Genomic DNA, 143405 nt, shown 5'->3' on the forward strand with positions numbered 1-143405 from the left:
GCTCCGTCCGTTGCTGCTGTTAGAAAGGCGTGCCCTGCGCCTCTGCCTCGGCCTCCCTCAGTCAGTTTCCACCGCAGTTCTGTACCTGGAGGCTCGTATTCCCGACCTTAACTCTCGTTTTCAGCTATTAACTGTCAGGACTTTCTTACGGGCATTTGAGTCTGCTTCTGGTGTGGCTACACCTATTTTTGTTTCCCACCCGGCTCTCTTTTTTAGTCATCATTGGCCAAGGTTTCGCCTCCCTCAGGTCGTTTTTACTCAAAACCTTTTATCGGTCATTGGTGTAGACCTCAGTTCTGTGTGTAGAGTAGGTTCTGCAACATCCCCTGTGGATATTGCTTTTGATTATATTTTCCCACCTAATTCAAAGCATCTGCCGTCCAGGACCCTACTTAGTCTCCTCTCAGAACACCTTGACTCTTTCCCCCACCACAGCGTGATTGCTACAGATGCGTCCGGGGCTGGCCAGAACGCAGCCGTTGGCATTTTTTCTGAGGATCTCTCTTGGAGTTATTCACTTCGAGTCCCGGATTACACTCCCATATTTCTAGCGGAGTTTATGGCTCTTGGGCTGGCTGCTTTAAAGATTCCCCCCAGTGTCTCCCAGGTGATATTCCTGTCAGATTGCCTCTCTGTGTTGTTGGCGCTGGATTCTAAACGGGACGATCTATTGAGCCGCTCATTGAAGTATTTCATTCCTGGATGGGTGAAAGAGGTGCGCTTCGTTTGGATCCCAGGTCACTGCGGTATTTCTCAAAACGATGCAGCAGACTTTTTAGCAAAATCTGCTCTCAATGCACCGGTCGCCTGTAGCGTCCCTAATCTGATCCTTTTCGGAATGTCTCGCTTTCAGCGCTTTCAGCATATTACCACTATGTGCAACGATCCCTTGCTGTCTACTATTGACTACCACCATCTCATGTACCCATGGAAGGTTCGTGCTTGTAAATCCCGGCAGTGTGAGGTTGCAATGACACTCCTGCGGTGCAGAATTCCCAGCTTAAATCTTTATTTATGCAGATGCGGGTTCAGTCCCTCCAACCTTTGTGCGACTTGCGGAGAGGTGGAAACACTGGAGCATTTCCTACTCTATTGCCGGAGGTTTGCACTTCAGAGAAGGACGTATCTCGAAATTCCAATTTCTCGAATGGGACTCACTTTGTCGGTTCCGCTTCTCCTGTCCTTCGGTGCTAGCGCCAGAGGTTTTGCATTGCATCAAGTTTGCGATTTCCTCCACAATTACATAATTGCTACCGGCAGGTTCCCTTGCTAATGGTACCCAAAATGTCCGCATTGCAAAATCCTTCAGAATTTTTCTAGTATTCAGTTCTCTAATCTTTATGCCGGTTTTTTTTTTTCATTCATTTCTTCCCGTAATTTCTTTTTATCCATAATTCCATCTTTAATTCTTCGCAATACGTACCCAAAGTTAATCATTAGCTTGGCCCCAAAAGGTTATCCATTAGCTTGGTACCAATTTGCCTTCTTTGGGCTCTCCTCACTGAACCCTGGCCAATCCCCCGTCGTGGGTATGTGCCATGCCACCAAGGCAACAACAACAACAACAACAACAATCTGCCGGAGAGCCTTCTCTTGGAGGTGTTCGGGCACCTGACGTCGTTCGACGATGTATGCGCCTGCCCGAGGTAAGTCGGCCGTCACTGCTACGCAGTGCCTCACCTTCCAGTCGATGCTGCGGAGCTTGGACGAAGCATGTTAGCCTAAGGATGCCGGCGCGAGACTACATCGCTGAGCACGAATTTCGCTCTCCACTTTATTAAATGTGCCATCAAGCGCTATTCAACGCTTCTTTCTAGTTTATAACGATAGTGTACTTAGTGAGAGCTATTAACAGCCAGGAGACTGCTTGATCTTGGATTCCCCATTACGCTTCAACACAAAATAAACCAACGCCCATCGTAGATGTGATGCGTCCCACCGCCTTTGCAGCATGTCAATGCTTGAGCACTGAGGAAAGTGCAAAATTTTTTAACAAATGAGATCACGTAAATGTTAAAGATGCTCCTGCAGGACCAGTTGTCGCCTTATCGTCTCCTCGCTGTTATTGGCCAGGAGCAGACGCGTGTTCGGAAACTCCACGTGGACCAAATAGTGGCAGATAAACGCTGCGTCAGATTTTAAAACAAAGGTGCGGCACAGCAGCTCACGGCCAAATTACCATCGGCATAAAATACCACATTTTTGAGTCTCGTACTCTTTTGAAGCTTGGGTGCGCGTTGCGTTGCCTTCCTCTGCACCTCAGTGGTATATACACGCCAGGGTTGCCTTGCAGTGGCGAGGAAGCTGGTCTTCCTGAGGGGACTGGCATGCACCAAACTCATCTTCTAAAAGGTGCATAAGGCGGGCAACTACCGATCAGTAAGGACTTTCTAACATGCTGATCTGCTAAAGGTGCAGAAGACAAGTGACTAGCGATCAGTCAGGATTTTCAGTTTGGACGGACACAGCCGCTAGCCGGTTACGAGTCGCGTCCGGGATCTCAGTGGAGGATATGAAATTGATGAGCAAGATGTCATTTTCGGATTGGTGCCAGTCAAGGGCTTCTTATCCGCACGTAGTGTGTATTCCCCTGTAGAGTGGCAGCAATCCGAATAATCACCATAGCGAAGACCATGGCGTGGTAATAGGGACGAATGCTCTCTCCATATGACGACGGAGGTGCAAGGTTGGTGTAGCAGGAATCATACTCACTCAATGTATTCCGCAAACGTTCAGAACGTGGGAAATTCCGCTAACAACGATGCCATCAGTAAGCGGAGAGAGAACATTACGCCTCAATTCCCACGTCTTTATTTCTACCCTCAAGTTCAGAGCGGGGAGGAAAATCACCGCGCCGGAATCCTTCATGTACACCTTGTCTGAATGCTATAAAGGTCACATCACTCTTAGCTTCAATAGATTCTGGCTTACGACGGTGAATTAACGGCTCATGAACATCGGAATTAATGAGCTTTGCCTCTGCTAGAGCTCACGTATACGTTACCGCTGATATATGTGTCAAATAAAACAATGCGACAACACTAGCACACACCTCTTCATTCCAGGGTATGTCGCCGATGGTGGCGTGTGGCACGCGACTTCTCGCTGCGGCGTGTGCTACGCGTGACGTCGTTTCCGCTCAAGGCTCGACAGGTGCATAGCCTTCTCGAGGCCCACGTCGACGCCAACATCGTGGAACTGCGCATAACCCGTTCCATGGACACATCGACCGCCGAGGAGGAGGAGAGAGACTTTCCGCGAGCGTTCTTCGCCTACCTGGCCGAGCACTGCCCCTCACTCAGGGTGAGCGTTTCATGATGGCAGCGCTTAACAAAGGGTTCCCTTGTTCAGACCCGAGCCCAAAATCATACGAGCGCTATGGGACTGGAGTAGTCGATGTGGAAGAAAACGTACATTCTGTAATAAAAATATCGCTTCTTTAACGCCAGCAATGGTTGTGATCTTCAGTTAACAGGACGTCGAAGTTTTAAATGAAGAAAAACGAATGCTCAGTCATTTTTATCAAGTTGCCTTCGCTCATCGATAACGCCAAATTAAAAAACCATGATGAGCTGGTCTAGGATCTGGGCGCACTCTGGACGATGAAGTAGATGAAGTTCCGGACACCAAGTATGAAAGCGGCAGTTAGCCGTGGGATCCGAAACTCCGTTTAAATTCGATTTCAGCTATTTAAGCGCACTTGGTGACGGAACGGGATTTGATGTTTAGAAAATTAAATTCTGCACGTAAACGCAGCGGGAAAGGCTGCGCGGTAGCCGAATCGTTTTAGGCATAGAAAAACGATGCTGCTTTGTTACCGCTGTTAGTGGTTTAACACCTGCCCGGTGACGAAGTTTTCTCATGCTGGAGACCGTTGGCATAGCAACAATATGACGCTCCAGTTGGCTTCCTGCCAGCCAATATGGGAGGAATTGGCGCTGACGTCTGGATGGAATGGATAATGCGATATATGAAAGTTTCCCATCTCTAGCCATCCCATACAGCGCTGTTGTTGTTCCCCAAAACACTGAAACGCCAACTTCTTGATGAACACGCAGCGGATAAATACGGGGAATTCCCACTACAAGTGCTAGCGTACTAAAATGATCTACAAGTGTCCCCACTTATTGCAGGTCTTGCACATCACTCGCGGCTTCCTCTTCGATCACCTTCGAGAGAACAAGGTCACAGTGTGCGACCTGCCACCGACGCTCACTCATCTCTCACTGCGCGAGTCGTGGTTCAGTGCGGAGAAGTTCTTCACCGCCGAAGCGGGCCGTCCATACCCACGTGATCTCCGGCTGCTGGACCTCGCCGACTGCGTATTCGCGCCTGCCATCGGGCTAGCCAAGCTGGAGCAATTCTCGTCGCTTCGTGCCCTTTGCTTCGAAGGCTGCTACCTATTCAACGACCGACGCCTGACCGACTTACTGCCCGTGATCGCCAACCTCGTTGTTCTGGATATTGAGCGCACGGACGTGAGGGACACGGGTGCCGAGATGGTGCTCTTGCACAGTCAGAGCCTGCATGTTTTGTTGTTGGGACACACGGCATTCACCGGCAAAGCATTCAAATCAATCTACATGGGAACAAATGGAAGTCTAAGGCTGGGTCTAACACATCTGTGCCTGAGGGACACGTATCTGGGCAAGAAGCGCCTTTACAAACTTATAAGCATGGCTCCCCGGTTGCAGTGGCTCGCTGTGAGCAGCCCACACATGACGGAGCGCGTCGCGGTGCGCGTGCGTAATGCCTTGCCCAGTTCTTGCCGCTACTTGGAGGTCTTACCAAGCTCCGAGCAAACAAGTCGCCTCTGCCATCACTTCACCTGTGACTTCATTCAGAACTTGAAGCTAGGTGCCCCGCCAGGTGAAAACTGCTGAAGCGTCCTTTTTTCTTCTGTGGTTTATATGACCTGATTTTTCACCTTCAAGGGAACTCCGTGTGTGGACTCTTTGCTCACGTCCTTCTGCTATTCGCCAGTTAACATAATTTGCGATACTCATGAAGGTTTAAGAAAACATTTGCGTTTTACAATTCTTGGGGTAACGATGGGTCAACAGAGAATACCTCTCCGGGTCAAAATATCGCTTAAATGATCAGAAAAAAACGGGATTTATATAATTTCCGACAATTAGACTTCTTATATATGAGCTGGCAGACACCAGAAATGCTGTGTTCGATATGTGGCCTTCGTTTTGAAGGCAAACCGAAATAAATGGTTTACGCGACAGCATTGTTTCATGTCATTGAGCTTGGCACTGCGCCTCCTTGTATTCATGAACGCGTCCTCCGGACCAACCTCTTGTCGCTACGTTGGTTAAGCTCCCTGAGGCTAATATTCTCTTGTTCACTTTTATGACGAAAGACAGTCAATGAAGATATGCATCGCCGTTTTTCTCCCCTGCGTGCACCAAGGGGAAATATTTGATCTATCAGCAATATTGGACATAGCAGTTTGTCTCCAAGATTCCACTGAAGCCTTGTTATTTATAGATTCTAATCAGGGCTTAAGTTGTTGATCAGCGACAGTTGATGGCTGATTGGGCCTTCTCCTTCCCTGGTAGCCACACGCCGGGTTGTTCCCGTGTTCGCCGTGCTCACGCGGCGCATTGGTCCTACCGCGTCATAACACTTCCCTCCACGGCACCCACCCTCTGAATCCTTCCCGTGGTAGCCACCTTCGGGCCTCCCTCTCCTTTCCCCTAAAAGTGGAGAAGGTGATGTACTTCTTCACTTTGGCACCTGCCAAGCATGCCAGGTTGCCAGTCATTTTTGCTTCATTTTGTTTTGCGTTTCTTCTTTTGGCAGCCGCCTGCCGGCCTTTCCCTCCTGTGCCCGACAGAAGAGCGGCATTTACCTCTTCCCGCTTTGCCAAGTGCGGCAGGCATTGCACACAAGACTACAATAGTTTGGTTGATATGGTATAACGTCCGAAAGGGACTCACTGTATAAAGATCTCCGCAGTGGAGAGCTGCGGGTAATTTCGACCACATAGGGTTCTAACGGGCACTGACATCACACAGTACACGGGTTTGCCGCCGCGGTGGCTCAGCGGTTATGGTGCTCGGCTGCTGACCCGATAGACGCGGTTTCGATCCCGGCCGCGGCGGCTGGAATTTCTTTGGAGGAGAAATTCTAGAGGCCCGTGTGCTGTGCGATGTCAATGCACGTTAAAAAACTCCAGGTGGTGGAAATTTCCGGAGCCCTTCATTACGGCGTCTCTCATAGCCTCAGTCGCTTTGGGACGTTAAACCCCGTAAACCAAACCAAACCATACACGGGTTTCCAGTATTTCGCCTGCATCGCCACTGAGAGGCAAAAGAAGATAAGTAAAATACTTGCCTATCTTCTTTTGCCTCTCAGTGGCGATTAAAACGCGTCGCATTTGTGTTTGTCACCTCTGGCCATGTTATAGCTCACAATACCCGGCGCGTTCGCTGCAACGTCCACCGTCACGCTTGCAGACTGGCTCGCGCGGGCGCCGCAACCACCGTTGACATATCGGCCTGCCGGCGCAATGAGATCGCCGCGCCTTACCAGCAGCTGATTTCGTTCACTCAAGCCACGGTTGAGAGCAGCACAATCGTGGCTCGCGAATGCTCTAGTCACGTGATTGTTTTTGCATTTCGCGGGCTTTCTTTGGAGCTCGGAAAAAAGATACACGTGAGGTTTATTTTACCGCAAATGAATGGAATGGGGGTTTCTGAAGGTGCTCTCCAACTCTGCTATTCACACTTGCTGTCTGAAGTCAATATTTACGGATTTAGAAAAATTATCCTAATTGCTAATTAATTGCAAAACAAAAAATTGCCTATGATGAGCAAGCCGGCTGGTAGATGTATGTAAGTGGTTTCGCTGGCCTACCTTAAATATTTATTTTTTAACCCTTGGCTAAAGTTAGCGTGGACACCCTGTATAAGGGGCTGGTTACATATGATGGGTGAGATCACAGTTTTTGCGCGTGAGAAGGAACATTCGTCGCTAACGTCGATGGGCAGGAGGTGGCAGCAGTGACTGTCCTCCACAGGTTGTCAGATTGTAGCGCTCGATGGCTTGCGTCGTCTCTACCGTAAATGCTGTTCCGCTTCTCGCAATTAGTGCTTCACGAGGAGAGAGGTTATGTCGCGGCGGGTTGCGTTTGAGGAAGAGTTTGGACATTTCTTCTGCTGCGCAGTTGCGTTCGCGCTTTGGTTTGGCGCCCTAGGTGAGGGACAGAGAGAGAAAAACTTTTTTCCCAGGCCCATGGTTCTCCGCATGGCCCCACCCCACTTAGCTCCCTGTGCTTAAAATGTCCATGACGCTGTCAGCGCAGGGGGCTACGATCTTTTGTCTTGCTGAGTCCATGGAGCGTAGCGATGTCTCCCAGTCCTCCCGTGTTGGGAGTGACACCGGACCGCTGGGTGGAGGTGAAGCCGGACAGGCAACGAGGAATGGGTCAGGTTTTGCTTCTGTGCATTGTACAGAGGGTAGGAGGGTGGTATGGTTCGGTAGTGGGAGAGCAGAGAGGGATAGGTATGGCTCGCTTTTGGTGACGGCGCCTTAGGTGTTGCTCCCTGGTAGTGAGGGAGGACTCGGGGGGTGGGTATAATTGCCTTTCGGCATGAGCATTCGCAATGAGTTCAGCGAAGGTGCACGCGCGCTCCTTTGAGAAAGCCCCCATGAGGTGATCCTGTGCCCGGTTTCTAGACCCTCGGGCTAAAGAATCGGCGGCCTCAATGCCTGGGTTTCCAGAGTGCACAGGCACCCAGACGAGCTCAGTGCTGCAGTAGGAGGGGGGGTTGTGGGTCAGCAATTGGTAGGTGGCAGGGTAGACCCTGCCCCTAGACTAATTTAGCATTGCAGTTTTTGAATCACTGAGTATATAGGTAGCACTGGAGCTGCCGAGCGCAAACGCTATAGCTATTTCTTCTGCTTCCTCTGGGTTAGTTCCCTGGGGTAATTCTTTTATAATCGGAGGGGTACGCGGAGTTTACGCAGCCGCTGTGGCTCGGTGGTGGTCGCATGCAGCATCTACCCATACGGTGTTCTGTTCATCGCCGTATCGTTCATGAAGGGCCGCTTTCCTGGCTTCCCGTCCCTCGCGGTTTCGGTCGGGGTGTATGTTACGAGGGAGTGGCCGAATGCGTTGCCTTTGGCGAATTACTTTCTCCTAACGGCAGGAATACTCTATAAAGTCCAAATTCGCATCCCCGGTAATCATAACTCACTAGGTAAGTCAGCCGCCGCATATATACTTGTGTTTTCGAAGGACGACTTCGTAAAAAGGCCCAGGAGCTGTATGTCGATCTGCTGGAATTGCCTTGTTGGTTATGGGAGTAATATCAAGTCTCCAGCTGGCTTTGTAGATGGTATCCTTCGTCTCTCAAAAACTTCAACAGGCATTTTACGTAACGTGCGGTATCGGTGTATAGCGGTGTCAAGCCGTGTTTGAGTTGGAAGCACTACTCGCAGATAAACAAGAGTTGCCTAGCGGTCGGGTCGTCATTGCAAGCGTGCGCATTTTCTCTGCAAAGACAGTTGGGAACGACGAGAGCATACGTGGTGTTTGCGGGGCAAAAGTTCTTAACGAGAATCCTGTTTCTCTTTTTCCTCTTTTAAGCCACCTTACAGCGCGGTTCAAGTGTTCACCCGAGGTGTGAGACAGATACTGCGCTATCTTCCTTTCCTCAATAACCAATTATTATTATTGTTCTTAACGAGAACGTACGAACTATAAAAATTGGCGCGTGCACACATCGGGCAGTGAGCCTGTTTTCCCTTACTTATAGTGGACAATATTCAGCTGAAGGTCATAACGCTGCTATGGTGCGTAATCGCTTGCGCTTAATGGTCCGAGTGACTACGGTGGCGTCGAACTTTCGGAGACGAGTCTCTTCCTCTAATGCCAAACTCAAGGCATTGGGGGTGCTAAACTCCTACCAGGAGCTGCGGGAGGCCCACCTCATGAACCAATACACACGGCTCATGCAGACGGCCCCTGGGCGCCGCCTGCTAAACCGCTTACACATCCAACACGACTGCACTCCAGAGGAGGCGGAGCGTATCCCAGTACTGTGGCGCCATATGCTCTGGGTCTCCCCGCTCCCCCGTAACATGGACACCGACATGCAGGCAAACAGACGACAAGCGCGGGCTCTGGCTCTTGGGAGACAACACGGCTCCCGACCCGGTGTATATTATGTAGACGTAGCAGGGCCATTGCCCACGGGATTTTACACGGCCGGTGTCGTTCACCAGGAAATGCAAGTTGATGGACTCTCTTTTCGAGCCCCGAATTCAATGCAAGCCGAGGAAGTAGCGATAGCGCTTGCTGCCGCCCACGCCAATTCGAGAATAATCATTACGGACTCCCGAAAAGCATGTGATCATTACTTGACAGGGGAGATCTCCCCCTTAGCTGCTTTCATTCTAAGACGGACTGCCACTGATCCAACACCGAAAAGAATCATTTGGGCTGCTGGCCATCAGGGCTTACGAGGTAATGAGGCCGCTGACGCGGCTGCCCGAGCGTTTATTCACCGGGCTCCTCATCCCAGCTCTTCTGGCTCGGAGACTAACCAGCCGCTGCTGCGATTCAAGGAAATAATAACGCATTATACCGACAACCGCCGCCTTTTCCCGGCCCCTGCAAAGGGGCTGAGTAAGACGGAGGAGCGAACTTTAAGGCGTCTGCAGACAGGTACTCTACTCTGTCCTGCAATCTTAAAGCATTACGATCCTAACACGGATGTGCGATGGCCACACTGTGGGGACCCTGTGATATCTTCCACATGGTGTGGGCATGTACTCAAAATCCCCACCTCCCCCCTTCCCCTACCCCTTCCGGAGAGGCATGGGAGACTGCCCTCCTCAACTGCTCCTCGCTCGAGTCCCAAAGGGCTCTGGTGAAACGGCCGAGAGACGGGGCATTGTCATGCGGTGTCCCGGACTAGGGACGCCGACCATGCAGTGGGGCCACTCTGTGGCTCCCAAACTCTATTTCAGAAATTAAAAGTTTTCACCACCACCACCTATCGAATAAGATGGAAAGATGAATCCTTCAAATTGGCAAATTGTTTTTTTTTTTGAGGAAAGGAAATAGAACAGTATCTCTCACATATCTCGTGGACTCCTGAACCACGCCGTAAGTTAAGAGAGGAAGTGAAAGAAGAAAGAGAGAAAGAGGTGTCGTAGTGGAGGTCACCGGAATAATTTCGACCACCTGGGGATCTTTAACGTGCAATGACATCGCACAGTACCAGAGAGCATTTTGCTTTCGGTCTCCATCGAAGCGCGACCGCCGCGGTCGTGTTCGAACCCGACTACTCCGGCTCGGTAGACGAGCGCGTTAACCACTGAGGCACTGCGGCGGGTATCGCACAATGCGTAGCCTTAATTTCGCGCCCTCGTCACTCGCGCAATGTCGTAGCCAAAAATTACAGGGGTTCTGAGGAAGTTAAAGGCGCGGTAACTGTTATTTCTCGGTGGGCACTTCAACTTTACCAAGAGCTTGTCAGGATCGGTCCCTTACGGGCTGACCCAAACATATATTCTGTCGCTTCCTAATAAAAATTCAGGGTGGTGGTGGTGGTGAAAACTTTTAATTGCTGAAATAGAGTTTGGGAGCGACAGAGTGACCCCGCTACATGGTCGGCGTCGTTAGTCCGGGACACCGCAAGACCTCCAATTCTTAGCTGCCGTTTGCGACGTTTTTTTTCTTTAGGGGCATCTACGTCAATTTATGTGGCTTTTAGAGGGGAATATGTAAGGCGAACACGAGCTAGGCTGGAACGATTAAGCATTGTGTGGACAGCGGAGTGCCATAATTGCGCACACCAAGAATGCAATAGTCACATTGCACAACAATATGCAGTTGTTCGTTTTTTTTTAAAGGGTGATTTATTTCCCTTTCTGGAGTCTGGTTGTAAATCGATTTCTGGCAAGCGGTACGTGCCCTCGTGGTCTCGTTTCACGATTGGTGATCGTGGCTGGCGCTTTTCCGCTATGACATAATCGGCTTGTGTTTGCCGCCTCAAGTCGGAGCAGACATGTGAGTTTCCCTCTTGGTGATGGCAAAACTTTATTCCGAACACGACAAGGACGGTGAGGGGTTGGAGGCCGTCTTGAAATAAAATGCGTGGCCTCTGACGACGGCGTCAGGTGGCGACAAGTCCCCAGGCCCGTGATGCACTGACGTTAGACCTCAATGGGGCCTTCGACAACGTTTCGCATGATGCGATCTTGGCGGGCCTAGCGAGGTCGCACTGGGGTCAGCGCACTTACGACTACGTGAGGGCATTCTTAGATCAAACCGCTACACTTGGCATAGGGAACGTGCGCTTCGAAACAATCCGCCTCACAGGATGTTGCACCCCACAACACTCGGTGCTGCCGCCCATGTTGTTCAACGTTACGTGTGCTGGCCTTTCCTCGCTGCTCCCTAGAATTCCCGATGTGCACCATGCTATTTGTGCCGATGACATCACGATATAGATGATGACAGGCTCGGACGGCCACATCGAAGATAACTTTCAATCAAAAATTCATAGAGGCGGCTCAACACTACACGACTGATATTGGGCTTACGTGTGCACCTGAAAAGTGGGAACTGCTCGTTATCTGCGCGCCTTAGAGGACACAAGCAGTCGACCTCGATATGGAGCTCCGCCTCGAAGGCACTCGCATCCCTGGAGTAGAGCGATTCCAGGAGCTGGCCCTGTACCTACAACCTGACGGCCGAGCAAGCTACACTGTACAGTTGCTCCAGAAGCAATTTGCGCAGGTGGCAACCTTGATGCGCCGCATCTGGAACAGACGCGGGGGCTCAACCAAACTGACCCATGCGAATCGTACAGGCGTTGCTAATCAGCCGTGCTACGTTCCACGCATCTTGTCAAAGACTGAGTTGAAGCGAGTTTAATCGGCTGAATGTCCTCCTGTGATCGGCGGTGAAGACAGCCCTCAGAGTGCCCTCGTGCACCTGGACACACGACAGAAGAGCTGGCGGCTCTTCGACACTCGAGAATAGGCCGAACCGTTCTGCGCCCACAAGGGTAGCCGGTCCCCACCACTCCATTGCAGCAGAAGTACCACGCCGTACCGCCCAAACTCGCACCTAAGATCGAAGTCGCGCCGGTCCCGAAAAACGTGCTCCCCGAGCTCCACGCCGACCGCAGAACTGGCAGAGTCAAGGCATTCATGCGTCAATACGGCTCTGACCTATTATACTATGTTGCTACACTTATTTGAGACACTCTACGAGCGCCCCCGTGCGGTCTGTCTTCGTGCTTTGTCGCGCGTCGCACTACGCCGTCTTCTGCTCGGCTCTAGGGTCGGTCGGATGTACTCTGCCCAGTGTTCTTGCCAAGTACTGTTCGGCCAGTGAGAACACCCTACTGGCGTCCGGTGACAATATGTCTAAGCGGCGATATACACATTCGGCACTGACGCTATGGGACTGGCGGTTACAGATGCTACTGGCTCAATTCTGATTACGGACTCCGTTCGGCGGATGAGCTCGAGTACGACGGCTGAGGAGACCACCACCGGCTTTCATACACCACATAGCCACATATGACGAGCGTCACGCCAGTCCGACATGCACAATAATTACACACCCGGAGTCTGCGTGCCACGCCTGCGCTAAGAGTTCTTTATCTTTTGAGGCTGGTGGTGATGGCATAAACTTTATTGGCCATGACAAATTACAGGTGCCTCATGGCCTGCCGGAGGGGCCCAAACGGCGGGCTCCTCCCTTACAAATGGTGTGCCAGTCCCTGGAGGGCCAGCCTGTTAGAGGCACTGGTGATGGCGAGTCGTTTGTCTTGGAGTGCCTAACTTGACATCAGCTGTTCCCTGTAAGTGAGTGCCACATCTAGGGGGGGGGGGGAGTGGAACCTGTGAGCAGTACATGCAGAAAGTCGCCTGGTTTGCCGCATAGTCGACAGGAGGAGGAAAATAGGTCAGGGAAACGTCCGTGCATGAATATCGGGTATGGCAGTTTGCGAGTTTGAAGCCTGCGCCAGAAAGTTGATTGCATGGTTGTTATTTTCTCATGTCACTCTTCTCACAGGCATCGTTCATTGTTACAGATACAGGCAGCAACTTGCCTGTTCACTGTAAAAAATGCTCTTGCGTGCCAGCCCTCGACAAGACAAAGATTTTGAAAACATATTACGGAAAGCACAAACGTGAGATACATGAAGCTTACCTAACTCAAAACCGTGGCGATACGTGTGTCAGCCGTCCCTCATCCTATTATCAAAAGAGACTGCCTATCTGAAAAAGAGATCATACCTCTCTTAGAACACTATTTAGATTTTTAACCTTTTTGCGTAAAGTGCTAGCCATGTTCCTTTTCCCCCCAATCACATGCCCTGTATCCAACCTTCACCTGCATCTTATTGTTTTGCCTTGGATCCCTAGATGCAGCACTAACAGGGGACAAGCCTCTAAGCTCTTACGTCAATACAAGGACTGTTGACATACGTTTCCAAGAAATGGCTGATCATATAATGTAAGCAAGGTTTTATTGTGTTAGTGCATACATCTGCAGTTTTTTGCTGCTTATTCAATAGTTCTCTTTTCTGAGTGGGGAAAGCTCAGTTAACTCTGGGTGCTAATTCCTCCAAGATTTACTCCTGAATATTGGTGCTTGTTTGTGCCTTTGGTGAGTTACTAAGATGGTTGCTGTGCAGGTGACATGACGCTTTCTTCAATTTTTTGATGCTGTGCATTGTACTGCAGCCAGGTGAGCTAACGCTATTGTAATGCTTTTAGGAACAAAAGTATTGCCTCTACGAGATATCTGATCTAGCTTGCTGTTATTTTCAGTATTCTGTGTCCATGTGGGGTATGAAGAAAACTGATATCATTGCTGCTTATGCACTCGCGGTGATTCCGGCTTTTGAGGAAAGGCTGGCTTTAGCGTTGTAGTACTTTAAAAGGTTGAAGCAATCTTGGTTTATTTCATGTCTCACTTCACTATATCGACCATTCACATTGTACCCATTGCTCGGCTGTTGACAGCAAAACAGATCAGAGGAGAAATTCAGTCAAATTATTCAACAGTCTTATCCGAATTCGACATGGTGATCTATATATTACTATGTCTTGTACACCATTACGAAGAAGGAAACGTGCAATTCAAGTTTAATGTCTATAGACTTTTAATGCTGTGGCCAGACTGGCTGACATACTGTATTTACTCATGGAATTTCTGCACCCCTAATAATTACCGGATTTAGAACAAAAACTCGCATATTTTGCACTTCCTGCTGTGCAAGCACACCAGCATGCTTGCGGGTGCACGCAGGGCAGGCTTCGAAAGATTAGCGCAGCCAGGTTGCCGTGCACAGCTGTGAAAGGTGAGTGAGTGGTGCAAAGAGTCAGTAATTCATTTGTACAGTGGTTCCAGTAAGGAAGAGTCACTTGCGTACCATTTATCCGGCGGGCTCGCACCTGTGGTCATTTTTCCTTTCTAGTGGCTGCAATACTTGCAAACTTCTAGTAACCTCTGGAGCATGCATCGCGACAGAATGCGAAACTTCCGAACTGTTAGCTGTTCTGTTTGTCGCAACTCCGCCAGGCCGCTAGCGAGGGCATTGTTTAATCGCCTTGTATTTCTGTTTGCCTCTTATTGATGGCTTTGTGACTGTATCATTGCATGTTTATTGCTTCGAGCTGTGCACGTGCTGTCATGCCATCTCGTGGGGAAGTAGACGTAACTCGTGTTTGGGACAGGCGCAGGAGGTTGGGGGGTGAGGTATGTGTTGACATATATTTGGAGTCGAAGCTTTCTTTTGGCTAACGTGATTTGTATGGTTGACTTATATGCGGCAAAATGTCGTATACATTGTGCGTTAAGACCTTTCCAGAGTTTCTTTGGCATGTTCGGAAAATCTCCTTGTAATTTGCACACCCCTTTTTGAAGCCTTAATTTTAGGAAAAAAAACCCGCAGATGTTACGCTAGTAAATATCCTCAATTTTCCTGCATAAAAGAACCTTGTGGACGTTGTGGACCACACACGTGCTGTTTGAGCATGTAGCTTTTTGTGTTTTTTGCGGCAGCCAGCAGAAGCTAATGTGCGCCAGATCAGTACCCATAGCTGTGCTTTATGTGACCCTGCTTTTCTGCCTTAAAACATATGTCAGCCAGACTGGCCATTGCATTCATGGCCACTCAGGGGGACATGAAATATGGTTGGAAAGCAAAACAAACTTGAATTTTCTCACCCACTGCCGCTCTTGTGAGAATTGACTTGAGGATATCAAAATATTATCCAGGAGCAAAGATAGACTAGGGCGTGAACTGTCCTCATTAAGATGCATGCATGAAAGAAGACATTGCAAGCAACAGGATCATGGTAGAATGTTTTTTTTTCATACGGTGATATTGATCGATGTAGGAAAATATAGTGTAATCATTTGACAGTAATTATACAAAACAGTAGAATGAAATGCTTTTGGTGCAGCATGAACTCATGATCTCCATAGCATTCGCAGCGTTGCATGCATACAAACTGAGCAACAAAGGCATTCCCCCTTTTCTTTTTTCTGCCGCCGCGGTGGCTCAGCGGTTATGGTGCTCGGCTGCTGACCCAAAAGACGCGGGTTCGATCCCGGCCGCGTCGGCTAGAATTTCTTTGGAGGAGAAATTCTAGAGGCCCGTGTACTGTGCGATGTCAGTGCACGTTAAAGAACCCCAGGTGGTCGAAATTTCCGGAGCCCTCCACTACGGCGTCTCTCATAGCCTTAGTCGCTTTGGGACACTAAACCCCATAAACCAAAATCAAGCCTTTTCTTTTTTCTAAAGCATTCACATGGTTTGGAATGAATTTGTGGCATTTGCTTGTCTGCCCTTGACGAAATGGTTATGCAAGTGATTGTTTACTGTAATCACGGTCGCCACAGAAGGGCGTTCGTCTATGCTTTCCTTGGTTTCAGTGACTGTTTGTGCATGTCATGTTGTGTGAACAGGTCCAAAACGCTATAATGCCAACCTCACACAGCATCTATTGAAGTGAGGACTTGATGCTGTCTTGTTCCTTTGGACCTTTTGGTGTTTAAACAATACATATTCTGTGAGAGGATGAAAACTTACGCAGGATTTTTCATTTTTGTTGCGGATATCCGTGCAGTACGAATCTAAAAGCTTTTGGCTAAAATAAGTTGCCAGCCAAAGGCAACGGAGACAATGTTTGTGCCCGCGGTAAGCTCATCTTCTATAAGGCTGCTAAAAAGTTTGAAATGAAGTTGCAAGTACAGGAAGCCTGTCATAATGCTGTGCAACATTAGCCTAAACTACAGCATGCTTATGTTGTAGAAAGGATTCATCTCGCAGTCATGCTCAGACGTCTGTGCTTGTAGTTACTAAGTCTAGCAGCACTATGCATATATTACGGTTCGTGGCTCTGCATGGCTCATCAGGGCAAGTATATTGCAAAATTTGAACTTAGGCGCTGTTCTTGGCTTAAATTTGCCGGTACAAAAATAAGCAGCTGTATTAATCCATCAGGTACTGATGGAGGATCACTATTCGTATACTTTCTTCACTAGCCTCAGAATTCCTTATTTAGAGTACAAGCACAATAAATCTGCATACACATAGCTTCATTCATTCTCGCTTTGGTACAACTTGATAACATTGCGTATTAATACATTAGCACCTTTCTTAGAACGCAGCTGTTTCCTTATTGGTTACAGATGTGCACGACTTGTAGAAAACATATTACCAAACCACTCATTTAAACTGTAGTGATGTAGAAAATTCATGAACAAATTGTGTATGGATGCAACTGTGGCATTGCATTACTCATGAAGCCTCACCACGTGGTACTTTATTCAGTACTCCTTGGTCGTAGAACAGTGAACATTCACTTTCGAAGCTTGTTTTTTCGTTCACAGAAAAGATTGAAGAATTGCCTTTTTATTAATCCAGTATACATATAGACCATGTACAAAGGCAGTCTTAATTCTTTATTCCCTCGAAATATAGTCCTTGCATTTTGAATGAGGCGAATTCAGTTAAATGTATGCGGTTGGGGAATGACAACAAGGCACATGAAGGAGCATTTCACTGACATTGTTAAAAGCACATAGAAAAATAATATAGCACCGAGATGCACATAAATTGTCCACTAGAGCCATGACTCAAGAATTTGCAGCCCATGTACTAAAAAGTACTTTTTTTTCTGTTTGGAATTGTGGCCATTTCTCATGCTGTCTTGAATAGGTGTGGCATAAATCGTACCTGATGCTGTTTTGTGATATTATTGTGCTAAGTTTACTTGTTTCTTTTTAACGGATGATGCTGTTAGAACAACTTGGAAATGATCATTTAATCTGCATATATTAGGTCATACATTCTGTATCTGTCACTGCGATCCGCCACTAGTAAGCTCACTGCCTCTCATGTGCATCTATTCTTTGTGATGTCAGCGCATGTTAAAGGCCCTCAGGTCGTCTGCATTAATCCGGAGTTGTCATTGCGACATCTCTTATAGCCTATGTGTCACATCAGGGGAAGCGACTTAAAACATGCAGTGGGAAAGTGAGCTTCACTCCAGAAGCACCAGCCACCTCCTCACCAATCTAGCTTCAGGGCTGCCAACCAACCCACTGTTAAACTCTACTCACCTCTGCCCACATTCACCTTTCACAAAAATTACGTTCAGTGTGTGAAGTTTCGGCTTAAAATAAAAGCATAAAAGTAATCGTGGAGAGTAAATCCAGCTGCTTTCGGAGAATTATACATCAGTTGTCTGTCCCCCAATTTTTTCTTTTAGCGTTTCATTTTTGTGTGCTGTTGTTACTGGGAATGTAAATCAGCTTGCCCATCCATCCGTTTTATCAGTGGTGTAAGTGATCATGTGCAACCAGGCACATGGCGAGACCATAATTGCTCTACCACAGTGAAGTCAGATTGTTTATGTGGTGTTGTCTGAGAGAGCAAAAAATGCATGCAGGTCATAGAGAGGAAAAACTGAGACAATACTATGCATTCTAAAGGGATGTTATGTCCCGTTCATTTCACCCTTATATATGTGCACTGGCATGGTTTCTTGCCCTGACAGGGTGCCTATAATATATTCTGAACATTACTGTTTTACACTGTCTTGTTTATGCAGGATGGAGAGAAGCCATCGACACCGTGCATTGTGTACAGCAACGTAGATATCGAGCAGGCCGATGATTATTTTCTGTATGTGGAGAAGCAACGGCTTTTTCGTGTATTTGATGCAACTCAGGGACTTGCCGGCCTGATGGCCGCATACTGGCTATTTAACATCAGCTACCCAAAGGCAGCGTACAGCTTGTGCTGCGTAGTAGAACACCTATTTTTGAATGTGAATATTTCAAAGTCAAGGGCAGCCGCCCAGAGGTTCATTTCAAGCTTCGAGCCTGACTTCATGTTTTAGGAATCTACAACAAATGTATATAAAGAAAGCCAACAGTCACTGAGGCTAAGAAAAGCATAAGGGATTTTTTTTTATTTCTGGTGTTGATCAGTACGAAATTATCAGTGTTCATTTAATGCATAAAACATGATTAAAATCAGAATTTCTTATCATATTTTTAGGCAAAAAATGATTGCGCTATTATTTTTTCACTGATCAGCACGACAAATAAAACAATTGTCTTGTGCTTTCCCTGGTTCGGTGTCTGTTGGCCTCCTTCATCTTCATGTCATAACGAGCCCCTCATTTCTCAACCGTTAACTGTTCAATAAATGAGTTCACTGAGTACACTGTATTGTATGCATCACTGCATGCGTGCTTGCACTTGCATGCATTTAAAGACAAGGCTTTAACAACACAGAGCGTGTACATTTATTGCTGCAGTAGCGAGCAGAAGGGCACCACGCAAGTCAGCTGATGGCGGTTTGCATGATAAAAGTGCAATAACTTGCACCAGTCCATTATAGCTAAGCGCGCGTGTAAAGCATCGCAAAATGTGCACCTTTATAACAGCCTTTTATTGAAGGAGACACCCTTTTATCAAAGGGTGCATATGCGCTTGCAGCACCCTTCCTAACACCCTTTTTTAAAAAGGTGCAGGTGTGCTTGCAGCACCCTTTCAAGCGAAGGGTGCAGGGTTGCTTGCTGCACCCATTAAAAGTGTGCTTGAGTACCTATACGCACCCTTTCTGGAGGGTGTAAGGGGGTGAGTTATCGACACGGCAATGCACCTTTAAGGGTGCGATTTTTTTTACAGTGTACGTACGTTTCACTCGTGCCGAAAGCGAACGGCTAGAGGCGTCACTCAGAAAAGCGTACAAGACGGCCCTGGGTCTTCCCATGTCCACAGCTACTCATAAGCTCATGGCTCTCGGAATCTTCAATACCGTGAGCGAACTTATCGAAGCAATCCTCACTGCCCAATACGACTGGCTCTCACTCACACACGCTGGCCGAGCGGTACTGCAGCGAGATGGGATCTCACCGCCGAGAGCGGCCCCAAGTTATGCTGAACTTACCCCGGAATATCGCCAAAACCTCCGCATCCCTCCCATTCCCAAACGGATGCACCCGGGACACCATGCTGAGAGTCGGGCCGACCGCGCACGTCAATTCGAGAAACGCTTCAGCGGACGTCCGGACGTCGCGCATACGGACGGCTCTTACCATCCCTCTAAACCAGTGACGGTGGCGGGAGCTCCCGCTCCTCACCGCAGCTCGTACACAGCCTGCAGCATTCGCAATGCAGAAACAGTCACCGCAGCAGAGGTGGTTGCCATTGCGCTAGCGCTGGCCAAACCACCAAAATCGTCATCAGTGATTCTCAACAGGCTATCCACAACTACGATGCTGGCCTTATCTCTTGCCAGGCGTTACACATTCTACTTTCTACTGCACCCTCTTCCACCTCTCGCTTACTTCTTTGGGCTCCAGCCCACGAGTAGCACAGCGGAAACGCCCAGGTGCACACTCTCGCCCGAGATCTCAGCTGCCGAGCCGAGTGTATTATCAGCCTCCCTGCTTCCTTCGATGCTAATATCTCACGCGCTTCTCTACTCAATACATACACGGACATACGCCAGCACCAACGGCTCGAAAGCTGTTTATATCCTTCCGCACACCGTGATCTAACAAGGCGCGAGGCCGTCCAATTAATGGCGCAAACTACAAACTGGCAGTTTTCTAAACCCCCTTTTCATAAAGCAGAATCTTTCCGCAACATAGACACCATGTGCAGACACTGCTCAACTCCGGCCACTATCATACACATGGCGTGGAGTTATACACACTACAACACAAACAACTCAAACACCCCAGAGACGTGGGAGTCTCCCCTGCGTACTTCCGAGCCAGCAGACCAACGCCGGCATATCCAGGTCGCGGTGGAGGCGGCGACATCCCAAGGGATCCCCGCCGACCTCCTCTGAGACAGCGCAACCGGTCCTTGGACTGATCCCCTGTTTTGGGTCGTAATAAATGAGTTCAGCACCACCGAATTCAACGAGAAGTCTGCCGAAGGGGCGGCGGTGCTGCTGCCACCACCAACGCGCGCGCGCACGTTCCACCGCTACGTTCCACCGCTAGGTTGCGCCGCTGTGCGGAGCAGAGGAGGCAGTTGGCATGATTCCAGCGCACGGACGGACACCGCGACCATGGACGGACACCGCGAGCATGAGCCATTAAAGGCTTTGGCATTAAAACGACTAGACGTAACCAGGGTATACCGTACCTCTCGCTACGTATATCCTGGCACAGCTGAGCTATGCCACATCCACTTTTTTCACTCTGTCCTCCCACATCTTTCTACTCTCCTGAATCTGCACGCAGCAGTGGTTGTGGCTTAGCTAGAGCCAGTAGGCAGGTCCATGCAATTTCCTTTTCATCCTTCTTTCAGTAGCAACAACCTCTGCTTTCAAACGGTATCGCAGCTTAAAGCGCGACTGAGGTGTCCACTGTTCCAGGGGGCTAGTTATGCACCTTTGATTTCGAAGCGAGGCAGTTGTTCGCTGCACATCTTGTACTCCATGCTGGTAAGGCAAATAAGCTTAATAGCACGGGGTCATCATTTACTGTTATTCTATGTACAATGTCAGCAACACTTAATACGTGAACAGAGTCCAGCGGAAAATCACAAATCAGGTGGAACAGTGGTTTGCAGTATCCAGTCTGTGTGAAGAGATAATGATTCGAATTGTCCTCTTCTGGAAGCGGCTAATATATTATAATTATGTTTTATACGTATAGCCTCAAGGTACTATGCAGTAGCTTAGATAACTATGCATAAATAAGAAATAGAAAATATGCAGAACCGTTACGTCAGAACATTCACGGGCTTTTATTAACATGTGGCAACTGTAAGCGAGTTTCGAACATGTCTTACTAATATGTGACTGCCAGTTCATATCAGAATCAAACAAGACTACTAAGTATTTAACGAGGCTACTCGCTGTGAATGCGCAGTCTTGTGAGGCTACTCGCTGTAAAAGTACAGACGGTTGTATGGTCGTGTAACACACTTGGTTTCGTCTGGCGAATGGACAAGACAAGTAATGACATTCAGAAAACAAAAACCATGGCCCTAGCTGACTTCAACAAGAATATACATGCAGGAACTTGAAGGTTTTGGTAACCTTGGCAGAAAGAAAGCTGTGATGCAAGGCTAAAATACTTTCAATAGTACAAATGTAGTGAAGAAATCTACAGTGCTTGCCCTTACTGATGGTGATTATAGTTCGTGACGAAAGAACGCGCTCAGCGATTTTGTACAGTGTATCGGAAAATATTCTAAATCGAAAATAGGTAAAGTGCGCGCAAAATTCAGCGCATCGGTCACTCTACGTTCGGAAGCTACATAAACCATGCGAAGGATGCCCTTCTATGCATCGTTTCGCGTCATGATGCTGCACTTGACAGATGGGTTCATTGGGCTGCCGGGCGCGCAGCCGAAGGCGGCAGAGAACTCTTCCACGTGTCGGAAGGTGACGTCGCACTCGTCGTCGTCGGCCGCAGGGAACACGCTCTCGCTGCCCAGGCAAGTCGAGTAGCACGCCGCGATGAAGAACAGTGCGGCGCTGCCGTAGCCCTCGAACCCTCCGAGAAGTTCGTCGTAGCCCTCCGAGGCGGCGCTGCGTTGTCTGTACGCTTGCAGCGACACCTCGAGGGCGAGCGTGTGCTCAAGCTGACGGAGAATGTCGAAGAAACTGCCGTATCCACTGCTCCCGTTCAATGCGCACGCCAGCGCCGTCCCGAAGGCGCCCACGGCTTCCGAAGAGATGATGTAGCTGCGATTTAAGCGTAGTATGCTATAAGACAGCCTTTTAAGGCCAAAGCCTTTAATGGCTCATACTGGCGTCCGTTAGCAGAGAGTGTTACACCTTTGGCAGCGTGTTAACTCGGGAACTAAAAAAAGATAGGAGAAAACGAATGGTTGCTCCGGATAGAGGAGGGAAAAATGAACCTAGAAGCTACGTTTGATGACCGTACAGTAATTGGTTAATTATAGTAAAAAATGTTGAATTTGCGTCGAAATAGCGCGGATGTCGATATAGCCACGGGAACGGTGTGACGTCACTTCCACCAGAAGTCCTCTCGGCATAGTGAAAATTGTCACAGAACGGTCGGGAAAACACCGGGTTTGTGTCAAATTAGACGGAGAAACGTGTAATTAAGCGTAATTAGCAGTTAAGATCCCCGAAAGATATATAATTTGGGTACTGATAGAGCCAAGGAAACGGTGAGACGTTACATCTACCGGAAGTCGTCACGGCATAGTGTCCTCGCCTTTCGCCTCTCAACACTTTAGTTGCCAAATTGCCATCGCAATTTTTTTTGCTTATGTGCGAGCGCATTACACACGTTTGCACACTTTTGCGAGGCACCGAGCTCTCCGGAATCGGAAACCAACGCGTCCGCGGCTGGGTGGTACGCCCTCGTACCGAGAGGGAACCGTGTGACTCGATTTTTTGCGAATTTGGAACGACCGCGGCTACTCGGGCGATCTCGTCGCTCGGCAAAACGACTAAGTCAGAACCGCCTCTACCGAGGCGCGAACACCAACGGCAGAACGACTAAGTCTCGACCGCGTCTACTGGGGCGACCACGCCAAAAACAAACAAGTCGTTCTGGTCACCAGTTCTGCTTTTGAGACGGATTCCACGTGCCCAGTCCGTCTCCCTTCTCGGACCTGCCCTCCCACTTGAGGCAAGGGGCATCGTGGGCGCGACACGCTCACAATGTCGCGGAAAGTCTGCTGAACCTTTCCTGGGGATTCGCAACCCCAAGAGTGGGTTCCGGCGGCTCCACTCACCGCTCTGCGTTGCACCAAAGCAAAACCTAGCAGCCGAAACCGCACGCACCGGTCCGTATTTGGTGGCGGGGGGGGGGGAGCACGGGCAGGCCGCACAGTCGGATTCAGGAACAGGAAGAAACAAGCCACCAAGAACAATTTCCTGTAGAAACGATACAAGTGACAGAGCAAGCGAGGATAGGCTTTCCCGCAATGCAGCTCCGTGATCAGCTGATACCGCAGTCGCACAGCCGAACGCTTCACAAACCAAGTCTTAACCAAGGGTTAGAACTTCATCTTATTCATTCTTGCGTTCAATCATCACCAAGCAATGGCCAAGTCTCGGAACATGAAAAAACAGCGTCCATGTCTAACGGACTTGAGGTCACAGAAACACAGAGCGAACATTATGCAGAAGAATCCTTGGCCAGCAATGTTTACGTTATTGATAAGGATCGGAGGTCTGGCATTCATATCCAGTTGCAAGTGGCAGAGGTCACTTTGTCTTTCCTAGTTGATTCTGGGTCTGCTGTTTTCATTATTGATAACAGTACTTTTTCAAGGTATTTTTCAACCACTCAACTACTTGAAGCACCTCGTGTAACACTTGTGGATTATTCCAAGCGTTCTATTAATGTGCTAGGATGTTTCACTGCACCAGTGAAGTATCATGACAAAACTGTTGCTATTCTCTTCTATGTTGTCTCTGAGGGTACTGGACTTATTGGCTTAGATGCCATTCGTGCTCTGAATTTATTTATTGTGGGAGCAACTGTGCAGTGTTCTTACGGTGGCGAATCCAGTTGAGAAAATTCCTTCCGCATTAGCGACTGAGTTTCCGAAACTCTTTTCAGACGGAGTGGGACTGGTTAAAGGGTTCCAGCATGAAGTGAAAGTGCGTCCGAATGTGCAACCTGTAGTTGCCAAACTACGACGGTTACCACTTGCTATCCGTTCCAAAGTCTCTGAAGAACTCGAATGGTTAAAGAAGCAAGATATTATTGAAAGAGTAAACGCTTCAGAATGGATTTCACCAATCGTGGTTATCCAGAAACCCAATGGAAAAATCCGCTTGTGTATTGACTTGCGTGAAGTCAATAAGGCCGTGGTACCTGATGTGTTCCCACTGCCACCTACAGAGGAATTTCTCCATGCACTGATGTTTGATCCCTATTTGCCCACTGTTGTAACTACCGATGCTTCGGATGTAGGACTGGGAGCAGTCCTCCAGCAATTGGGCCCACATGGACTCGGAACGGTAGCTTTCGCGTCTCGGACCTTGTCTCCTACAGAGCGAAAGCATTCAGTGCCTCCACTGGCTCCATGCTGCATTTTGTGTGGCCTGCAGCGGTCCCACAACATTGTGCCGCATCCTTTACCCGAGCGTGTGCCCAATCACCACGAGTAGATTGACTTTGTGCAACAGTGTCTGGGCCGCGATGACTTACTTCACTGGATGCAGCCAGAGCAGGAAGGGAGCTTCGTGTGCTGGCTGCTTTTTGTATCGGGTTCTCTCACACGCCTTTTTCCGGAGAAGTGCCTCACGCCCGACGCTGCTCCTACCTTGTACCCAAAGAGGTGACATCCTAGGAGGGCTGTGCAGTTACGACTTTTGTGATATGCGTATGATGTGATGTGTCTTCAGTGTGTGATGTGTCTTCAGTGTGTGATGATCCTTCAGTGTGTGGTGATGCTTCATTGTGTGGTGATATTGAATCCAGGGATTCTTCAGACCTGCGGTCTGAAGGTCCTCTTCCGGAGCGCGCCCAGCGGCCAAAGAGGACTATTCGAAAGCCTTTGTGGCTCGAGAACTTTGTAACAAAGTGACCTGTTTTTTTTGTTTGTATGTACATTTCTTGTGTGTATAGATAGAGTGTGTTCTCTTGTTTTTGCCATTTTTTAATATAGCTGTAAATCTTTTTCCCCGGGGAATAAGTAAAATAAGCGGAATAAGAGAATAAGATAATAAGGAATAAAAGAATAAATAGAACAAGTGGAATAAGTGGAATAAGTGAAATAAGTGTGCTTTCTTGCGTGCTAATTTTCAATGTATTTGTGAATTTTTTTCGAAGGAAGAGAGAGAGTGTGTTTTCTTGTTTGTGTGTTAATTTTTATATGTATCTCTGAATCCTTTTCCCCCAAGAAAGGGAGTATGTTGTATTGTGGTTCATGTGTTTTCTGTATTTGTTTCAGTTCTTGTTTCGATTTTGTGGATTGTCTTGGATTCTGTCTTGTGACGTCATTTCATGTATATATAGGCTGTCTGCGTCCAATAAAGCGTCTTGGTCTTTCTTGGTCATGGGTAGGGCGCGGAAATTTAAGCACTAAAGAACCCCGAAATAGGAAGGCATCTAGGCTCTAAAAAATATTGGAATAGGCGCTGTAAAGCTAAAATAGGCGCTTTTAATAATACTCTTTATTATTCAATACAATACATATGTACAAGATTTGTAAGTCAAGCACGGAGCGTACGCAGTCCTCAACTGAAGCAATAAAGCGCATTCTCAGGTTTTCGAACTTTAAGCTCCTTCGGTTTTCGCTAAGCGTAGCTTTGTACTTTAAAAGGCTCCTTTCGACATCACATGAAGTTAGTGGCGCGAACCTAAAACATGAGAGTTGATAGTTGATCAGAGTTGAGAGTTGAGTTGAGAGTTGATGAGGTGATGCGGCCTATCGTCTCCGCGTAGAAAGTCTCTGACTTGGGAAATTGTTTCTAGGCATCTATTTTTTTTCTACCAATTGTTGCATCTTCGCAGAAGCAGTAGCACTCTTTCCTTCCAGTCCCCGAAGTGCTGCTGGTACTTCTGCCTCTACCTTTAAAGATTCATCTATTGAGAGTCCAGCCTTTTCCAACTTTGTCATCCTTTCCGCTAATTTTGAGAAGTTTGCACTAATGTATGTCAGGTCTCTTTCCAAGCTCGCCTCTTGCTACACTTCGAGATAAACATACGTTCAAGTTACAATTCGAGAAAAACGTTCGGCGAGACCCGCGCCTTTTGTGCGTGCATCGGCGCGCGCCTTTCACCGCACTTCGACAGATGTCTCAAAATTGAAAAACGGCATCGAAGACCAAAGTGCCGGATTTAGGCATTTATAGGCAAAAAATGCGGTTAAATAAGTAGTATTTACTAAAAAATGACAAAAAGGCACACAAGTGCAAAAATCCCCCGTTTAGGCATTTATAGGCATGTTTAGGCAAATGCCTAAATTTCCGGGCCCTAGTCATGGGACAGCAGCACGGACTCGGCTCTCGTTACTAAGACGGCCAACACCACAAATGGATTCCATCAGGTCTTCTGGGAAGCCGGCCTCCTCAATGTTAAGGAGAGGTCTGGGTACACCACTGCCTTGTATCGACATCTTGTTGGCCTCGCGGTAGGCGTCAACTTCAGCGAGCGACCGCTGGGTCGTGGACGAATGCTCCACATTCTTTTCGAAGGGCGCAAGCTGCAAACGGTTCCAGTTCGGTGGGCGTAGGTTTCGGTCAACGAGACTGTGGCGGGCACCCTTTGGAGCGCAACTCCTCTCAAACAACCTCCGGCTGGAGTAAGCGGTGTCTCCGAGGAGCTGCGGATGTTTTCTTGCGACCCTCCGAGGAGCGCTCTGCTCTTGTAACAATTGGTTCAAGATTGGCCAGGGGTTCATCACGGCGTCCATACCGGCCATTGGGGGGAAACTTGGGACCGATTAACTATCTTTCTCGGGTGGATGGAGTTAGTCGCGCTGGAATCCGTTCGCCGGTTGTTGTTGCTCGTCTGATAAATGCATTGGGCATGCAGGATACAAAGTGGCTTCTTACCCTGGGAAAGTCAAAATAGTAGCCTGAAAAACTGCAACAAATTCATGGAGAGAGGGAAGCCTATAGATCGATATTGCATTGAGAAGCGCAGGGCTGGTAGGGGGGCGGTGGTGTAGTGTAATATAATTTGCTATTTTAAACTATATTTATACACTAATCTGCAACTTGTCAGTCAGATGGACAAAGAAGGCTCCATTAAAGAAACTATAAGTATTTGCAAACATTTATTGAAAGATATGCACATTTCAGCGGTTTTAGCGCATTAAAGTAATTGATGGATGATGATATTGTCACGTTGTAGTGACGGCAGTCCATCGGTCAGGAAGACAGCAACAAGACTGGAAGTGTCTCCTGCGACCCGGTCGCCCAACAAGACTTGCAAACGAAGCTCTTTATTTGGACTGACTTGCGCCCGCAAAAGAACTGAATCACTCGGCGGCGGCGTGGAAAGAGAAGTTTATTTCTTTCGATGTGAACAAAAATACAAGAAATCTCCTGAATTCAATGCTCTAAACATTCAAACACATGCGCAGTGACGCAGAACTGAGCACGTCAGTAGGGCAGTAATGAGGCCGACACTCGACCGCCGCGCGGGACGATGAAGTATGTCGACCATTTGCGCAAAAACTCAGCCTCGCTCATTGACAGTGCGTCCACGCATGCTTGCTCAAAGAGGCGCGTGCGGAGGCGCTGCAACATTGGAAACATGGTTCTTTGTGGACGGCCATTTAAGCAAGGCACTGCACGCTGCCGCCACAAAACGAACATGCCGTCACAAAAGAGCATATTTGCAAACACTTAGCGTGAACTAGTGCGCGCTTCCAGGCGGGTTACAATCATGCGTGACACTAGTACCCAAAAGGTGCGCGCCACTACACAGTCGAACATTGCGTGCTGCAACGTTTCTAAGAGACTGCATTGCGGGCATCGGGCGGAGGGCGCCACGCCCCATGCTGCAAGGCGATCTCTTGTGGGCAGGACCCGCCAACCTCGCAACCAGCCGAAGTCCCTGATATCTGCAGGAAGCGCATATGAGGTCAGTTGGCGCCAGCGCGCCCGTCTCGTTTTCTGGAGTTGTTCGCGGGTCAGCTGAGCGACCGTTAGTGCTTCACATATCCTGGAGGGCGGGGTTTCATCAACATCCAGATCGGGCACGCTGGCAGTCAACGACGCCAGTGTGCGACGCACGTTAACGAAAAACACCGGTAGCTGCTCGGACCAACCACGTGTTGCGAGAAAAACACGTTACGCGCGGTACCCAGGAAGTATGTGAGGAGGGTTCTCCCGGGATAGTCTGGGTTGCGCACAAGATCGCGTACTCCTCGCAAAGCGAGCACATTACACATGGTGCGGATGCAGGGTATACTGAACCAGCGCCTCCTCTATTTTTACAATGCCAGCCGCATCGCTCGCTTCGCAATGGGAGCCGTCGGTACACCTCATTTCAGTTAGTTGCCGCGCTGCGGCGCTAGCCAGATGGTAGCACTGCTGGCGTCATGCTTGCGTATCGGCGCGCGGTGGTGATAGCGCTGTCCTACTCCTACTCCTGGCATCTGTCAGGTTGTTGCTGTCTACCCCTTCTTGTGTGGCTCTCGCTTCATCCGCGGCGCGGCGCTTTTTCCAACGGCAATCGGCTGGAGCGGCAGCTGCTCGCCGTTTGCAGAGGTGGCCTGTGGCGATCGGAGCGCTCCGCCTATCCCTTGAGGATGGCGGCTGGCATACTTGATGCGCTGTTTGAGGTACTTGCGCTATTTATTGCTCTTCCTTGCCAGACGAGTAAAATGTTAATGGCGGCTGGCATACTTGATGCGCTGTTTGAGGTACTTGCGCTACTTATTGCTCTTCCTTGCCAGACGAGTAAAATGTTAAAAGTTTTAAGGCTCGTTCGTTTCGTGGCACCATTGTTAACGGAAATTGTATTGTGCGGGTAAATGTGGTCCGCGAAGCTGACGAGGTGTCCTCGCAGAAGCAGCAAAATGGCACCGGATAATTATCTGCAGCAGGGCTGCTGCTTTCAGTTTTGTGTGAAGAGTGGGCAATTTTAAGCTCGTTTGTGTGGAGCGGGGGAACTTCGCTGCATAGACAGTACAAAAGAAGTTGACGTTTACGTGCATTTATTCACATATATTTACAACAATTTACAGTAATATTATATACAACTCTTTGTATTTATAACCATTTACATTTTTAGAATTGGTGCTGGTATTAGCAGGTATTTACAGCCTTAAGAAGTTTGCATTGTAGCGCAACCACTTTTGTACGCACGAGGAGGACAAAGCATCTCGTGCGCGAGCGGAGTTCAACAACAATCAAAACACACTTAACGCCCGGGTGGAGACTCCAGTTCGTGCGCCCTCATGTGTTTGGTCGCCCTCTCTTGCGGCGCCGAACGACAACGCCGGTAGAAGAGACGCTGACGCGGCGCCGAAGAAACGCTGCCTTGCGGTTCGGCCTTTACGGTGACTGCCCCTGAAAACGCGCTGAAGAGGTTTTGATTTCCGCTTTATCTGCCTCTTTATATTCAGGCGCTTTTCTTTGTTTTGCACCGTTTTATTAGCGCCTGGTTGCAGTTAGGACCAGGCAGAACTTCCGATATGCGTTGGCAACAGCTGCTGCGCCATATATTTGCGAATGCAGTTCATTTTTCGCTTCTCAAAACAATCGTAGCTGCAGGCTGCCAATGACAGAGAATAATGTTTATCTAGTCGTCGTAACAATGACAGCTTATCTTGACAAAAGTACAGCTACGACTTGAAAGCTATTCTTGTCGGGTAGTCCTGAAAAATACCTTGTCGTGAAGATTTGCCATGCCTTCTTCATTTCATTCTCCAATTTTACTTACTGAACATGATAGAATCCAAAGCCAAAATAGCATAACTTATTACTAAATACGTTTACCATCTGATTTCATATTTTCTCCAAGCAGTTTAAGTTCCTCTCCCGGAATGTTTCAGCGTTGTAGCTTAGCTAAAAGACCGACATGATTCGGCAAAGCCGCCACAGCCTTCCGTTGCAAGGCCAACGCCGTTGCGCCGCACTGTCTGACTCCTTTTAAAACCAGCGCCTGAAGCGGCTTTGCGATGACCAGTGCTTCACGGTGAGCAGCGCCACGAACAGCGCGCTCAATGACGCGTCCATACCTGACAGGCAGCCTGATGGTCATGAAGGATGCAGAGCGCCGCCTCACGAAGAAAGATAGAAATGATAACAAAGTGGCCTCGTCCGCTTTCCGTTGTCTGGCGCCACCCAGATGGTCCTCTCCCCCACAGATGCACAGCAGGCGCGAAAGCTAGCCGACGGGGGAGAGTAGGAAAGGAGGACAGGAGAGGGTTTTCGACGGTCGGATCGGCCCTACTCGGCAGGCATTGTAAAAATAGAGGAGGCGCTGACTGAACCCACCCATGTACGACGGAAGGCGAATGAACAACCGTTACACAAGCTCGGTGACACAAGCTCGGCGTAAGCAACAAACATGCTCGTCAGTCGTCGAACTACGAATGCCGGCCGCTCGCGGCATCGCTCAATTTAAAGCCGGCAAGGAAACTTCGAGATAACAGGTCAAGATCATCTACTGTAATCTGGAAAAACGTAGGTGCAGCTCTTCATGGTGGTGATCAATCGAGATTAGTCCGGTCGCTTCTCGCGTCACGAACAAAAATGATAACACCCCTTTCCTGCGGCCTTGAGCGCGAGCGAACGGATACTACAATGATACGTGGCAATACGCGCGGAAAAATAGGTTTTGCCTTCTATATTTAGCGTTCGCATTGAAGCGTGGCGGAGAAGAAATAGAAATTGGCCTTTATTCATTGATTACCGCTTCCTAACAACAAAAAGACCAATTTAATTTTTTAAAAATCACCTGGTAATCAGGAAAGAGTACCCAACTGAAGACAGGTGTCACCGCTTAGAGAATTCAGGGCAGTGCGATAACATCAACTACACATTTCTCCACTTGATTTGGAGGCATTGAGCTACGAAAATTCGGAGGTTGGGTACCACCGTATGCATGTGTGCTTTCATCACTTTCTTCCTGAGGACAGCGTGAGGCATGAATCATCGAGATAGTGAAATGGGGTTCTCTGGAAAGTTAGCAAACTGCCCTTCAGTGCGGTCACATTCATACTTCCTGTATGAGAAGCGGGCAGTGGAGAGCGAGCGATAACTGTTGTATCTTGCCACATCCCGGAACGCAGTAATGTAGTGCTGTAAAATAACGGACTCCCAGGCCGCCTGTCACTCTTACACTATACGGGCCGTATCCCGAACCTCGCTTTGCGCCTCCTTTTTATCAACTTCACTAAGTTGTTTATTGCTGGCTTTAGATAAAAGATTGTGCGCTGCTCGTGCGGATCGCATACGTAGCAACGCTTAATCTGTTTTGGCGATTCACGACCAGCAATGTTTCTCCTTCAAGCTTTTCTCCAAACTCGGGATGGTGCACAACTCTTCCCTCCAAACACCAAATGCACCAACCAGCAGTGTCGTAGAGGCTTGTGCACAAAATAGAAATACTTTACCACAAGGATATACCCCAAATCTCAACGACGGTAATCACCTGCCTACACTCTAAACAGAAAGGAGTAAAAAGGGTGTAAATTTGTCCTCTAGCGCACACCCCTTAAAAAAGGGAGTGCACTGGAGGACAGTTTACTCCCTCTTACACCCATATAGGTTTATTCATGTTTAGAGTGTACGTACGCAAGATGCCTAGGGCGATTACTGCGACGCACTTAAGCTTCGCGCTTTGGGCTTTTTGGCTGAGGGAACAAGGCTTCCGTACAAAAGCCGATATGTCAGATTACATCTTTTAACAAGTGCCTTTTGGCCGGCGTTATTCCTTTTCACATAAGAATCTACCACCCGACCAGACGAGATTTCGTCAAACCTTAAATTTCATGAGATTAAGAAGTTGAACGCTACAATAATTAATGGAGAACACAGATTAATCACCGCGGCGTCGATTATGACAAGAATGACCGAAGCAGGTTGCGATACCGCTGGCCATCGCGCACACTAAAGCAGATTACATAGTCAGCGATTGTAAAGAGGCAATCCGCGGATACACCGCTGAGGTGATACCAACAGCGGCGCCTATAGAATCAAACGAAAGTCACAATAATTGGGACATTTGCTCACGCCGGTCTAGCCGGGAACGAGGCGGTCAACAAGCTAGCCCGAATTATAAGCCGGTCGGGGGAAGCACCACTGGAAGACAAAACAGAGGAAACACTGGCTAATTACAGCGAAATACCACAGCGCTTTGTACCATTCTGACCAACTGCTTCTATTTGTGAATATATTTTCCTTTCACGCCATATAGAGGTTACATATGAAACACTACAATGTTAACCACTCATTTTGTGTTTCCATTGAGTGTTTTCTGTACTGAGTGTCTTGCGCACCTGAATGGGACCAAGAATGGGGCACTCTTCTTCAGGCATTCATCTGCGTTTTGGTCTCCCCCTAGGCAACTGGTTCATTGGTTTATTGGGGTTTAACGACCCAAGCAACTCAAGCTATGAACATAGTCTAAGAGCACTTGCTTCTCGGCTAGTTGGTTTTGGTTCATGTTTGAATAGGTTCTAGGCGCAAAAAACAGACGAGACGCATAGGAAGGTAACAGGACGAAGCGCCAACTTCCAACTGCTCCTGCGCCTAAAACCTATTCAAGCTGTGAAGGACGCCGTAGTGAAGGGCTCTGGAAATTTCGACCACCTGGGTTCTTTAAATGGCACAGTACACGGGCCTCTAGAATATCGCCTCCCTCGAAATTCGACCGCCGCGGCCGGGATCGAACCCGCGTCTGTAACTCCATTGTCTAAATAAAAAACTGAATTTGACTTCGAATGCCAACCCGATATCATAAGACAAGCACGCCGTGTACCATGCACACTGAAGGCGCGCAAAATTAAAATTATTTAAGCATAAATACGGGCCAACTACGATCACATCCTGTGGGATTGTAAAATAGAGCCACTTCCGGGGGATCTAGTTACCGCTCCTTCTCTCGAGCGGTGGGAGACCGTCGTTGAGTCGTTGAGGGCTGTGTGCTCTCGACCACTTAACGCGACCACTTACCAAGCTCTTTCCGGCGAATAAAATGCTTTGCAATCAATTCCTTGTGGATGTGATCCAACAGGCCTATGGAGATAAGGTCCGGAAACCTATCTGCTTGCAGGTGTGTTTTGCCGTTGAGAGGTTCGGCGTAAACAAAACGAAAACATATCATCCACAATTTAATGATGTGTACGTATGCTGAACAGGCTTCTCTTCTAAACTATCATCAAATGTTCATTGCATAACGTCTCGGCAAATATATTAAAAGGCTGTCGCAAATTATAGAAATGTCGCTGACGTGCATAATTAGTAATTCCTTACACAAATAAGCCTCGACATTCGGTCAATTGTTGCGCAAAGGATTAAAACAGCTCCGCAGTATGGATATTCAAAAGCAAAAGGACAGACATCTCTCGTGGCTAATAAGGGATGAAGAGAGGGAAAAGGACATATCACCACATCAGCATTAGGAAGAGAAAAAGAAAAAAAAATGAACGCATCCGCTAATTCAGTCTCTGTCGCGCTGAAGTCAGCGTCAGAAGAAGTCAGCGTCAGAAGAAGTCAGAGACGCCGCACGTGTCTTGGGGAACCATGGGCGATCCGGGCTCGCAGTTGAACGTGCGGCCATAGTCCCGAATGCTCCGCACCGCTGCGTTGCAGTTTCGGCTGCGCTGACTGCCGATATGCCCGATTTCTGCACACCTGAGAGCCGTAGAGACATCCCTAATTAAGATCCCTAATTAACAACAACATTCCTAATTAGGGTCCCTACTCTACAGGATTGCGGCGAGTATAAGCTTGCACATTCTTGTCAGAAGGTGTCGAAAGGTGCTTAAATTGCAGAATGGCTTTTTTGCGTTTTGCCTGTTAGCTGAATCACAATCCAACTGCACAGCAAAAGTATGAGCGAAATTTGTTTCGTTTTAACAAGATTACCAAGGAGGACAACGTTCAAAGCTATCGATGAAAAAGCCTGGAGGCAGCCATCGTTCTTAGATCGTAAACGCGTTGCTCATATGCGAATTACATTTCGATTTGCGTCTAACGCGAAAAGAGATTACGCGCCTACCATTCAGTCCGCGGCAGCGGGGGCTCGTTCCCCTGCTGGTTCTCAACATTTAATTCGATACTGTGATGCTACTAAGAGTTATATTTTGTGCGAGCAACCTGGAAAAGGTGCAACCGCGGAGCTACTATGCTCGGGACCTATCACCACGTGATGATCTAGCAAAGATTTCCACTGACATCAGAATGATGGTAATCGCACCTGCTCCTACAGTAGGTCAGGAAGAACAGCTGGTCTTCGTTGAAGAGATGTTCCACACGGTGGTCGTCTTTGATGGCCACACTGGAGCCCGATTCAGGGTTGCTGTCGTCTCCTCTGGAAGCGTTGGCTTTGCTCTTCATGCCGTGCCAGGCCAGGCCCAAGGCGATGATGTCCCGAATATTTGGGAGAAACTCGGCGCTGCAGTTGATCTTGTCTGCAGCCTCTACAATGCCGCCAATATCGGGCCAGCTGCCCAAGACAACGTCGATATCGCTGTCCTCAGCCTGCAGTCGTGTTCAATCATGAAACTAAGTGCTTACATCAGAAGAGTGGCGGATTTGGCTAGTTGGTGCATGTTTGACATTTTTCTAAAGCGCTAAAACAACACGGACAACGAAAGAACAGACAGGGACGAGCACTCGTCCCTGTCTGTTTCTTCGTTGTCCGTGTTGTTTTAGCGATTACGAAAAATGTCAGAAGGCTTGCATCAGATTCCTTTAATCCATCTGCGCCATCTTTGTTTATTTCAGAGAATCTCTGCAATGGCTCATACGCACCAAGTGAGGTTCAATGGTACTTTGAATTTCGTGTGATAAGCCGTGCTATGACAGCCAAAGGATATAGTCAATCGCAGTGGTATCGACAAAAACCTCTCCTGCAATTGTACCCATAACGCTACAACGCACGATTAGTCCATTTTTTTGGCTTAAGATACTTGCGTTTTGTATAAAACCTCTTCCTATCCTAATCTAACCAGGAACTGCCGATAAAGAAGGGCAGCCTGTTTACCACATAAGCTGACCATTTTTTGTAGCTGCTTCTCGGTTGTGGCCAGTCTGATCAAAGCGCAGCCGGAAAGTTGTTAGTACAATCGTCTGAAGGCAATCCAGCAGAAGCAGGGGGTATTAGGATTTACGAGGTTTAAGGCGCCAAGAAGATTTAGGCTATGAGAGGCACCGTAGTGAAGTTCTCCGGATAATTTCGACCTCCTGGGGTTCGTTAAGTGCACTGTCATTGCACAGTACAATGACCACTGACGTCCACCCAAATGAGAGGACCGGACATAGGATCGAATACGCGTTTCTGGGGGCAGCTGCCGAGCAACGTAACCACTATGCCACGCTGTGGCCGGCAGGGGGAGTTAGGGGAATAATTTTAAACCGAGTCTTACGCGCGCTGCTTCCTCAACATGCTCTGGCACCAACTGCCTCAAATCTGAGCGTTCATTTTCGAGCGATTGCGATCAGCAAGCGCGCTAGTGTAGCCATATGGCTACAAAGGAATGCTGTGAAAATTTCTCGAAATGGTTACAGTGGAAGAAAACGGAAGTGCATATCCTGGTGCTAGTACTTCTTTGGAGAGTGACCAATGGAGTGGCTCAAAACTTTCAAAAACAAAGGGCCGAATATACTTTGTATGCTATGCGTGAACTTTGAGGATTCCGCTACATCAACCACGTCTGAATTCAGAAGCTCCTTGCAATAAAAAAACTCGTAAGAAACTTTAGTGGAACGTTAAAGAAAGCAATTTTTGCATTAATGCAGGAAACATGCCAGATGCCAGCCCCTGGCTGACATACAGGCCAAAACGTTTTCAAGGACCGTGAACGTCCTCGACCTTCATCATCATCATCGTCATCAGTCTGACTACTCCCACTGCAGGGAAAAGGCCTCTCCCATGTCTCTCGAAATAACTCTGTCCTTTGCCACCTGCGGCCACCACGTCCCCGCAAACTTCTTGATCTCATCCGCACACCTAACTTTCTGCCGCCCCCTGCTACGCCTGCCTTCTCTTGGAATCCACTCCGTTACCCCCTTAGGGACCAGCGCTTATCCTGCCTTCGCATTACATGCCCTGCCCAAGCCCTTTGTTCCTCTTCATTTCGACTAGGATGTCATTAACACGCGTTTATCCCCTCACCCGCCCTCCCCTCTTCCTGTTCCTCAACCTTACCCCTGTCATTTTTCTCTCCATAGCTCGCTGCGTTGTCCTTAACTTAAGCTTAAGCCTTTTCGTTATCCTCCACGTTTCTGCCCCGTAGGTGAAAACCGCTAAGGTACAAGTGTTGTGAGTGCCTCGACCGTCGAATCACTCACGATTCCAAGTACACTCACCGGCCGCACAAACATCTGCAGAGCGTCGAGCAGGAAGGCGGCGCCGAGTCCTCCGAAATTCGCCGCGCTCAGCTCCGCACTGTCCGAATGGTAGAACGGAGAGCGCAGAGCGGCGTGGGAGATCCGCAGCTGGTTTTTGAGGGGCTCGTAGAGAAAAGCTTCGAGCGAGTCTCCCTGCCACTGCAGCTGCATCACCTCCCGCTGCACGGAGGTCAGGTTCCAAAACCTGGCGTGGGCGTCCCACCAGTAGTCTGTCAGCGTCAGTCGGCCTGTGCTGCCCGCGGTCCCGTTCCTCGATGGTCGGACTCTCACGCTGCTGCTGCGATTCTGGCACGAGACGCAGAAGTCGCCGTAGAGCTGCCATAGGGTCTCGTTGGAGTCATCCACCTCCAACGGCCAGAGGGCGACCTTGAGAACGTAGGATGGTTTGGTTTTGGTTTATGAAGCAGTAATTAGTTTAAACTTGCTCTGATGGTAAAAAAAGTATGAGCGGGCAAGAAAGTACTGTTCTAGCAGTTTGAAAGAAATTGTTTGATTGGCAACTTGCTTCATGACATGCTGCACGTTCAAAAACCGACAACGGATTGGCGAGAAAATCCTGTGTTTTTAAGAAAGGTGACATAAATCTAGGAAGAATGCATTGGTTCAAAAATTTATTACTTCAAGAGTGAGGATGCTGTGCTAGGAAATGGGGTTCTCTGCTTAAGCAATGCTAACTGACCTGAAGGACTGCGATGCGAGATTTGCACTTGTTTGCGTGAGGATCGTTCACTTAAAGGTGCTCAAAAACTCAGTTTTATAAAGTCTTGCATCTGTAGTACAGAAAACAGCAGTGCAGGCTCAAAAGAAATAGGCGCATACGGCGTTTCAATTAGCCGGTAGAAGATGTTTGTTTCTGAAGTTGCTCGTCAATAGTACATATATGTATGAGACTGATTAAAGAGAAACTTACACACCTAGCTGGCTTTCGATCACGGTTCATTGAGCTGTGGAACAGCTTAGACGTTGAAACAGGCATGTCAAAATACGACTTAAAGTACAGGTTACTTTCCTTAGAGAACAAAGAGAGAACATCCTCATATAGTGAACATAGAGAAGGATGATTGCGATTTAATGACGTAGACGCAGTTTAGGCGGAAATCCGCACTCACTCTTTATGAAATGGGGGAGAAATGCCTTTTTTTTGTAATTTCTCCCTAAATAAGTTCAAGATCAGGTGAGCGGAAAGCTAGTGCGCGTGTGAAAACCGTTGATTACCTGTGGACATCGAAAACATCACCCTCAGCATACCATGGGTATGCTCATAAGGGCACGCTATCGCTCCGGTACTCATAAGACAGGTAAGATATAAGGAAATGGTTTAAGGAAAGAAGGAGGGATCGCTCCCTTGTTATCCATCTTTTGTCTGCTAGAACAGGTGAAAGTGCAAGGGGGGAAAGTTGAATCTGGATGCCTCAGTTACTTGTCTAATGTGAATGACAAAACCGCACACATAACGAGCGTATGCTTGAAGGTGGAAAAAAATCGGTGTAAAATGAAGCAGATCGAGGGCTACTATCCGCGCACTTCTGTAGGAGCAGGGTCCGAACTGTGTAGCTGCCGAGAATCCATCAGTCTTCTATTTTGTACCAATTTTCTCATCGCTCTGGGATTAAATGCGTGGACAGCAAATCCTTGAGCCCGCCTCGAGAAGACCGCAAACCTTGTCCCTGGTGCTCTTTAGCCAAGCTGCCCTTTACACTTCAATAAAATCAAATGCATTTCATTACGAGAATGCCAAGACGCTGAGCGCATGACGAAATGTGCAGTTTATGGTCTAGTTATTTTCAAACACTGCCGCATATGGATGAAGGATGCCTTGAGTTATTATTTTGTTTCGCGTCTTGAAGTAGCAGTCGCGCTTATGATGAAGATTATAATAGCGTCCTTTCTGTCTCATAGATGGAAGCGGGTACATATATTAAGTTCACATACATCGAGGTCAAGGATCTTCTTGACAATAGTCGCTTTTGCCTTGTCGTTCAGCCAGGGCACCTTCGCTGCGGCCGCTCTAAGGACGCCCAGCAGACTCCTCAGGAAGGCCTCAACCTCCCACCGGAAGTCGCGCGGGAAGAAAGTGACGGAACTCTCGGAGGCCAGCAGTAGGCCGAACCTCGCAGCCATCGTCTCGTAGCAGTTCAACTTCACCTCCGTTGTAGCGACCTGCGTAAGATGGTTACTTCAATGGAGGAGCGCTGTATTTTCAAGCGCTTACCAGTTAAAGGGCGAGCTATTGACATTATTGAGGGGGCAGTCCTTTGGGTGTTTTTGATTCCTTCAAATGATTGAGGTGTCAGTGAAAAGTTCTTAAATATACGTACTGTTTGCGAAGACACCTGACATGCAGAGTGCGCCTTTAGCCAGCCAGGTAGCACAGGTCCCATCACAGAGCCTCAGTTGAACTCGTTCTTGGAACGATATCTTTTTCACAGAAAACGGACATTTTACACAAAGTAATATATGCAGGGACATCAAGAGAGCCAAACGGCCAGTTATCCACCGCATAACACTAAATGTTTATTTTTTTTTTTACATTCGAGTAAAAGGTGAAACGCTCGAGTGAAACGCTCCACACGAGCTGTGGAGCAACTGCTTCTCAGCTCCGTCCAGCAGGAGAAGCGAATGCACACAGCGTGGGTCCAAAGGACGCATCCTGCAGTTTTAGTCCTAAAGCACTCGTCAAAATCTACCAACCCTGAGCAAGAAACTTGTTATCATCTCATCTTTTTATTTTCGCTTGTTCTTCCAGCGAACCCGTGCTTATTCGACTTACTCGGGTAAGCTTGGGTAAATGCATAGGAGCATTGCGCAAGCTGCAGCTAATGGGTGGAGAGCGTCGCGCCGCCTGGGTCAGGCAATCTTTTGGCGCCATCACAACCTCCCTCTGCAGGTGGCAGTTAAATTAATGACTGGTCTCCTGTGGTTGCTCGGGAAGGGCAACGTAGAGAGCACAGTCACTAGCGGTGGCTGTGATAGAAACAGCCACCTGCCAGTGCAGGAGCGCATCGCTTAACCGCTGCGCCACTGCTCTTGTAGTAGTATGAAGACTCGCCGCCATCTATGAAGGCTAAGTTGAGAATGACCAGTTCTGCATATATGGGCTTTAACTGGCTGAAGCTATGGCGTCATACCCTTAAGGCGGAGCTTAAGTGTGCTCTCTTACTGAGGAAAGAACACACGCTTCAGCACGCCTGCTAGGTTTAACTCCGCCTTGTCGTCGGAAGGCGCGAAGCCGCGGTTCTTGATTAGAGATCGTCGAGGGCAAATTTAAGGCCTCGCTCAGAGGTTAATTAGGCACACATCGTGCTGAAAGAGACGTCCTTCATGACCCGCGAGTTCTGCTTCGTCGCTAATTCGACCAGTTTCCGACTGCGTGTTCATGTGCCTGTCATGGTTAGCACATCGCCTCGCTGTTATTCTTCAGTCACCGGATCACGGCGTCCTAGCGTCATTTTCATGCACCAAGCAATTGAAGTGTCCCTGAAGGATACACGGGTGGAAATAGCGCGGCTGCGCCAGTGCCGACGGTAACGCTTCCATGAAAACTGCAGGATGGGTCCGCCAGTTTCCTCGGTGTCTGCGTTCGTTCGCTGATGAGTACGCTTGGAAAGCACTTCTGTGACTACTCGCGTGGTCCGTTTTACTTTTGGTGCACGTGTACGAATTTCGTGCAAATTGTCGTAATGCCGCAAGTGGTAACACCGAGATACCAGAAGTTCTCAAATGAAACCTTGATTGATCGTTGGTGAAACCAATATTTCGATAGTGGGCATTAGACTGTAAATTCAGGACAAAAATGACATTGCTATCAGTGGCGAAATATGTCAGCATGACATAGGCGGAGGACGTGCTGCCAATCTCATTGTAAGAAATTTCGTTTACTGCGTGTCGAATGGCATTAAAATGCCTTCTATATGCGATGTGATGAAAAATTCTCCGGAAAGAAGGAATGCATCGCAAGGAAAAGGACGCTAAAAAAAGTAGCAAGTTGATTATGTACACAACTGCGCGAATAGCGCCTTAAAGGTTAAACGACACGCATGCTGATGATGTCTTTCAATGCCACACTCGGAAGGCTTTGCAAGATAGCCAGAGAACGGAAAAAAGAGCGGCACCTGACGGCGTTCATCCCGCGATATGTTTTTTACCATTGCTTTATTACAGTGGGTTGGTCATGGTACGCCGCCAGCGTTCTCGATGGGTCGTAGTGACCTTGGGCCTCACGGAGAAGTTTTGCTGATCTGCAAGTCCTGTATATCGCGTGAAAGCCACTTATAACTAGACTAAAACTAGGCGTAGCGTTTTCGCCTAAAATGGTTCTAAGTCCCTTTAGTTACCAGGTCTTTGACGCAGACATAGCAAAACAAGCCATCCAGTGTCTGCAGCAGCCTGCAAAAGTATCATTCATAACCGCATTATGCCTAATGGCAAAGATCTGGAATAAAAAAAAAAACGGAGCTCATCAGAGCCATAGCTTCAACGCGTAAAGAGTCAGTCACTTCTTTACCAATATCTCCTTGAACCGCAGAATAACCTCACCTCTTTGTTGCCCGCTATGATGGCGTATTCTTGAGGCCAGCCGATCACGATGAGGATCTGCACTAGCCACCATGACAGATGCTTCCTCAACGCATCTCCACTGTAATTAAACAACAGCCGGTCGACTGCCACCAGAACACGCCCGTCCTGCACCGAAACCAATGTCCTCGAGTCCGCAGCCTCCCCACCGGGTGCATCTACGATTGGGACCAGCCAGTTGTCGACAGTCGCGTTACGGACCGCTGCGGCGATCTTGGTTATGCTGCTAATTACTGGCCGCGGGTAGGACTCCGGCGATCGAATGGCGTTCAGGACGTGCAGGACGTTCTTTTCGGTGGCCAGAAGTTCCTGAATACTTCCTCCTTCGGGAACCGAAGCGCCGAAGCGGTCGTGGAACAGTCGGAGGTACTTCTCTCGGCTGTGGACCGCCTCCAGAGTGAGCACTAGGTCGAACCAGGACGAAGCCTGCGAGGTGGGCTATGAGAAAACCGCGCGACCGGAGCAGTAAATATACAGACAATAAGAAAGCGAAATGAGAGCAAAGAACACACCCGCCTTGCTTCCTGCATACCTTCTTTTATTGCCGCTTGTTTTTTGGCTGTCAGATTAATTGCTATGCACCAACTAGCTGAATAACATATCCTGCTATGAATTAAACATCAAGCAAGTCCAGCTTTCTTAGATTTGAGGTTTAATTGCGAGGAATCTGTGGGATATTATTAGATAGAGTTATGAACGCATTTGTAAGAGTTGTCTAACCTTCAGGAGGAGTACCAAAATGTGGCTTTGAGCGTTTCTCGTGCGCTCCCACAAAGTAGTTAGGCATCACATTGAAAACCAATGGGGCATGTTTTACACCATAAATAACAGAAAACTATAATCGCCCCGAAGAGCGATCTGCCGACATATTGATCGGTATGGTGCAGTCTTAAGATATGCGAAAAAGTTCCATTCATAAATGACTTGAAGTGGAAAAAACACGCTTGTCAAGAGTTTCTGGGTACACTAACAGTCTTCGTATATATCCTTTTTTCTTGCAACGAGCTTTAACTAAAGAGCCAGATCGACAGCAATGAACAGTTAGGTGTAAGGCTTAAGAAGAGAAAGAGGCTGTAAAATTTGCCCAAGGCTCATTGGCAGCTGTGTCCTGCGACAAGTTCAAGCCCCTTATTTGTATGCTGCCGGAATGGTATCTCGGGGCAAATACAGATAGGTGAGCCTCAAGAAAGACATCGAAAACTAATGACGGCAGCACTCGGCGGGAAAGTTTTCAACTTCGTAGGGTCCGGATTTCACAGCGAAGTTATTTTCCTCAATGTTGAGAGGTCTCTGCAAGCTGGCGAGGTGCTTTCGTTTATGCGAAAACATTCGCTATTGATGAATGCTACTTGTACCGGCAATTATTCTTGAGATGAACATTCTTTAACCAGACCTGGTATGATTTATTAATATATTTTGATTGTAATCCAATCTTTTATATTTGGCAGTTTATGATTCGCCAAAATGACTCCGCGTCTTTGCCTATACGCTTATGGCAAGGGTTTAGGACAAAGGATGGGGTGTGCGATGTCGCATGCACCTACGACAAAAGGCCGCAACAAAAAAATGATCAGAATGAAAATAGAATCACTATCTTACACAGGCCCAGGAAGTTCTTTCTGATGGATACATATTAAATCGATCATCCAGCAAAAAGGCGCAACTCAGCGTTCTCAATACAGCATTCTTACGTTCTGAAATGCAGTGTATCTGGGCCGGAGACCGCATATTTCATGTTGTTAGGAATAACAAAAGTGGAGGTACCACTGTCTCTAACCTTAGCGTAGCACTTCGATAGAAAACAGAAAAAAAATATCACAGAAGAATGACATTAGGCCGCAATATTACGATTTCGAGTGGACAATTTCGAGCGTAACGAAGTAACAGGTTGCATCCTGCACCTAGCGTGACCAAAAGATCAATAAATGTTGATCAATAACTCAGAAATCAATGCCGCTCATATCGGCCTGCTTGCCTGAATGAACAAGGCTGGCAGTCCGTTCCGGTTGACCATGTGCATGTAGGCTCGAAACCAGGTGTCGATGCCCCACTTCAGACTCAGGGTCAGAACCGCCTCAAGCGGGTGCACCCCAGCTACTTCCGAGGATCCAAACGGCCACGGCAGGGGCATCAACTCGAACAGCTCTCTGAAGCTGTCCACGGAGGGCTGTGCTTCGTCGCTGCCCGTGCACTCCCGCAAAAAGTCGCTTACGACACTGCGGAACATGTCACGTCAGTGCACGTCACACGCGTTGCTTAGAAAATAAAACTTGGACAACGCTAAATGTATCCTTAAGAGTGCAATGTGACAGCGCTAGAGAACGTTACTATGCAAGTGGTCGTTCTTTTTCATAGATTACTATGTCGTGGGGAGTCCTTATAGCACTACTGGTGTGGTGCAGGGCTTAAATGATGCACCGATGCGCTGGCAAGTGGCTGTTTCAAACACAGTCATTGATGGTGCTTGCTTTTGAGTCCCAGGTTGCCTACACTGAGCTTCCTCTATGGCTTAGTTGTGCAGAGATAGTTCTTCGATGAGTTGTCTGTCTCTCGACGAATGCGCGGAGGTGCAGACAATGCAAAGGTGGGCAGGTGTTAGTTGCATTGAACCTAAAAAAAATAATTTATGGCCACCTGCGCTTTTTATTGCGAAAGCAATACTGCTTGCACTTTTCTGCCATCGATGGTCGTGGCGCCTCCTTACACAGCGGCGCGTCACGTGACCATGTGACGTCGCGACAGACCGAGAGACAGGGTCCCAGCTCGCGCCACCGATGGCGGAGGTACAGCCTTACACGCCAGCTGCGCCGCTCCACCACGTGACCGCGTGACGTCACGACAGACCGAGAGCTGGGGCCCCAGCTCGCGCCATCGATGGTGGAGGTACAGCATTACACGCTGGCTGCGCCGGTGCGAAAGAGAGCAAGCGGGATAAAACGAAGGGGGGGGGGGGGGGGGGGTGCGGCCGCATCTGCGCTCCTCTCAGTGCGCTATGTCGGATGATGTGTACAAGGCGACGCTGGAATGATCTGCTGCAGCCAAGCGACGGCGCCGCGCCGAAGAAACAGACGAAGAACGTGAAGAACGGCTAGCTAAACAACATGCGTATGCAGCAGCCTGGCGAGCACGCCGGTCAACATCGCTTGATGCGGGTGCATCTAAAAGTGCAGGGCCAAGTTTAATGAGTGGTGTTAAAGGGATACTGAGGCGGTTTTCGAATCAGCTAATTTTTTAGGGTTTTGAAGTAGTGTCATTGCTGATCACGTCTGTGGAATTATTTTTTCGAATTTGGCTAAAACAGTGGCGCAATGACCAATTAAAAACGCGATGTTCAAATCTCCCGCGCCCCGCGCGAGCGTAGGAGAGGAGAACAGCGGAAAGGGAAACCTCGTCTAGCCGGCCAACGTGACGTCATGTTGAGGAGCCGGGGATACTTCGGCGCACCCGAGAGAGCTTTCAGCGCGCGTTGTTTCACGTGCTGCGTGCGTCGCTAGTCATAAACACCGAAAAGAGCAAAGCTGTACTTTTTAGACCTCGCAATAAGGATCCTGCTGTCTCACAAATTTCTCTGAAAATGGGTTCCTCATTCATTCAAATAGTTTCTAAGGTCAAAAGTCTAGGAGTGCTTTTTAATGAACATTTATCTTGGGATGAACACGTTTCAAAGGTCAGGGACAAGTTGTCCAAGGTTGCTGGTATCGTGTCCCGACTGCGATACCTTTTACCAAAACATATTAAGCAGATGCTGTACAATGCACTCTTTTCTTCTGTTGTTAATTATTGTATTTTGGTATGGGGCACAACATCATTTATTAATATTAAACGGGTACATATACTTCAGAAGAAAATTGTTCGGAATATTGTTAATGCTTCACGATTTGAACACACCGAACCGATTTTTGCATCTCTTAGCATTACCCCCCTCCCACAAGTTTTTGAAAGTATACTGTTGAGGCGGTATAAAACAAGTATTAGACAAAACAATTCATTTATGATGAACCTGTCGAACTTAAAATGTAAAGAACAGAAGTACACCACACGTACTGGTTTCACATGGTTCGTGCCAAAAACTCGAACGAATTACGGTCGCCAAATGCTTTGCTATACCCTTCCGTGCTCATTAAATAAGGCAACTAGATTGGTGTAACCCTAGGTACCGTCGGCACTTCGTGTCACGGAGATTTTTACTCATGATTTGTACTTTTTTTTTCCCCTGTGTGCTCACTTGCCGTGTACTGTACAACATTCTGGTGCTGCTGTCAAGTTATTGTAGGGTGCGTCGACCTCTGTCAAGCCTTCTCTCTGGCATTTTGTCGGCGCACCCAACATCCTCAAGATGTTGAATAAAAACTGAATTGAATTGAATTGAATTGTGACGTACAAAGCGTGTCAGCCGACCTTGAGAATCAGATTCAACACGAGGTACTACTCTGCGTTCGTGTCCATGAACAAATACGGCCGAGACTGTCGTCTTCCACTGTTTTTCGCAGGATCATAAGCTCGCAGCGCAAGCGCTCACTGCTGTGACGAAGAATTCAAGCTGACCAAAGCAAGCCTACTCTGCGCGAAGCACTTTCGTAAGAGCGGCTACATGCAGAGCTTGTCCCTAATGTGACCTCTGGAGATTTGTGTCGAAAAGGCGCGGCTGAACCATGACACAGTTCCTTCGATTTTCTCGCGCATGAGAGGCGTGTCACCATTCCGAAGAAGCGCTCTTTTAAAAGTAGAAACATGCTCACTTAGCCCCTGAAGAAACCTTATAGAGGCTTAAGCATGTGTCGCTCTCCTCAGCTTAGGTGCGGCCAGACCACCTGAGTCGTGCTCGGCAAGGCTCGGTCAGTGATTTTATACTCGGTTCGACGTGTCCAAGCAAGCAAGCAACCAGGGAAGCAGAGCAAAGCACAATAAAGCAAAGCAAGCAAGCATCGAAGCTCTTCATATGCGGCATCTCGTTTAATCGTAGCCGATTAAAATGAAAGCGTTCGACGTTGATTTCGGATGCAAATTTATGAGAGAAATGAATGCCAACCGAGTTTTTGCAAAAAAACACCGCAACCTTACTCGGTTTCTTCATCAAGTTGTGGCAGCGGGCGAGTTGCAGCTAGTTTGGCTTTTAAACACACGTATAGTTGGCAACTACTTCATTGAACCTAAACTGCAAATCTAGGAAGGGCGAACGTTTCCGAGGCAGCGATTAATATTTTCTGGCATCTGCTGAACGCGCCACGAGTGAAGCAGCAGCCTTGTGGGCGTATTTGGCTTGGTTTCCAGCGCACAATGATTGCGTCACTATGCTGTGGTCACATTCCTCGCTGCGCTTGGCCACTGCGCTTCGCCCATTTTGACATGAACTTTGTGCTGCTTCATCGTTTCCTTGAAATACTTTCTTGCCCCAACCTACAACGCCGGGTACTGAGAACAGGATTTTTCGTACACAGTGCTTTGGGCCTTTTCTTTAGGGTGACACTCTTCCGGGCGAGCCAGGAGGCGTCCGGTGGTGGTAATTGACTTGAGTATTGTTCACACCCCTTCCTTTCCGAGAATACGAGCCGAGGTTGTGCTGGCACCTTTTACGCATGGTCTGCATCGCATCTTTGACGTTGGCGTATGCTTGTGCTAGACGTAGAATTTTTTGCTTGTGTCTTTTTTGGTTTCAGGCGACACGTGGAATGAGCAAACTGTAGCATCCTTTTCTTCGGAGGTCAGTAAAAAAATATAGCCGCCGTATTCGCTTTTACAACGACACGGAAAGCTGCGATCTGCACTCAACGCAGCGCCGGATCCGCATCGGCAGCTTCTCCAGTCTTCAAAGTGGCGTCACGACCTCTCTTGACCAATCACGGGCGGCGGCGCGCCGCGCGGCGTGCCCCGCGGCACAGGCCGCATATTTCGGCTAAAAAAGGGAATTCGCGCTTGTTTTTGCCTTATTTGGATGCGATATTCCAGTATACAGCATGAAAAACTATAGGACGCCGCGACCAGCCTGATTTTCAAAAAAAGTGCTTCAGTCTCCCTTTAACGGTAGCGAAACTATGGAGATAGCCAGTTTGGAGACAAGTTTCATGGACGCTCTTAATGCCGATGATACTTCAATGGGTGAAGAATCTATGAATAGTATGGAACGACACAATTTCAGCATACCAGTTGTATAAACAGAGCTCGGGCTCGTGCCGTCGGCGCAGAGCGGCGGTAGACACGGCGGATGCGGGCTGAAGAAACGGATGAAGTTGCTTTCGAAATTTCCGGGCTTAACCAAGCTGAGCTTATGCCAATTTTTTTTTGATCTACTTTCTGAGGCGAATATTTAAACACCGCCCAGTTTAGCCTATGTTCACGTGTCCGCAGAAAAAAAGGGAATCTCGTAGACACTATTCCCGTCCGTTTTTTTTGTGCGGAGATACGTATGCTTGTTCCCGCCCATAAAACATAACGCTCGAGGATGGCTGTTGCCCTCGCCGGATTTCCATTTCGTTTGCTATATATAGCTTAGTTTGCCAATAGCTGCTAATAAACACCGCTTTATGTGTGTACAGAAGTTCATAAAATGCCATAAATGAGCAAAGCTTTTCACATAGGCGCCCATAGGCCGTTTTTGTATTGGATGTCAGCTTCGCATTGATTTTGCGGGCGATGTTCGAGTGAGAGCGCCAACAGCTGTCCTCCCCATGAAAGCACTCACCTGGACGCCGCAAACTCGGTCTTGCCATCGAGGAACAGGTGAACCATGTCCAGCTGGTAATCCTTGATGAGGTGCGCGATAACAGTCCGCGAACCTGGCCATCCGCCTTCGCCGCGCCGGAGACCCTTGGAGCACACGAAGGCATCCAGGTCGACGCACGGGTCGGCGCTGTAGTTGAGCGCGCCCTTGAACACTTCCGAAAGTTCCGCGCACGCGGCCGATCTGCACACACCCCGCTCCGAGTATCTGGGACCTACGGCAATCCAGAAAAGCAGCGTCAGTACCACCATGACCAGGACGGCGATGGACACCGCCGTCAAGACTCGGATCTTCAGGTTGTGCAGCGCAACCGATGTGTGGCTGGCCGCCTGCGTTCGCATGGCCGAATCTGTTCTCAACGAGGTCGCCTGCAGCAAACAGAGAAGATTTGGTTCATTGTTTAATGTCCAAAAGCAACTCAGGCTATGAGGGACGCCGTAGTGAAGGGTTCCGGAAATTTCGACCACCTGAGGTTCTTTAACGTGCACTGGCAGCGTACAGCACATAGGCCTCTTCAATTTTGCCTTCATCGAAATTCGGCCGTTCCGGCCGGGATCGAACCCGCGTCTTTTGGGTCAGCAGCCGAACGCCATATCCACTGAGCCACCATGGCGGGGTCCAATGCAGAAGAACAACAGCACATTGTTTAATAGCTGTAATTATCAGACACCTCATGCCTATATTCTTTGTAACGTAGCTTCTGATCTTGGCCTATCTGGAACGCTTATTTTAGCCCACTGGCTGAAACATGGTAAGTAGCGCTACAACACAAGGGTCAACGGAAGAAAAGATTGCGACGAGGCACACGCTAGACATCAACTTATTGCGTGATCTCTCGCGTGTGTTGTGTCTGTATCTTTTCGTTTTGTTTTCCGTGTTCATTTTCCGTTGTATCAATAGTTACCATGTCCAGCCAGTGAATCAAAATCACGAACTAGCCCATCTTTCTTCTTTAATCATTCTTATTGTAGAGTCAAGAAAGGTAGGTCTCAGCGAAGCGCGATTTGAAGCCTTCCCGGTTCTGGGAAGGACTTTTTCCGAACCAGAGCCCTCTAGTTAGTTCTATGAAGATAATATTAGGTGAATGCAACGTACTGTGAGTTGGTAAAGAGGGCATAATGTAACTTTCTAAACGGAAATGTTGTGAGCACGTTCAATAAAGGTTGTGAAATTAACAAACAAGGTGCCGCGGATAATGGAAGTGTGTTAAGGTCTGTAACGTGCGCATACATTCTCCAAAGTACACCTTGGCAAACGAACATTTTCAACGAAAATTGCAGATTCCGCAATCGACGTTTCTCAGAATACCAGGCTCAAAATCCGCTAATAGTAACGGAGCTAAGGAAAGTTCAGCTGGCGGCACTGTTTGGCAAAGGAAAAGAGCCAACCCTGTGCCTAACGAATGAAAACTATATATACCTAACAGTCATATTTAAGATAACGTTTACTTGCAAATAAATTCGTTACCACGGCTAAAAAGCAAAGAAGTGCCTTTCTTCGAAACTTCGTATTTCGGAAAGAATTCGCCATGCCCGTATAAGGTGACATCACTAAGGTGCTAAATCATGCTGTGAGATTTGAACGGCTTTCATTGCTTTCATGCGGTGTCCCTGCAGAATACTTTTATAGTTTCATCTTCCGAATAACAGCAGAGGTAAGGTGGAAAGCAGAAAAAAGATTTTCACTCCTACCTTCCTCCCTGCCCTTACGGCGTGGTTCAGGTGTCCACCGAGATATGTGAGACAGATACTACGCCATTTACTTTCCGCAAAAACCAATTTACAAAAACCAATTTAACAATATATCCTCCAAGGAAACAAGCTAGAGCATGCTTCCACATATTCGTTCTAGATTATCAAAAGCTGGAATAAAGTGCGGTAAAACGAATTGAAATACAGGATTCGTGAATTGAAATATCTTGCTTTGAACACTCTCTCCATTGGTGTCTTCGCGAAAGACTTTGGGTTTCGCACACTTTGTAAAAAATGTACGATGAGTGCACCATGAGGGGTGCACGTAACAACGAGGTCACCGTGCTGCCTCCGTAAGGCTGCTTCTGTGTGCACTGTCTTTTTTTTTTGTGGCACACAGCATCTACTAGAAAGAGTAGAGATTTCATATGCTTGCACTTTATGACTCAGGGGCAGTGGTGCGGCATGCTTCATAAACATCTGAGAGTCTGCTGATAGCGTAATTATTATATTTCCATAATCAACATCATCGTCATAAGCCTGACTGAGCCCAGTGCAAGGCAAATGCCTCTCCCGTGACTTTCCAATTAACCCTCTCCTTTGGCAGTTGCGGCCACCGTATCCACGCACACTTCTTAATCTCGTCCGCCCACCTAATTTTCTGCCGCCCCCTGCTACGCCTGCCTTCTCTTGGAATCCACTCCGTTACCCTTAAGGACCAGCGATTATCTTGCCTTCGCATTACATGCCCTGCGCAAGCCCATTTCTTCCTCTTGATTTCGACTAGGATGTCATTAACCCGCGTTTGTTCCCTCACCCACTCCGCCCGATTCCTATCTCTTAACGCTACCCCTATGATTTTTCTTTCCATAGCTCCCTGCGTTGTCCTTAACTTAAGCTGAACTCTCTTTGTTAGCCTCCACGCTTTTGCCCCATATGTGAGTACCGGTAAGATACAGCTGCTGTCAACGTTTTTAGATCCCTTTCAGTTCGAAAGCTGCGGTGCGCGGGTTGTCGCCTTCCCGTTTCCTGCCGCGCGGTGGCGCTCGCCACGCTGTTTGCCCGACCAGCGTGGCCCTTCGCGCCTACGCCATCGTCGCCGCCGCCTGATTTGGAGCAGCCAGCAGATATCAGCATGGAAGATATCAGCTCTCCTGTGCCAGTTGTTGGCAGTGACGCTTATCTTACAGTATACAAAAGCTTCAAGCAAGGGTGCTTAAAGCATCCCACCAAAAAGATGCTAGAGTTTACCAACATTGTAAACTAAGCAATCTCGAATTCTTTGAAAGAAGGTCCCGTTTTTGGGGACATCTTTTGGGAGGTGCTAGACGAGCTGCAATTGCAAAACCTTGCTCGGCTTGGATGTGCAGAGCATATGGCCACTTTTACATGCCAACTGCTGCATTTTGTCATAGTGAAACGCATGCACTTCTATGCGAGAGACAATTGACCGTCGGCTGGAGAACAGAGAAAAGGTTATTGCAAATAAAAAAGCTCGCCTTCTGTAGCCATTCCCTCCGTGCTTCCGATTTAGTGTGTCTGCATTTAATGCTTGTCTGTGTTCAATGAAATTAACATTCTAAAAATGAAAGTGCAGGACGCTGCTCCCGTCTGTGCGATCATTGCAAAATACCAATCGTTTGCATTGCGCTTTATCGCATCGCATTTATAGTTGTGTTCACTGAAATTGGCATTCTAAAGAACATGCAAAATGCTGCTCGCATGTGCGGTGCTTCGTTGATAATATAGCGCGGAATTTCGTGACTGATCTAGAAGTGGAACATCGCTAGTTTTAACCTTTCATTGATGTTTCGTGCATTCTACCGAAAAAATATTGATAGCTTTACTCCAACATACGCATAGCGCTAAAGGTCTCGAACGCGATGCGATAAAGCGCAATGCAAACGATTGGTATTTTGCGAACTGGCATCACCCTGCGCTTTATCTCACCCTTACTAGCCAGGCGAAACATTTATTTAACCATGAGACTGAAGTTTCAACGTGACAGCTACAAAAGTGCAGCAAATTTGAGTTCGACGTGTTCGCTCCCAATGTTATCGCGGATGAGAACAGGCTGTCACAGCAACTGCCAAGTGCGAGCGCTCCGGCGGCTCCGGGCCGACAGCGACAGCAGCGCCGCGTGGTGAGTGGAAGCGGACGGGGGCCGCTTTCTCGGGCTCGGCCCGGGGGAGCTTGCAAACTGAAAGGGATCTAAAAACGTTGGCTGCTGTATACTTTCCTCCTGTCAGATTCTGGTAAACTGGCATTCATGATCTGAGAGAACTTACCATACGCGCTCCACCCATTTCCATAAGCGAGGGGGCAAACAGCTGGCATTAATAACGCCAACCGTAACCACCGCCGATGTTTATTGAATGCAGCGTTTGGCACAACTTAAGTCGAACTATACAAAATGGTGCTGCTGTGAGATTAAGGGCCAGGGCTCAAAGATTAAGGACCCGCGGTGAGTAACACTCGGGCTCTCTGTTGTCAATGAACATCCACACTGATTCAGATCACATATGAAGTTTGATGGGAGTCACCTTCCCGTTTTGTCATATTTTGTGCGTCTGCTTCTTCCCGTGGGCCTTTTTTTTCGATAACGAAGCGCAAATGAGTCGAATACTTGATAACGACACTTTATGAATTGCTTTGCACAAGCCACACAGATGTTACAAAGACGTGGTGCACATTTCGATTGAAACTATATTCTTAGTTCCGTCGGTTCTAAAAGTTGTACTCTAAAATAATACCCATCATTGAGCGGGAAGACCTCTTGCAGCTCAACAGAAGCTACCATAGCGCCGATTAGGAATGGGACAGTAGACGTCGATGCAGGAGCCACTATCTTCATAATGATTTCACCTATTGGGCTTTCACTGTAATTGGCGCTGATATATAGCACTTGCGCATCAGGCTATTTTTATAACCAGTATTATATACACCGGAAGACTTCAGCGAACAAAGTTTGGATGTTTTAAATATGGGATCCCTACCTAGAGTGCATATCTTGGTCACGTTGGACGTACTTCTTTAGAAGAAAAGAGTTGAGATGGCACGAATGCTTACTGGTTTTCTGTGGGCTCAGCGTACTGCATAAGTACATGCTCGAATTGTACTTGAAAGTAGCGGCACTTGACTCCACTATCTCCGTAATGTGTCATGCGCGAACTAATAGCTCTAAGATGCCTGTAGGCAATCAGCGTGCTTGAACTTTTTTTTTTGTTCCACTCAGGGGTAAATTTATCGCGCGTAAAAACTATTACTCTAAAGAAGTCCGCAAATACGCAGCAATTTGGAGAGACTCATCACGAAGAATTTTTGGTGGGTGATTCTGCTTACCAGGTCTCTGAGCGCCGATATTGATTGCGCAAAACGCGCATCTGTATTAGAGCGGCGTCGAAGGCTTCGGATGCTTCTTGTCGTCTTTGCGCTGCAAGTAGCGGGGCTAGGAGCGGCGGGTGCGTCATTTCCGGTTTGAACGAGCATTTTAGCTTGTGGTGATACAACTTTCACTACAGAGACCGATTTCGTCCCTGCGATTTTCTCCGCTTTTTCTTCAATTCTTCCTCCTATTTCGTTGTCAGACATCGGTACTCTGAGTCCGGTTTTGATATCCGTTTCCGCATTTCCCTTGTTGCTCGACTCTTCGACTCTGGCTCCTTGGTCCGAAATGGCGTTTGTCATGACCGTCGCATTGGAGGTTCCACCGGGTTCACTGAAAGCAGCGGCCGTCACACCTTCACCTTCTTTGGCTTCGGGAGCGTCAGTTGCCGTTGCAGAGGCCATTGAACCTTGGACCTCCACGTGCTGGCTCTCGCCATCACTCTTTCTTTCTTGCTTCCCTGAAGCTATTTTCTCAAGACAGGGTTCCTGGACAGCCGCGCTCCCTTCCGACACTTTTGCCGCCCCTTCGCCTTGTGGTGGAAGTAGATGTGGATCTAGGCTGGGCTTTTCCTCAGCGTTGCCTTCGGAACTGCTAGTGCCAATGGTGACTTTGGATTTACTTCGTTTAGAGCGAGGAGATTTTGAGAGCTCTGTTGGATCGGCTTTGGCGTCGACACTTCGGTCGAGCTTGCGAGTGGACTGTCTCCGCTTGCGCTGCCTTCTGCTTGACTTCAGCTGTGACGTCAGTCCAGAGGTGTTCTCGATATCCTTGGGGTTTTCCGGCTGGTCCTTGGCTGGCAGTTTAGCTTGGGCGTTTACAGCTGGAGGTGGAGGTAGGTCCTCCGGCCTCCCGGTGTCGAGATTCATCGGTGCCGGTTCACTCTCGACGGTAGAAGATAGAACTGCGGAAGACGACTTTGGAGCGACGCCCGTGGCGATTCTATCCTGAGTTTCCTCTTCGAGCAATCTGTGTTTGTCTGAGGGGTTCCCCGACCCTCCGGGATTCCTAGATGGTTTTCTATCTTCGGCCATGCTCCGCACTTAGTAGATACGGGAGGAGCAAGTATTCTTTGCAAGTTGGGTACTCTAACTGGTGCAGGTGACGAAGCGCGCAGAGAGAGGTTCGTATTGGTTGGGTCCTGGAAATAATAATGAAAAATATATTTTAGGGGAGCGGCGTTTAGGGTCTACCTTGCCGTTTTATGCGCATGTTCACTGATTTATAGAGGCTCGAATACATGGGTCTGATATGAACAATATAGACCTGAACAAGTTGGAGCTCATGTTACAATATAAAGAAGAGGACTTCAGATGCAAAAATATGGAAGCATTAAAGAAACTGTGAGATCCCTTGGACGAAACATTCTGGAAATAAATGTGGCGTTCTTTTGTGTTTGCGTTGGTGAAGTAAACCTCCCAGAGTGCGTCCTTTCAGGCTTGCTGCTCTGAACGGCTACGGCTTGGAACAGTGGCCGTACTCGCCTAGCCGCATGAACATACGCAGTATTTCACTTGTTCCCTGCTATGAACAAAAAAAAACAATAGAACGCAAGGAATAATCCGACTGGCCACGCAGTGATTCCTGTTGTTGTTGAGACTGCGAACGGTATTCTACAGTGAAATTCGTTTTGAGGTTACACTATCTTTAGCGGAGTCATTAATGAGTGCATATCTGACGGGCAACTGTGACAAGCTGTTTTAAACTTTTGCTGCCCTCTAACAATCGAAAAGTCTTTTTGTGACTAAAATCTTTTACCTATACACCGTAAATTCACTCCCAAATATTCTGTGACGTCAGAATTTTGAGTGCTTTGAGAAGCACCTAAAAAGTAAAGGAGTAAATTTTCTTCCCAGATGCGTCCCAATTTTTAAATTTCGTCTTCTGATGAGTGTCTCAGCAGGCGTTCTTTTTTAAACAACTTTTATCTGGTGTAATATCTTTAAAGATTTGCACTGCATTCGAATAAATAGAAGTTTCTGCATGGCAAGCCCCCTCCTTTTCTAGAGCTACATAGCGGCGAAAAATTTAAGACAGTTTGAAGGAATTTATTTTTATTTATTTCGGGTTGCCCTCAGGGTTAGAGGCATTACATAAGGAGTGCTCACATAAAGTTATTAAAGAAACGTACAGATGAGCAATTAATATCGTAGTGCAGAAATGGATGTCTCCTAGTTATACATTATTACCTAATGCGTTCTTGATGTTCTGGTTAATAAAATATAATACAGTGCATAGGCTGCACGAATAGTGTATAGGAATTGGTAGAACGAAATATATAGATGTGTACAGTGCAGCAATACAGTCTCAGAATTGGTAGTACAAAAAATATAGATGGTCGTAGTTATACAGTGTTATGCGGTCTTGAAGTGTTGTCAACAATTGTAGCGGTTGATTCGGGAAGGTGATTACACTGAACAGCTGTGCGCGGAAGGAATGAGGGGAATATGGTAGTGGTTTTGCATAATGGCGTTCCGACTTTGTCACTGTGATTTAGCCTTGATGAAATGTAATCGGGAGGGGAGATCGGTTTGTCGCGAAAAGAAGGATAATGAAATAACGTGTGGGAAAGTGAAAGAAGGCTCTAAGGCGAGATAGATGCTAAAGATGGCAGGCTAAGATTTCATTTCATTGCAGAAATGCTGACAGTTAGGTTATAATTACAAACACTAAAACGAGCAGAATGGCTTTGTACCATTTATAATCAGTAAGCTAGGTTTTCTTCAAAGACATACCAAACTGCTGCAGCACTCTCGATCTTTGAGCGGACCTATGACTTATGTAACTGTTGTTTCTCTACCAGGTTTTGGATACCCCTGCATGGGATTAGCATTGATAGTTACGTATGAAGTGTTGACGGACCAAATGAGGTTGCTAGTAATACGAATACCAAGATATTTGTATACGAACAAGGATCCAGAGGGACATTACTGATGTGGTAGGAAGGTAGCTGGCTAGAAGTGCTTGACACAAGTAAAAATTTACATTTTTTGGTGTTTAATTCCATTGAACATCATCAGCACCAAATAGAGATAGCGTTAAGGTCTGCTTCAAGGGAAGATATGTCATTGTCAAATAATATTTTTCTGAAGGTCACACAATCATCTGCTATTAGCTGAATGTCAGAGGAAATGCAACAGGGTATATCAATAATGTAAATTAAGAAAGGAGAGGGCCAAGCACCGACCCTTGAGGTGCGCCGGACTGTACTCTATTTGGCTGCGAGTTTGAGTCATTAGCAGGAACAGAATGCGAATGGTTAAAAAGAAAGCGCTCGAGTCAACCAATCAGTTTGGGATTATTGTTAAGTCGACGTAACTTAAACATTAGAAGGTTAAGGCACACTTATTAAAGGCTTTCGAAAAATCTATAAATATACAGTCGACAACTGAAGTGCGGTAAAGTACGACGTTTAGCTCATACGTAAATGATACTTGTGTTTGAAATAAATTTGTCTTGTGGAAGCCATGTTGCGACGGTGAAAAAAAAAGTGAATTAGTTTCGAGAAAGCTAGGTAGAGAAAGCTATATAAACCCGTTGACAGATATCAGTAGGGAAATGATGTTGTTAAAGCACACCCCTTCGCACTCACTGGACTCTAAAGTAGAGAATGCGCTATTATGTATGGTATACGGGTGTTGACGTGACTTTCTGGCGGCAGATCCCGCCATATACAGCTCATCTCCGCCATGCCATCGGCCCAAACGTTTCGTTGCATATGCTATTAATAGGCACTCTGTCTCATCGCAACTCGAGAGACTGAAAAAGCAGCGTGGCCTTCATCTCCATAAGCCCATTTACGTATGGGACACAACGAAGGGCCCTGCTATTGATATTCGATTGTCTGTCCTGCTCTTGATGCCGTCATTCTATACCAGAAAACTTCCTAACCTCATCTATTCTGAGCCTCCACCCCGCATTTCGCATGCAAGGATATGATCCCCGCATGAAAAAATTCAGGGGGCACATTGACTGTCTAAAGTGCGTAAAGGCGAAAGCGTTTTCCGCACCACTTTGTCGGCCTCGATGGCACTGGATGACGTCACAACTGGATGACGTCACACATAATTAATGACTAATTATTAAGTAATTTCAGATTACTAACTAATGGCTTATTACTGATTAATGACTAAATACTACTTAACTGCTAATTAATGACGCTCGAGCTTCGCCTTTAGGAGTGAAACGCGACAGCGTGTTGTAGCGCCGCCATGGAATCCACGGAACGCCACCACCCGTTCGGCGTGATGCCTCGCCCTTTGAACGCAACGCTTTTTGAGGAAAGGAAATGGCGCAGTAATTCTCTGTAATCTCGATGGACACCTGAACCGCACCGTACGGGAAGGAAGTGGAGTGAAAGAAGAAAGAGGGGCCGTAATGAAGAAAAAGAAAGTTGTATCTGAGGAAAGGAAATTGTGCAGTAACTGTCTCACATATCTCGGTGGACACCCGTCAAATGCGTGACACCTCTGCTGAGTGCAGTGGGGTCGTGCGGGGACCCTGGGGCGTGCCCCGAATTCCTGTTGTAATAAAGTTTTCTCTCTCTCTCTCTGCTGACAAGCCTCTGCTGACAACCTTCTGTCGACAACGATGAGGCATTAAAGGCTTTCGCCTTAAAAGAGCTGTGACGCATGCACGATGGGCAGTCTTTAGTCGCGGAGGTCCCGTCCCCCGTCCCCTAGGCCTGCGTGCCAGGGACGGGGAGTAGGGGGCCTCCTACATCGGCGGAAATAAAAGTTGTTGGCCTCTTGTGTAGAGCAATACCTCGCAGAAAGAGGACTCTCATTCTCGACCGAGAAATCGGAACTGCTGAGAGTCTGGAGAGGCAAGCAAAACCGGACCGTCCCAACCAACGAGGACCTAAAACTCAACGTCTACATAGAAGGGACGCCCATACCCGAAAAGACAACAATAAGAATTTTGGGCATGTGGGTTCAATCCAACCAGCGCAGTACTCACACTTTTACCCTACTGAAAGCAACAACGCTACAAGTCGCACGCATGATCACCCGCATCACCAACAGGCGACATGGCATGCGTGAAGAAGACACACTAAAACTAGTCAGAAGCCTAGTAGTTAGTCGAATCACGTACAGCCTACCCTACCAGTGCCTCAACAAAAATAAAATACAACAAGCGGATGCCCTGCTACGCAAAGCGTATAAGACAGCGCTCCGACTACCACTCAACACGTCTACAGAAAAACTCATGGCCCTGGGATTACACAACACCTTTGAGGAGCTACGAGAGGCGCAGCTTGAGTCGCAAAAACTCAGGCTGTTGCAAACAACGACAGGAAGAGCGCTCCTGCAGAGGCTCGGATACCGCGAGCAGATGCGAGAAATGTCGAGGACGGAAACGATCCCCGACGAGCTTCGCAAGACCCTCAAGGTAGCGCCAATACCAAAAAACATGGATCCCAACCTCCATCGAGGCAGAAGAGAAGCGAGGGCCGAATTCATCGAGAAAACATACGCTCCTCAAGCCACGACCGTGTATACAGACGCGTCCTGGAGAGGAGGAGATACCAAAATTGCTGTAGCGGCGGTGGTCGATTCGTCTTTACGCGAAATGACCAGCGCGTCTCTCCGAGGCTGCACAGCTGCAGAGTCCGAGGAAGTAGCCGTTGCTCTAGCGGTGGCGGAGGGCTATAGAACCGGGCGGTCACTAACAATACTTACGGACTCTCAAACAGCCTGCCGAAATTACATGAATGGCAGGATAGGTCGTCACGCGCTCCGTATACTCCTCGCAGCGAGTGACAGAATTAAAAACCGGGAAGAACAAAACGACAAGATCCGACACAAAATTGTGTGGGCACCGGTGCACACGGGGGTGGCAGGGAACCGAGAGGCCGACAGGATAGCTCGAGGATACATTACTTTCCGAGCTTCCGACGAGACCGCGGAACTCGCGCCAGCACCCAGGGAATACTCGGCCATACTACAAAACTATAGAGGCAGAATAATGCGATATCCCCCACCGCACAAATCTCTCAGCAGAGAGGAAGCTGTCACTTGGAGACAATTACAAACAGGCTCTTTCCCAAACCTACATATACAAAACAAAATGCACCCTACGATATACACGAACAAATGTCCCTGGTGCGACGAAAAACCTACACTATACCACATCACATGGGCCTGCCAAAACATAGACGTGGTCCCCAAAATACAAAACCCGAGTGCGGAGCAGTGGGAGACTCTGCTGTCCAGCGACCGCTGCGAAGACCAACAAGATCTGGTACAGCGAGCTCAACGGGCGGCAGTGGCCAGCGGAGCCCTGGACTGAGGGCAACCGACCACTGAGTAGAGGCGGACGACTTCGACAGAGAAGACTCCTGGGGGTAGAACCAAGACGTCTCTGAAGATGCCCCCAAACCGCAGGAAAAACCATTAGTGTAAATAAAGTTTTCCCTTCCCTTCCCCTATCAATCAATCAATCAATCAATCAATCAATCAATCAATCAATCAATCAATCAATCAATCAATCAATCAATCAATCAATCAATCAATCAATCAATCAATCAATCAATCAATCAATCAATCAATCAATCAATCAATGTAGTGCAGCTGTGGATGGCTGCTTATTAGGGTCGTGCTTTCGCACAGACAATGAGGCGACGCTGAGTGCAATGGTCCTGAGTGTCGGCGAGAGAACTCGAACTACAATGGAGTTGAAATCGTAGGAGCATACCTCGTTGTACAGCGCTGATTATCGAGAGTGGCTTTGGAAGAGCAGTTCAGGTGTCCTATTGGTGGCGAACTGAGTATTGTTCTCCGGAACAAGGTAGTTTTTCGTTGGACCCTGGGTGAAGGACAGTGTTGTTGTTGTTGTTCACCTCATGGGATGGCGCATACCCACAGAGGGGGATCGGCCAAGAAGAGGGGTGCATAGAGAGTTTTTGAGATTTTTTGCTTGTTTGTTTAGTTTTGTTTTCTGGGGAAAAATAAATAGATAAATTAAGTAATAAATAGAAATAGCAGAATGCTGGGGAAAAGAATCTTTATGAGAAAGCAGAAAGACTAAAAAGAAACAGGGCAAGCATAACGCACGCAGGAGCTGGACTCAGCAAGATCTCTAGCAGAGGGAGTTGATTAAGAAATAAATGAATGAAAATAATAATAATAGTAACGGTGGATAGAAAAAAAATGTAATGATGTGTAAAAAATTAAATAAATAAATAAAGAATAAAATATTAGCAAGGTAACCGTTTAGATTCCAGTAAAAAATTTTGAATGGCGGTAAAAACAGACCTGTGGCTGTAACCGAGAATGGTGGCCCCAAATGACAATATGATCGGGCTGCTCAAACTAAGGCCAAGCTGTTGCAGTGGTTGCTCTAAATATCGACGTCTCATCATGGTGAAGCGTCGACAAAACAACAAAAAATGGTCTATTGATTCTTGTTCACCACAGAATGCGCAGACGGGAGAAAGCGCCAAACCAGACCTGTGCAAATAAAAATTTAAGGGGGGGATCCGGCAGCGCAGCCTAGTTAGAGAGACTTCAAGCTGTCGCGAATGGCATGATTTCCTGCTCCACGGATACTGAAGATGCAGGAAATCATCAGATCTTAAAATTGATCCTGATGTCATGCCTAACAAAATGCTTCTCCGAAACCTCGCTGCTGTGATGTACGCTGTAGCCGGGAGAATAGGTAGCACGGGGCCATTGAGGGACGCTTTTGCCAGGCTATCAGCCACTTCATTGACTGTCACACTGCTATGACCCGGTACACATATCATATGTAAAAGGCTCAAATGGGGAGGAAGTAATGATAAGAAGGAGTTGAGGATTGGAGAATCCATAGCTGAGGCAAGGGACAAGCACAAAGAAAAGGAGTCAGTAATGACAGCCACTGCGGAGAAAGAAGGGTCTAGTTTCCGAAGAGCAAGCACCACCGCCAGAAACTCCGCTTGGAAAATTGGGGTGAAATCCGGAAGACGCACAGAAAAAGACCAATCCAGAAGCGGGCAATATATTCCCACTCCTGCCTTTTCATCACATTGGGAGGCGTCAGTAGCAATCATGATGGAAACAGGTAGGCTTTTTAAATGGTCTTCTAATAATCCATTTAAAATGCTTGATGGTAAATGCTTTGCATTCTTCGGGAAAATGTCATCATAGACAATTTTCACGGCAGGCCTACTCTTCTGTGTCGGAAGTATGTCAGACAGGAGTACATTTAACGGGTGAAGTAAAGATTGTACCAGTACTACCTGCGGTGTATGAAATCGAGGCCAGTGGATTCCAAAAAAGAAGGTCGGCTGGCAACAAAACACAGACGAGGAACGGTGGAAACTTGAGTCATATATCCTGAGGTACGTCTGAACAGTGAGAAATTTAAATCTAGATACTAAAGGTGGAATTCGAGCTTCAAGGTAAAGCACGTCGTTAGCTACAAATTTAGGGAGGCCAAGACACAACCGTAGAGCTTCCCGCTCTAAAAGAACAAGCGGGCGAATTTTGTAAGCAGCTGAACCAGAAAACAGCACTGATCCAAATTCTAACATTGGTCGGACGTACATAACATAAATCATTAAAAGTGCATCTCTCCGCATTCCAGACAGGGGATTGCTTAATCTACGCAACATGCCCACAGCACGAGTGCCTTTCGCTGCAACATGGTCAATGTGAGAGCGCCATGTGAGCTTGTCGTCATAAATGACACCAAGATATTTTAAAGGACAGTGCCGGAACACGCTCAAAATCTTCTTCTTCGCCGTCGAGCATATTTAGAAACTGGGAGTCAATGATGTCCCACTGAATATGAGAGCCAGCTAAACCTCCCGACTGTGATATCTCTGGGTAGTAAAAGTGTTACCCAAGGCAACAGGTAAATAAGAAAAAAGACACAGTGGAACCAGAGGTGGTTCAAGCAAATCACATCAAAAGTGGTGTAGCTGTGGGCTGCGTCTTGTACTTATCCCTTCCGGCCCTAGTGTGGTCAGAGGAGACCACAACACAAATGTTTCACTGCAGCATCGGTACCAGACGTAAATACTAATGAATATTATCAGAATAGTCCATCCGGGATCTCTGTTGTTATCAGCAACATTGTTCTGGCGTTCCCACATGATTCTCACTATGTTATGTGGTCTAAGGAAGAAGAAGCAGCAGCATGATAGTGCGGAGGAGAAGTAGTGTGGGTATGTGCCATCTCTTTAAAGGCCAACGTTAACCAACCTTTGTGAGTCTTGTGGCAAAATTGAGTCCATAGAACACCTTTTCCTCTCCTGCCGGCTAGCTGCTCCCTGTAGAATTTACTTGGAGATCCCCCTCGCTCGGCTTGGGCTTCCTCTATCTATTCCGATTCTCCTATCCTTCGGGGCAAGCGCCAAGGGATGTGCACTGAAACCAGTGTGCGATTATATTCACGATTATACAATTTCGTCTGGGAGATTCCTTTGCTGGTATTTGAATTTACTACTTTTCCTGTTCCGTATTTTTTGTCTTGTACAAATTCTAGCTCTACGTCCCAAGATTATCAAAATACTCCATTCCTTGTACATATGTGCGTTTGTATTCGCTATGCACCCAGGCCAATCCCCCGCCGTGGGTATGTGCCATTAAGCCTGAGGACACCATAATCATCATCATAATTTCTTTCAAAGGCTAACAACAACAACAACAACGTCGTATGTAGCAAAACTTTTGCAAAACAAGGTGTAGCAAATCTTTTGAAGAGCAAGCTTCACTGCAGGACCCCAGGTCAAGATGCAGGCACAAGAGATAATTTGCCATTTAATGATTTCGTCTACTGAACCGCTGGTTTGAAAGAAGGCACATGCCGGATGCATCGTGCCTCGTGCAAGCTATGGACTTAGATCTGCTGGGCTTCGCGACGAGCGTGACTGAAGCTTTTCATTAAGCTCGATACTAGAGGGCGCTACATGTTTGTGGAATGCTTTGATTTTGTCCACAATGAACTCAAACCCACTAACATGGAGCATCACTCTACCATCCCTTTAATTGGTTGCATAGTTATTAGCCCCAGTACAATTGGCCCCGATTGAAATTCGCGCACTGTGACGTCACGATCATTTCGACCAATTGAAAAGCGCGACATTTCTGTCAGCTCCTGCTTACAACGATGCGGCATTAAAGGGTACCGCCTTAATAGCAGAATCAAAGCTTAGCGCATTACAGGGATTTGTACCGACGACCTATGTTCTTCAAAATCATAATTTTTTAGGTATTCAGATGTGCATTACGACCCCGCTACTTGAGTTAGGACATTCGAAGTGCTGTTAAACAATTTTAAGGCGAAAGCCTTTAATGTCTCATCGTTGTAAGCAGCAGTTGTCGACAGAGAATGTCACGCTTTTCAGTTGGTCGAAACGGTCGTGACGTCACAGTGCGCCAATTTCAAACGGGGCCAATTGTACTTTGGCTAGTAACCATGCAAATAATTGAAGGGACCATATAGTGATGCTCCAAGTAAGTGGGACTGAGCTTAGTTAATTGCTTAATTACCCAATTAGCCTAATTAAGTTATCTAGTCAGGCCATATAAATAAATAAAACCTAGTAAGAAATTGGTCGACCTCGGGAATCGAACCCCGGTCTTCGGAGTGCGAGACGAGCATGCTATCCACTCCGCCTATCCACTCCGCGACTAAGGCTATGAGAGACGCCGTAGTGGAGGGCTCCGGAAATTTCGACCACCTGGGGTTGTTTAACGTGCACTGACATCGCACAGTACATGGGCCTCGAATTTCTCCTCCAAAGAAATTCAGCCGCCGCGGCCGGGATCGAACCCGCGTCTTTTGGGACAGCAGCCGAGCACCATAGCCACTGAGCCACCGCGGCGGCTGAAAGGCATCGCGCCTAACGGGTGGTGGCGTTCCGTGGACTCCCTGGCAGCGCTAAAACACGCTGTCGCGTTCCACTCCTAAAGGCGAAGCTTAAGCTTAAGCTTAATTAGCAGTTAATTAGTATTCAGGCATTAATCAGTAATTAACCATTAATTAGTGATTTGTCATCACTTCGTAATTAGTACTCAATTACATGTGACGCCACCAGTGCCACAGAAGCACTGAAAGTGGTGCGGAAAACGCTTTCGCCTCTACGCACTTTAGACAGTCAAAGTGCCGCCTGAATTTTTTCTTCTGCGGCTGAATTTCGATGGAGGCAAAATGCTAGAGGCCCGTGTACTGTGCGATGTCAGCGCACGTTAAAGAACCCCAGGTGGTCGAAATTTCCGGAGCCCTTCACTACGGTGTCCCTCATAGCCTGAGTCGCTTTGGGACGTTAAACCTCAATAAACCAAACCAAACCTTCTTATGCTGTACACGTTGTCATCAAAATTCTTTGCGCAAAAAAAAAAAAAAAACTCACCAAGAAGAGAGAACACACAGACACAGGCACTGTGTCTGTGTGTTCTCTGTTCTTGGTCAAGCTAACGCTTGATAATGAGCATGTGGTAATCTTTTGTCCGTTCTCCACTGCGCGACAAAATGACAACTGTCAGTGCCGCGCGCCGATAGGAGGAGTTGCAACAGAGCCATGAAAACGAAACGCTACCAGAGCAATGCTAGTACAGCCCCGTCGTCCAACTGATTCTGAGATCCTAGAAGCTTATGCAAAGGACATACAGTCATGTAATAGTTAGTTGTAAATTTTCGCGGCACTAACAGTGACAGCATTGCTAAACACTGACTGTTTAACGCATGCAGCGAAGCACGAGAAGGAAAGCAAAGAATTATATAAAAGATACCGACCGCGGCGGTTGAATTTCTTTGGAGGAGAAATTCTAGAGGCCCGTACACTGTGCGATGCCAGTGCACGTTAAAGAACCCCAGGTGGTCGAAATTTCCGGAGCCCTCCACTACGGCGTCTCTCATAGCCTTAGTCGCTTTGGGACGTTGAACCCCATAAACCAACCAACCGAAATAGAAGTTAACATTTATGGGTTTATCTGCCAATATCCTCATGAGATAAAGGGAGACTAATTGAAAACTGCTGAAGGTTATGCTCTTGCCACACGCAGTGTGTCTTTCTTTGCGATGCGTTTTCTCTTGCTGGACTGGAGTACCCGGGTTTGAACCCGGTTGGGGCAGCCGTGTTTAAATGGAGGCGAAAAGCAAAAAATTACCGACGATTACGTCACTTCCTCATGCTAAATTTGAGCGTAGCACATCAATATTAGCTGTTTGGTTTATTGGTTTGGTGAATTGCGGTTTAACGTCCGAAAGAAACTCAGGCTTTGATGGACGCCCTATGAAGGGCTCCTCAAATTTCGACCACCTTCCTCAAGAACCACTCCATTAACAGTTCTTGATTGTCATGAAGGAAGCTTCGCGATCGGAAAATTGATGGATATTTGCTCGACTTGCTGCAGCATTTCGAGAGGTTGTCGCAGCCGTGGGATGCGTCACGAGGGAAAGGAACGGGATGTTCTGCCGAATAAGTGGTAAGAAATTCCTGTTTGCCTTTATATGTATATTAATGTCCTCACCCACCCTGCCACCCTGGCAGGTGTCATTTATTGTTTGATCGCGAGAGTTCGCTCACCATTGTCAGCGCTAACGCATGCAGCCCACATCACTCTCTGATCACCTGACGAACATGCGTCCACTGATTCAGGAAGCCAGTTATGCGCACTTCCTTTCCTTCAAATGATCGGAGTGTAAAATGTTGTCAACGTCAACGCCAATGAACACAATGAACGTCGACGTCCTATGGCTTCAGCGCCGCGTTTCTGGCACAACGTTGTCTATGCCAACGCATGCAGCGCACACCTGTCACTACCGCTACATAGCTTAGAGCACGATAGAGGTGTACGCTGTTCCAAGACGGCATGTGCCTCCCCTCTGACTAAGGTGTGCACCGAGATGTGTGAAACAGATACTGCGCCATTTCCTTTCCTGAAAAACCAATATACCAATTTTACCCTCTGCTTTCCAAGCCCCCGCTCCATTAGTTTCGCAGCTTAAAGCGCAAGTAAGGTGTCCACTGCTGGTTAGAACGGACAACGGCTACGGCACGGCGACGGCAACGCCGCGAGACGCAGAAACGTGCGCCAAACAGCTTCGCTCTTAAACGAAGGCCACATATCGAACTTTGTATTTCTGGTGTCTGCCGGCAGATAATGTTTTAGAGCGCTGTCCTTTGGCGCCCGTTTCTATGTCTCGCGGCGTCGCCGTCGCCGTTGTTTGTTGAAACGAGCAGTGGACACCTTAGTCGGGCTTTAAGCTGCGAAACCGATGGAGCGGGAGCTTGGCAAGCAAAGGCGCATAACTGCCCTCTTGGAGCACTTGACACCTGAATCGTGCTTTAAGCCATGTGGCGGTAGTGACAGATGTGCGCCGCATGGGTTGGTATTGAGAACGTTGTGCCATTTTAAGGAAAGCAAGTGCACATAACTGGCTCCCTGGGTCAGTGGACGCCTCAGTCGCACTTATATGCATATGGGGTGATGAGAGAGAGAGAGAGAGAGAGAGAGAGAGAGAGAGAATGTGGGTTGTACGCATTGGGAACGTCGTGCCAGAAACGCAGCGCGCGCTGAAGCCACAAGCCGTGGGCGTTCATTTTGTCCATCGGCGTTGGTGTTGACTACGTTTTACGCCTCATCTTAAGGAAAGGAACTGCGCATAACAAGCCGCGTTTACATGAATGCGACAGAAGTCGACTCCAGTTCGCTTTTCGATTGAAAGTGCAAAAACGTCGATGAAGAGAATAGAGGGCGAGTCGCGCCTTTCCTTCTCAAAACCTGCTCTTTCCCTCAAAAAGTGGTCTGGAGTCGACTTTTGTCGCATTCATGTAAACGCGGCTACTGGCTCCCTGAGGGACGCCTGAATCGCGCCCATAGGATGGATGGATGGATGGAAAACTTTATTAAGCAAGTGAGTTTGGACCGTACAAGGTCTCAGGGCCACCGCACAGCCCTCACATTACGCGCATGTGTCCAGGCCACGTAGGGCCATGGCACTGGCACCCCGGTTCACACAGCGAAGTTGCGCGTCCGGGTCCTGCGACGCAAGGAGGGCCTCCCATTCCTCCCATGTACCGATGGCGGGCTGTCCCTGCGGGGGAGGATCGGCAGGGCAGCCGAAGAGGATGTGGTCCAGGGTGGCGTGCGGTTCTCCGCAGAGAGTGCACTCTGGGGAAACATGGCGGAAGTGGGATAGAAGCTGAGGGGTAGGAAGAGTTCGGGTCTGGAGTCGCCTCCAGAGGATTTGTTGGGAGTGGGATAGGCGGGGGTGGGGAGGGGGATAGAGTCGACGGGCAAGGCGTGCTTGTTGAGTTAGTTCTGAGAACGTGTGTGCCCGCTCCCTCGAGAAATCCCGGCTGGGGTCGCCATTTGCCCGGCAAATAAGTCCTCGGGCTATGTTATCGGCGGCCTCATTTCCGGGATTGCCAGAGTGAGCCGGCACCCACACGAGCTCAATAGCCCATAGGTACGTGAGGTGGTGAAAGAGAGACGTACATTGACAACGTTGTGCCAGAAACGCGATGTTGAAGCCATAGGCCGTCGGCGTTCATTGTGACTGGATGTGGATGGATGGATGGAAAGAACTTTATTAAACAAACACACAAACAAAAAAAATCTTCCAGGGTGGTCCCCTGCTGTTCCAGGAGTCCACGGGCTTGTGCTTCACGGGATACCCGATCCACCAGCCATTTCTGGCCGGCGGGCTGAGCGGTCCGTAAAGCAGTGGGATTGGGGATTGTGTTATAGGCGTTGGCGCTGACGTTTTACACTCCAATCATTTTAAGGAAAGGAAGAGCGCATAACTGGTTCTCTGGGTTAGCGGACGCCCGAGGCGGCCCTCCTGGCCCAGCGCCAACGCCTCTCCCTAACTTCCGCAGGCCGCTCTATCCTCGAACGACTTCGCATCGCTCCCTTCCGTCCGCCATCCTCGGTGGTCAGTCTCCCACCTGCCATCAGGGCCAACATCAAGACTCTCCCTCTCCCCCGCAACATGCATCCAACTCATCATCAAGATCGCAAAGAAGCTCGGGCCGCGTCACTTCAGCAGCGATATGCTGGCCGACTTGACGTGCTTTACACAGACGCGGCAGACCATCCTACTCGGACTGCTGCAACAGCGGTTGCCACAGATGAGAACATGACTCTCCATGCCTCCTGCTCCGTACACACTTCACATATCACTACAGCGGAGGAAGTAGCTATTGCTCTCGCGCTCTCCACTTCTAAAGCTAGAGTAGTCATAAGTGACTCACACCGCGCCATTCTTAATTTTACTCATGGCCGTATTTCAGTCGAAGCGTTTCGCATACTCGTATCAAATCCTCCTAAACACCTGACCCTACTGATATGGGTTCCAGCCCACATGGGTCTGAAGGGTAATAAGGGAGCACATGAGCTAGCTCGAGGGCTCACTTTCCGAGCAGCTTATCACCCCGCCCCCAACATGCCCGCCTTGGTCAGGAAGGACACCATAATCACTTCACGCGATCTGCTCCAGCACTATCGTCTTTCTCGCTAACTCTATCCAGGTCCGCACCAAGAACTTACAAAAACGGAGGCCGTCACATGGCGCCAACTCCAGACGGACACTTTCCCCAATCCCAAAAGATTCCATAATATATTCCCTGAACGGTATATGCCGATGTGCAAACACTGACTGCAATATCCCAGCAGACCTCCTTCATATGGTCTCGACTTGTCCACGACAACACATGCCAACACCCACACAACATACCTGGGAGGCTCGTCTACGCAGCTCTACCCAACGAACGCTCATCGGTCTCGCTCTAGAGGCTGCCAGCTTCCAAGGAGTCTTGGCCGACCCCTAAATCTGGGCCTTCGGCCCCTTGACTGTTTTAATAAATGTTTACCAACCCGAATCGCGCTTATAGGAAGGTGGTGGTGAAAAACATTTATTCTCTAATAGTTTTGTTTGTACAGAGAGGTGACTGGGGTAGGGCCCTATTGGCCCTTTCTTCACAATACTAGATTTAGCCCCTATCCCGGGGCCCCACGGGGAAGCAGCTCCGCCCAACGTCGACGCCGCCTGCGTCCATTGAACCAAGGCCTTTTAAGGCGGAAGCCTTTAATGCCTCATCGTTGTAAGCAGGGGTTGTCGACAGAAATGTCACGCTTTTCAGTTGGTCGAAATGGTCGTGACGTCACAGTGCACGAATTTCAAACGGGGCCAATTGTACTTTGGCTACTAACCATGCAACCAATTAAAGGGATCGTATAGTGATGCTCCAAGTAAGTGGTACTGAGTTTAGTTAACTGCTTACTTAACCAATTAGCCCAATTAACCTTTCTGGTCAGACCAGATAAATAAATAAAACCGAGTAGGAAATTGGTCGAGCTCGGGAATCGAATCCCGGTCTCCGGAGTGCGAGGAGGAGGAGGAGGAAAACTTTTATTCCTATTTACAGTGAGAGGTCGATGGGGCGAGCCGCAAGGGCCCGCCCCTTACAAACACTAGGAGAGATCCCTAGTCCGGGATCCCTGTAGCTTCCGCAGCGGCCGGGGCTCTAGCTACCAATGCCTGTTGGGCATGGAGTTCGGAGCAGCAGCGCAGGGCAGCTTCCCAGTCCTCTCGAGTGGGGTGGAGGTGGGGTGTGTAGGCAGGATTGGAAGGGCATGCCCACACCATGTGGTAGGTGTCCGAAAACTCCTCCTCACAGTGTGGGCACGCGCCCGAGAAAGAAGAATTGAAGTGCTTAAAGGGGCTGCGAAACACTGCTTGGGGGGATACCGGCTATACTTCAGGTGGATTCTTTGTGTCACACAGATGCTGACTTAAAAAGAATTACAGGAATCGATGCACAGGAACGGGAGTTATTCAGTGAAGAAATTTGAAAATACAAGCAAACAAAACGCTGCCCTCAACTCGATTTTGGCGGGGCTTCCCACTCCTATTTCACTCTCCCAATGACGGCACCTGGCGCAACCAATCAAAACAGCCAGCAAGAGCACGTCGCGGAAGTTTGTACTCCATGATTGCCTGCTCTCTCTAACTCGTTCTTGCTGAGACTATCAGCGTCGTTTCCATGCCAGAATTCGTATGAGGTGTCCACGGCTCCCCGAGGTAAAGAGGAGCGGGCATCACAGACATTCAGAAAAAGAACAAAAGGATCTATCCTCCTCCGGATAGATCGCTTAGCTCGGCTGAGGCCTATGACTGGAGAAGACTCCAAGCTAGAAACTTCGCATCCCCGCTCTAGAGGAGCTGGACAGGAGGTGACACGAGGGAGGATGCGGAGGTGTGCGAGTTCTGCGGGCATACCGCTACACTCGAACACATACTATGGAGATGCCCCAGTGCCCCAGGATATGGCAGAATCAATAATGCAGAGGAATGGGAGACCATACTCAGAAATGCCGACCTTAGCATACAACGATACGCTACCCGCCTGGCAGCAGAAGCTGCGCGACTATACCGTTGCTAGTCTTCCAGCTGCGACGCTGCCCCTCCCCGGACGCCTGCGTGCGGACCCGGAGGGGCACGGGTCTTCTTCTGGCGGAAATAAAGTTTCTTCACTCACTCACTTCCATGCCAGAGCTCCCCTGGTGGTGTATTTTTATTTTACTTGCTTTGCAGGGCTTATCTAAGACAAAACAAGTTGTTTTTGTTGATCTAATATAAAATGCAGACAGGTGACAAAATGTGTCTCTATTTATTCTCTCAATTTGCAGTATATTTACTGTTTGTCCGATCATCAAGCTCGCGCCAAGTGATGTCATATCCGCTGCTGAAAACCCGCCACTGTGTGGCGACACCATCAGAACCGTGAAGTTGTTTTTGGGAGGACATTAAAATAATAAAAAACGGAATATACGCGGTATTACCGACGCTAATAGCACCATTATAACTCACTGTATGCAATCAACAGGCAAAACAGTAAACTAAGATTGTGTTTCTGGGCCCCTTTAAGTACTGCCGGGCACAGTACAGTATTGGTATAGAGGCGGAGAAGCCAGCGCTCCTCCACCCTGGTGAGGCCTTTACAGGGAGGGGGATAGAGACCATGAAAATTTTGATAAAGAGAGGTGATCTCTTTAAAGGTGATGGCCGGATTGAAATTGAATTCCGGATCAGGCTGCGGATGAGGCGACGCCCGGTGAGTAAGCGCGCGGGCGGCAGCGTGGGCTGCCTCGTTCCCCTCAAGACCCGCATGAGCCGGAGCCCACACGATGGTACGATGGGTCGGAAACCCTGTGTATTCGCATGCGTGGAGAATTTTGAAAGCACGGTCTGGAATATACCCTTGCTCAATATTGCGGCAGGCGCCCCTGGAGTCCGTAATAATGACTCGGGACTCTGGATCTGCGGCGGCCAGTGCAATGGCGATCTCTTCCGCAAATGTAATGTTTGGGGCACGGAAAGTAAGGCCCTGAACTGTAGTGTTTTGGTGGATGACGGCCGCCGTGTACCAACCCCCATGGTGTGGGCCGGCCGCATCCACATAGAAGACACCTGGCTTATGGCCATATTGTTGAGAAATAGCCTCCGCCCGCGCGAGACGGCGACCATCATGGGTGTCTGCAGTCATGTTCTTCGGAAGGGGTTGCACCTGGAGTGCAAAGCGCCAGGCTTCAGGGATGCGGACCCGTTCTTCTGTATGCGTTGCGTAGGATATGTGTAAGCGGTCAGAAGGCGGCTCCCCGCAGGTGTTTTGCTTAGGCGCAAGTATTGATTGTTAAGATGAGCTTCTCGTAACTCCCCAAAGGTGTTGGTCATCCCCAGACCGAGGAGACGCTTGTTGGACGTCGTTATGGGGAGGTCGAGCGCTCTCTTATAAATCTTGCGGAGAACTATTTCTAAGGCATTCTCATCGCATTTGCGTAGGTGGAGGTAGGGAGCCGAATATAAAATCCGGCTGGTCACGAATGCATTGGCCAGCCGCAGGGCATCTTTGCATCGTAGTCCCCCCCTTTTATTGGACACCCGGCGGAGCATCCGACCCACCTGGTCCCCCGCCTTACGTAGCTTGTTTAGGGTAGTGTCTATCTTGCGCCTATGATAAATGAAAAGCCCCAGTACCCGGATCTCCTCGTTTCAGGTATCGGTCCGCTAAGTAGGGAAAGGGCAATTTCGGTTGCGCACTTTGAGTTGGGGCGTATGTGCACAAATTCAGATTTGCTCGGGGAGCATTCAAGACCACAGCGACGAGCGTATTCGTCCACAATAGCTGCCGCTTGTTGCAGGTTGGTCTCGATGTCTCCAACCGATTGTTGTGTTGCCCAGAGGGTGATGTCGTCCGCATACAGAGCGTGCTGCACACCGGCGACCTCTGCCAGCTGGGTAGGGAGCTTCATCATGGCCAGATTAAATAGTAATGGCGAGAGGACAGCTCCTTGTGGGGTCCCTCGTGTGCCAAGTTGATATGGGCCATATTCTGTGTCTTGCAGCCGGATATAGGATTGGCGATCTGTAAGGAATTGTTTGATATAATTGAAGTATTGCGCCCACAGTCTGTTTGCGAGAAATGGGATAGGATGATCTCGTGGGTCACATTGTCGAAAGCCCCCCGCAGGTCAAGTGCGACGACTACTTTATCATTGCTGGGGTGCTCGACGGGGTCGAGAATCTCCTTGTGAAGTTGCAACAGGACATCTTGTGCGGACCGGTGTGGGCGGAAACCGTACATGGTGTCTGCGAAAATGTTTTGCTGTTCCAGGAAAGCCGACAATCTGTCGCGGACCATAGTCTCCATCAGCTTCCCCACACACGAAGTGAGGGAGATGGGCCGGAGGTTGTCGGTGTTAATGGCTTTACCTGGCTTGGGAATGAAAGTTACTAGTGCCGTTTTCCAATCTATGGGGAGTGGTGTGCCTCCAATCCAGACAGTGTTGAAGTAATCGAGGAGAGTTTCGTAGGCGGGATCTGGGAGGTTGGCAATAAGCTTTACCGTCACCTTGTCCCGGCCTGGTGCTGTACCTCGCTTCATTTTAGCCAGGGCTGCTTTTAGGTCATGTAGCTGGAACGGTTGATCCAAATCCGCGTTCTCGGAACCTGCATACGAGTACGCCTGACCACGGGGATCCTGGTGTATACTCAAATATTTGTCGCGGAGCGCATTGGCCAGTTTGGCCGTGTCTCCAGTGAAGTTACGTATAGCCCTTTGAAGCTGTTTTTGTGTCTCAGTACGGGTTTGTGCCGGATCAATAAGGGCGCGGAAGAGGCGCCACGTACTCCGACTCGACATTTGCCGAGCTGCCGTGTTGCATCGGTGCACCCAATTGGAGTCGGCGAGTTGGGCCGCGTATTGTGCCGCCTGTTGGGTGATATCCGCGATGCGAATTTTGAGTTTCCGATTGTGTTTTTGACGACGCCAGCGGCGGACTAGGCTGTGTCGTGCCTCCCAGAGGTGGAGGAGGTGGTTATCCACCGCCGGGCTCGCCTCTGAGAGTTCAACATTTTGCTCGACTGATTTCAAGTGGGATACTAGGTGTTGGGACCACGTTGAGTATCCTTCGTCCATTATCGATTGAGGATTGGTGTAGCTGCTCCTAAATTTGGTCCAGTCGGGTAGTTTTGCATTGGCCTGTGGTCTTGTGAGTGGCTTGGTATGGATTGTAGTGGTAATTATGCAGTGGTCGCTACCGAGGGATTCCACGGTGTTCCTCCAATCTGCATAGCGAATATTTTTCGTAAAGGTAAGGTCCGGACACGTAACGCGTGTAACGGAGTTACCTATACGAGTGGGTTGCGCGGGATCCGTGTGAAGAGTAAGGCCCAGTGTGGAAACAAGCTCCGCCAACTTGCGTCCGCGTTTCTCTTCACGTGTGTACCCCCATAAGGTGCTGGGATCATTAAAGTCCCCAACGATTATGAGGGGATCCCGATTCGCGACCTTCAAAGCTCGGCTGAAGACATCTGCGAATGTAACATTTGGTAGCTTTGGGGGACAGTAAATGTTGAGTATGTGCAATGGGGGGTCCTGTTTACGTAGCGGAAGGATCGTCACCATTACATAGGAGAAATTAGCGCTAAGATCCAGGTCAACCTGGGAGGCCGTGTAATTTTTATGTACGCAGAGGCAGCTCTGCGCATCCTGCTGGTACACCGTGTAACTGGCAAGGGTGGTGCCATTTCCTGGCTCCTGAAGGGCCACCACAGCAGGTAATTCTGGGAAAGTTGTAAGGAAAAGGCGTAGATGGGCTCGCTTTGTGCGTGCCTTGAATCCGCGACAGTTCCACTGTACAATTTGAATAGGGATCGAATTGCTTCGCGGATGCTTCCTATTTCTAGGGGCGCCCGCCATGATCAAGGGTAGAGTTGTGAGTTTGGAGAGAGGAGGCTTGAGAGCCAGTGGCTCCAAAGAGAGGAGCGTTCTCTATACTGGGATTGGCACAGGAGACCTCCTCTTATTCTCCGGCGATTCGACGCCTAGACGCTTTGAGCTGCCGGCCTGCGAAGGTTTTGAGCGGGCCAGCGCGCTTGGGAGCGCGGGTGAGTTGAGCGAACTGAGCGGTTATGAGGTTTGGGATAGATGCCGCAAGGTGGCTAATTTTGTTGAGTGCCGCCGTAAGTGTGGCATTGATTTGCGTTTCCAACGCGGATATTCTGTTGTTAACTTGAGTTTCGAGCGCGCTCACTCTCGCCTCGAGTGCCGTGAGGGCATGCGCAGCCTGTCCTGAAGTGGTTGCGTCGCTTTCCATTGCCTCTGCTGCGGGTGAGGCAGAGGTGTGGTTGGGGGAGACGAGCACGATACCACTCCGCCATGCCAGCTCGATGGTTTGGAATGAACAAAGGCGCGTCTAGTGAATACGGTGTCTTCGTTCACTCCCATCTTCCTCCCTTCCCGTTACGGCAACGTTCAGGTGTCCAGCGAGATATACGAGAGAGATACATTTCCTTTCCTCAAAAACCAATTTACCGACGAGCAAGGCGTAGAACCGACCGGGCCTTGCAAGACGCTTTCGCGTTCCGCTCTTAGAGGCGAAGCTTAACATCTTAACCGCACATTATGTGACACAAGCAGCAACACCGCGCTTAAGGCTTTCGCCTCACCGCACATTAGGTCAACAAAGTGCCCCCCCCCCCCCCCCTGAATTTTTGGGTCTTTAGGTCGCAACAAACAGGGCCGCCTCCCAGTCCTCTCTGGTGGGGTTGGGGGGAATAGATGGGTTTGATTGACACGCCCAGACCATGTGGAAGGTGTGAGCCAGCTCTCCACAGAACTGACACGCGCCATCAAAGGATGTGTTGAAATATTTAAGCATCGCATGGTACAGTACAGTGTTAGAATTTTGATGAGGAAGCACTCGTCAGCGCAATCCAGTCCTTTATAAGGGGCCGGGTAGCGCCGGTGCTCCTCCTTGCAGTAATCGGCGACTTGTTTGAATGTAAGGGCCAGATTGTCTGATTGGGAGTACCCTTCCAAGGACAGGGAGATAGCCCGGGGAGAGAGTGCGCGGACGGCCTGATCGGCCTGATCGTTTCCCTGGAGTCCCTGGTGACCGGGGGCCCAAATCAGGTTGCGTGGAGTTGGATCTTCCCATCCGCAGCTATATTGCAGTATGTGTCAGGCAAGCGGGGGCGCCCATCCAAGCTCATAGTTCCGACAGGCCCCTCGTGAGTTGGTGATGATGCGTTTCGACTTGGAGAGAGAGAAAGAAATTTTAATGAGGGAAAGGTGGAGAGGTCGGCCGGTGGTAACAGGGCCCTGGCCTGCTACTTCACACAGGGGAAAGGGAAGAGGAGGAAAAGGAAAGTGCGAATGAAGGCTGATGATGGCATAATACAATGAGTTTCTCGGGTGATGTCTACACACACACACACACACACACACACACACACACACACACACACACACACACACACACACACGCACGCACACGCACACGCACACGCACACGCACACACACACACACACACACACACACACACACACACACACACCACACTGGCTGGCACTCGCAGCGCGGTTAGTACACGCACATAAAACTCGTAAAACTGGTGTCTGCAACACAAAAACCGACACATGTCATTAACCATGTAGGTTGTGCACAGGCAGTCACAGACGAGTATCCAGGCCTGTTTCACACAAAAAGTTGAGCAGGGCCTTTATCACACGCCACCAATCAGAACGTCTCGTCCTGGCGCCCAGAAGAGTTTCCTCAGAGAGAGGGCGAGAGTCCAGTTGTTTCACGGTCGCCTCCAATGTTTTTCTTGCAGCAGTATAGTTCGGGCACTCGCAAAGAAGGTGTCCAATAGTCTCTGGAGTGTGTCACTGTGCGCAATTTGGGTTGCTTTCGATGCCGATCTTGTGAAGATAGTGTTTGGTGTAGGCAACGCCAAGCCGTAGCCGGTGGAGTAAAGTCCCATGACGTCGCACCACCATAGATGGCAAATGTAATCGTGAGCCAGCGTCAAGCTTACAGACGCGGTCCTGTTGATGACTCGAATCATGCCAGTGCGACTGCATTGCCGCTTGCATTAAATGCGCCAACAAGGCTCCAATGTCTGATCTAGAAAAGGCTATCTCAATGAAAGCACCATCACTATGTGCCATCCGAGCCTCGGCGTCAGCACGCTCGTTTCCCGCTATCCCGCAATGGCTCGGTATCCATTGAAACTTTATATGGCCGCGGTGGAAAGCTTCGGCTCACAAAAGCACAATCTGTTGAACCAGCTGCTCGCATGCCGTTGGTTTTAGATAAGTTTGTACGACCTGCAATGCCGATCTCGAGTCGCAGAATATAGTCCATTGGTGCGCTGGCTGGTGACCAATATAAAGGACGGCTTCTCGTATGGCTGCCAATTCGGTTGCCGTAGAGGTCGTTTTGTGCATGAGCCTGAAACGGTGACATGAGGCATTTCCTGGCACTATCACCGCTGCAGCTGAAGAAGTGGTCGTCACGGATCCGTCCACGAAAACATGCTGGGTGTTAGTATACATAGATGTAATGTATGACAGCGCCAGCTGTTTCAGTCCGACTGTTGGAATGTGCGTCTTCTTTGTTATCCCTGGGATTGTTGTCCGTATAGATGGTTTTGGTACTGCCCAAAGTGGCACCTCCGCAATCTGGTGTGGCGCGTAGTTCGAAGGCACCGCATTGCGCTGCATCCAAAGGGCTCTGGAAAAGGTTGCATCTGGATGCACCGCACTAATGTTGGTCAGGGGGTGATGACGATGCCTGGTCAGATGCCGCAAATGCACACGAAGTGGCTCCTGTTGAAAATAAATTCGTGCTGGGCAGGCGCGGGCCTCATAAAATGTGCCCCATGTAGAAGTTTTACATGGCAAACCCAAGCATACTCTTAAAGCACGAGCCTGCGCGCTTTCAGTGAGATCCACAGCAATGGCAATCTCCACCGCGTGAGTTGCGCTGTAGGCTTTGCAAGTGAGCCCGTTAACTGTGTTTGTGTTGTCCACGACTGCGGCCGCGTACCACCCCCCGTGGTGTGGTCCGGCAACGTCCACGTAATACACGTGTTGTTGGTTACCACTGTATCGCGCCAAAGCTTCCGCGCGCGCCTGGTGACGACGTCTATGGTCTTTTCTGGACATGTTCTGGGGAAGGGGTCGGACCCGTAAGGCGTGTCTCCAGGGTTTTGGCACACTCTCCCTTTCCTGCAGTGTGGTAGTCGTGTTTGATGTGTAGCCGGTGCAAGAGGCGGCGATCGGCCGTGGCCTGTGCAAGAACCCTGTATTGATTGACTAGGTGGGCTTCTCGAAGGTTTATGGTACGTGGGGTGGTGAGAGAGAAATGTGGGCGGCATGCGTTAGCGCTCACAACGATGAGCGAACTCTCGCGATCAACCATTAACTGCCACCTGCCAGGGTGCCAGGGTGGGCGGGGACTTTAATGCAGATATAAAGACAAACAGGAATTTTTTACCACTTATCAGGGAGGAGATCCCGTTCGTCTCGCTCGTAACGCCTCCCACGGCTGCGACAACCTCGCGAAATACTTGCACAGACCTCGTATTTGAGAACTAGGCATTGGAGCAGCAAGTCGACCATATATCCATCTACTTCTCCAACCACAAAGCTTCCTTCATTACAATCAAGAACTGTTAGTAGAGTGTTTCTTGAAGGAGGAAAATGTGTGAAAAATAAGTTGTCTGTAATTCAGAATACCTTTCTTGCTTGAATTCTTTGCCTTAATCTATCGAAAAGCTGAAACAGCTGATGAGCCGCGGTCAAATTTCGCATTAGGAAAAGAAGTAATCGTCGGGAATTTTTAAGGCGGAAGCCTTTAATGTCTCATCGTTGTAAGCAGCAGTTGTCGACAGAAAATGTCACGCTTTTCAATTGGTGGAAACGGTCGTGACGTCACAATGCGCGAATTTCAAACGGGGCCAATTGTACTTTGGCTAGTAACCATGCAACCAATTGAAGGGATCGTATAGTGATGCTCCAAGCAAGTCGGACTGAGGTTACTTAATTGCTTAATTACCCAATTAGCCTAATGAGCTTTACTAGTCAGGCCATATAAATAAATAAAACCGATTAAGAAATTGGTCGAGCTCAGGAATCGAACCACGGTCTTCGGCGTGAGAGACGAGCATGCTATCCACTCCGCCATTCCAGCTCGATGGTTTGGAATGAACAAAGGCGCGTCTAGTGAATACGGTGTCTTCACTCACTCTCATCCTTCTCCATTCCCTTCCGGCGAGGTTTAGGTGTCCATTGACAAATCAGAGACAGATACATTTCCTTCCCTCAAAAACCAATTTACCGACGAGCGAGGCATAGAACCGAATGGGCAATGACGTTCTATGGACTCCTTGGCAGCGTTGCAAGACGCTGTCGCGTTCCACTCTTAGGGGCGAAGCTTAACATCTTAACCACACATCAGTGACCACACTTTAGGTCAAAAAAGTGCCCCCCTGAATTTTGTGAGACAGGTACTGCGTAATTTCCTTTCCTCAAATACAATTTTCATTTTCTTCATTACGGCTCCTCTTTATCTTCTTTCGCTCACACTTCCTCCCTTCCTCTACGGTGCGGTTCAAGTGTCCACCGAGATGACAGAGAATTACTGCGCCATTTCCTTTCCTCAAAAAGCGTTGCGTTCAAAGGGCAAGGCATCGCGCCGAACGGGTGGTGGCGTTCCGTTGACTCCCTGGCAGCGCTACAACGCGCTGTCGCGTTCCACTCCTAAAGGCGAAGCTTCAGCATCATTAATTAGCAGTTAATTAGTATTCATGCATTAATCAGTAATTAACCATTGATTAGTGATTTGTCATCACTTAGTAATTAGTACTCAATTATATGTGACGCCACCAGTGCCACAGAAACAGCGAAGGTGGTGCGGAAAACGCTTCCGCCTCTACCCACTTTAGACAGTCAAACTGCCCCCTGAATTTTTCTTCCAAGAAGGCGTAAATTCGATGTTTCTGATCAGTTAGGCGAAACCTTGACCCTGAGTAGTAGTTTTGTCTTGACACACCACTGCCTTAAAAATTGTAAATACACTACGGTGTGGTTACCCCGTCCTTGATATCGCAAACTGGCTTGATTCGTGAGCAGAATGACGTGAGGAAAGAGTCGACACACGGAGTTCTCATCAAGTTAATAAATTTACTATTCGCAATAGAAAAAAACGCAATAAACGACCGCTTCAGCAGTTTTCACTTGGCGGGACACCCAGCTTCAAGCTCTGAACGAAGTCACAGGTGAAATGCTGGCACAGGCCACTCGCTTGCTCGGAGCTTGGCAAGACCTCCAAGAAGTGGCACGAACTGGGCACGGCACTTCGCACACGCTCCAGGACGCGCTCCGTCATGTGGGGGCTGCTCACAGCGAGCCACTGCAACTAAGGTGCAATCCTTAACATTTTGTAAAGGCGCTCCTCGCCCACCTGTGGCCTCCTCAGGCAAACGTGTGTTCGACACGTCTTTCGGCGTCCCTTCGTTCGCCTGTAGCCCGAGTCGAATGCTTTGCCGGGGAATGCCGTGTCGTCCCAAGAACGAAACACGGAGGCTCTGGGCGTGCAGGAGCGCGAGCGCGGCATCCGTGTCGTCCACGCACGAACGCTCAATGTCCAGCACGACGAGGTTGGCGATCGAGGGGCAGTTTGTCTGTCAGGATTTCGTCCTCGAACAGGCAGCAGCCTTCGACGCTAAGGGCACGAAGCGACGGGAACGGCTCCAGCGTGGCACGGCCGATGGCAGACGCGAATCCGCAGTCGGCGAGGTCCAGTAGCTGGAGGCCGCGCTGGTACGGCCGGCCCGCTTCGGCGGTGAAGAACTGCCCTGGACTGAACCGCGACTGGCGCAGTGATAGGCGAGTGCGAGTCGTTCGCAAGTCGCACATCGTGACGTTGTTCGCTCGATGGTGACGCTTGTGGAGGTCGCGAGTGACGTGCACAACCTGCGAGTAAGCGAGAACAGTTGTAGAGCCTCTCGTTCACTAAGAAGGCTGGCAGAATTGCGCGTATTTCTCACAGATTCGCGCAGCTGCTTTAGCATTCCTGGGTAATCATCGTCATCATTATCACCAATCTGACTAGGCCGACTGCAGGGCAAAGGCCTCTCCCATGTGTCGCCAATTAACCCTGTCCTTTGCCAGCTGCGGTCACTCTATCCTCGCTAAGTTCTCAATCTCACCCGCCCACCTCGCTTTCTGCCGCCCCCTGCTACGCTTCTCTTATCTTGGAATCCACTCCGTTACCCTTAAGGACCAGCCGTTATCTTGCTTTCGCGTTACATGCCCTGCCTAAGCGCATATCACTCGCGTTTCTTCCCCCTCCCACTCCGCCCGGTTCCGATCTCTTATGTTACAGCCATAATTTTGCTTTCAATAGCTTACTGCATTGTCCTTACGTTGAAACCTCTTTAGCATCCGCATTTCTGCCACATAGGCGAGTACCGGATGGCACGTCCTTATAACGTCCCGAGATAAGAAGCGCAAATGGTCGCTGCTTTTTTTCCCACTTTTATACGATTTAAATATATTTTCCTGCAGAAAAAGAATGGCGAGAAGTGAGAAAGAGAGTTTAAAAGTACTTTGCGTCCTATCGAGACTCTCGTTTTAGCTGGCTTTTCACACATTTGTCGACTAGATTTTCCCCCTTGTTCGCCAATATATGCGCATCCATCCGCACCACTGACAAGTCTTGAGAATAAGATACACTCGTGCATTTGTATAAAATACAAGGAATAAATTACGCGTCAGTAGGAATCGAACCAATGCCTCTTCGATGCTATAAGCGGACGCGTAAACCAGTTGGACGTGGCCATTTTCTCTTTATGGGCGGACTTTCACCTAGCATGACAGAATACATAAAGAACGTGTGCACGAGAACTACTTATGGAGATAGCATTATTGACCAAGCGAAAGAGAATTGGTTATTGAGGAAAAGAAATGACGCAGTAGCTCTAATATATCTCGGTGGCCACCCGAACCACGCTGCACAGGAAGGGATAAAGGAGGGAGTGAAAGAAGAAAGGAAGAAAGAGGCGCATTTTTGACCAGTAAGGCTGGTTTCGGGGTCATCGTGATCATATGCTTGAATGCGCCGACTGCAGGGCGAAGTCCTGTCCCATATTTCTCCAATTAACCGTGTCCCATGCCCGCTGCAGCCATCCTGTCCACTCAAACTTCTTAAGCTCATCCACCAAAACCGCCAGTGGGGTCGGCAGCAAAGAAATTTATTCCATAAGGTGCGGGAAACTAACCATGTACCTACAGTCTGCGAGGCGATGACGGAATACACACGTCACAAGACCGCGATACATCTTGGCGAATTAAAGGGAACCTAGTGTGTGGGTTGATTTACGAATGCATGCCAATGAGCAGGTGTGTCATTAGAAAGGAAGAAACAAATTAATTTAAAATTCAGGGGGGCACTTTGTTGACCTAAAGTGCGGCGGAAGCCTTAAGCGCGGTGTTGCTGCTTGTGTCACTGATTTGTGGTTGAGATATTAAGCTTCGCCTGGAACGCGACAGCGTCTTGCAACGCTGCAAGGGAGTCCACAGAACGCCATCGCCCGTTCGGCTCTACGCCTTGCTCATCGGTAAATTGCTTTTTGAGGAAAGGAAATGTATCTGTCTCGCATGTCTCGGTGGACACCAGAACTTCGCCGTAACGGGAAGGGAGGAAGATGGGAGTACGAAGACACCGTATTCACTGTACGCGCCTCAAGTTCGTTCCAAACCATCGAGCTGACATGGCGGAGTTGTTAGCATGCTCGTCTCGCACTCCGGAGACCGGGGTTCGATTCCCTAACTCGACCAATTTCCTGCTCGGTTTTATTTATTTATCTGGTCTGGCTAGAAGGGTTAATTAGGCTAATTGGGTAATTAAGCAATTAACTAAAATCAGTCCCAATTACTTGGAGCATCACTATACCATCCCTTTAATTGGTTGCATGGTTACTAGGCAAAGTACAAATGGCCCCGTTTGAAATTTGCGCACTGTTTCGACCAATTGAAAAGCGTGACATTTCTGTCGACAACTCCAGCTTACAACGATGAGGCATTAAAGGCTTCCGCCTTAATAGAGCATTGCTCCTGAAGCACTCCCGACTCTCACGCTGGTAGGCTCTAGGGAGGCGCCACTGAGGTGAGAATTTTAATAGCACTGTGATAAGCTACGAAACTTATTTGTGTAAACTATTTAGGGCCGGCTCTTTGGTCGTGCTCTCGCTATCATGATCATCAAGCAGAGGTGTGGCGCAAAATGACCTGACATTATGCGTTGCCCAGGTCTAGAGCTACTCAATCTTGCTGAGCAGGCCATTTACCTTCAACTTAGCGCATGATATAAGCAAACACATCTGCAACCGCTGCGCAATTATACCCTCACATTGTATATGTATAGCAAGACGGACGAGACACCTGGCTCTCTCTTTTCTTTTTAAGGCGAAAGCCTTTAATGGCTCATACTGTCGTGACCAAGACGTGTTCGCACATGTGTCCGCGCTTAAGATTGGTCGAAATGGTCGTGACGTCACTGCGCGCGAATTTTGACGGGTGCCCACCGAAATATATGAGATAGTTACCGCGCAATTTCCTTTCCGCAAATGCATTTTTCATTTTCTTCATTACGGCCCCTCTTTCTCTTTCTTCTTTCACTCCACTTCTTCCCTTCCTGTACGGTGCGGTTCAGGTGTCCACCGAGGTGACAGAGAATTACAGCGCCATTTCCTTTCCTCAAAACGCATTGCGTTCAAAGGACAATGCATAGCGCCGAACGTGTGGTGGCGTTCCGTGGACTCCCTGGCAGCGCTACAACACGCTGTCGAGTTCCACTCCTAAAAGCAAAGATTAAGCTTCATTCATTGGCATTTAATTGATGCACCAACAGGATGTGAAGTGAACAATCGCGTGGCAGAATGCAGCACTCAGGCTTTCGCCTTTCACCACTTTAGCCGCTAAAGTTCGTCGTAATTTTTTTCCTTCTCAGGTAGCTTGTTAGGAGCTTTTTTCTACGTGTTTCAAGAAACACGCTAACGTTCATGTGTGGAACTATATTTGTTTCATACGAGACGCCAGTTCACACGATACATACATTAGCTGACGCTTGCCTACCTGTGTCTCGCGTCAGCCTATCTGGGTTACAGATAAGTTCACATGTGACAAATTTGTAACCTGAATGAACGCGTCCAAATACGAAATGAATTTTAACAAAACATACGTATTGATAGCAGAACTCATGAATTCGTGTGTTACACATATGTTACATATGTGAAATAGTACGCACCACATAAAAATTCATAATAGAGACTTGTCGCAAACCCCTATATAGCGCCTCTGAATTCACGCGGCACACACATATCGAATGATGAGATTTTTCGGTAGGGACACACTGAAATCGACCTTTTAGCGCTTTGGCGAACATCCACAGCGCTGAATGGGCAGGCCAGAGATGGGAAACCTATATATACCATTGTCCATTCAATCCAGACGCCAGCGGCAATTCCTCTCAGAGCGGCCGGAGGGAAGCCAACTGGAGCGTCGTACTGTTGCCATGGCAACGGTCTACAGCAGGAAAAAATTTGCTGGAAATAACCAGCAGCCATAACAAAGGAGCTTCGTCTCCCTGTGCCTCGAACAGTTCGGCCCCAAACGCGTCCTTTGCGCTGCGTTCACGTCCAGAATTTCTTCATTTTCTGAACATCAAATCCTCTGTCACCACGTGCGCTGAAGTAGCTCAAACCGAAACTAAGTGTAGTTCACAAACCCAGGGTTAACTGCCGCTTTCACGTTTGCTTGTTCACTGGAAACGATAAAAAATTGGACTCTAAAGCTTCGCCTTAAGAGCAGAACGCGACAGCGTCTTGCAGCGCTTCCAGGGAGTCCATGGAACTTCATCGCCAGTTCTGCACATTGGTACTTGACACATTGCTGCTGCTTCAACAAGTTGCTTTCTCACGCTCGCGCCCCAGCGCCATGATGTAACGCCCGCGTGAGTGCCCCGGCCGCCATGTTTTAATTTTCACTTCCAATGCTAATCTGCATCCTTGCACCTCAACCGTGCTTTAACCTAAGTGGCGGTAGTGACAGGCGTGCGCTGCATGTGTTGGCATTGACAACGTTGTGCAAGAAACACGGCGCTTAAGCCATAAGCCATCGTATTTCGTTGGGTTCATGGGCGTCGGCGTTGACAATGTTTTACACTTCAATGAAAATAAGTGTGCATAACCCGCTCCCTGGCTATGTGGACGCCTGTATCGTCCTTATAGGCAAGTGGGCTCATGAGAGAGAGTTGTGGCTGCAGGCATTGACAAGGTTGTGCCAGAAACGCGGCGCTGAAGCCATAGGAGTTCATTGGGTTCATTGGCGTTGGCGTCGAGAACGTTTTAAACTGCGATCATTTAAGGCGAAAGCCTTTAATGCCTCATACTGTCGTGTCCAAGACGTGTTAGCAAATGTGTCCGCGTTTCGGATGCATGCCAAAAAATAAAACCGAGTACGAAATCGGTCGAGTTGGGGAATCGAACCAAGGTCCCCGGAGTGCGAGCCGAGCACGCTAACCAGTCCGCCATGGCTGCTCGATGGTTTGGAATGAACTAAGGCGCGTCTAGTGAATACGGTGTTTTCGTTCGCTCCCATCTTTCTCCCATCCAGTTACGGCGAGGTTCAGGTGTCCACAGACATATGCGAGATACATTTCCTTTCCTCAAAAACCAATTTACCGACGAGCAAGGCGTAGAGACACACGGGCGATAGCGTCCTGTGGACTCCCTGGCAGCATTGCAAGACACTGTCGCGTTTCACTCTTACAGGCGAAGTTTAACTTCTTAACCACACATCAGTGACACAGCAGCACCACCGCGCTTATGGCTTTCGCCTCACCGCACTTGAGGTGAACAAAGCGCCCCCCTGAATTTTTATGACTAAGCATTCGCTTTTCTTGATGTAAAAGTTCGATGTTTTGTTAACTGAAGATTGCAACAGTTGCTGGCGTTAAAAAAAAACTGCTATTTTTGTTTCGAATGTACGTGTTGCTTCCTTTTAGACCAGCCCGGACACACAGCTCTCGTATAACACTTTGAGCTCGGGCTTGGACGAGGCGACTCTCCTTTAAGCGCTGACGCCATCAAACGCTCACCTTGAGTGAGGGGCAGTGCTCCGCCAGGTAGTCAAAGAACGCCCGCGGAAAGTCTCTCTCATGCTCGGCGGTCGATGTGTCCGTGGAACGGGTTATGCGCAGTTCCACGATGTTGGCATCGACGTGGGCCTGGAGGAAGCTGTGCACCTGTCGAGCCTTCAGCGGAAACGACGTCACGCGTATCACTCGCAGCAGCGAGCGGTCGCCTGCCACGCGTCGCCATCGCCGACATACCCTGGAACGAAGACGTGTGCGTTAGCCTTGTCGCATTGTTTAACTTGACATATATGTAGACGGTAACGTATGCGTCAGCTCCAGCGAAGGTAAAGCTCATTAACTCTGATGATGAAGAGCCTTTCAGTCAGCGTCGTTTACCCAAAATCGATTAAAGTGAACCTAAAGGTGGTCCTCTGACTTCCAGAGAGTTCAGACCAGCTCCGTGTAAAGGATTCCGACACTGTGATCGCCATGCGGTCTGAGAAATGGAGAGTGTAGGAATAAACAAGCGGGTATTGAGGCGTAATGTTTTGCTGCCGCTTACTGATGGCGTCGCTGCTAGCTGCATTTACGACTTTCTAAACGTTTACGGAATACACTGCTAGAGTCTGATTCCTGCAACGCCAACCTTGCATCTCCGTCGCCACACTGAAAGAATGATTCGTCACTGTGCACGTTAAAGAACTCCAGGTGGTGGAAATTTCCGGTGCCCTTCACTACGGTGTCCCTCAAAGCCTGAGTTGCTTTGGGATGTTAAACCCCAATAAACCTAAACCTAAGCTACTGCCATGCCATGGTCTTCGGTATGCTGATTACTGGCATTTCTGCCACTATAGAGAGGGGCGCACATTACGTTCGGAAGACCAGCTCTGGAGTGGCACGCATCGTAATGGTGACATTTTGCACAGCCATTTCATGACTTCTACCGAGAGCCCAGACGCGACTGGTGACTAGGCCAGCAGCGGCACCCGTCGAAACAGAAAATCCTGACTGATCGCTAGTTGATCGTCTTCTGCACCTTCTGCATCTTTTGCAGATAATTTAGGCCGATGAGCTTATTGTATCCCAGTCTCCTCAGGAAGGCGAGCTTCTGCAGACTTCATGGCAAGCCCAGCGTCTATATACCACGAGATGCAGAGGAAGCTGCCGCAACGCGCACGAAAACTGCAAAAAAGTATGAGACATAAAAATGTAGGATCCCAATAACTTATCGTCTACTACTAACTTTTTTAAAGACGGAGAATAGGCCGCGGGCGGCTGCGCCGCACCTCTGTTTCAAATCCTGACGCGTTTATATGCAACTATTTGTTTCCAAAGACGCGTCTACGGCTGGCGTTCCGGCAATAACCACGGGGAGACGCCAAGCGGGCGAGGCGCGCAGGAACATTAAGATCTTTGTGATCTTGTTTGTTCATGATTTTTGCAGCTTCCTCTGTGCTACAAGTTAAGCGTTTAGTTGGTGCAAAGACAGTGGATCTACCGATCTACGCAGGGCCTTCGTTTATTTAATGTGCTTTAAGCTTAATCTGGAATCCAAGATTAAGCAGGACCCTGGTTATTAATAGCTCACACTAATTACACTCTCGTTATGGACTACAAAGAAGCGCTGAATAGTGTTTCATGCTACCTCTAATAAACTGGACAGCGAAATACGTGCTGAGCGATGTAGTGTCGCGCCGGCATCCCTAGCCTAACATGCCTCGTCTAAGCTCCGAAGCATCGATTTGAAAGCGATGCACTGCGTAGCAATTACGGCCGACTTACCCCGGGCAGGCGCTTACATCGTCGAACGACGGCAGCTGACCGAACATCTCCAAGAGGATGCTCTCCGGCAGATGCTCGATCTCCATGGCCGGCACTTCTTCCTTGTCAACGTGGACGCTGTTGTTGTTGCGACTGAAGGAAGTGCGAAAAGGAAATTGCACGGGCCTGCCCACTGGCTCGAGCCGAGCCACACTCGCTGCCACGTGCAGACAGAGGAGAGTAGAAAGATGTGAGAAGAAAGACGGAAAGAATAGACGCGCGTCGCAACAACCGCGTTCGCCGACGCGACGACGCCGGCTGTAACAGACACCCCATCCCCCATGGCTCCTCAACATCAATGCAGACGTGGCGCTCTTCTTATGCTCCGTTTCATGCATAGCAGTCAACGCTGGCGAAGGTACGAAAGTAGTCCGCTGCCGAAAACAAACAAAATGTATCCGTCCGCCTCTCGTCATGGCTGAGTGGTACGAAGCGCGCGCCCCTCTGTTCATTTTATGAGGGACGGCAAGGTTCGACTGCCGGCCTGGCTGTAAATTTTTATTTATTTTTAAGGCGAAAGCCTTTATTGGCTCATACTGTCATGACCAAGACGTGTTAGCAAAGTTGTCCGCGTTTCAGATTGGTCGAAATGGTCGTGAAGTCACTGCACGCGAGTTTTGAGGGGTGTCCACCGAAATATGTGAGGCAGTTACTGCGCAATTTCCTTTCCTCAAATACAATTTTCGATTGGTGTCCACCGAGATATGTGAGACAGTTACTGCGTAATTTCCTTTTCTCAAATACAATTTTCATTTTCTTTCATTACGGCCCTCTTTGTCTTTCTTCTTTACTCCACTTCCTCGCTTCCTGTACGGTGCGGTTCAGGTGTCCACCGGGATGACAGTGAATTACAGCGCCATTTCCTTTCCTCAAAAAGCGTTGCGTTCATAGGGCAACGCATCGCGCCGAACGGGTGGTAGCGTTCCGTGGACTCCCTGGTAGCGCTACAACACGCTGTCGCGTTCCACTCCTAAGGGTGAAGATTAAGAGGCATTAATTGGCAGTTAATTAATGCACCCACAGAATGTGAAGTGAGCAATCGCGTAGCAGAATGCAGCACTCAGGCTTTCGCCTTTCTTCACTTTAGCCGCTAAAGTTCCTCGTAATTTTTATGAGGGACGGCAAGGCTCGACTGCTGGCCTGGCTGTAATTTTTATTCATATTTTTTATTTTAAGGCGAAAGCCTTCAGTGCGTCATCGTTGTCTGCAGAAGACTGTCAGCAGAAGCTTGTCAGCAGAAGTGTCACACTTTTGACGGATGCGCACCGAGTTAAGAGCACCAAAAGCATGAAGAAATTACGGGTTCAAAACGATTAGGTACCAAACGACTACCTTTTTGAAGGAAAACAAAAATTTTCATGAGCTCCTCTGTCAATGCAATAGTCGAAAAATATACGAGAAAAGTGATTGCACTGTTGACTGCGTGAATTTCCGGTACATCCTGTGATATACTGTAAATTGATAACAGTCAACACGTCCCCCGTCCTGCACGCCGGACGTCGTCATGCGGCCGCGCAGCACCATTCCCCTCTCTTTGATGCCCAGGGTGTAGCTTACACGGATGCCTCTTTCGTGGCTCCTCGAGGTTCCTGCGGCTACGCCCTGTACCATCCACACCTCCCTGCTCCTGAAACCCACACCAGCGGGCCGTATCTACACCCTCTACACGCATTGTCCCTCGAGGTTCTCGCCATTGCGCATGCCCTCCAGTCATTTGCCCTCCTTCCCTCTCTCCAAGAGTACACAGTCTATTCAGACTCACAAGCCGCTATTCACCACATACAGAAACGCACCCTGTCCCCTTCTCTCCAACAGGAGGTCGAACGAGCGGTCTCCGCACTGCAGCCTTCCATCGTTTTCCTCCGCTGGGTCCCTGGGCATTCAGGGATTGACGGCAATGAGCTGGCCCATCAGCTCGCCCGCGTCACACTTTTCCGGGCACCGTTGATCCCCTGGCCCAAGCCCTCGGAGGACGGTGGGAGACTCACCCTTCGCCGCACCATAAAAGAGGTCTACCTTGAGCTCCGCTTCGACAAACGCCTTTACCCTCCCCCTCATCCATCACTCACGGTGCCGGAGTCTCGCCTTCTTCGGCACATTCAGATGAATGCAGTTATCACCCCGTCCCGCCTCTTCCTCTATCGCTATCGATCGGACCCTTCCTGTCCCAACTGCCCCTGTATCTATGCGGACCTGGCCCATTGCCTCTTCTATTGCCCGGCTGCTCAGCAGTCGGCTTCCTTCCCCCCACCCTCTCTATCCATCACCACCTGGCTCGACTGGCTTGGCGCTGAAGGGGAAGAACAGCGGCTTCTGGTCGCCCAGGCGGTCGAAATGCTCGGCCTATAAATTTTGGTCGAATAAAAGTCTTTTACTACTACTACTACTATGATTATACCTTTTTCTTCTTTTATACCTCCGTGTAATCTAACAGCATGCGTTTCAATAACTGAAGCTAATGTGACATTTCTGTACGTTTTTTTTAATATGGCAGCAAGTGTCGCGGTAACGGCTAGATTTATTGTATTTGTTTCTTTTTTATGTAAGTCACGAATGCAATTTGCTTATCCCAGGGAGAAACGCCCTCGTCAGGCACCACGCCTTTTGACCTCCTTCCTGAAGTGTATGTAGAGGCACTTCAAACAAATAAATTTCTTCTCCTTGTAAATATGTGAGACAGGTACTGCGTAATTTCCTTTCCTCAAATACAATTTTCATTTCCTTCATTACGGCCCCTCTTTCTCTTTCTTCTTTTGACTCCCACTTCCTCCCTTCCTTTACGGTGCGGTTCAGGTGTCCACCGAGATGACAAAGAATTACTGCGACATTTCCTTCCTGAAAAAGCGTTGCGTTCAAACGGCAAGGCATCGCGCCGAGCGGGTGGTGGTGTTCCATGGACTCCCTGGCAGCAGTACAACACGCTGTCGCATTCCACTCCTAAAGGCAAAGCTTATAATTAGCAGCTGATTAGCATTTAGCAATTAACAGGTAATTAGCCATTAATTAGTGACTTGTCATTACTTAGTAATTAGTAATTATTATGTGTGCCGTCATCCAGTGGTGACGTCACCAGTGCGACAGAGGCAGTCAAAGTGGTGAGGAAAAGGCTTTTGGGAGCCGCCGCGGTGGCTCAGTGGCTATGGTGCTCGGCTGCTGGCCCGAAAGACGCGGGTTCGATCCCGGCCGCGGCGGTTGAATTTCTTTGGAGGAGAAATTCGAGGCCCGTGTACTGTACGACGTCAGTGCACGTTAAAGAACCCCAGGTGGTCGAAATTTCCGGAGCCCTCCACTACGGCGTCTCTCATAGCCTTAGTCGCTTTGGGACGTTAAACCCCACAAAACCAAAAACAAACCAAAAGGCTTTCGCCTCTACGAACTAGACAGTCAAACTGCCCCCTGAATTTTTCGCTGTGTGGTATAAATCATCGGGAGACAAAGCGGCGCGCTTTGCGCCAGCCCTGGTTCACACGGCGCTGGGACTGTAAGTATGGAAGAAGTTTTACTTAAATATTGCACTTAACGGCAAATTTTTCACCACTCACTGTGTGCAGATTTTGTCGGCCCGTCCGCAGTTCGAGAAAATGACAGCTACTACGGAAGAGAGTTGAAATAGATGCGAAATGAATGATGGAACGAATAGCTCCTTCGCTTCAAACAGCCGCGCCAGAATACTTTTAGTATGCCTTTAGGTTTGGTTGGTTGGTTTGTGGGGTTTAACGTCCCAAAGCGATTCAGGCTATGAGAGACGCCGTAGTGAAAGGCTCCAGAAATATCGACCACCTGGGGTTCTTTAACGTGCACTGACATCACACAGTACACGGGCCCCTAGAATTTCGCCTCCATAGAAATATATCGACATGCAGGCAGTAATAGGTGAAGCAAAGGGAATACGCTCGTGTAGTAGTAAGCTCGCAAATTATGCGCCATTAACAGCAACAGCTTTGATAAGCACTCACTCCACTACCCCATGCAGCGAAGCATTAAAAAGAAAGTGTTTATAAAAATAAATCGAAGTGAAAGAAATATTTTTGCGTTTTGGCTGCGAAACAACCTCATGAGATGACCAAAGAGATATTAGAGTAGCAGAAAATTGGCTTTTGAGGAGAAGAAATGGCGCATTAATTGTCTAACATCTCTGTGGACACCTGAACCGCGCAGTAAGGGAAGGAAGGTGGTGGTGGTGGAGAAAACATTTATTTAGAAGGGACAGGAGGTATGTTTGGATCAGCCCGTAAGGCACCGATCCTTACAAGCACTAGGTGGAAGTCCCTAGTTTGGGACCCTAGTGGGGGTGGCCGCCGCCCGGGCTCGCCCAACTAATGCTTATTGTGCCTGTAAGTCGTGGCAGCCGAGCAGGGTCGCCTCCCAGTCCTCCCGGGTTGGGTTGGGAATGGGGGGAATGGCTGGGTTGGAGGTGCAGGCCCAAACCATGTGATAGGTGTCCGAAGACACTGCACTACAGTGCGGGCAGTTGCCGCTAAAGGAGGGGTCAAAAAATTTCAGTGCTGCCTGGCATAGCAGCGTATTGGTGAAAGGACGGAGAAGGAGCCGCTCATCCGCCTTCTTCAGGCCTTTACATGGGCTAGGGTAAAGGCGATGACTATCTAGATAGTAGGTTGTAATATCTCTGAGCGTATAGACGGGATTAAAATCGGGTTCCTGATCGGGTGAGCAGGAGAAAGCAGCCCGGTGAGAGAGCGCGCGGGCGGCTGCGTCTGCTGCCTGGTTTCCTCCCTACCCCTGATGAGCAGGGGCCCATATGAGGTAACGGTGTGCGGGGTCCGTATCCCGTATGCAATTTTGGTATATTCGATAGGCTAGGAGGGAGTGCAGCCTTGTTCTTCGTTCCCACATGCCCTTCGCGAGTCGCTGATTATGTATTTTGAATCGGAATGTGAGGCCGCGAGAGCAATCGCGACCTCTTCTGCTTGTGTTGTACTGCTGGCTCTGAAGGTGAAGCCGTTAACTGCGTTGCTGTTGTGGACTACCGCGGCCATGTACCATTCCCGTGGTGAGGGCCGGGGTCGTCCACGCAGTATGCACCTGTTTTGTTGCAATAATGTCGGGCTAGAACTTGCCCTCGTGCCAGGCGCCGACCATTATGGTCTTCGTGTGACGTATTGGCTGGAAGATGTCGCAGAAGAAAGGCGCGTCTCCACAGTTCTGGGATGTGAAACCTGCCTTCCATGGGAGTGTTGTGTTGCATATGGAGTCGAGCAAGAAGGCGGCCACCCGACTCCGTTTGCGACAAGTACAGTCGTTTTCAAAAATGCATGGCCCACGGCTTCAGTGCGCCGAGCGGCCGCGGGGCCGCACCGCGGCGCTGCTGTCTCCGACCGGCGCTTGCTGCGATATTGGACGAGATAGCCTTCGCTCTCACTCTCGAGCTGTTACGTAACACACCTGATAAAGTATATGTGCGGCGTTCGCCTGTTTAGCCGCTGGTGTTGGTGTAAAACATTTATTTATACTATACACAAGAGAGGTATTGCTTGGATCGTGCCTGAAGGGCCCGGCCCTCACAATCACTAGGAGAGATCCCTAGTCCGGGACCCCTGTGGCCTCCGCGGCGGCCCGGGCTCTTGTCACCAGGGCTCGTTGGACCTGGAGAGTTGAGCAGCCGAGCAGGGCAGCCTCCCAGTCCTCTCGGGTGGGGTGGGAAAGCAGGATTGGCAGGGCATGCCCACACCATGTGATACGTGTCCGCAAACACTTCCCCACAGTGTGGATACTCGGCCGAAAAGGCCGAATTCAATTGTTTGAGCACTGCCGGGCACAGTACCATGTTGGTGTAGAGGCGAAGTAGCCAACGCTCCTCTGCCTTCTTGAGGCCTTTACAGGGGGTAGGGTATCGGCCGTGAGCGTTTTGATACAGGAGAAAGATCTCCCGAAAAGTAATAGCGGGATGAAAATCAGTAGCCTGATCAGGCGGCGATAGAGGCGATGCCCGCTGGTTAAGCGCGCGGGCGGTAGTGTCCGCTACCTTATTTCCCTCTATCCCCGCATGTGCTGATGCCCAGATGATGGTGCGCCGGGTTGGGAAATCCCGGTACTCACATCTGTGTAAAATTTGGAAAGCACGACCTGGAATTTGGCCTTGTTCAAAATTGCGGCAAGCTTCCCTTCAGTCGGTGATAATGACTCGGAACGCTGGATCTGCAGCTGCAAGCGCGATAGCAACTTCCTCCGCGAATGTAATGTTGGGGGCACGAAACGTGAGGCCCTGAACTAGGTTGTTTTGTTGGGCAACGGCAGCCGTGTACCAACCCCCATGGCGTGGACCAGCCGCGTCCGTGTAAAATACCCCTGGTCGAGCACCATACTGCTTGGAAATGGCCTCCGTTCAGGCGGCGGCCATCATGGGCATCTTTTGTCATGTTATTGGGGAGGGGGCGAACCTTTAGTGCGAAGCGCCAGGCCTCGGGCATGGATACCCGCTTCTCATCTTGGGTTGTGGAATTGATGTGGAGGCGGGTCGGTAGGCGGCTACCCGCACGTGTTTTGCTTAACCGCAAGTATTGATTGCTGAGACGAGCCTCGCACAGCTCCCCAAAGGTGTTCGTCATCCCCAGGCCGAGGAGACGTTGGTTGGATGTTGCAATTGGCAGGTCGAGAGCTCTCTTATAGATTTTTCGGAGAATCACTTCGAGAGCGTTCTCATCGCATTTGCGCAGGTGGAGGTACGGTGCCGAATACAGGATTCGACTGGTTACGAATGCATTGGCCGGCCGCAGGGCGTCTTTGCATCGCAACCCCCCTCATCGTGGGAGGGAACAGCGCGAAACAAAACGACGGACAAAGTAAGAGGACACAAAGACGCAACCCCCCTCGTTTGTTTGATACCCGGCGGACCATACGGCCAACCTGATCCCCCACCTTGCGGAGTTTCTTCAGCGTGGTGTCAATCTTGCGGTTCTTTTGTGTATAGAGTCCCAATACTCGAATTTCATCGTGTTCAGGTATCGGGCCACTAAGCAGGGAGAGGGCAATTTTGGTTGTGCACCTTGGAATGGGACGTATGTTCACGAATTCCGATTTGCTCGGGGAGCACTCAAGGCCGCAGCGGTGTGCATAATTGTCCACAATAGCCGCCGCTTGCTGCAGGTTGGCCTCGATTTCTCCAACCAAACCGTGTGTTGCCCAGAGGGTGATGTCGTCCGCGTACAGGGCATGCTGCACACCCGGGACCTCACCCAGCAGGTTAGGGAGCTTCATCATGGCCAGATTGAAGAGAAGAGGCGAGGGGCTCGGTCCGAAAGAGAGCATGCGGATATTCGCGGGTGTATGCTCGCGTCGTGTGGGCGCGAATATCCAGTGTTATGACAAGGTGCTCCAGCTTTGCCGCGCTCACTTGCCGCTACTTTTCAACAAGTTTAGGCTCGCGCAGCGCCGAGATACGGCGGTTTGCAGTGACGAGGCTTTGCTTCTGTGTTCTAATTTCGCTTCGCATGTATAGTTGTGCCAAAATCGCGGTTTAAAATTTTTTCATATCGTTTTAAGGGGAAAGCTTTAATGGCTCATTCCGAGAGAAGCCGGTGCCGTCTGTGAAGGGAGATGGTACAAAATGGAGGGTGCCCTCATCGGCAATGCCTACATCATCAGGAAAGTAAAGCTGCATAGGGGTGGGTTATGGCGTATTGCTCTGGAACAGGGGTGGATTCTACTGGATTGCGGGGAATTACGTAGGATTCAGTTGTATTACTGGCGTACTGCGGCGGATTCTTGCGGATCGCGATGGATTAAGACTGGACTATATGAAATTAGTTTGGAATACGTTGAATTGGGTAGATTAGGAGTGGGTCATGTGAGATGCAAAAAATCGCAGGCCAGTTTTTACAACATCGACGTTCGAGGAGCGTTCGAGGAGCGGTCCGGAGAGATAGAGAGAAGGGCCTAGAATTAGCACGGTCAGCAAAGGGTTGGCGGTAAGCGTACGACGAATGCGTAGCGTCTAGGGAGAAGTCCCCGTACGATGAGCGACGAGGATGACTGGTGGCAAATGTCGGGCGGTAAAGCAGGCGACGAATATGTAGCTTAGTTGGGGAAGTCTGCATATCATTTGCGCTCATCGCGCTCACGCCGACGGCAAACACGGGAAACATGTCCGCGAAACCCGCAGTAGTAACACACCGGGCGACGTGCAGGCGGACTCCAAACAGGGCACATTGCGGGGCTCGGGGACAGGGAGGCCGGAGTTTGCTGGACGGGCTGTGGATGGATTTTGTGCTGTTCCCCCGTGTGTTTTTTCCGTGAGTTGTTGCGTTGGTCTCTTGTTTCTTTCCTTTTTCCAAGCCCATACCGAAATTAGTTTCCTATAAAAGCCGCCTCGTTTATTGCTTATACCTTTCGTGTTTGTGTTAAATACAACCTGCAATCTCACACATCCTCACAGCGACCCATGTCGTGGTGAGAGCCCTGGCAAAATAAATGAATATGGTGAGGGAGTTTCTTGACACGAGCGACCAACTTATGCAGACGCACCTGAAACCAAATTCTTACTTGTTAACAATTTTTTGCAGCTGTGCCAAAACGCCACCAGAGCGTCTCTTCCAAGAAGCAGCCTCGGCCAACACGGAGGCAACTGCTAATAATGGATCTACAAGCCAGTGTGGTGGCGTGGTACCCTGATGAGATGGCAGCTGAACATGTGGAAGATCAGCTTTCTGAGAATTGTGACAGTCCACTCACCGCACCAGCATGCCAACTCGAATGTGTGTCATACGCCAGGCAGCTGTAGAACAAGTAGCTCTGCATGATCAACAACTTTGCAGCCCTGCATGCGTTCACCAACTTCGATACCATTAGAGGAAAACACTCGCCTGCCAAGGTGTGTAGTTGTCAGCTGCAGTGTTGACCGTGATGAGGACGAGGAGCCTTCACAGAGGACTTCTACTGCCGCATGTAGTAAGTTAAGCAGCAGTTATGCTGGCACTACCATCACTCCGGAAATTTCTGTTGCTAGCAGTCTAGATTATGGAAATAAGTGCAGCTCCTCATGCCTCCCCCATGTATCCACTGAGCCCTCTAGCCACATTTTGGGTAACCTCAGTGGTAGCACTTCTCAGAACATGCTCCCTTCACTACAGCTGAACGACATTATTTCAGAGTGCAATGGCATAGTGGTGCCAGAACTGCCACCAGAAGAAATGGCAGAGTCCTGTGCCAACCCCGAAACTTCCAGTCCCGTCTTGTTCGCTTGCTCTGGAAACGACACCAGCAAAAAACTAGAATCTGCACACAATGTCACTGCAGAGCTGAAGAAAAGGTACAGCGACTTAACACGGAAGTACAAGAGGCTAGAAATGCTGCACAACCAGGCAAAGGCCTCTATTCGAAGCCACAAACGACAAGTTAAGTCTGAGCGCCAAAAACATGACTCTATGTCCAAGATGACATTCCTAAATGAAGACCAAAAGAAGGTAATGACCAGAAAAACAAACAGAGGATGCGTTTGGTTTGAAAAATAATCAGAACATCGCTGCAAATCAAGCATGCATGTGGTGCAGCTGGTTATGAACTTCTGCGATCATTATCGTATCCCCTGCCTTCAAACAGAACCCTGATCAGGAGGTTACAAAACATTCACTTCCTTCCAGGCGTCCTCGATGAAGTGTTCGATGTATTAAAACGGAAAGTGGAGGCCATGGAAGATATTGAAAAGGACTGTGTCCTTTTCATGGATGAAATGGAAATCGCTCAAGGGTACGAGCATGACCATGCCTTAGACGACCTTTTTGGCAGCACAACCCTGCCCGACATGCCAGACAATGTTGCAAATCACGCGTTAGTGTTTATGGTAGGTGGCCTAAATAAACTCTATAAGCAAGTGGTTGCATACCACTTCGCAGGCAAATTTACTGATGGACGGCTGCTGAAAGACTTCGTTTTCAGCCTTATAGAAAGGCTCCACAGCATATCACTAGGAGTTCGTGCTGTAACCAGTGATATGGGGTCAACAAATCGCGCAGTGTGGCGGTTGCTAGGGCTTTCTAGCCACCGAAGCTCTGAAAGGATTAGCAGTATACCTCACCCTCACCTTGAAGGTAGGCTGCTGCATATTATGGCAGACCCAGCACATGTTATAAAAAGCGTTCGGGCTCAGCTTCTGCGGGTAAGCTGTTTCTACTTGAGCACTGACACAGTGAACCAGCAGGGTCTTCCTGGCAACAAAGTCGACATTAAGGATGTGGAATGCTTCAACGAGCAGCATTGGGCTACTGGAACGTTACCAATATCCTGGAAGACAGCCGAGGTTCGGTTCATTCCGAAGCCGAACAAACCCCTTAAACTGGATAATCTTAGGCCGATATCGCTGACCTCGTGTTTGGGGAAACTCATAGAGAGGGTCATCAACACGAGACTGAGTAGATACTTAGAAGATAACAACCTCCTACCTAACACTCAATTCGGCTTTCGCCCTCACCTATCAACACAGGACGCCCTATTGTATTTGTACAAAGACCTCCTTGAGACACCTCCCAAGTCACAGACAAGGGCCATCCTGGCACTAGATTTGAAAGGAGCGTTCGATAACGTTCTACATAAAAATATCCTGCAAAGCCTCGCCAATACCAACTGTGGCGCAAGAACCTACAACTATATCAAAAACTTCTTATCAGCCAGGCAAGCCACTATAAACTTCGGTGGAATAAAATCAGATCCCATCACTCTAGGCCCGAGGGGAACTCCGCAAGGGGCGGTACTGTCACCCCTCTTGTTCAACTTGGCTATGAAAGATCTACCAGGCCTTCTTTCCGAAATTCCCGGCATCAAACACACATTGTATGCTGATGATATCACTGTCTGGTGCAACTCGGGGAGTGACGCCGAGATCGAGGAGCGTCTTCAAGCAGCAGCGGACACGGTGGCCCGGTACGCCAGAGAGAGAGGCCTCCAGTGTGCGCCGGAAAAGTCCGAGTTGCTAATTCTGAAGAACCCGAGGACACCCCTAGCGCAGAACATCTCGGTGTATATAGAGAGCCACCCAGTACAGAAACCCACGGAGATCAAGATCCTAGGGCAGTATATCCCGCAGGGGCGACAGAACACCACCACAATGAAGAAGCTTACAACATCCACCGAGCAAATCCTCCTGATGATACATCGTATCAGAAATAAACACCATGGCATGAAGGAAAGGGACACCATCCGCTTAGTGCAAGCATTCGTGATCTCGCGGATAATGTACGGGACGGCATTCCTTAACCTCTCCAGGTCGGAAATTGAAAAGTTGGAGACACTCATCAGGAAAGCCTACAAGACGGCACTGGGGCTACCGAACTCCACGCCAACGGCCAAGCTCATGGCTCTAGGAGTACATAATACCCTGAAAGAGATGTGGGAAGCACAATGGCTCTCACAACTCAATAGGCTCGCGCTCACAACACCCGGCAGAGAACTGCTCGAGAAGATCCATGTTAATCTGCCCTACACAATAGACCAAAGGGGAGAGGTCCCACGCGATGTGAGAAGACGCATCAACGTGCACCCCATTCCGCGTAATATGCATCCCGCATATAACATTGAGAGGAGGAAGGCAAGAGGGGAAGCCCTGCAGAAGAAATGGGACAAGCAGACTAACACCCTTTACGTGGACGCAGCAGGACCACAGAATGGAGTCATGACTATTGTAGTCTCAACGCCTTCAGGGTCGATGGTGAACTGCGCCTCGGTGAAAACATCTAACCCCACTCACGCAGAGGAGGCAGCTATTGCATTAGCTGTAGCATATAACCCCAACGCCGTTGTGCTCACTGATTCCCAGAACGCCTGTCGCAACTTCAATTACGGATTAATTCATAAGTCAGGGTTGTCAGTGCTCACTAAGCATCCACCCAACCAAGCCTCAATCATCTGGTTTCCCGGTCACCTGGAACTACCAGGAGGAAACGAAGCCGCTCACAGGCATGCCCGAGCTCTTCTATACCGGGCGTCTTCCCCTGATGACCATGAAGGGTGCCGTGTCCTGATAGGTTTAGCAGTGTATGCTGACAATCTCGCGCCATACAGAACAGCCAGAAAGGAGTACCCAACACCACACAAATCCCTCAATAAGTTAGAAGAGAACACCCTTAGGAGACTACAAACCAACACATACCCAACACCAATAAATTACACCTGTGGTACCCTACACTATACTCTCCGCAGTGCCCACACTGTGGAGATGTAGCTAACCTCTACCATATGGTGTGGGCATGCCAATTTACTCCCTTACTTGACCCCATTCCCAACCCCTCGGAGGAGCAGTGGGAGGCTATTCTGCTCAGCGATGATCCTGACCGTCAGCACTGGCTGGTGGGGAGGGCCACCGCAGCAGCAGCAGCCAATGGACTACCGGACTAGGCGGCCCACCCACATGTTCTGAAAATACTGAATAAATAAAGATGTTTTCAACCAAGGATGTAGAGGAAGTACTCCAGCATGACTCTGATAACGACCTTAAGATAGCAAATGGCTTGTCTGCTGTCCATGTGAGCACTGGACATTTTACCAAAATGAAAGTAAGCATTGCTGTACAGCTCTTTCGAGAAGCCCCTGCTGGTATTCGCTACCTAATCCAGAAAGGAAAGCTTCCAGCAGAGCAAGGGCTCGGTTTTTCGAGCTACTTTGGAGATGGTATAGTTTAATGTCGTCCCGTCATCCTGTGCTTGCTCTGAGCAAGATATATGTTGCCAAGTATGAAGAGGCGATAGCAATGCTTCACCTTGCCCAACATACGTTGCGACATGTGAAGATGGGAACGGCACACTGGAAGCCGTCTCAGGCAGGCCTTCTGATCTCCACATCTGTTGTACTTAGCCTTGCAGAAGAACTTCTGTACCACCGTGGGTACACATACATCCTGACAAGTCGATTGAGCCAGGACTGCCTGGAAAACATTTTCTCAATCGTGCGGATGAAAAAGCCTACCCCAAGTGCATACGATGTGAAATTGTGCTTTGAAGCTAGTTTGTGTAGGGCAGTTTCTGCATACACCGAAATCATCTAGCTATGACACTGACGACAGCCTGCTCCTCGCCGACCTTCTTGGACCAACTTTTCGAAAGCAGCTTGTGGAGTTTGAGGATGACGAGGAGCAGCTAGAGGACCTTATTATTGAGGAAGTTTCTTCAACTGAATGTGACATTCTCGCTTACTTTGGAGGATTTCTTCTCAAGGCTGTATTGAAAGGAACTGCGAATTGCGAGCCATGCAGAGCAGTATTAGTTGGAGAAAAGGAAAGCTACAACGCCCTCATCAACATAAAGGAGTACGTAAAGGGGGCTCACAACCTAATCAGGCCAAGCAATGCTGTGATGGGTGTTCTGGTTCACTTTGAGGAACATTTCAAGGCCTTTGTCACAGCTGATACCATCTTGGACAAGAAGGCTCCATTCAGAACCATATCAAGGTTCCTGGCTGAAAACGTGGAGGTTAATCTCGAAGGAGTGTGTAGTTGTCACAAAGAAAAAGTTGAAAGGTTGCTTTTGGAGAAGTATGTTCGCTCACGGCTGCGAATGCATCTTCGCCAACAAAAGGCTCGATGTGTTGAGGCACATTCCAGCAAGACGTGTGCTGGAGTAAACCTATCATAGGTCAAGGAAAAGAATTGGGAAAGGTTTTTGTAGGCTGCCCTTTCTAATTCTGAACCAAGTGGCATAGTGTGAATACAGACTGTTTCAGGGTTGTCTGCTGGATGCAACATATTGATTTCTTTCCTTTTTTTTACTTTGCATGGCAGTAGTTAATATAAAACATTTTAAAGTAGGCACTTGACTACTGTGCCGCATAAGCAAGTTTTGCCTGATGTGTAAAACCATCAGCCAGATAGTAGGTCAAATATGTTACTTCATAAGTAAACTTCCTGTTCGAAGACTTCGATGAGCAACACACTGCACACCTACCTGCTGTATTTGTGCATGGGCCACCGTTACATTCACTGTATGTAAGCGTCTCCGCATCATGCTGGTTTACAGTACAATCCTAACTCTCCTTTCTAATCTCTTACATTTTGTGTTAATGGTGTACAGTTGTGCCCCATTGATAGGACCCCTGTTGATATGGACGACTCGAATTATGGACACTTTTTCTGGGGACCAACTTTTCAATGCATTTACCCCTCATTAATATGGAAACTCGCTGTCCGGACTATCGACAGCGTGAATATGCACGGAGCCCACTGGGACCCATGCATTTTGTCCCATTAATACGGACAATGATAATAAAATTCTGATTCTCTCTACCAGATGTTCCGCCCCGCGCGTTCTGAGTGCAGAACAGCAGCAACAGGCAGTGCAAAATTGCAGATTATACTGTAATGATGGTCTTTATGTGTGGCTTCGTGTTTCTGTAGTGGCGAGGTCCTGCACCTTACTTATCATTGCACACGTTGCATGAATGGCTGCAAAAAAACTTCGGATGAGCAGTAGAGCGCCATAACCACTGAGCCACCGCGGCGGCTGCCGGCAATCAGGTGTAATAGAGCATGCAAAAAGAGCTGAAGAGGCTAGATCACAGGACATACTCCCAGCAGGAAAAAACGACGGACGAGAAGAGGCGAGACAAACACAGCGCTAAATTGACAGTGCCGATCCCATCGAATACCCATACGAACGAATGAGCTGGGACCAGATTTCGTCGAGAATGCAGCCTTCCTACCTTCCGTCGTCGGCGTTTTGAAGTTAAATTGTAGCCACGTGCGGCATATTGAACTTCGGTAACAGCTCCGAACGGTTTCGAGTGTGGAAATGTATGCACATGCAAGCGGTACCAGCGCTCCTGAACACCCGCAGAGAATCAAAATGGCTGCCCGCCAAATTTAGCGGCCGATACGTCTCGCTATGTTGGCCACCATAGTCTCACGGAGGTTTTTCCGCGAGATTTGGGGCCGGCCTGCAGGGATATATTCAGAGATGTCACCACCCTAAAAAACCGGTACATGCAGGCTCCCTATGCCGTCGCGTCTGTCGACACACCTGCCGACGCTTCTGTCGACACGGCTGCCGACGCGTCTGCTAACGACAGTATGAGGCATTAAAGGCTTTCGCCTTCATACTGCACTACTGCATTTCACGTCGGAACCGCGTATGTGTGCGAGCGTGTTCGGCGCGACTTGTGCCTCGAGAATAGCGGAGAACGGCAGGCCCATGGGCGGGCCGAAGTCCACCTGCCCGAGAAATAGAATCTTGCGCAGCGCGCCGGAGCGCTCGTTAAACACGTCCGTCCGCCGTGAGCGCTCTGGAAGCCACTGCGCCCTTTTTTAGAGGCTCGTTTTCTTCGCCTACTCTCGAGTTCTCCGCTTATAGCATGCGCTGAAATAAATGCTCCGTATGTGCGTATAACGGCGAAAGGAATTCCTCTCCATTTTTTTTATGAATCACAGTTGAACGGTGACGAGGTCGCGGCCGCACTCTTTGATGAAAATTTACCTGCAGTTTTCTACAGTGCACCCAAAAACTCGAGTGTAATCAACAGAAGTGTTGAGACGCGGAGCCTTCAGACAACCTCGAGCTCGGTACGCATTCCGCCAAAGCTGCAACACAGGCGCTGCGCTTCTGCGCTACATCGGAGCACGGACGTTCACTAAAAAGCACCGCTGGTTGGTAGTCTGGTAACTGTGGAGGGCCTATTTCCCAAGAGTCAGTGCGCAAAAGGGCCCTCGGCAGCGGCGTCAGAGGAGGATGGCTTGCAGAGGCTGAGCGCACTCTCTCCTAGTTTTCTTTCCTCCGTGCTCCTATCATTGTAAGGGAAGGAACGGCGGATAACTGGCTCCCTGGGTGGTGGTGGTGGAAAACATTCACACATGCACTACTGGAGGTATTGCATGAGCTGACCCAGAGGGGGCCAGCCCTTACAAGTATTAGGTGGAGGTCCCTAGTTCGGGACCCCAGTGGCGTCGGCCGCCGCCCGGGCTCGCGCGACCAAGGCCCGTTGGGCCTGCAGGTCAGAGCAGCCGAGCAGGGTCGCCTCCCAGTCCTCCCGGGTTGGGTTGGGGTGAGGGGGGATAGCAGGGTTGGATGGGCAGGCCCACACCATGTGGTAAATGTCCGAAGACCTCTCCGTACAGTGCGGACAGCTGCCCGAGAAAGAAGGGTCGAAGTGTTTGAGAGCTGCCGGGCACAGCAAAGTATCGGTATACAGGCGAAGCAGAAGCCGCTCCTCCGCCTTTGAGTCAGTGGACGCCTGAATCGCGCTTATAGGAACGTGGCGTGGTGAGAGGGAGATGCGGGCTGCAGGCATTGCCAACGTTGTGCCAGAAACGCGGTGTTGAAGGCAGTGGCCGTCGGCGTCCCTTAGCATTGGCGCTGACAATGTTTTACACTCCGATCATTTTAAGGAAAGGAACTGCGCATAACTGGCTTCCTGGGTGGTGGTGGTGGTGGTGAAAACTTTCAATTGTTGAAATAGAGTTCGGGAGCCACAGAGTGGCCCCGCTACATGGTCGGCGTCCCTAGTCCGGGACACCGCATGACGATGCCCCGTCTCTCGCCCGTTTCACCAGAACCCTTTGGGACTCAAGCGAGGAGCAGTTGAGGAGGGCAGTCTCCCATGCCTCTCTGGAATGGGTAGGGGAAGGGGGTAGGTGGGGATTTTGAGTACAGAGGGCAAAACGCATGTCTAGAACACGCTCTGAGCGTGTTTCGGGCGTAACACGCGATAACTAGCCATAATATTTGGTTAAAAATGGTCTGCATGTAAACATGTGCTATTAAACTCATAGAATTTCATCGTCATTTTTGGCTTTCTTGGTCGCAGTGGCTTTAAGAGCTCCGGAACACACAGTTTGGTTGTTCTAGGCATGCGTTTTGCCCTCTGTACATGCCCACACCATGTGGAATATATCACAGGTCTCCCCACAGTGCGGGGATCGCCCATCCGTGTTTGGATCGTAATGCTTTAAGATTGCAGGACAGAGTAGAGTACCTGTCTGCAGGCGCCTTAAAGTTCGCTCCTCCGTCTTACTCAGCGCCTTTGCAGGGGCCAGGAAAAGACGGTGGATGTCGCTATAATGCGTTATAATTTCCCTGAATCGCAGCAGCGGCTGGTTAGCCTCCGAGCCAGAAGAGGTGGGATGAGGAGCCCGGTGAATAAGCGCTCGGGCAGCCGCGTCAGCGGCCTCATTACCTCGTAAGCCCTGGTGGCCAGGAGCCCAAATGATTCTTTTTGGTGTTGGATCAGTGGCAGTCCGTCTTAGAATACAAGCAGCTAAGGGGGAGATCTCCCCTGCCAAGTAATGATCACATGCTTTTCGGGAGTCCGTAATGATGATTCTCGAATTGGCGTGGGCGGCAGCATGCGCTATCGCTACTTCCTCGGCTCGCATTGAATTCGGGGCTCGAAAAGAGAGTCCATCAACGTGCATTTCCTGGTGAACGACTGCGGCCGTGTAAAATCCCGTGGGCGATGGCCCTGCTACGTCTACATAATATACACCGGGTCGGGAGCCGTGTTGTCTCTCAAGAGCCCGAGCCCGCGCTTGTCGCCTGTTTACGTGCATGTCGGTGTCCATGTTACGGGGGAGCGGGGAGACCCAGAGCATATGGCGCCACAGTACTGGGATACGCTCCGCCTCCTCTGGAGTGCAGTCGTGTTGGATGTGTAAGCGGTTTAGCAGGCGGCGCCCAGGGGCCGTCTGCATGAGCCGGGTGTATTGGTTCACGAGGTGGGCCTCCCGCAGCTCCTGGTAGGAGTTTAGCACCCCCAATGCCTTGAGTTTGGCATTAGAGGTAGCCACGGGGAGATCCAGGGCTCGCTTAGTTGCCTTGCGGATGATGGCGCCTATTCGCGCCTCGTCTTGCTTAGTAGTGCGGAGATATGGCACGGCGTAGAGGATCCGGCTAGTCACGAAGGCATAGACAAGCCGAAGCGCGTCCCTGCCCGGCAGACCGCAACGCTTGTTGGAAACGCGGCGGATCATGCGCCCTATCTGTTCGCCTACTCTCTTGAGTTTCACAATGGTGGAGTCCGGTCTGAGTCTGTGGTGAATAAAAAGGCCCAGAATACGGAGCTCCTCCACCTCTCTAATAGGACCTCCTGAGAGAGAGATGTGAATTGCTGTCCTATCCTTTGGGTTCGCTCTGACATGCAGAAGCTCTGATTTCGCTGGAGCACATTGGAGCCTACAGTCAATAGCATACGCATCGACTATGGAAGCGGCCTGCTGAAGGCGGGCCTCCATGTCCCCAAGGCTCCCCTCAGTGGTCCAAACTGTAATGTCATCTGCGTATAACGCGTGTTGAATGCCTTCCTCCCGGGCCAGTCGGCTTGGGAGGCGCATCATAGCTATGTTGAACAGGAGCGGTGATAACACCGCTCCCTGAGGGGTACCCCGTGTTCCCATCATGTAAGGGCCGTATTCCTCGCCCTCAATCCGAAGAAAGGCCTGGCGATCAGTCAAGAGTGAGTGAGTGAGTGAAAAACATTTATTGCTCCAAAAATCATGTTTTAGCGGTGGGCCGATGTCTTCATGTCTTCGGCCTCTTCACAAGGTCGGCGCCCCTATTCCAGGGCACCGCTGAGTCTTGCTGCTTCGCAGGCGTGCTGCACCAGTTCCCTTTGGGCCGTGAGCTCGCTTCTGGTCAGCAGGCCCTCCCATTGTTCTGCATTCGGCTCATTTAGCTTGTGAAATGCTCTGTTACGTTCGCATTCCCATGTGAAGTGATATAGCGTGGGGGTTGCTCCGCACCACGGACATATGTCCCTGTATTTTGTAGGGAACATCTTATGTAGTATGTATAAATTGTGGAAAGTCCATGCTTGCAGTCTCCGCCAGCAGACCGCCTCGTGCTGTGTTAATGATGTGTGGGGTGGTGGGTATTTGAATCTCCGCCCTCTGTGGTAGTTTAATATTTCTGCATACGTCGGTTCCACCGTCATGGGGTCCTACAGGGTTTCTGACTGCCCTGCTCGGCTCGTGATCTCGCGAACTAGGCTGTCTACCCTCGAGTTACCCTCCATCCCGGTGTGTGCCGGTATCCAGAAAGTCCTGTGTCTTAAGGTCTTATTTGGAACCTTCGCTTCGAGGAGGATGCTCAGCGCTTCCTTGCTTATTTTGCCCTGTATGTAGTTCCTGCATGCTGCTTGGAGTCTTAGGATTATCAAAGACTTGTTCCTATGGTAACCTTCGGCCGCCGCTAGAGCTACGGCAGCTTCCTCCCCCTCCGTTACCGTACAGTTTCTTAATGTCGCGCTGCTAATTGGTTCCCCCATGCGGTCTACCACTGCTGCCGCGACTCGGAACTTTCTGGTCCTGTGGTCCCATGGATAGAGGGCCGCGTCTGTGTATACTGTGTTTTCCATTGTGGCTAGGTTCCGCTTCACATAGTCTGCCCTGGCCTGCCTTCTAGCGGCATGGAGGTTGGGATCCATGTTTCTCGGCAGAGGGCTGATGTTCAGTCAAGAAATCTCTTACATACACGTAGGTCCTAGACCCACAATCAGTAGAACTCAAGTTGGCCAGGATGCTTCCGTGTTTAACATTGTCGAAAGCCCCTTTCAGATCAAGGGCGAGGATGGCTTTGTCATTGCGTTGCATAGTTGTGTGTCGTATTACATCCCTGTGCAGCTGGAGAAGGATATCCTGTGCAGACATGTGGGGGCGAAACCCGAACATGGTGACTGCAAAAAAAGCCCTTACTCTCCAGGTATGGAGAGAGGCGATCCCGAAACATCGTCTCCATAAGCTTGCCCGCACATGAGGTCAGTGATATGGGCCTGAGGTTGTCCGTATTCACGGCCTTACCTGTTTTAGGGATAAACGTCACAAGTGACGTTTTCCACTCGGGAGGGAGTGTACGCCCGTCTCAGATCTGGTTGATGTATTCTAATAAATGGAGGTAGGCTGAGTCCGGTAGGTTCGCCAACAGGTTCACTGTTATGTGATCCCGTCCCGGAGCCATACCCCGGCGCATTTTTGCTAAGGCCGCCTTAAGGTCGTGCAACTCAAAAGGGGCATCAAGTGTTTCATTAGGCCTGCCAGAGTACAAGTACGTACTCAGGCCCAGGCGGGTCCTCCGTACGAAAGAGATATCTGTCGCACAGAGTGTCCGCAAGTTGCGCCGTCGTACCTTGATACCCTTGCAGAGCCCGCCGGAGCTGCTTTTGCGTCTCCCCTCTTGTTTGGGAGGGGTCGATTATTCTGCGAAAGAGACGCCACGTCCCCTTCGAGCTCATCTGATCTGCTGCGGCGTCGCAGCGTGCTATCCAATTTGAATCTGAGAGTTCGGCAGCATACGCTGCAGCCTGCTCTGTGAGTTTGGCTTTGCGGTCGCGTAATTTGCGATTAGTGTTCTGCTTTTTCCACCGTTTAGTTAAGCTCCGGCGCGCCTCCCACAAATGTAGGAGGTGGGTGTCTACTGCAGGGATCTCTTCGGTGGTTTGTAGTGTTGTGACGCGTTGTTTCTGAATGTTGTATATGTGGTTAGCCCACTCCGCGTAGCCGCCGGAAAATAGTACGGGAGGGATAGTGTGATTTCGGAATTTGTGCCAATCGGTCAGCTTGGCCTGACCCCATTTTTTGCGCACTGCCTTCGCCATGAGTGTAATCCGGAGAAGGAGGTGATCGCTGCCTAAAGAATCTCCCAAGTTCTCCCAAACAGCTGCTCTAGCATTTTTAACGACAGAAAGGTCTGGACACGTGTCGCGGGTTACCAAATTCCCCACTCGGGTGGGATACGCCGGGTCCGTGAGCAACGCGAGGCTGAGGGTGGAGATGAGCTCCGCCAGCTTACGTCCTCTTGCCTGTTCGAAGTGGTAGCCCCAATGAAGGCTGGGAGCATTGAAGTATCCAACGATCACTAGAGGCTCTTTGGCTGCCATTTTTATCGCGCGAAGGAAGATTTCATTAAAAGTTACGCGCGGCTTATGCGGAGGGCAGTATATGTTGAGGATATGTATTGACGGGTCGCGGCGTCTGAGAGGCAGTACACGGACCATTGTATATTCTTGCTCGGTACTCAAGTCTAAGTCTACCTGAACCACGGTGTAAGCCTTATTCACCAGGATGCACGTAGAGGGGCCCCCCTGAAAGGTGCTGTAGCCTGATAATTTAGCGTCTATGCCGGGCTCCTGCAGGGCAATGAGTGCCGGCATGTCACCTAGGGACTGCAGGTAGAGCTGGAGGTGTGACCGTTTTTTCCAAGCTCTGAAACCCCTGCAGTTCCATTGGATGATTTGGAATTTTTCAAGGTTTTTATCGTTCCTATTAGATCTGCTAGCCATCTTGTTCTATTTATTTACGGGCGAGCGGACTAGCTCTGGCCGGGAGCCAGCGCAACCCCAGCGAGGGGCCGCACCGACCCACCAGCTGCCGAGCCTGAACCGTGTTCCTCCGCTGCCTGGCGGGAGGCTGTCTTACGTTTGAGGTGAGGGGATTCGCAGCTAGTGGCGTTCTTAATTTGGGTGCTGACCCAGGGCTGCACGGCTTTAAGGACCGAGTCAGTGACCTGGGCCATAAGGTCGGGAAGTGCTTGCGTTAAAGCTGCCTTGAACATGTCCTGGAAGGACTCGCGGACTGCTGACATGATTTGATTCGGGAGGGCCGCCACTTGCTCCTCCAGTTGCTCGGTTTGGCGCTGCAGTGCCTCTAGGCCGGCGACGCGACCAGCAGACCCAACTACCGTGTCCCCGCTCTGCCGCGAGACGCTAGTGAGGCAATATGTTACGGATGATCCGTCATCCTCGTCATCTGGCTCAGCTTCTTGCATTGGTTCGGATGACCCGGCCTGTTTGGCCTCTAATTCTTGAATTTTGTGCGCTAGAATTTGGTTCTGGCGCCTGAGCTCCTCTACCTGCTGCTGTAGGGCGGTTTCGGTAGGGGAGGGACGGGTAGGGGAGGGACGGGTAGGGGGCCCGGAGACTGCCCTACTCCAATGCTCACCTGTGGTTGGACGGGTGCCAAGGGCGGGAAGTCCCTGGCGTTGAGGACCGGGGGCACCGCCTGGGTCCCGGACTTGACAGGTTTCGATGTGCCGGGTTTGGCCTTGGTTTCCTGATCGGCTCGCGCTTTCTTGGCCTTGGGCGGAGGAGCCTGCTTGGGCCCCGTCTTTGTTTTCGGTTTCGATCCGGATGGGGAGCTAGGTTTGATGGCTTTCCGGAACCGCCCGGCACAGCCAGGAGCTCCGGTAGGGTGGCCGCCTCCGCAGATGAGGCAGCTCGGAACACAGTCATGTTCTGCCGGGCCGTCAGGTGTGGCATCGGGAACCTGGGCTCTGCAGCGTTTGCAGCGTCCCGGCTGTGGTCGCGGGCACGCATCGGCCCGATGGCCCACTGTGCCACAGCGGTGGCATGCTGGCTCTGTTTTCTTGTGTACGCCTGAATCGCGCTTACAGGTACGTTGGTTGGTGAGCAAGAGATGTAGGCTGCAGGCATTGCCAACGTTTTGCCAGAAACGCGGTATTGGAGCCATAGACCGTCGGCATTCATTGTGTTCCTTGGCGTTGGCGCTGACAGATTTTTAACTCTCCGATCATTTTAAGGAAAGGAAGCGGGCATAACTGGCTCCCTGGGTTAGCGGACGCCTGAATCGCGCTGTTGGTGGTGGAAAACGTTTATTCTCTATTTTTTTTTGTTTACAGAGGTGATTAGGGTAGGGCGCTTTTGGCCTTTTCCTCTCACAATACCATGATGAGCCCCTATTCCGGGGCCCCATGGGCAAGCAACGCCGCCAGCGTCCATTGAACCAATGCCTTTTAGGTTTTCAGGTGTTATTCTACAGTCCGCCTCCCAGTTCTCTCTGGTAGGGTTGGGTTGGTTGGTTGGTTTATGGGGTTTAACGTCCCAAAGCGACACAGGCTATGAGAGACGCCGTAGTAGAGGGCTCCAGAAATTTCGACCACCTGGGGTTCTTTAACATGCACTGACATCGCACAGTACACGGGCCTCTAGAATTTCTCGTTGAGGGGAATAGATGGGTTTGGCTGACACGTCCAAACCATGTGGGAGGTCTCAACCATCTCCCCACAGAACTGGCAAGCGCCGTCAAAGGATGTGTTGAAATATTTAAGCGCCGCATGGCACAGTACAGGGTTAGTGATAATTTTGATGAGGAGGCGCTCGTCAGCACGACCCAGTCACTGACAAGGGGCCATGTAGCGTCGGTGCTCCTCCTCGTAGTAATCTGTGATGTGTTTGAATGTAACTGCGAGATTGTCTGATTGGGAGTAGGCTTCCAAGGACAGGGAGATAGCCTGGGGAGAGGGTGCGCGGGTGGCTTGATCAGCCAGTTCGTTTTCCGGGAGCCCCTGGTGATAGGGCGCCCAAATCATGTTACGTGGAATTGGATCGTCGCATCGGCAGCTAAACTGCAGTATGCGCCAGGCAAGCAGAGTAGCCCATCCAAGCTCATAGTTTCGACAGGCCCCTCGCGGGTTGGTGATGATGCGTTTCGACATGGAATTAGAGAGATCCAGAGCAATGACAATCTCCACCGCGTGTGTTGTGCTGTAGGCTTTGAAGGTGAGCCCGCTAACTGTGCTTGTGTTGCGTACGACTGCGGCCGTGTACCACCCCCCGTGGTGTGGGCCGGCAACGTCCAAGTAATACACGTGTTGTTGGTTACCATAGTATCGCGCCAAAGCTTCCGCGAGCGCCTGGCGACGACGTCTATATGGTCTTCTCTGGACATATTGCGGGGAAGGGACACGGAAGGCGTGTCTCCAGGGTTCTTGCACTCTCTCCCTTTCCTTAGTGCGGTAGCAGTGTTTGACGTGTAGCCGGTCCATGAGGCGGCGACCGGACGTGGCTGTGCAAGACGCATGTATTGGTTGACTAAGTGTGCTTCTCAAAGCTTATTGGTACGTGGGGTGATGAGATAGAGATGTGGGCTGCATGCGTTAGCACTGACAACGGTGAGCCAACTCTCGCGATCAACCATTAACTGCCACCTGTCAGGGCGGCAGGGTGGGTGGGGACTTTAATGTACAGGTGGTGTCAAAAGTAATTGGAAGGCAATATTGTTACGCCGCGCTGCGGCGCTGGCGCACTGCAGTGCAGCGGAAAGAAGAAGAAGAACACGGTGTGCGCGAGACCGTGGTGGAGCCCGCCTGACGCTGACCGTCCAGTGACGTCCCCGATCCCGACTTGTAAATAAACCCGTTCCCGTCCTCGCAACTTCGTGACACTTGGTGGAGGTGGGGTTTTGACGTCCTGGACCCTATCTCCGTTCGCAGCAGCCGACGCTTGGCCGGGCTACCACCCGAATTTCCCATTATGGCTACCCGCAACGGCACAAATCCACCACCTGCCAGCACCTCTGAGCCGGATCCACAAACCAGCCGGGACAGATCCGAACAGGTCAGGTTCTGGCCGCCTCAGCGCGAGCCCCGCATGTTTTCTGGCGCTGCGGACGAGGACGTCGAGGAGTGGCTCAAGCACTACCAGCGTGTGAGCAGATACAACCGCTGGGACAAGTCGATGCAGCTTATGAACGTTGTTTTCTTTCTTGCGGGAACGGCACTTTTATGGTTCGAGAACCATGAGGAAGCACTAGCTACATGGGACAGTTTTGTCGACGAGCTCAAGGCGTGTTTCGGGGACACGATATCGAAAAAAAAGAAAGCCGAACAAACACTTGCCCAACGAGCTCAACGACCTAACGAGACTTGTACAACGTACATTGAGGAAGTCCTAAAGCTGTGCTCCACTGTAAATCGCACCATGACTGAAGACGACAAAGTCGGCCACCTCTTAAAGGGTATTGCTGAAGACGTCTATCATTTCCTGATAACGAAGGACGACCTCGCCAATTCGTCTGACGTCATTCGTCATTGCCGAACGTTTGAGGCCCTCAAGACTCGCCTCATTTCCCCCAAGTTTGGCCGTCTTTCCAACGTGCCCATCGTCGCCAGCGTGGACTTTGCGGGCAGTGACGACCTTGCTTCAATCGTCCGACGCATCGTCCAAGAAGAGCTGAGCCAGCAATTTCAACGCCCCGCCGCTGATCCCGTATACAACGCATGCTCGCTACAGCCTCCACTCCCTGAGCCACAAGTCAACTGTGCCAGACAGGCCTGCCCTGGTCCACGCACTAATACCGACCAAGGTCGCGTCTCTGCACCTCCAACGTACCAGTCCTATCCCCGCTCTGAGGAAGAGCACTATTCTGCGCCTCGGAACTCCTACCCCCCTCCGAGCGACTTCCCCGGTACTTACGCTCCACGTGCGGCCCTAGTTTGCTACCGTTGTGGTCGTCCTGGGCATACTTCCCGTTACTGTCGGCGTCGCGACCAACCAGCCCGCTTCTTCACACAATCGTCGGCCCGGCCGTCCCTGGCTTTCCGTGGTCCCCAGTCCTGGAACCCTCCTCGTGACTGGCAGCCACGCCAAGACCGACTCTTCCGCCCCAATTCTCCCGTTTCCGACCGCAGCCTCACACCACCGCCTTCGCGACGTGGCCGTTCACCATCGCCTCGTCGTCGTTCTTCCCCACCACCGCCGGAAAACTAGCTCCTGCGGCCGATAGAGGTGAGGTCGCGGAACGGTCGTCATCAACAATTCCTCTGCCGGTCATCATGTTGAAGAACAAAGTGTCTGTGTGTGTTGGTGGCTTAAACACTCTTGCATTAGTGGACACCGGTGCCGCTGTGTCGGTGATGAGTTTTTCTTTCAAAAAGCGCCTTGGACGCAAAGTGATGTTTGCATGGGACCAGAGTGCCAGTTTTCGTGGTGTTGGTGGTGAAACTTTGCGCCCAGTTGGCATCTGCTTCGTATCAGTCACCATTGCTGGAGAGAAGTTTCGAGCAAAATTTGTCGTATTACTCCATGCCACGCATGATGTCATATTAGGTATTGATTTTTTACGTCAATGCGGGGCCACTTTGGATTGCGGAGCAGGAGAAATTTCTCTCCAGCGCAATATGCTATCTACTTTTGTGCAGGATTCATCCGACTGCAGTGATGGTGTCTTTAGTGTCACGCAAGATGTGCGTTTGCCAGCCATGGCAGCAATGTTCGTCTCTGTTCGCTCTTCGGACAACCGCAAAGGCACCTTCCATTTGCTTGTTGAGCCAGATGTGCACAACGCCGCGAAACAATGTTCTGGTGCCCCGGGCCATTGTTGCCGTTGTCGACGGTTACGCACAACTATGGACAGTGAATGCTTCGTCGGAGCCTGTTTTGATCCCATCGGGGCTTAAACTCGCTCGGTTTCATGCTTACGACATTCTTACTATCCAATCTGTGTCTGAGTGCGAGCCTTCCAGTCGAGCAGAAGACTTTTCCGTCAATATCATGCGCATGATCAGCAAGTCGCTTCAGTCGTCCGAACGGCTTGCTTTACAGACTGTTCTTACCCAGTATGCGTCGGTATTTGACTTCGCTCAGCCAGCCATTCCACCTTCGCTGCCAGTTACTCGCACGCAGCATCACATCAACACCAGTACTGCTCATCCGATCAGACAGAAGCCTTATCGTGTGTCCCAGGCTGAACGGAAGCTAATCAACGAGCAAGTGCAGGATATGCTACAGAAAGGCGTCATCCGGGAGTCGTCAAGTCCATGGGCTGCTCCTGTTATACTGGTACGCAAGAAGGATAATTCCTGGCGTTTTTGCGTAGACTATCGTCGGTTAAATGCTGTGACGAAGAAGGACGTCTACCCGCTCCCGCGTATTGATGATGCCATGGACAGTCTTCAATCTGCATCGTAATTCTCGTCGGTTGACCTGCGCTCTGGATATTGGCAGATCCCCATGCATCCGTCGGACAGGGAGAAGACAGCTTTTATCACGCCCGATGGACTGTATGAATTTAATGTCATGCCCTTTGGGTTATGCAATGCCCCCGCTACTTTTGAGAGATTTATGGACACAATATTGCGTGGGCTTAAGTGGGAGGTCTGTATGTGCTACCTCGACGACGTGATCATTTATGGAAAGACCTTCCGCGAGCATAACGAAAGACTAGGTATGGTGCTGGCTTGCTTCGCAAGAGCTGGACTGGTCTTAAACTCCAAGAAATGCCACTTTGGTGAACGGCAAACCCTTGTCCTCGGGTTTCTTGTCGACAAGGATGGTATCCGGCCAGACCCACAGAAGATCGCTGCCGTGCGGGAGTTCCCACAGCCACGCTCTTTGAAACACCTTAGAAGCTTTATGGGCCTGTGCTCATATTTCCGCCGCTTCATCCAAGGTTTCGCCGAGCTCATTCGCCCTTTGACTTCCCTCCTTCATAAAGACGCCCCGTTTGTGTGGTCGCCTGCCTGTGAGTCTGCCTTCCAGCAGCTGAAGTTTTTGCTCACTTCTGCGCCTGTTTTGCGCCACTTCGACCCGGCGGCGCCGATAGAGCTCCATACCGACGCCAGTGGTGTGGGCGTCGGCGCAGTGCTTATCCAACTTCACAACGGCGCCCAGCACGTGGTCGCATACGCAAGTCGCACTTTGACCAAATCGGAAGGCAACTACACCGTGACGGAAGTCGAGTGTCTCGCTGTCGTCTTTGCTGTGCAAAAGTTTCGACCATATCTACATGGACGTCACTTCAAGATTGTTACAGACCATCACTCGTTGTGTTGGCTTGTTGGCCTCCGCGATCCTTCCGGTCGACTCGCTCGCTGGGCCTTACGCCTCCAAGAATATGACTTTACGGTGGCGTATAAGAGCGGTCGCCACCATGCTGATGCCGACTGTTTGTCTCGTTTCCCTCTCCCAGACACGGCAAGTTGTGAAGAGGACTTCGATGACTGTTTATCTTCTGTCTCTACCGAGTTTCCTAGCCTTGCGACTTTTAAGCAAGAACAACTCAAGGATCGTAGTCTCCAGCCGTTGTTTGATCAAGCCCGTACGTCTGCTCCTGTAACGCCGTTCGTCATATCAGAGGGCGTGCTCTATAAGAAGAACTATTCCGTGGAGGGTGCACGTCTGCTTTTGGTTGTCCCTGCCAGTCTTCGTGGCATTGTCCTGCATGCCATGCATGATGATATTTCTGCTGGACATCAAGGGTTTTCTCGCACGTTACACAGGACGCGGCAACGCTTTTACTGGCCTGGCCTTTACAAGTCAACTCAGCAGTACGTTGCAGGCTGTCTGCAGTGTCAACGCTTTAAGCATCGCACTGCCTCGCCCGCCGGCTTGTTGAAACCGATCAGACCACCTTACTCCCCTTTTGAGAAGATCGGGGTCGACTTGCTTGGACCGCTTCCCAAGTCTACCACGGGCCAACGCTGGATTATAGTTTGCGTCGACTACTTGACTCGCTACGTGGAGACAGCTGCTCTTGTGTCCGCCAAAGCAACAGACGTCTCGTCCTTTTTGCTACACTCGGTGATCCTTCGCCACGGAGCTCCTCGTGTCGTAATCAGCGATCGTGGGCGCCAGTTCATTGCCGATGTCGTGGAAGAACTCCTACGGCTCTGCAATTGTGACTATCGTCATTCGACACCCTATCATCCGCAGACGAATGGCCTGACGGAGCGCATCAACCGCACCCTCACGAACATGTTGTCCATGTATGTAGCGGCCGACCATAAGAACTGGGACACTGTGCTACCGTTTGTAACATACGCTTACAACACCGGAACACACGACGTCACTGGATACTCCCCGTTCTTTCTGCTCTACGCGCGCCTACCACGCACCTTTCTGGACACGATTCTTCCTTTTTCTGACCATCGTGATCCGTCCATTGCGCAGACTCTCTGCCGTGCGGAGGAAGCGCGACGACTAGCTCGCCTCCGAACACTCAGTGCACAAGTTCGCACCAAGAGCCGTTATGACAGTGGACACATTGCGGTGACGTATGAGCCCGGTGACTACGTTTGGCTGTGGACGCCACTGCGTCGACGGGGCCTCTATCAGAAATTCCTCGCAAAGTACTGCGGCCCTTTTGTTGTTCTGGATCGCCTCAGTGACGTTAACTACACAATCGCCAAAGTCACCCCAGGCAATCGCCGCTCTCGCAAGGTCCAGGTCGTTCACGTCGCCCGTCTTAAACGCTGCAGTCACAACGCTGACTAACTCGCTCGAGGTCGAGCTTCGACTGCCCCGGGCGAAGTGTTACGCCGCGCTGCGGCGCTGGCGCACTGCAGTGCAGCGGAAAGAAGAAGAAGAACACGGTGTGCGCGAGACCGTGGTGGAGCCCGCCTGACGCTGACCGTCCAGTGACGTCCCCGATCCCGACTTGTAAATAAACCCGTTCCCGTCCTCGCAACTTCGTGACAATATTAACGAAAAAATTTAATCATTGCCCCCCCCCCTCTCCTTAATTCATACATCCTCGAATACAGTTGAGCCCACTTATAACGAACTTGACCGTCATGCGGCATTTGTTCGTTGTATCCAAAGTTCGTAGTAAGTGGACCACCTATAATACGGGCAAAAAGAGCAAGCGAGACGAAAGTTAACTTTATTTTTGAAAAAAGTCCGTGATGCATGTCTGCTTCTCCAAAGCTGATCGCATCACTGCCGTTTCTAATTTTTCCAGCGCGGTAATATGTTCATCGCCAAGGCCTCTGCTGCACACGAGTTCCTTAAGCGCCGCGATGTAACCGATCGCGGTTGAAGCGTTCACAGCAACCGGCGGTAGAGCAGCATCCTCGTCATCGTCCTCGTCGATCTCTGGGCAGTCAGGAAGGGCTCACACTTACGCACAATAGCTTCCTCAGTGCATGGCTCCTCAATGTCGGTGTCGTCATCAGCAGAAACGAAATCGTCCAAGGCAACGTCAGGTCCGGCCAGCTGCGTGTCAACGACGCGTTGCCACAAGTCCTCGTGCGACCGGCCTTCCGGTGTGTGATCTATGGCGTCCTCGGTGTCTGGGCCCATAAAACCCGCCTTGCGGAAGCAATTTGCTATGCACGCCGCGGTGAGTTCAATCCACGCCGCTTTCAACATCTCCACGGCGGCAAGCAAGCTGATGCCAACTGGCATGGCAGCATCAATCGCGATCAACAAGCGTTGGATGACGCGCCGCCGGTAGCACATCTTGAACGCATGAATGATGCCCATCTCCAGCGCCTTAATTTTGCAGGTTGCATTAGGAAGCAAGACGAGCACTGTCACCGCACTCAAGGAACGCTGCACATGGTGCGCCGCACAGTTATCCAGCACGAGCAGGATCTTCCTGTTTTTTCGTGCCATGTCGCGGTCGAACTCGAACTAGATACGAACTCGACAAACCACTCGGCAAATAAGTCACGACTCATCCAGGCTTTTGTATTGTTCCTGTAGCGTACGGGCACGTAGATTCCAAAGCATCGCGGCTTACGTGACTTGCCAATGACAAAAGGCAGCCGCCGGTCACTACCGTCCATATTGACACACAGAAGAACGGTTATGCGCAACTTGCTGTTCTTCCCTCCTGCGCACTTGTCGCCTTTCAAGGCATCCGTTTTAGATGGCAACATCTGATAAAACAACGCAGTCTCGTCGGCATTGTAAACATCCCGTGGAGCATAGCTCGTGATTGTTGGGAGGTTGTCGGAAAGCCACGCATCGACGTCCTCGTTGTTCACAGACGCGGCCTCACCGACGACCGCCTTGAAAACAATTCCGTGGCGAGCCTTAAACCGGTGGAGCCATTCATTGCCTGGGCTGAAATCAGGAAAGTCCAAAAGAGAGGCGAAGTCTTTAGCCTTGGAGAGCATCAGCGGTCCACTGATCGGAACGTTGCGAGACCGGGCGTCAGCGAACCACTTCAGCAGTGCGTCCTCAACGTCCGCGTAGGTCGCCTTCCGAAGGCGCTTTCTAGTCGACGGGTCGGCATTCACGGTAGCACCAAGAATCTTTTCCTTGCCCTTAGCAATGGTTGAAATGGTCGATTTCGACAGTCCGTACTTCTTGACCAGTTCGCAGTTTTTTGCGCCTTGAGCAAGTTCATTAACAATGGCCATCTTCGTTGCGATGTCGACAGCTTTCCTTTTAACACCTGAAGAGGTCGGCGTACAGTCCTCCATCGCACCATGCAGGCACAAGTCAAGCCCTTGGGCTAGCGCGTTGAGGCAGCCTTCAACTCCCCGATCTGGGAAAGGCACGGATGCGGCAACGATGTCAACGCAGTGCCATCGCACAGAAAGAATCGACGGCGCAGTGCCCTCAGCGTGGGGTGGCAACGGAGCAACAAATTACGTGGATGCATCACAGCGACGCGGGCGGCGCCACGTACTGTTTCGTCACCGCGCGCGCGCGCTTTTTCGTTTTCATTTTAAGCATGAAATGCTTTTAGCCCCCGTTGTCGGCAGTGTGGTGACGTCACGCCGAGACCGAGAGCCATCATCCGGGCACTGAAATCCACTCATCCGGGCACTGAAATCCGCTCATCCGGGCACTGAATTCCCGTCATCCGGGCACTGAATTCCCGTCATCCGGGCACTGAAATCCACTCATCCGGGCACTGAATTCCAGTGATCCGGGCACTGAAATCCACTCATCCGGGCACTGAATTCCAGTCATCCGGGCTCTGAAACGAGAACATCCGGGCACCGTACGAGACTCGAGATTTAACGAGACTCTCTAAGCCCTCCTACGCGACCGGCATGCAAGCACCGGTTGGTCTCCAAACGAGACAAAAAATAACTGCTGCCAGTGCCTTCTCAATGTTTATCAGGATATCAGTGGAGCTGTGGGTTTGATAATGCACGGAATTATAATTTCCGATTTCTAATAAGGCGTGCAAAAAGCACATAAATGCCACGTTACACTTCGTTGTCATACGTGATCCGGGGGAGAAGCGCTGCGTTCAAAGGGCAAGGCATCGCGCCGAACGGGTGGTGGCGTTCCTCCCTTCCTTTACGGTGCGGTTCGCGTGTCCACCGAGATGGCAGAGAATTACTGCGCCATTTCCTTTCCTCAAAAAACCTTGCGTTCAAACGGCAAGGCATCGCGCTGAACGGGTGGTGGCGTTCCTCCCTTCCTGTACGGTGCGGTTCGGGTGTCCACCGAGATGACATTAGGCCCGTAAACATTTCATGCTTACTCTACTCTCGTTCACGGGAGAGGCAGAGATTTTTTCAAAGCGCGCTTTTTTTTAATTTTATTTTACCCGCAAAGGAGCGCCGGGGGACGCTTTGTGCGCTCTGTGTTCGCGTCGTATCAGGGGAACACAATGTGCGCGAAATTCGCCTGCCGCGGGTTCGCAGTCGAGTGAAACCGCGCCAAACACCGTCAGCTTGGTCAACTACGGGGGCCCGACAGCTTACGCGTTCGCTCTAACCGAGTGTTGAGGCCACAACAGTTCGTTCTATGTGAGACACTGTGCCATTGCCCCAATATATATTTTGACGGTAGTACCGCCCTCGTTCGTACTAAGCGAGCGTTCGTTATATCTGCGGCTGTTATAAGTGGGCTTGACTGTAGATATATGCAGCCTAATTGTGATTTTGCGAATTGCACTGTGCACCAACAAAGATGGACCATTAAGCTTTAGATTTAAATTAAATTTTTTTTACTCTCGCCTTCCATTTACTTTTTACGGCGACGGTACATATAAAGAAAGCAGGAATTTCTTACCACTTATGCGGGAGAACATCCCGTTCGTCTCGCTCGTAACGCCTCCCACGGCTGTGACATCCTTGCTAAATACTTGCACAGACCTCGTCTTTGAGAACCAGACATGGGGGCAGCAAGTCGACCATATATCCATCAACTTCTCCAAACACAAAGGTTGCTTCATTACAATCAAGAACTGTTAGTAGAATGTTTCTAAGAAGGAAAATGTGTGAAAAATAACAAGTTGTCTGTAATTGAGAATACCTGTCTTGCTTGAATTCTTTGCCTCAATCTATCGAAAAGCTGAAACAGCTGATGAGCCGCGGTCAAATTTCGCATTAGGAAAATAAGCAATTGTCAGGAATTTTTTCTTCCAAGAAGGCGTAAATTTGATGTTTCTGATCAGTTAGGCGAAACTTTGACCCTAAGTAGTATTCTCTCTTGACACACCACTGTCTGAAGACTTGGAAAAACACTAGCGTGTGGTTACCCCGTCCTTGATATCGCAAACTGGCTTGATTGGTGAGCATAATGATGTGAGGAAAGAGTCGACACACACAGTTTTCTTCAAGTTAAGAAATGACGTACTATTCGCAATACAAATAAAATACGCTTCAGCAGTTTTCACTTGGCGGGACATCCAGCTTCAAGTTCTTAATGAAGTCACAGGTAAAATGCTGGCACAGGCGACTCGCTTGCTCGGAGCTTGGCAAGACCTCCAAGAAGTGGCACGAACTGGGCACGGCACTTAGCACACGCTCCAGGACGCGCTCCGTCATGTGGGGCTGCTCACAGCGACCCGCTGCTGCTGGTGAGCAATCCTTAACATTTTGTAAAGGCGCTCCTCGCCCACCTGCGTTGTCCTCAGGCAAACGTGTGTTCGACACAGCTTTCGGCGTCCCTTCGTTCGCCTGTAGCCCGAGTCGAATGCTTTGCCGGTGAATGCCGTGTCGTCCCAAGAACGAAACACGGAGGCTCTGAGCGTACAGGAGCGCGAGCGCGGCATCCGTGTCGTCCACGCACGAACGCTCAATGTCCAGCACGACGAGGTTGGCGATCGAGGGGCAGTTTGTCTGTCAGGATTTCGTCCTCGAACAGGCAGCAGCCTTCGACGCTAAGGGCACGAAGCGACGGGAACGGCTCCAGCGTGGCACGGCCGATGGCAGACGCGAATCCGCAGTCGGCGAGGTCCAGTAGCTGGAGGCCGCGCTGGTACGGCCGGCCCGCTTCGGCGGTGAAGAACTGCCCTGGACTGAACCGCGACTGGCGCAGTGATAGGCGAGTGCGAGTCGTTCGCAAGTCGCACATCGTGACGTTGTTCGCTCGATGGGGACGCTTGTGGAGGCCGCGAGTGACGTGCACAACCTGCGAGTAAGCGAGAACAGTTGTAGACCCTCTCGTTCACGAAGAAGGCTGGCAGAAATGCGCGCATTTCTCACAGATTCGCGCTGCTGCTTTAGCATTCCTGGGTAATCATCGTCATCATCATTACCAATCTGACTAGGCCCACTGCAGGGCAAAGGCCTCTCCCGTGTGTCTCCAATTAACCCTGTCCTTTGCCAGCTGCGGTCACTATATCCTCGCAAAGTTCTCAATCTCATCCACCCACCTAGCTTTCTGTCGCCCCCTGCTACGCATGCCTTCTCTTGGAGTCCACTCGGTTACCCTTAAGGACCACCGGTTATCTTGCTTTCGCGTTACATGCCCTGCCTAAGCCCATTTCACTCGCGTTTCTTCCCCCTCCCACTCCGCCCGGTTCCCATCTCCTATGTTACACCTATAATTTTGCTTTCAATAGCTTGCTGCATTGTCCTTACGTTGAAACCTCCTCTTTAGCCTCCGCATCTCTGCCCCATAGGCGAGTACCGGATGGCACGTCCTTATAACGTCCCGAGATCGGAAGCGCAAATGGTCGCTGCTTTTTTTCCCACTTTTATACGATTGAAATATATTTTCCTGCAGAAAAAGAATGGCGAGAAGTGAAAAAGAGAGTTTAAAAGTACTTTGCGTCCTATCGAGACTCTGGTTTTAGCTGGCTTTTCACACATTTGTCGGCTAGATTTTCCCCCCTGTTCGCCAATATTTGCCCATCCATCCGCACCACTGACAAGTTTTGAGAATAAGATACACTCGTGCATTTGTATAAAATACAAGGAATAAATTACGCGTCAGTAGGAATAGAACCAATGCCTTTTCGATTCTATAAGCGGACGCGTAAACCAGTTGGACGTGGCCATTTTCTCTTTATGGGCGGACTTTCACCTAGCATGACAGAATACATAAATAACGTGTGCACGAGAACTACTTATAGAGATAACTAACTATATTGACCGAGAGAGAGAGAATTGGTTCTTGAGGAAAGGAAATGACGCAGCAACTGTCATATATCTCGGGGGCCACCCGAACCACAGGGCAAAGGAAGGGATAAAGGAGTGAGTGAAAGAAGAAAGGAAGAAAGAGATGCATTTTTGACCAGTAAGGCTAGTTTCGGGATCATCGTCATCATATGCCTGAATACGCCGACTGCAGGGCGAAGTCCTGTCCCATATCTCTCCAATTAACCGGGTCCCATGCTCGCTGCAGCCATCCTGTCCACTCAAACTTAACCTCATCCACCAAAACCACCAATGGTGTTGGCAGCATAGAAAGGAATTTCTTCCACAAGGTGCGGGAGGCTAAGCGTGTACCTTCAGACTGCAAAGCGACGGCGGAATCCGTAGGTAACCAGACCGCGGTACATCTTGGAGAATAAAGGGGAACCTAATCTGTGGGATGATTTACGAAAGCACGCCAATGAGCAGGTGTGTCATTAGAAAGGAAGAAAAAAATTAAAATATTCAAGTATCCGCATTCAAAGCCCGTAAGCAGTCTCTAGCCTCTTCCTCTGCCCTTTGGTTCCTTGCGCAACGTGTACAAATTGCGTCTGCAGCAATACAGCATTGCCCCTGAAGCGCTTCCGACTCTTACGCTGGTAGGCTCGCGGGAGGCGTCACTGATATGAGAATATTGATAGCACTGTGTGTGAGAAGCTACGAAACTTATTTGTGCAAACTGTCAAGGGCCGGCTTTTTGGTCGTGCTCTCGCTGTCATCATCATCAAGCAGAGCTGTGGCGCAAAATGACTTGACATTATGGGTGCGTTCCAATACTCCCGAGTAGACGTCTACTTAGACGTCTTGCTGGACAGCCGCCATTTTGAGACGCGTTCAGTTTTTCACGAAGCTGTCCAAGAAGACTGCTTCGCCGAAGTCGACATCGATGCAGGCTAACTTCCTGTCTAAAGATGGCGGAGCAGTTGGTGGAGTCGGAGCTGAGCGAGCCGTGCTCTTTGCGGGCACTGGAGCCCGGAGACGACCTTTCAAGTGCCAGTTATTCCGTCAAGTTGATATTCATAAGAACTGGCGGCCAATAAAGCAGTCTTTGTGGATCTACGATTATTACAGCAGCTTATACGCGTGAATCGCGCGGGAAGAAATTGTGCGGGTGAGATCGTCTGCTAAAGCGGTAGCGATGAACGCGCCATTATTGCAGCAAATAAAAAAAGCAATCTACTGACAGCGTGTTTTTAACTTGTTTTATTAACGATTTTTAAGAACATAGGAGCACAACTATTCTTAAGTTTTAGTTCGAGTTGCCGCAAGGCGGCGCTCGAAGTAGACACGTTCCAATATGTAGACACGCTGACGGCTTCTTAGACGTCAAACTAGACGTCTTGTCGGACGTCTAGAGAACGCATCCTATGCATTGCCCAGATCTACAACCACCCAAGCTATCAGAGCAGGTCATTTACCTTCAACTAAACGTATGATATAAGCAAACACACCTGCAGCCGCTGCGCAGTCATCACTTCCATGGGCGTCCGGAGGGGGGGGCAAGGGGGGGCGGCTGCACCCCCCTGGAAAATCACTCACTCTAACCGTGAGTGATGGCCGCACACCAGGGGCGGCGGTGCGCTCAGCAAAAAGAGTAAAAGCGGCCCCGCTTCCAGCTTTGGGTCACATCTGCGAAGTGCCGCGTCCGGGGACGCGTCGTTGCAGACATACAGCGGCACCGGCGAGCATGTGTTTCGAGGCGTCTTGAGATGGGTGCCTGTTTCTTTGATCTCTAGAGAGATAGCCACACAGAGGCAGACAGTGCACAATCCGGCCACCGATGAATTCTTCAGGAGGGAGGGACAAATCAGCCGTGTCCACCCCCGCTTTGTCGGGCTGCTCAAGGGCAAGCAGGCGATGAGTTGGCGCCGCCGCCGCTCGCTGTCTCCTCCGATCCACGGGAGAGCGCAGTTCGGTAGAAGCGCCGCTTTCAGAATCTTCGGCAAAGGGGATTAGCAGTTGCTTTTGTTCACGGCGACGCAGTCTCCAGAGGCGCCCCCACACCAGCGTTCCTTGCATCTTCTCCGGAAGCCAGCGCCTTTGGTCAAGGCAGCCCGATGGCGCCTGCCTGGCTCGCCTGTCACCTCTGGCTGGGCCTCAAATCCCAACAGCGCCCATGTACTGTGCGATGTCAGTGCATGGTAAAGAGACCCAGGTGGTCGACATTATCCGGAACTCTGTGCTACTCCGTCCCTCATAGCCTGAGTCGTTTTGGGGCTCTGAACCCCATAAAAACACACAAAACAAATTTTCCGACCGGAGTGGCGAGTGTCCCTTCCCCTCGGAAGTCGCGAGGCGTTCCTTTCACCCCCAAAGTGCTATTAGGAACGACGACAACAAGTCTCGCCGGGTGGCCGCCAGCACGCCTGTTTCTACTGTGTATGGCTGCTAGCGACTTGAGGGTGATTGCTTTCGGGCCTGCCGCCATGGACCACAAGCACCGAGAGGACCCAGGTGCCAGCTGACTTCAATTACGGAGTTTGCCCGGTTGGAGTGCAGGAACAAAACCAGACCCCCTTCACAAAGTGCCTGCACGTGTAGAACGCCGCCGCCGCCTCGGGGAGACGAACGTTATCTTCCCCATTTGCCGTGACCGTGCCAGGGAACAAAGGGCCTCGTCTCCGGTTGCTCTTTGGCGTGCCCAAGCACCGCGACAAGCTGGCGGGCCTCATCTCCGACCCAAGCACGAGGAACCACTTTCGGCGTTTTCGTGACCTCGCGTCTGGCCTCGAGCGGCGGGTGGCATTTGATGATCAACAGATGTCGGTGACCCGCAGAAACCTTCGGCTGGCCGGAGGCCATCACCTACCGCCGTCAACGCTACCTCGACGACAACCTTCTTTCCCTCAGACTCCACATGTGAAGGGGGCGTGACCATGAGTGCAGTGTCGTGTGTGTGCGCACAGGTGAAAGCTCTAGGCCCCTCCCACTCCGGCAAGGGCGTCCTCAACCTAGGGACTTTAGGGAACAAGAAGGATATAAAACTCGACAACGGATGCGGCAGAATCGTCTCACTTCTAACCACCAATGTAAAATGTAAATAAACCTATTCTCCTTTCGCCATCTACCTCTTCGCTCAGCGGCACTCCTGTCCTGAACCCTCAACTCCAACAGTGCGTATTCGGGGATACTGCGGCAAGTAGGCCCTTGCATGTGTGCGCGCCTCTGTGTTTGTGCTTCGGTATTTTTAGTGGCCGGTTGTCAACGAAGCTGAGAACAATCAAGACAGCGGACGAGAAAACGACGAGCGGCGAGTAGTGTGTGTGCAAATACTCGACTGTGCGGTTGCGCGAGCAAGATGGAGCGAGGTGTATGAAGCTGCGAGCGTGCATTTATCTTGTAAATAAGTTTTCGTTGTATATATAGTCATTTCTTGTTTTCAACGTATGCATTCAACCGTTTTTTCAATCAATGTGTATATATCTTTAACACTACCAACCCCGAAGAACTCCATAGCCAGCTTTGTCTCGCGCGGTTCCGAATGATGGACATTCGGCGCTTCTTCAAGCGTCAGCGGTTGTCTGACGAAGCGTTATCCAAATGCGCCCCTGCAGATTCTGGTGTGATATGTGACAACGGTGTAGCATTTGAACAGAGTGATGCAAGCTTTTATCACCGGACAGTAGCTGATGTCGTCGACTCCATGGAAGGGACTCTGTCAACAGTGAGTTCAGGTAATGCAGCAGGCCGAGATGATTCCATTTCTCCTTTCTTGGGATTTAAGTCCGGATTTGACCAGAGCGATGCAACCTTTCATCACCGGACAGTAGCCGACGTCGTCGTCTCCATGGAAGGAACTTCACCAGCGAGCTCCGGTCACGCAGTAAGCCGAGACGATTCCCTTTCTCCTTGCTCGGGATCGAAGTCCGGAGACAACATCAAGAAAACAAATAACTTGCCTCAAGAATATGACTTGGGAGAGTTTCTAGGCACAGCTAAACTCACTGGCATACCGGACTTTTTGAAGTTACGTCTTCTTACTAAGCCATGGTCACCAAATGTTACATACGATTTTAAGAAGGATGTAACACCTGGAAAGAGGCCTTTTCGACATCAATGGCTGGGAGATTACGCCCCTGGCTTGCGTACTCAGCGACAGCGAAAGGCGCTATTTGTCGTTTTTGCGTCATTTTTCCTCCACGTGTTCACCGGGGTACTCAAGGAAGTTTTATCGTGCGCGCTTTCAGTAACTACAGAAAAATGCACGAGGCGTGCAGGGATCACGTAAAATCCCAATGGCACCAGGAGGCAATGACGGCCTCACAGAACTTTATGGATGTGATGAAAGGCAAGCAGCTACCCGTTGTAGAGCAGCTGAACAGAGCACTCCACGCGCAAGTTGAAAGGAACCGTGAGAAACTATTTCCAATAGTTTCCACCATTGTCTTTTGCGCGACGCATGACTTGCCAATTCGCGGCAAGCAGTCCGATAGTGGAGTCTTCAATGATCTGCTTGACTTTCGTGTAGAAGCTGGAGATACTCTACTTCAGGAGCACTTCGCTTCTTCTGCTGGCAATGCCAAGTACACTTCTGTCCGCGTCCAGAACGAGATCATCACAATCTGTGGCGACATCCTGAAAGAGCAGATAGTTACCGAAGCTAACAAAGCGTTTGCTTTTTCCGTTCTTGCTGACGAAACTGCAGATATTTCAGGAAAAGAGCAGATGTCTATAGGCGTTCGCTTTATTGACAAGGCGGGAGCCGAAGTGTGCGTTCGAGAGCAGTTTTTGGGATTTGTAGAGCTGGAGCAATTAAACTCCGCTTGCATCGCCGCGGCAATCTTGAAGTTTTTGACGAATGTCGGGCTGATTCTTTCGAACCTCGTTGGACAGGGGTACGATGGATGCTCTACAATGGCTAGAAAAGAAGCTGGAGTGAACAAAATTATACAAAAACAGTTCCCGAAGGCACTATTTTTCCACTGTGCAAGTCACAAACTAAATCTCGTCATCAACGATCTGAACGACGTCTCTGAAATTCGAAACACAATTGGCATAATCAAACAAACCATAAACTTCTTCCGCGAGAGCGTACTCCGGAGAAAATTGGTGCCGAACATTCCGATGCTGTGTGAGACAAGATTGTCTGCAAAATATAAGTCTATTAGGATCTTCTCTCAGCATTACGTGGCCATAGTCGAAGCACTCGAGGAGCTCGCGTCCACGGAATCATGCTCGAACGCTGCAACTAGACCACGAGCTCACATCCTCTACTGCGCAACAACAAGCTCATCTTTCATCGTCTGCTTGCATATTGTAGCGAAGTACAGCGCTCGGCTCGAACCAGTTACGAACATTCTGCAAGGTGTATCCATGGACTTCCATTCTGTGCATGACCACATCACTGAGCTGCAAAGTATTTTTCGCGGCCACCGGACGAACGCTGTAGAGGAGTTCTCTAACATCATGAATGCAGCAAGGGAGGCAGCCAATCACTTAAATGTGGTGATATCTGTGCCAAGACAAGTCTCTCGTCAGGCCCACCGAGACAACTACGGGATTCAGTCGCCGGAGGAATACTACCGTGTGGCAATATATGTGCCGTACTTGGACTCCCTCACTGCTTCTTTAGCTCGGCGCTTTTCTGAAAGCAATGAGAGGAGCTTCAAACTTCTCCAGCTGCATCCATCAAAAATGAAGCACTTGAGCCGTGTTGAGTTCGCTGTTCTCGCCGAAGAACTCCAGTGCTTTTACGGCATCGACAACTTCAAGGAAGAGGCCATCTCTTGGTACGAGATGTGGTGCAACAAAACTGGGGACCCATCAGAAATAACTTACTGCGAGCTTCTACATCAGGCCAAGACATTCTTCCCTGGTGTTGCAAAAGCCATTGAGGTGGCTTTGGCTTTGCCAGTTACTACCTGTATGGTCGAACGCTCCTTCAGTACAATGAGGAGAGTGAAAACGTGGCTACGCTCAACGATGACAAACGACAGACTGGACGGCCTTTGTATGATGAGTGTGCACCGAGAGCGTGTAATGAAGCACAGGAATGAATTTATCACCCGTGTCATCACGCAATTCGCCCAGAAAAATCCGAGGCGTCTACAGTTGCTGTTTACTGACTGACTGTCGTTGCGTGTTTGTGAACATATTGTGCTGTGTGCTGGTCATCAATCCGGGTGTGTCGAGAACCCGTATGCAGCAAGACTGAGCACTCTTCTCCACGAAGTGATAGTATCTTTTTGCATTTTTATTAATTTTAATTGTTTCTTCGTTGATAAACTCCAATGTATCTCTCCTAGCCACGCTTTAATTTGCTGTTTGTAATTTTTCTTTCATGTGTGTATTGTACTTATTTATTTTATTTATTTATAAATAAATAAATTTACTCCGCAAATAGTGCCTTTTTGCTACGAACATAACCCCCCCCCCCCCCTCCGGCGCCAACAGCCAATGGGGCCCCCCCCTGCAAAAAATTCTGCGGACGCCCTTAGCAAGAAGGACGAGAAAAGCGTGGTCACAGGGAGCTAATTCTTCTAAACTGGCTTTTCCTTTTCTTTTTTCCTTCTCAGGTACGGTTTCGTAGCTTGTTACGAGCTTTTTTTCTGGGTGTTTCACGAAACACGCTAACGTTCATGCGTGGAACTATATGTGTTTCATACGAGACGCCAGTTCACACGATACATACATTAGCTGACGTTTGCTGTCTCGTGTGAGCATATAGAAGTTGACATCGGACAAATTTGTAACTTGTATGAACGCGTACGCATACCAATTGAATTTTAACAAAACATACGTACTGATTGCAGAACGCATGAATTCGTGTGTTACACATACGTTACATATGTGAAATAGTACGCACCACATAAAAATTCGTACTAGAGACGTTTTTCACAATATGACTCCTATATAGCGCCTGTGAATGCACGGGAGACACACATATCCAATGATGAGATTTTTCAGTAGGGTCACAATGAAATCGGCCTATCAGCGCTTTGTCGAACATCCACAGCGCTGAATGGACTGGCCAGAGATGGGAAACCTATATATTCCATTGTCCATTCAATCCAGACGCCAGCGGCAATTCCTCCCAGAGCGGCCGGAAGGAAGCCAACTGGAGCGTCGTATCGTTGCCCTGGCAACGGTCTACAGCAGGAAAAAATTAGCAGGAAATAACCAGCAGCGATAACAAAGCAGCTTCGTCTCCCTGTGCCTCGAACAATTCGGCCACAACCGCATCCTTTTGCGCTGCGTTCACGTCCAGAATTTCTTCATATTCTGAACATCAAATCCTCTCAGTCCCCACGTGCGCTGAAGTAGCTTAAACCGGAACTAACAGTAGTTCTCTAACCAAGGGGATAAGTGCCGCTTTCACGCTTGCTTTGTCACGGGAAGCAAAAAAAAAAAAAATTGGAAGGACGCTTCAGCTTCGCCTTTAAGAGCGGAATGCGACAGCGTCTTCCAGCGCTGCCAGGGAATCCAAGGAACGGAACGCCATCGCCAGTTCGGCGTGATGCCTTGTCCGAAGGACAAATCGAAATAGCTTTGGTTAAGCCTAGGTAATTGCGAAAGCAATATCCCCTTGGCTACGCTAAGATGTTAAGCTTCGCCTCTAGAGTGGAACGCGACAGCGTCTCGCAACGCTGCCAGCGAGTCCATAGAACACCATCGCCCATTCGGCTCTACGCCTTGCTCGAGGGTAAATTGGTTTTTGAGGGAAGGAAATGTATCTCTCCATATATCGGTGGACACCCGAACCTCGCCTAAGAGAGGGAAGAAAGGTTTGGTTTGGTTTGGTTTATGGGGTTTAACGTCCCAAAGCGACTAAGGCTATGAGAGACGGGAGTGAACGAAGACGCCGTATTAGCTAGACGCGCCTTTGTTCGGTCGCAGGTGGTCGACCGGCCGCGAAGTTCTAGCTGCGGCGCGCTGAAAAGCCGACTTGGTGCCCCATCTCTCGCTCTGGTATGACGCCAGTAGTCACATGATCGACCACCGAACGTGAAGGGTAGGGTGCGGTACCGCGAAGAGGCGACACCTGGCGTAGTATTGCTTTCGCAATAAAACCCGATGCCACGAACGCCAGCGTAGCTTCCGCGCCGAAAAAACGAGCAGCAAGCCGCATGTTCCGTGGTGAACGCGCCATGGATGTGCACTGCGTTGTTCGCCGCTCAACGCGTGATTTCTGCGTCCAGGCACGGCCCCACTGCGCCCGATCGAGACGAACGGGAGGCGCTGCCGTCTCGCGCTTTCTGTTGGGGCAGTGGCGTACATTGCTAGGAGGAGTAGAAGGGAGTGGTTTTAGTGGTGGTTTGGTTGGTTGGTTTATGGGGCTTAACGTTCCAAAGCGACTCAGACTATGAGAGACGCCGTAGTGGAGGGCTCCGGAAATTTCGACCACCTGGGGTTCTTTAACGTGCACTGACAACGCACAGCACACGGGCCTCTGGAATTTCTCCTTCAAAGAAATTCAACCGCCGCGGCCGGGATCGAACCCGCGTCTTTCGGGTCACGAGCCGAGCACCATAACCACTGAGCCACCGCGGCGGCAAGGTTTTACTCGCTTAACTGCGACTTCTGTAATTTCCATGTTCAAAATTACAACACCGTATTCACTAGACGCGCCTTCGTTCATTCCAAACCATTGAGCTCGCGTGGCGGAGTGGTTAACGTGCTCGTCGTTCACTCCAGATGCCCTCGTTCGATTCCCCAATTCGACCTATTTCCTGCTCGGTTTTATTTATTAATTGCTTCTGGCATTTTTCGCTCACGGATAACGCCGCCGACGACGACACCGGTTTTAAGGCGAAAACCTTTAATGGCTCATCGTTGTGAACAAAATGTGTCCCGCTTTTCGGGTGTCCACCTAGATATGTGAGGCAGTTACTGCGTAATTTCCTTTCCTCAAATACTATTTTCATGTTCTTCATTACGGCCTCTCTTCCGCTTTCTTCTTTCGCTACCATTTCCTCCCTTCCTGTACGGTGCTGTTCAGGTGTCCACCGAGATGACAGAATTACTGCGCCATTTCCTTTCCTCAAAAAGCGTCGGGTTCAAAAGGCAACGCATCGCGCTGAACGGGTGGTGGCGTTCCGTGGTCCCCTGGCAGCGCTACAATACGCCGTCGCGTTTCACTCCTAAAGGCGAAGGTTAAGCGTTATTAATTGGGAGTGCACCAACAGAATGTGAAAGTGTAGTCTCTCACTTTACTCGTGGCAGCATTCATCGCTACATGCGTAACAATCGCGTAGCACAATGCAGCACTCAAACTTTCGCCTTTCAACATTTTAGTCGCCAAATTTCCTCGTAATTTTTTTTCTCCAACGCGGGGCCCATAAAGCTCGCGCGTTAAAATGTAGTTTCATCTAATTCTTCGTCGAGAGTGGGGGCAGAACCTAGAGCAGCTCATCCATATCTTTTAGAGTGGGGTTATCGATGAGTGAAGACATCCCGATAAATATGATAACTAAACGTTCGTTATTGTTCATGTAAAACTTTGATGTCCTGTTAAATGAAGACTGCAACAGGTGCTGGCGTTAAAAAAAAACTGCTATTCTTGTTTCCAATGTACGTGTTGCTTTCTTTTTGACCAGCCCGGACCAACAGCTCTCGTATAAGACTTTGAGCAAGGGCTTGGACGAGGGGACCCTCCGTTAAGCGCTGGCGCCACCAAACGCTCACCTTGAGTGAGGGGCAGTGCTCCGCCAGGTTGTCAAAGAACGCCCGCGGAAAGTCTGTCTCCTCATGCTCGGCGGTCGATGTGTCCATGGAACGGGTTATGCCCAGTTCCACGGTGTTGGCATCCACGTGGGTCTGGAGGAGGCTGTGCACCTGTCGAGCCTTCAGCGGAAATGACGTCACGCTTAACACTCGCCGCAGCGAGCGCCCGCCTGCCACACGCTGCCATCGCCGACAAACCCTGGAATGAAGAGGCGTGCGCTGTTGTTGTCGCGTTGTTTCATTTGTCATATGTGTAGACGGTAAGGTATGTGTCAGCTCCAGCGGAAGTAAAGCTCATTTATTCTAATGATGAAGAGCTTTTGGTTCAGTGTCGTATACCCAAAACCGATTAAAGTGAACCTAGAGGTGGTCCTCTGACTTCCAGAGCGTTCAGACCAGCTCCGCGTAAAGGATTCCGCCACGGTGATCGCCATCCGGGCTGAAAACTGGAGAGTGTAGGAATAAAGAAGCGGGTATTGAGGCGTAATGTTTTGCTGCCGCTTACTGATGGCGTCGCTGCTAGCTGCATTTCCGACTTTCTAAACGTTTACGGAATACACTGCCAGAGTCTGATTCCTGCAACGCCAACCTTGCATCTCCGTCGCCACACTGAAAGAATCATTCGTCACTGTGCACGTTAAAGAACTCCAGGTGGTGGAAATTTCCGGTGCCCATCACTACGGCGTCCCTCATAGCCTGAGTTGCTTTGGGATTTTAAACCCCAATAAACCTAAACCTAAGCTACTGCCATGCCATGGTCTTCGGTATGCTGATTACTGGCATTTCTTCCACTATAGAGAGGGGCGCACAGTACGTTCGGAAGACCAGGTCTGGAGTGGCACGCATCGCAAAGGTGACATTTTGCACAGCCATTTCGTGACGTCCATCGAGAGCCCAGACGCGACTGGTGACTAGGCCAGCAGCGGCACCCGTCGAAACAGAAAATCCTGACTGATCGCTAGTTGATCGTCTTCTGCACCTTCTGCATCTTTTTCAGATGATTTAGGTTTAGGTTTATTGGGTTTAGCGTCCCAAAGCAACTCAGGCGATGAGAGACGCCGTAGTGAAGGGCTCCGGAAATTTCGACAACCTGGGGTTCTTTAACGCGCAGTGACATCGCACAGCACACGGGCCTCTCGAATTTCGCCTTCATCAAAACTCAGCCGCCGAGTTTTGATGAAGGCGAAATTCGAGAAGCACGTGTACTGTGCGATGTCACTGCGCGTTAAAGAACCCCAGGTTGTCGAAATTTCCGGAGCCCTTCACTGCGGCGTCTCTCATCGCCTGAGTTGCTTTGGGACGCTAAACCCCAATAAACCCAAACCTAAATCATCTGCAAAAGATGCAGAAGGTGCAGAAAACGATCAACTAGCGATCAGTCAGTTCGCTAGTTGATCGTCTTCTGCACCTTCTGCATCTTTTGCAGATAATTTAGGCCGATGAGCTTATTAAGGCGAAAGCCTTTAATGCCTCATACTGTCGTTAGCAGACGCGTCGGCAGCCGTGTCGACAGACGCGTCGGCAGATTCGCCTTTCGGCGTCACTGCTTAAAAGGCTCAAGGTTCCAGCATGAATAAAGGCGCATCTAGTGAATGCATGGGCTTCATAAATAAACTAAAAGAAGTAAAGTCAAGAAAAGGAAAATAAAAATAAAAATAACAAAATAAAGAAATAAAAATAAGATGTGAAAATAAAAATAAAAAACGCTAAAATTAAGAAAAGGCTTGGTTTATGGTTTATGGCGTTTAACGTCCCAAAGCGACTAATGCTCTGAGAGACGCCGTAGTGGAGGGCTCCGGAAATTTCGAGCACCTGGGATTCTTAAGAAAAGGAGCAAAAAATAAATAGAAAACAAAGTATGAAAAATAAAGTAAATAAAAACAAACAGTGGCCAGGAAACGCTTTCGCCTTGCAGCACTTTAGAGAGCCAAAGTGCCCCCTGAATTTTTGTATCCCAGTCTCCTCAGGAAGACAAGCTTCTGCTGACTTCATGGCAAGCCCAGCGTCTATATGCCACGAGATGCAGAGGAAGCTGCCGCAACGCGCACGAAAACTGCAAAAAGGTATGAGACATAAAAATGTAGGCTCCCAATAACTTATCGTCTACTACTAACTTTTTACAGATGGAGATTAGGCCGCGGGCGGCTGCGCCGCACCTCTGTTTCAAATCCTGACGTGTTTATATGCAACTATTTGGTCCCGGCGGCGTTTCCAAAGACGCGTCTACGGCTGGCGTTCCGGCAATAACCACGGGGAGACGCCAAGCCGGCGAGGCGCGCAGGAACATTAAGATCTTTGTGATCTTGTTTGTTCATGATTTTTGCAGCTTCCTCTGTGCTACAAGTTAAGCGTTTAGTTGGTGCAAAGACAGTGGATCTACCGATCTACGCAGGGCCTTCGTTTATTTAATGTGCTTTAAGCTTAATCTGGAATCGAAGATAAGCAGGACCCTGGTTATTAATAGCTCACACTAATTACACTCTCGTTATGGACTACAAAGAAGCGCTGAATAGTGTTTCATGCTACCTCTAATAAACTGGACAGCGAAATACGTGCTGAGCGATGTAGTGTCGCGCCGGCATCCCTAGCCTAACATGCCTCGTCTAAGCTCCGAAGCATCGATTGGAAAGCGATGCACTGCGTAGCAGTGACGGCCGACTTACCCCGGGCAGGCGCTTACATCGTCGAACGACGGCAGATGACCGAACATCTCCAAGAGGATGCTCTCCGGCAGATGCTCGATCTCCATGGCCGGCACTTCTTCCTTGTCAACGTGGACGCTGTTGTTGTTGCGACTGAAGGAAGTACGAAAAGGAAATTGCACGGGCCTGCCCACTGGCTCGGGCCGAGCCACACTCGCTGCCACGTGCAGACAGAGGAGAGTCGAAAGATGTGAGATGAAAGATAGAAATAATAGACGCGCGTCGCAACAACCGCGTTCGCCGAAGCAACGACGCCGGCTGTAACAGACACTCCAACCCCCATGGCTCCTCAACATCAATGCAGACGTGGCGCTCTTCTTCCTCTTATGCTCCGGTTCATGCATAAGAGGAAGTAGTCCGCTGCCGAAAACAAACAAAATGTATCCGTCCGCCTCGCGTCGTGGCGGAGTGGTACGAAGCGCGCGCCCCTCTGTTCATTTTACAAGGGACGGCAAGGTTCGACTGCCGGCCTGGCTGTAAATTTTTATTTATTTTTAAGGCGAAAGCCTTTATTGGCTCATACTATCGTGACCAAGACGTGTTAGCAAAGTTGTCCGCGTTTCAGATTGGTCGAAATGGTCGTGACGTCACTGCACGCGAGTTTTTAGGGGTGTCCACCGAAATATGTGAGGTAGTTACTGCGCAATTTCCTATCCTCAAATACAATTTTCGATTGGAGTCCACCGAGATACGTGAGACAGTTACTGCGTAATTTGCTTTTCTCAAATACAATTTTCATTTTCTTTCATTACGGCCCTCTTTGTCTTTCTTCTTTACTCCACTTCCTCGCTTCCTGTACGGTGCGGTTCAGGTGTCCACCGAGATGACAGTGAATTACAGCGCCATTTCCTTTCCTCAAAAAGCGTTGCGTTCATAGGGCAACGCATCGCGCCGAACGGGTGGTAGCGTTCCGTGGACTCCCTGGTAGCGCTACAACACGCTGTCGCGTTCCACTCCTAAAGGTGACGATTAAGAGGCATTAATTGGCAGTTAATTAATGCACCCACAGAATGTGAAGTGAGTAATCGCGTAGCAGAATGCAGCACTCAGGCTTTCGCCTTTCTTCACTTTAGCCGCTAAAGTTCCTCGTAATTTTTATGAGGGACGGCAAGGCTCGACTGCTGGCCTGGCTGTAATTTTTATTCATATTTTTTATTTTAAGGCGAAAGCCTTCAGTGCCTCATCGTTGTCTGCAGAAGACTGTCAGCAGAAGCTTGTCAGCAGAAGTGCCACGCTTTTGACGGATGCGCACCGAGCTAAGAGCACCAAAAGCATGAAGAAATTACGGGTTCAAAACGATTAGGTACCAAACGACTACCTTTTTGAAGGAAAACAAAAATTTTCATGAGCTCCTCTGTCAATGCAATAGTCGAAAAATATACGAGAAAAGTGATTGCACTATTGTCTGCGTGAATTTCCGGTACATCCTGTGATATACTGTAAATTGATAACAGTTAATATGATTATATTTTTTCCTTCTTTTATACCTCCGTGTAATAAAACAGCATGCGTTTCAATAACTCTGAAGCTCATGTAACATTTCTGTACAGTTTTTTTTTTAATATCGCAGCAAGTGTAGCGGTAACGGCTAGATTTATTGTATTTGTTTCTTTTTTATGTAAGTCCCGAATGCAATTTGCTTATCCCAGGGAGAAACGCCCTCGTCAGGCACCACGCCTTTTGACCTCCTTCCTGAAGTGTATGTAGAGGCACTTCAAACAAATAAATTTCTTCTCCTTGTAAATATGTGAGACAGGTACTGCATAATTTCCTTTCCGCAAATACAATTTTCATTTCCTTCATTACGGCCCCTCTTTCTCTTTCTTCTTTTGACTCCCACTTCCTCCCTTCATTTACGGCGCGGTTCAGATGTCCACCGAGACTGCGACATTTCCTTCCTGAAAAAGCGTTGCGTTCAAACGGCAAGGCATCGCGCCGAGCGGGTGGTGGCGTTCCATGGACTCCCTGGGAGCGGTACAACACGCTGTCGCGTTCACTCCTAAAGGCAAAGCTTAAGCGTCACTAATGAGCAGTTGATTAGCATTTAGCAATTAAGAGGTAATTAGCCATTAATTAGTGACTTGTCATTACTTAGTAATTAGTAATTATTATGTGTGCCGTCATCCAGTGGTGACGTCACCAGTGCGACAGAGGCAGTGAAAGTGGTGAGGAAAAGGCTTTCGCCTCTACGAACTAGACAGTCAAACTGCCCCGTGAATTTTTCGCTGCGTAAGTATGGAAGTATGGAAAAAGTTTTACTTAAATATTGCACTTAATGGCCAATTTTTCACCACTCGCTGGCTGCAGATTTTGTCGGTGCGTCCGCAGCTCGAGAAAATGACGGCTACTACGGAAGAGAGTTGAAATAGATGCGAAAAGAATGATGGAACGAATAGCTCCTTCGCTTCAAACTGCTGCGCCAGAATACTTTTAGTATTCCTTTAGGTTTGGTTGGTTGGTTTGTGGGGTTTAACGTCCAGAAGCAACTCAGGCTATGAGAGACGCCGTAGTGAAGGGCTCCGCAAATTTCGACCACCTGGGGTTGTTTAACGTGCACTGACATCACACAGTACACGGGCCCCTAGAATTTCGCCTCCATTGAAATATATCGATATGCAGGCAGTAATAGGTGAAGCAAAGGGAATACGCTCGTGTAGTAGTAAGCTCGCAAATTATGCGCCATTAACAGCAACAGCTTTGATAAGCACTCACTCTACTAACCCATGCAGCGAAGCATGAAAAGGAAAGCGTTTATAAAAAGGAATCGAAGTGAAAGAAATATTTTGCGTTTTGGCTGCCAAACAACCTCATGAGATGACCAAAGAGATATTAGCGTAGCAGAAAATTGGATTTTGAGGAGAAGAAATGGCGCATTAATTGTCTCACATATCGGTGGACACCTGAACCGCGCAGTAAGGGAAGGAAGGTGGTGGTGGTGGAGAAAACATTTATTTAGAAGGGACAGGAGGTATGTTTGGATCAGCCCGTAAGGCACCGATCCTTACAAGCACTAGGTGGAAGTTACTAGTTTTGGACCCTAGTGGGGGTGGCCGCCGCCCGGGATCGCCCGACTAATGCTTATTGGGCGTGTAAGTCGAGGCAGCCGAGCAGGGTCGCCTCCCAGTCCTCCCGGGTTGGGTTGGGGTGGGGGGAATGGCTGGGTTGGAGGTGCAGGCCCGCACCATGTGATAGGTGTCCGAAGACACTGGACTACAGTGCGGGCAGTTGCCGCTAAAGGAGGGGTCAAAAAATTTCAGCGCTGCCTGGCATAGCAGTGTATTGGTGAAAGGACGGAGAAGGAGCCGCTCATCCGCCTTCTTCAGGCCTTTACATGGGCTAGGGCAAAGGCGATGACTATCTATATAGTAGGTTGTAATATCTCTGAGCGTATAGAGCGGATTAAAATCGGGTTCCTGATCGGGTGAGCAGGAGAAAGCAGCCCGGTGAGAGAGTGCGCGGGCGGCTGCGTCTGCTGCCTCGTTTCCTCCCTACCCCTGATGAGCAGGGGCCCATATAAAGTAACGGTGTGCGGGGTCCGTATCACGTATGCAATTTTGATAGATTCGATAGCCTAAGAAGGGAGTGCAGCTTTGTTCTTCGTTCCCACAGGCCCCTCGCGAGTCGGTGATTATGTATTTTTAATCGGAATGCGAGACCGCGAGAGCAATCGCGACCTCTTCTGCTTGTGTTGCACTGCTGGCTCTGAAGGTGAAGCCGTTAACTGCGTTGCTGTTGTGGACTACCGCGGCCGTGTACCATCCCCCGTGGTGAGAGCCGGAGGCGTCCACGTAGTATGCACCTGTTTTGTTGCAATAATGTCGGGCTGGAACTTGCCCTCGTGCCAGGCGCCGACCATTATGGTCTTCGTGTGACATATTGGCTGGAAGAGGTCGCAGAAGAAGGGCGCGTCTCCACAGTTCTGGGATGTGAAACCTGCCTTCAATGGGAGTGTTGTGTTGCATATGGAGTCGAGCAAGAAGGCGGCAACCCGACTCCGTTTGCGACAAGTACAGTCGTTTTCAAAAATGCATGGCCCACGGCTTCAGTGCGCCGAGCGGCCGCGGGACCGCACCGCGGCGCTGCTGTCTCCGACCGGCGCTTGCTGCGAGATTGGACGACAGCCTTCGCCCTCACTCTCGAGCTGTTACGTAACGCGCCTGATAAAGTCCATGTGCGGCGTTCGCCTGTTTCGCCGCTGGTTGTGGTGTAAAACATTTATTTATACTATATACAAGAGAGGCATTGCTTGGACCGTGCCTGAAGGGCCCGGCCCTCACAATCACTAGGAGGGATCCCCCGTTACGCTTGCTCCAAACGAACTCATACCCCAACCCATGGCGCATGAAGCACATCGACCCAGACTACGACGGACAACATGTGTGTGACCAGTGCAGTGAACGTGTAGACTTGACCCATATGCTGTGTGGTTGTGCATCAAGTGACGCCTACGCCCAGAACAAGGAACATTGGGACAAAGTACTAAAAAGTGCTTCACTTCACGACCAGCTTCGGGCTGTCTAGGAGGCCCGCGCGGCGGCGGAGAGCTTCGGGCTCTCTGTGCCTACGTGGGAGCTGCCCTCTACACCCGGTGCCTAGACGAGTGTCCTTCAGGACCCCTACTATGGGAAATAAAGTTTTACCACCACCACCACCATCCCCAGTCCGGGACCCCTGTGGCCTCCGCGGCGGCCCGGGCTCTTGTCACCAGGGCTCGTTGGTCCTGGAGAGTTGAGCAGCCGAGCAGGGCAGCCTCCCAGTCCTCCCGGGTGGGGTGGGAAAGCAGGATTGGCAGGGCATGCCCACACCATGTGATACGTGTCCGCAAACACTTCCCCAAAGTGTGGATACTCGCCCGAAAAGGCCGAATTGAAATGTTTGAGCACTGCCGGGCACAGTAGCGTGTTGATGTAGAGGCAAAGTAGCCAACGCTCCTCTGCCTTCTTGAGGCCTTTACAGGGGGGTGGGTATCGGCCGTGAGCGTTTTGATACAGGAGAGAGATCTCCCGAAAAGTAATAGCCGGATGAAAATCAGTAGCCTGATCAGGCTGCGATAGAGGCGATGCCCGGTGGTTAAGCGCGCGGGCGGTAGTGTCCGCTACCTTATTTCCCTCTATCCCCGCATGTGCTGATGCCCAGATGATGGTGCGCCGGGTTGGGAAATCCCGGTACTCACATCTGTGTAAAATTTGGAAAGCACGATCTGGAATTTGGCCCTGTTCAAAATTGCGGCAAGCTTCCCTTGAGTCGGTGATAATGACTCGAGACGCTGGATCCGCAGCTGCAAGTGAGATAGCAACTTCCTCCGCGAATGTAATGTTGGGGGAACGGAATGTGAGGCCCTGAACTGGGTTGTTCTGGTGGGCAACGGCAGCCGTGTACCGACCCCCATGGTGTGGACCGGCCGCGTCCGTGTAAAATACCCCTGGTCGAGCACCATACTGCTTGGAAATGGCCTCCGCTCGCGCGAGGCGGCGGCCATCATGGGCATCTTTTGTCATGTTATTGGGGAGGGGGCGAACCTTTAGTGCGAAGCGCCAGGCCTCTGGCATGGATACCCGCTTCTCCTCTTGGGTTGTGCAACTGATGTGGAGGCGGGTCAGTAGGCGGCTACCCGCACGTGTTTTGCTTAACCGCAAGTATTGATTGCTGAGGTGAGCCTCGCACAGCTCCTCAAGGTGTTCGTCATCCCCAGGCCGAGGAGTCGTTGGTTGGATGTTGCAATTGGGAGGTCGAGAGCTCTCTGATAGATTTTTCGGAGAGTCACTTCGGGAGCGTTCTCATCGCATTTGCGCAGGCGGAGGTACGGTGCCGAATACAGGATTCGACTGGTTACGAATGCATTGGCCAGCCGCAGGGCGTCTTTGCATCGCAACCCCCCTCGTTTGTTTGATACCCGGCGGACCATACGGCCCACCTGATCCCCCACCTTGCGGAGTTTCTTCAGCGTGGTGTCAATCTTGCGGTTCTTCTGTATGTAGAGTCCCAATACTCTGATTTCATCGTGTTCAGGTATCGGGCCACTAAGCAGGGAGAGGGCAATTTTGGTTGTGCACCTTGGATTAGGACGTATGTTTACGAATTCCGATTTGCTCGGGGAGCACTCAAGGCCGCAGCGGTGTGCATAATCGTCCACAATAGCCGCCGCTTGCTGCAGGTTGGCCTCAATTTCTCCAACCGAACCGTGTGTTGCCCAGAGGGTGATGTCGTCCGCGTACAGGGCATGCTGCACACCCGGGACCTCACCCAGCAGGTTAGGGAGCTTCATCATGGCCAGATTGAAGAGAAGTGGCGAGGGGCTCGGTCCGAAAGAGAGCATGCGGATATTCGCGCCGTGTGGGCGCGAATATCCAGTGTTATGGCAAGGTGCTCCCGCTTTGCCGCGCTCACTTGCCGCTGCTTTTCAACAAGTGTAGGCTCGCGCAGCGCCGAGATACGGCGGTTTGCAGTGGCGAGGCTTTGCTTCTCTGTTCTAATTGCGCTTCGCATGTATAGTTGTGCCAAAATCACGGTTTAAATTTTTTTCATATCGTTTTAAGGGGAAAGCTTTAATGGCCCATTCCGAGAAAAGCCGGTGGCGTCTGTGAAGGGAGGTGGTACAAAATGAAGGGTGCCCTCATCGGCAGTGCCTACCTCATCAGGAAAGTAAAGCTGCATAGGGGTGGGTTATGGCGCATTGCTCTGGAACAGGGGTGGATTCTACTGGATTGCGGGGAATTACGTAGGATTCAGTTGTATTACGGGCGTACTGCGGCGGATTCTGGCGGATCGCGATGGATTAAGACTGGACTATATGAAATTAGGTTGGAATACGTTGAATTGGGTAGATTAGGAGTGGGTCATGTGAGTTGCAAAAAATCGCAGGCCAGTTTTTACAACATCGACGTTCGAGGAGCGTTCGAGGAGCGGTCCGGAGAGGTAGAGAGAGAGAAGGGCCTAGAATTAGCACGGTCGGCAAACGGATGGCGGTGAGCGTACGACGAATGCGTAGCGTCTAGGGAGAAGTCCCCGTACGATGAGCGACAAGGATGGCTGGTGGCAAATGTCGGGCGGTAAAGCAGGCGACGAGTATGTAGTTTCGTTGGGGAAGTCTGCATACCATTCGCGCTCGTCGCGCTGACGCCGACGGCAAACACGGGCAACATGTCCGCGAAACCCGCAGTAGTAACACACCGGGCGACGTGCAGGCGGACTCCAAACAGGACACATTGCGGGGCTCGGGGACAGGGAGGCCGGAGTTTGCTGGACGGGCTGTGGATGGGGCAGATAAACAGCAGCAGGAGGCGTCGCAGCAACCTGGGCGTAACTAGGTACAAAACGCGGTACAGGTGGTTCCGCAGCCATGAGACGAGGGACAGAAGCGAGGTCGTCTTGAATGAGATCACGCAAAGACGAAGACGACGGGGCTGCGTGCCGATGGGAGTCTAATGGCGGTAAGGTGGAGCCGTTCAGTTTCTCCCGGATAATGGAGCGAATGAGGGAGCGTAAGTCCACGTCGGTTGAAATGAGGGTGTCCCAGGTGTCTTTTAAGCGTAGTGACTGAAGGTCTTCCAGACGATGGCAAGTTATTCGGATGTCTTGTACTGACGTTGGATTCTGGGCAGCAAGCGTATTAAAAGCAAATGACCCCAGCCCTTTCAGTGGGTAACGTACCCGATCGTACTCAGACATAACGCTGTGGACACGTCAACAGAGGCCAAGTATGTCTTCAATGTAGGACGTGTAGGATTCATTGGGTAGCTCGTCTCGCGTATCTAGCTCTTTTTGGTAAAGAGGGGCTTGCACCAAATGTGCCAAAAATTTGCCGAATCTGTTACCAGAAGTGAGCCCAGTCAGGGATGGCATCTTTGTGGTTCACGAACCAAGTCTTGGCCGCGGCAGTGAGCTAGAAGGACATGTTGAGAAGTTTAATTGCTGAGTCCCAAAGATTATAGGCATTGACCTGGTTGCATTGGTCGAGCCAGTCCTCTACGTCATCCCCACGAAGACCAGCAAAAATAGGAGGCTCGCGCTGGAGTGTGGTGATGGTCCAAGTGGGCTGTCCAGAAGATTGGGAAGGACCTTATCGGTTCGGATAGTACGAGCAGGTAGCGGCCGGAACGTAGCTGAAGTCTGGCGGCGGAGAGGACGCAGGGATCGAGAGCATACTCGAGCACTCGTGAGACGGGAAACGGAGCGCAGGATGGAGCGAGCTTTAATGCCTCCCGCAAATATGCCGACCAACCCTCCGAAAAAGATGAGCGATGATGATGAATATGTACAGATGAAGACGAGTGGCGCATGTTGTGCATGCAATATTAATTGTTGAATTTTTAAAATAAATTATACAAATTAGAACAACCAGGAATAAAATGAAATACACTTTTTGGACATTCAGTGTAATTTTACATGGAGTAGGATAATCGACCTCTTGCCGTAACATAATCATGAAGGTAGCCGGAAATAGTGCTTAACGAGAATCCCGTGGCGCTCGCAACGAACGAGGGAACTGGTAGAGACAAAGTAAGTCTTAACCTTCTCAACGTACGCGCTGCGCTCTTCCACATAGAGGTGCGCCGTTGGAAGAACGATGCGATCGAGCAGCATGATTCCGTTGTCACGTCGGCAAAACTTACTTTGTCGTAAAAAATGTATATATTCCCGGCTTCACTGTCACAAAATTTCTTGATTGGCCGAGGCGTCGCTTGCCCATGTGAGGTCATCTCAATCGGTTCACCCCATTGTGAACAAACTGCCCATCGACGTAACGTAACGTTGCTGCCCACCGTGTCGCTGCCCATGAGCCTTACGGGAGCTCGGGAGGCGCCACCGTGTTCTCACACGCCCCATCGGTGGCTGTGCTTGAAACAGCCACATTTTGGCGCAGTGGCCTTCCGCTTAACCGCTACTCCACAGCGCCAATAGTGTTATGACTCCCCGTCATCAATGAGTGTAAGCGATTGTCGCGACGTCACCAAAACCACGCGGTAACATTGGACCAATCACGGGGGGCCTCCTTGCATGAAAATATCAGGATCTCATTCTTAAGAAGTTTGGTCACCTTAAGAATTCCAAAGGACCACCCAAAATTTTGAAATAGGCCCACCCTATGAAATGGATTGGTTAGTAGGGATTAATATGTGGATTAAGCTGGATTTGTGCGTTGGATGAGT

General features: G+C 49.8%; 3 protein-coding genes and 2 pseudogenes across 4 annotated transcripts; 2 read left to right on the forward strand and 3 right to left on the reverse strand.

Annotated features, from left to right (window-relative positions):
* Positions 1–2224: 2224 nt before the first annotated feature.
* LOC149366925 (uncharacterized) lies at positions 2225–18727 on the forward strand (annotated as a pseudogene). Its single transcript, XR_016288824.1, has 5 exons — positions 2225–2352; positions 3066–3303; positions 4134–4869; positions 16090–16193; positions 18112–18727. The product of XR_016288824.1 is annotated as an uncharacterized LOC149366925 (transcript).
* A 14397-nt stretch (positions 18728–33124) lies between these two features.
* LOC149366926 (neprilysin-2-like) lies at positions 33125–53747 on the reverse strand. Its single transcript, XM_089572218.1, has 8 exons — positions 52836–53747; positions 47764–48170; positions 43060–43300; positions 41046–41522; positions 38442–38669; positions 36468–36875; positions 34354–34637; positions 33125–33788 (listed from the first exon to the last, which is right to left on the reverse strand). The coding sequence occupies exons 1-8, from the start codon at positions 53745–53747 to the stop codon at positions 33638–33640; spliced, it is 3108 nt and encodes a 1035-aa protein (XP_089428344.1). The 3' UTR covers positions 33125–33637.
* Positions 53748–79328: 25581 nt separating this feature from the next.
* On the reverse strand, positions 79329–87613 carry LOC149366927 (uncharacterized). The gene is made up of 3 exons (XM_089566072.1): positions 87087–87613; positions 85326–85560; positions 79329–80140 (listed from the first exon to the last, which is right to left on the reverse strand). Exons 1-3 carry the CDS (start codon positions 87575–87577, stop codon positions 79805–79807), a joined length of 1062 nt encoding a protein of 353 aa, XP_089422198.1. The 5' UTR covers positions 87578–87613; the 3' UTR covers positions 79329–79804.
* Positions 87614–94689: 7076 nt separating this feature from the next.
* On the forward strand, positions 94690–100699 carry LOC149366928 (uncharacterized; annotated as a pseudogene).
* A 19186-nt stretch (positions 100700–119885) lies between these two features.
* On the reverse strand, positions 119886–134556 carry LOC149366929 (uncharacterized). The gene is made up of 3 exons (XM_089553271.1): positions 134218–134556; positions 131516–131753; positions 119886–120884 (listed from the first exon to the last, which is right to left on the reverse strand). The coding sequence occupies exons 1-3, from the start codon at positions 134550–134552 to the stop codon at positions 120549–120551; spliced, it is 909 nt and encodes a 302-aa protein (XP_089409397.1). The 5' UTR covers positions 134553–134556; the 3' UTR covers positions 119886–120548.
* Positions 134557–143405: the final 8849 nt, after the last annotated feature.

Source organism: Amblyomma mixtum, chromosome 1 (assembly GCF_055824585.1).
Source record: "Amblyomma mixtum isolate Tamu chromosome 1, ASM5582458v1, whole genome shotgun sequence".
NCBI classification, from domain to species: domain Eukaryota; kingdom Metazoa; phylum Arthropoda; class Arachnida; order Ixodida; family Ixodidae; genus Amblyomma; species Amblyomma mixtum.

Excerpts from the sequence above, each read along its gene's own strand:
- LOC149366926 (XM_089572218.1), bottom strand. The coding sequence starts at position 53,747 with ATGAATCTCGACACCGGGAGGCCGGAGGACCTACCTCCACCTCCAGCT. Across the intron at positions 38,670-41,045 it reads TCATAGCGGGCAACAAAGAG|GTCGCTACAACGGAGGTGAA; the intron begins GTGAGGTTATTC and ends CATCTTACGCAG. Across the intron at positions 34,638-36,467 it reads TGCAGATGTTTGTGCGGCCG|GCTGAGGACAGCGATATCGA; the intron begins GTGAGTGTACTT and ends ACACGACTGCAG.
- LOC149366927 (XM_089566072.1), bottom strand. The coding sequence starts at position 87,577 with ATGAACAGAGGGGCGCGCGCTTCGTACCACTCAGCCATGACGAGAGGC. Across the intron at positions 85,561-87,086 it reads GATGTAAGCGCCTGCCCGGG|GGTATGTCGGCGATGGCGAC; the intron begins GTAAGTCGGCCG and ends TCTTCGTTCCAG. Across the intron at positions 80,141-85,325 it reads AGCACTGCCCCTCACTCAAG|GTTGTGCACGTCACTCGCGA; the intron begins GTGAGCGTTTGA and ends GCTTACTCGCAG.
- LOC149366929 (XM_089553271.1), bottom strand. The coding sequence starts at position 134,552 with ATGTTGAGGAGCCATGGGGGTTGGAGTGTCTGTTACAGCCGGCGTCGT. Across the intron at positions 131,754-134,217 it reads GATGTAAGCGCCTGCCCGGG|GGTTTGTCGGCGATGGCAGC; the intron begins GTAAGTCGGCCG and ends TCTTCATTCCAG. Across the intron at positions 120,885-131,515 it reads AGCACTGCCCCTCACTCAAG|GTTGTGCACGTCACTCGCGG; the intron begins GTGAGCGTTTGG and ends GCTTACTCGCAG.